At 37.6% G+C, this 144,179-nt stretch overlaps 1 protein-coding gene, 2 non-coding genes and 1 pseudogene across 3 annotated transcripts; 2 read left to right on the top strand and 2 right to left on the bottom strand.

Moving 5' to 3' along the window:
• The first annotated feature begins 64,460 nt into the window (after positions 1-64,460).
• On the top strand, positions 64,461-65,947 carry LOC149206831 (uncharacterized). The gene is made up of 2 exons (XM_089395589.1): positions 64,461-65,522; positions 65,683-65,947. The coding sequence occupies exons 1-2, from the start codon at positions 64,599-64,601 to the stop codon at positions 65,767-65,769; spliced, it is 1,011 nt and encodes a 336-aa protein (XP_089251715.1). The 5' UTR covers positions 64,461-64,598; the 3' UTR covers positions 65,770-65,947.
• On the top strand, positions 65,826-131,061 carry LOC149206828 (putative pentatricopeptide repeat-containing protein At3g13770, mitochondrial pseudogene; annotated as a pseudogene).
• LOC149206830 (5S ribosomal RNA) lies at positions 122,033-122,151 on the bottom strand. The gene has a single exon (XR_016253209.1). It is a non-coding gene; the product is annotated as a 5S ribosomal RNA (ribosomal RNA).
• LOC149206829 (5S ribosomal RNA) lies at positions 122,867-122,985 on the bottom strand. The gene has a single exon (XR_016253208.1). It is a non-coding gene; the product is annotated as a 5S ribosomal RNA (ribosomal RNA).
• Positions 131,062-144,179: the final 13,118 nt, after the last annotated feature.

The following is a 144,179-nucleotide window of genomic DNA, read 5'->3' as shown; positions in this document are numbered from 1 at the left end:
AGCTACAACCCTCTCTCGTTCTCCAGCTTCTCCTGGAAGGGAGCTACAACCCCCTTAGCTCTTGTACTAGCCAAGATACTAGTACGTAGGTGCTGGCCTACTGAAGGCTACAACCTTCTCTTTCTTCCAGGGACCACGTTTCATACATTTTCAGACTGGATACACCTGAAGCACAACACATAATCTGAAAGGCCACGTTTCATCCAATTTTCATACTGGACCCATAAATATCATTGAAGCACATAATCAATCAATCTTCTGAATCACCCAATCACCAGATCAATACATATACAAGGATAATATGAGTGTTAGCAACCCGATCTAGTCCATTAGATCCATTACTAGATCTCATCCATCAACACAATCAATCAAACTGAATATGTAGAATACTGACACCATTAAACAGTCATCAGAACACATCAACAACCTGAACCACCTGTAACTTTAAACATCATAGCTCAAATGGTATATGCTACTACAATGAACCAAACCTGCGTGCTTTCACCAAAGCCAACCCGCGTACAGATCTATAAATATTCAATCATGACTTGCAACGATTTCAAACTTAAGTTATACCCAGTTCAGATCATTACAAGCGTCAGTATACAGATCTAGAATAAGCATAATCAACTATATAGAGATAGTTCATTTCAAACCATTTGATCCCGATCTATCCTTAGATCTTGTTCTCCATCAACCGGTGAGATCCCTGTTTAGCTCAGATCCAGATCTGCACCATAACCCAATCACAGTATTCCAGATCTAGATATTCAATAATTCAGATGATACATTGCCAAATGATCTTCTTCCTCTTATATAGTCTTAGGCCTTCCACAATACCACGGTCCAAAACCATAGGATCAAAAAACTGTTGGACTAATACCATGAACCAACCATGAAAGTGCGTGAGATCAACACTTTTGGATGCAATACCACGAGCCAAAACCATAGGATCAAAAACTATCGGACTAATACCATGAACCAACCATGAAAGTGCGTGAGATCAACACTTCTGACGAGGTACCATGGTCCAAAACCATAGGTTCAAATACCAAGGACTAACTACCATGGACCAAAGGTAAGTTCTCCAACATATACACGCTTTTCCTTGCATGAAAATGCGTGAACTTTTTCTCTACATGAAATAAACTTTTCTCTGCATAAAAGTGCGTGAACTTTTCTCTACATGAAATAAACTTTTCTCTGCATAAAAATGCGTGAACTTTTCTCTACATGGAATAAACTTTTCTCTGCATAAAAGTGCGTGAACTTTTCTCTACATGGAATAAACTTTTCTCTGCATAAAAGTGCATGAACTTTTCTCTACATGGAATAAACTTTTCTCTACATGGAATAAACTTTTCTCTGCATAAAAGGCATGAACTTTTCTCTGCATAAAAGTGCGTGAACTTTTCTCTACATGAAGGAAACTTTGTTGCACTATAATTTATCAAATAAATTTGCTGCACTATAATTTATCATTTGTGTGATTTGCCATCAAGGACAACACTTGTCTCATAATGCCAACAATCTCCCCCTTTGGACTTGATGGCAAAGCTAACCTAAGAACTATCATCTGATTCCTTTGAGTTGTCCGACATCCCATGCATTCTGTCACATCTGATATCTCTTCCGTAGATTCATCTAGATATATATAAGTGAGTTGATCTTGAGTTGATCTTCTACGAGTTGGTTGCCATCAAGTACAACACATGCATCATAATGTCAACAACCCCTGCAAACCCCTCACCTGGATATTGACCACCTCCCATTGGTCGACAAATATTTTCAAATTAAAGACATTGTTTCCCCTAGCCATCTACTGAAACTCCACTGCTGGAGTAAAGATAAGTTCTTGAACCAGAATGATGACATTCACCTATGGGAATCAAATTTTCCCAAGTACTTGTTCCCACAGGTATACCTATTCCCAGAAATCATCCACTTCTACCAAGCTTGCTATGTCCCAAGTCAAAGAGCCATAGTCTCTCCTGACCAACAAATTTTATTCACCATTACTGTAGAGTCAATAAATCAAATGCTGCAGATCCAGCCAAGCCCAAATGAGACCCCACTTTCCATTAAAGCCTTACTTGAACTCTACACAAAGCTGGACCTTCCCAAGAAAGCTCAAATCTTTCAAACTTTCATCATAGAAGAGTCTCATACTCCTACAAATAGTCCTCCATATGCTGCCACCATTTTCTCTGAGAGAGTAAGACAAATTATAACCATGCTCTCTTGTATTCTAGGATACACCACTAATGAGCATGTAGATGAGGATATGCTTGCTTTCCTGTCTATTTTTTTCCCAGGCAAGCCTCCAACTACAGTTTTTAACTTTTCTCAGTTCTTGGCAGACATAATCCATGAGCAGTTTATCAGATTTCCAAATGAAAGAGTATTCAAATACTCTTCAATATTGTTTCACATGTTTCTATGTTTTCAGTCAGACAGGTTTCTAGTCAGCATCCAAAAGTTAGACACTAAGGGCCATCCAAGATCTATCATCTTTTGGACACCATTAATCCAAATACATTCCATTGTTTTTAGTTATAAAGAATTCATTGATTCCTTTGTTCATCCAGTTGTAAACATGCTAACCAGTAGAAATCAACCTCGGATCAATGATGAGATTAAGAGAGTTTTACAATTGTCTAAAAACAATATAGTGGGATACTGGTATCTATACAAGGACCACACAGAAATCAGGATATATGGATGCCAGCTCACTCCCTTCAAGCTGCCCAAATACCTCCCCGTGAGGATATTTGCATTAGAGTATTTCAGGCAGATCATAAACTCAGATGAGGTCAATTTTTCTGTTATCTAGGAAGAAAACTCAGTTCAAGATCAAAAACCAATTGAGCCCTTTTATTTGTAATAATAGGGAAACTGGACAAGAAGCAGAGAAAATTTTACAGCAAATGAACTTCAATAGAAGTTTTATGTGGCAGTATGACCCTAATGGAGTCATAAACAAACTAAGGCTCAAATTCAAATTAAGTCCTTTCATACATGAGCCCAAGCCAAACATTGAAAGATATGCCAACCAGTCAAAGTGGTTGGAAAATACTTTAATAGATGTGGAAAAGCAGATATATACCAGTTCCTTTCTGCATGTTCCAACCTTACAGGAACAAATGGGTATTATTCCCATTCTATAGACTCCATCCATGTAGGACAGAAATGTAAAAAGAATCAGGGAAGAAGGTTCTAGCTCTGGAATAGATACTACAGATGACAGGTTTGAAATCAGTTACAGGAAGAGGCCCAAGCTTAATCCTGTAACTGAGCAAGAAGACACCATTGAGGCAGTTGAAATCACTGATATTGACACAATGATTGGAAAGAGTAAAGGTCCAACAGTTTCAGAGGAAACTCATCAACCTTCCACCTCAAATACTCAAATTATTGAAAAGCATCTTAGTATTGAAGTCTCTTCATCCAACAAGCCAATGGATAAAGAGAAAGATATAAAAGAGAAGTACAAATAAATTAGGTTGAGGAAGGAGGCATTAAAGGTTGAAACATATGCCCAGTACTTTAAACAAACACCTGCGAATCAGAATAGATTAATGTCAGCCTTTGACATTAAAACTGGTAAAATGCAAATGACCTTTATGCAGCCTATAGTCCAACAGCATAGATCATCAGCAGACTACAGGAAGACAGAGTTTGAAGTTTTGGCCAGGGATGTTCATCCTATTGATCAAATTGAATTCCATAAGTAGGCAGGTGAAATGATTTACTCCACAATGACTAACAAAGCAATAACTATGCAGAAACTTCAAAGCTCTCTGGACAACATCACAACACAGTTTAAGTTAGAAAAGGCATCCTCACAGGCCAAGGATAATAGAATCAAGTCACTGGAAGACTTGGTAATTGAAATTGGATATAATCCAAATGATATCAAGGTTGCAGAAAAAATAATAAAGAAGAAAAATGAGGATATTGTTGCTTTAAAGAAATAACTGAAGTTGCCTCATTCTGAACATCCATAGTCCAAGGAGGTCCTAGACAAGTAAACCCAGCAGGAAGAAATGATGGATCTCATTCTTCAATTAAATGGTCAATTAAAAGAAATGGAGAAGGAATTGGATGAGTTAATACAACTGAAACAAGTCAGTCTTGAGACATCCACTACCACTACTATTCCTACAGTTACTACAACAATTACTTCAACTTTGGCAGCTTCATTGGCCCCAACAGCTCCACTAGCTACAACACTTCCAGCTGCAACAGCAACTACATCTGCAATAGGTTCAACAACAACAACATCTCATCCAAGTGATGAAGCAAGTAAACTAGTCAAAGCCATGTAGGACATGTCCATTCGGACTACTGAAATAAATAAATTTAAGAACAGATAACAAGTCTAGAGGATGAGAAGAAATTGGCTCAAATTATGCATAAAAATGAAGTACAAAAGTCAAACAGGTTGACTGAGATGATAAAGAACTTGTAAAAAGAATTAACATTAAAGGAGTCACTTGCCCAAGCAAAAGAGCATCTATGGGCCAATATCATTGACTCTGTCAATGATATTTGGCCATCTATACAGGTTATCTTTGACCAAAAAGATTTAGTCAAAGAGGTTGGTGAAGCAATTCAAAGAGTTAAGGCCGAACTTGGAAATATGCCAGAGAAAGCCTCAAGAATAATCCAACTCCTTAACTCAAAGAATAAATATGAACTGTAGGAGCTTGACATAGCTGACAGGACTGGCACTATACTAGAGGTGAAGAAAGTAATCACCAAGAGGAACCTGATGATGTAGCTTGAGGACAAATGCCAAACCATGGAGCTAGCTATAGGCAGGTTCATGGTCAAATTTGATGCTCTGAGGCAGAAAGGTCTACCAAATCCATTGGTAATAAATGACAGGTTAATGCCACATGAAGACTATAACAAGAAAATAAGAGAAGTGGCAAGGGAGCAAGCCAATAGTTCCTCTATGAAAGGGATGCCTACAAGAAAGGTTCTTTACTAGACTTTTGAGAACCTCTTTTACCTCCAGCATGAGGTAAAGAATCTTTTTGTAAATAAGCCCACCTTTGCAAAATACACAGAAGCTAATGAAGTCTATAGGAGAATGGTAAATATTAAATTACTAGATATAGAGAATTGGGAAAAATTAAATGATTTACTGTGAAAATGCAAGGTTAACAGTAGATACAGAGCAGTGAAACAAAAGCAATAGATCAACTAAGTCAAAGAGTATCAGATGAAAGAGTATTAGTCAAAAGGAAAAGTAAAAGAACAGTCAGCATGGAAGACAAACAACAAAGGAGAAAAAACAACAAAAGATCTGACAACAGAGCCAAATAAACAGGGACAGCTTGCAGCAGTTACATATCTGTCTCTATCTTCTTGCATGAAGATTTTTCTTTTTCCTTGAATAATTCCCAAAACAGTTTGGGATATTTTGTAATAAGTTTTTGTATAAATACTTCATAATTCGAAGTATAGAGTGTGGATTTCTAAACATTTCTATAGTTGTATTGATCTGAAACCTAAGGGTTCATTGTACCATTTTTTCAAGTTAGCAGACTGGATTGAGTAATAAAGGCATTGTATTACAGGATTCATGTGTTGGGCCAATTCAGTGAAGTATTTTTTGTTTGTCAAATTGTTATCTTCTTAAGTGTTTCACATATTTGCATGTTATATAAATTGAATGAAATAACTGGAATATTATTACAGAATTTGTTTAAGTACACTCTGTCTTGAACAATTATTCATTTTAATGTTTTCTTCTGATATCCAAAGTATGGAATCCTTCATTGCTCCCTAGTTTCGATTGACCTCTGTCATTTCCATCATTATCCAATTTGAGGAATCCTTAATTGCTCCTTGACCTCGATTGAAAACCACTTCACCATCCAGCCTAAAAAATTTGAATTTACTTAGCTACCTTGCCTTATGAACACTATCTTTAAAACTTGATTCAGTCCTTTTTTCTTGACACTTGACCCCATAGCCCAATGGTAAAAGGCATCCCTCTATCCACCTAAGTCAGTGATTCCACCACCAAATCAAAGTCAAAACCCACTCAAGCTTAAATAACTAGCCTAAAATCAATTAACTCAACAAAGTTAAATCATAAAGAGAGAGCCCTCTCTGAGCATTAGGAAGGCTATATCCTGATCTCAAAAGTAGGTTTGTGGTTACCTCTAATATTTCTTTTGACACAAGATAACAACCCTAGGGAAATTTTAGAGTGATAGCAGTATTCATGCTCGAACAAACCCAAATATGTAAAAAAGTTGTCAAACATACATGTTTCATTGTATGTGGCATGTTCTAGAATTTCAAAAATGGGTTTCACCTTTTTTTTGGTCATCTGTGAACTCAGTTAGTTCAATTATAGTCATGTTCCCTTATTGGAGGAATGGGAAAATTAAACCTACAATGAACAATTCTTTTTCCTACAAGAATTTGTGTGATGATGATGTTGAATTGTTTTAATATCATTTACAAGAATTCATGAATAACAGGACAAATATCTATCTACAAAGTGCTATATCTCAACATTCATATTTCTTCCATAGACTGTTGCATTCTTTGTCCATAGCAATGCATGGTTTCCTTTATTTTGGAATTCTGTTACAAAAATATAGTATTGTAATTCACCAAGATACTTATCATGGGAAACTATTTGTCGTAGGGCATCTATCCTATTATTGTAGTGATATAAACATGTTACTCGATCATTTCTTAATAAGGGTTCAATCATGTCTTCTGATATCTTAGAAGGGTTGTTTTTGCCTTTGATAACTCGTATTGCATTGAGTAGTGGTTTCCAGCAATGGTCACCACAACTGAAGGAAACAAAAAAATCAGTGGATCTAATTGTCATATCATTGCATAAACATTCCTACGTAAACTAAGAAAATAATTTGGGGATGCACGGATTGTTCTTAGATCCATATAACCAACTTCTGATTCAAGAATATGTTCTAGATTTGGCTTTGACTTAACATCTGTTGCTAATAGTTTTCTTCCCTTTAGTTTTCGTTTTCTTATTCTTACCCAAACACAGTTGAGAACTTGTCTAAGCATAATGCATATTGCCTTCTAAAACAAATTTGTGATATGGTATGCAAATCCATGATCCTCGTGCAATTTTTTGATATGTAAATTTTCTTATAATGTCATCTACACATTTTTCTCCATATAAAAGTGTAGGGAAGCTCATTTCCTCATAATATTTGTCTTGAAAAATTCCCAATGGTCTATATCCCTCAAGCACAATGTTTAACTGATTATTTTGAAGATCATAAATGTTATGTGATTCAATGAATCCATCCAACGATGTTTTTCTCACTGGCTCTTTGTTGTTGTCATTGATATCAAACTCTATTTCAATATCTATCTCAATTGCTAGTGTACTTGTGACCTCTAGAATATTTTCCTTCCAATTTTCATTTATAACAACCATCTCCATTCAATAAAGCATGGTTTTGCATAAGCGATACAACGCTTTCATGACCATATGAGGCCAAATGTGACCATAAGCATAAGCACTTTTGTAGCAGAGTCTTCTCTTTATTGCCACAATAATTGTATCAGTTTCTTTTATGTCACGTGGAAGCACATGTTGAATCCATGACATGTTAGTGGGAACATTGATTATGCCTCCAGTTAGGCCCATTTGTTGACCTCTATATTTGTGGCCTAGTTCTAGAATTTGCACGAATGGTAAGCACATTGATACTAGTTGTTCTTCTAACTCGGTTACTTTGCATACGATGTGAATAATTTTATTACATATAATTTATTGAGGGCATGAAAATATAGGAATTTCACCACGATCCAAGGATTTCTAACAACGCTTGCAAGTGTATTCATGTTCCAGTTCCATGTTCATAGTTTCAACATGTTTTGTTTGAAAATAAATTTGTTTATTTCTTATAACATCTTTTCCAAAGAAAGTTTGACAACAACATGAGAATCATAGATAGGCATGTCAACAATTGTTTTTTCAAATGTTTGTTCAATGAGTGAGACAATGTTCTTTGATTTATACTTTCTCTTCCTATCATGAACTACAACTACTTTTTATTTTCTATTCATGTTTTTATGTTTGCCTCACTCTTGTTTATAAGAAACAGTTTTTAATTGTTTGAAGGGAATTGTTTTTGAGTTCCATATGATTGCTTCTTTTTGAAAGCATTGATGTGCTATTCCTAAATATATTTCCTGTATGTTCCAATGGTACAAAATAGCATTGCGCTAGATTTGTTTGATACTAAATAACATTAAACGTCACTGATTTGGACTTGTCCAAGTCAAATTGAGTAAAATATCTCCTTTATATATAGACCACACACAAATGTCTAATTGCAAAACAAAACCCTTCCAGGAAAAACAAAAAAATACCATCTTATATGTCTCCTTTTTCATATGGGAGTGCCAAAAACAAAATATAACGTTCATAATCCAAAATTCCTGTTTCATCTTTTAGTATGTCAACTTTGACATAGTGGTTTATGTAATTTAATGCAAAAGGTTCACCTTGCAAAATATCATTTGAGATAGTTTGGGCCATAATGTGAGCAAGCAACCCACATCATATTCATGTTGCATAAGATGACAAATGCATTGAAATGAGCTTTCACCCTAAGCACCCTTGAAATTTTGCATTTGTTTAAGTCCTTGTGATAACATATTTGCTTCTATTTGTGTCCATTGTTGTTCGATTAATGCATGCCACATTGCCTTCAGAACCATGGATATCTATATTTTCTTTTTTGCATAAGAGTGGTTCAAAATGTCCAACGAGGGGATTGTCATCATGAAATAATATGTCATATGTGTGCATGCCTACAAATGAATTGAAATGTGTATGACCTCTTTTTCGTCTTTGACCAAATTCTTATTGGTATGTTGAGCCAGTTTGACAACTAATGTATGAAAAATGCCTCCCCAGAGTCCCCTCTCATTTCTTGGGCACTCAAGTGAAGCAGAAAGTGACATATGTTGAAGATAAACCTCAAGATCATCGACATTATGCATTTTCGTCAATGAATATGTATTTAACTCATTTTTATAAGACAATATTGCTTCATTGCAATAATTTTGCAAACAATCTGAAATGTTGTATTGACTCTTGTCTCAATTTTGTAAAAGTATATCTATTATACAAAAGAATTTGCAGAGAATAAAACAAGCAATCTCCAACAATAAAATTAAAGTTGTTTATATGAGTCAAATGGTGTTTTTCCAAAACAAGATTAATATCAAGTTCTTCATGCACAACAATTTTTTTTAGTTCAGTCATATGCTTGTCTCCATCTTCTTGTTTGTTTTGTGCCTCAAGCACATCCATTTGTTGTGTTTTTCTTTTTGCTATCTATGCATTATAGTTTTATGAAAACATACATAAAAGAAGAAGAACAAGAATGGTATTTTTTTTCTCTCTTTCTAGATATCGACAAAACAATCTCTATTAATACCATTTACATGTTGCTAAAATGTGCATACCTTGTATCAAATGGAAATTGTATAGATTTGCAATGACTCCAAGAAAGTTGGACAAGTTCCACCTTAGATTGAGATGATTTTTTCCCTTTCAAATCAACAAAGAATTAAATCAAAACAAGAAAATATATTATTATTTCAACATTCTAACAATCTAAATATTATCATCCTTTACAAAATGCAAAAATCATTACTACAAACAATATAAAAATAAAGATGATTCAATGTCAACATACAAACCAATAATGACACTATAAAATTGCATATTGTTAGAAGGACATTCACCTTTAAACTTAGATCTAGTGGTTCATTTTAGAAAGATGATCAATCAAATAAATCATATGTGTGTTGGGTAATTTAATTGATCTTAAATTACTTCATTAACTGTCGGCCAAGGTTCATGTACTTATGAAGTGCATGTGTGCAATATATGTTAGGAATTCTATTTTTGGATGAAACTGATATAAATATGGATAAATGTTAGAATAGATCAAAGAGTTATCACACACATGTTCTTTTCATTAAATCTACTTCAAAACCAAATGCTGGATTGAATTGAAAATTGATCTATGAATTGAAATCACAACTTGTTCTAATTGCAGAATTAAAAGTCTATTTATAATTTGCACAAAAGAAATCCTAATTATATTTGCAGGAAATAAGTCTTAACACTATTTGCAGAAAGGAAATATTAATACTAATTGCAGAAAAGAGATGCTAATGCTATTTTGTAGAAAGTGTTGTCACTCACTGCAAAATGTGTTTTCAGTCACCCAAAGTGCAAAAGAGTAGTAAAGTTTACAGTCATCTTCCAAGCCACACAAGCTCTCAAAGCTAAATCAGACCCTCTTCATTGAATAGGGGTCGGAATAAGATTTCTAACGGTATATGGAACTCCTCAAATGGACCCCAGAATCAGAAGATATGGCATGTTAGAGATGGGGGTTTTGTCACCTTTGAAAGGAGGAGAGAATCGCAAATCGGAGGTTTGGGAGCATAACAAAAATCGCAATCAGAGTTTTCTGAAAGCAGCAACAGGGAAGGACAAAGAAAACCAGTGATCAACGATCATCGATATCGGAGATCGGAGGTTCCAGTGATCCCACATATCGGTGATCGCAAATGACAGAGGACCAGCAGCGGAGAGATCACTGGTATCGCAACTCTCATATCGGAAGGATCAAGCGACATCGCACATCGACGATCGGGGGTCCATGGCACATGGTATATCAGTGCATCGCATGTCAGATGTCCAATATGCCAGAGGTCCTATATCGGTGGGGTGAATCGGCGATCAAAGATCGCAACAACACAAATAATCACGCATTAAGGGCTCACACATCGGAGGTCTAGAGCAACATCGGCATATCGGTGGGGTGAAAACTCTAAAATGTTTTGATATTGCGATATGTTGGTGTTAAAATGCAGGGAAAGGATGAAAAGCATTTAACAAATAAATTCAACGCAAAACCAAGTTTAGCAAGACTTTTCTCTCTCCTCCATGGGGCCACATGGGAGCACATGATTGGATCCGATAAAGACACAGGGAAGTTGACGTCATCATGACGTGTCAGTATGGAGGACACATGGCATGCAGATCTGGCATTTTCAAGGGTTTGAAGAGGGCATATCCGAGTGACATGTGTCACCACTCAGGAAGAGCCACGTGGCAGTGATGACGTCACATCGTCAATCGCAAATCCGAGGTTGAGGCTTATTGGCACTTTGTAACGCAATGCACACATAGGAAAGTGCAATAAAGGGGCTCTGATGTGGGGGTTGGTCTGCAGTCACAAAGGCTCAAAAACTAATGGCGGAGGTGGAGGTTGAGCACTAAAGGACTATCACAATCGGAGATTGAAAGCATGTCGCGACTCCAATATAAAAACCCTAACTCGAAAACTTTGATGCAAAGGAGCTCCGATATTTCGCTAAGTGCGCAGTTTCTAGAGGAACTAAAAGGAAAGGGGATAAACAAAAGGGGGCCTAAGGAGATTGGGGTTCGTTGTCCTGTAATGCCTTTTAGAGTAAAAGTCCTGATGCAATAATGTTCCGATAGCGTGGTACAAAGCTTTGAAGGTAGATGGGTCGGTAGATGAGGCATTGAATGAAGGCATGGAACAGTGACAAATCGATATGGGCTAATCCTATAGAGGCCCTTGCAACAAGAAATTAAGGACTACATTAGCCGCATAAATGAATTCGACTGCTTCACTGCATGCCTATTGTGAGTAAATGAATATATGGGAGCTCAGGAGGACTTGATGATTCAGCATGGAGGTCCATGCAGAGGGAAGATGAAGTACTTCCCATATGACCTCTATTACTGTACCATGACATGAAACTAATAGTCGAACCACTCCCATCTCTAGAGAGCGAGCGATTCAGGCAGTTAAGGCAAAAGCAACAGAAACGGGCCGAGTAGCAGGAGAAGCACACCAAGGTAAAGACATGGCCTGACCAAAGGCCATAACAGGAATGGGTGGGAGATGTTGTCCTCACCATCAATCATTTTTTTCCTTATTTTCGTTTATTTTGTATTTATTACATTTTAAAGGGAATCATATCTTGATTGTAATCATTGTGGGCAACAGAGCTATCGTAGACCAAGACAACTAGTCTAGCAAACAGTCGGATGCTTAGGCTGAGATATTTTTGTAATTAATTTCCAAGATCTCCCTCTCCTTATAGATAGGGGGGAGAAACACTTAATGGAGGTGCCAGAATTCTTCTCCCGCAATGGTCCAAATTCTGTGGTTCCACTTTGGTTCTATGAAGCTTGTTCATGAGGGACTTGAGCTATAGTTTGTTGAACGTAAATGGATTGGTGAATGGGACTCATTTCAAATATTAATGAAACTCTTTGGTGATTTCAATCATGGCAATGCGTAGTATGTTTTCCCCTCTTTAAATCTCATTTCATATATGTTTTTCTTTCTCTGAAATAGTGTGATGAAGTTGTTGGTTTCTCTCTGATTCATGGATTTATCTAGGCTGCTGAATAGAGAACAACACATGTGTATAAGACAAATTTACTTTTGTTATTCTATAACCTAAAGTACTTGTGTACAACAAAAATTTACTTGTGTTATTCGATTAACTTGTAGTACCTGTATGAGCCGAGATTTACTCATGTTGTTTGGTGATAAAGGTACCCATGAGGTATATGGCATGAAACCTTAATTCACGCTCCACTCTTTCCTCTCTTTCATCTCCTCCCTCTTCCATATTTATGTCGGAACAATTGTTGCTTAGGATTTTGTATTGCAATCAACCCTACACACCAAATCCCCTCCTCCCTTTCCTCCTCTTCACTTTACTACAACGTCAATATTAAGCTGCCTGTTGTTGTGTGTCGGCCACCAGAACTAGACATTTCTCTTTGAGGTTGGCCCGATTTACCCCCTGAACATTCGTATCCATGTATTGGCTTAAGTTTACCTTAATGAAGGCCTATTGAACCAAGCCCCCTTTATTATCTTTTTAACTACGTGACAATTGGAGTGCTGCAAAAACCCCTTACTAATATTCTTCCATGCACTCCTCTATCTAAGATGTCCTAGGCATTGGTCTACAATAAACCCAGAGGTTGTCTCTAGGAACATTTCTATGTCTCTTGAAGCACTTGTGCTACATGTGCTAAAAAAAGTGACAACATATTTTTGGTGTCGTTGCCGGGGAACGGATTAGAATATTTTTCCCTAGGTACGAAAAATCTTTACATTCCCTCTATTAGGTGAGCAAGGGAAGTGTGGGTTAAAGATCTCTCACCTTGGCGACTCCATTGTTTCAATCTTATGGTAAACATCCTGGCGACTCCACAGTCCATATCTCTATTTTATTGCCCTGGCTTTCAAGTAGCCTCATACTCACTCTGATGCTAAAGAAGTTGAAAGCTTTCCCTACCATTAAAATTGAGATCACTCACCTAGGGGGTTTTCAAAATGGCCATTCTTAATTCCCAACCAACAAATTTTCCCCACTAGATTTTTCTTCTATTTCGGGTTATCCCAATCATGTCCCTTCAATTCATGAATGGAATACCTATTTTCCTAGATTCGGTGGAGACACGGATAGAAGGCCTGACCAACACCTCAAATATTTTCTTGAATGCATGGAACAACAGGGTATTTTTCTTGAAGATGTACAAATGAAATTGTTCATGTATTCTTTACATGAGGATGCTAGAGTTTGGTATAGGACAACACCTCATGGTATCATATCCTCCTTAAAGAGATTTCACATAGCATTCAAACATTATTGCAAAAGATTATATCCACCGAATGCTCTGTTTGATGATTGTTGCGTGAATTTTAATGTTGAAAATATTCCTGAGGTTAATGATCCCGCTGAAGATGTTTGTGGAGCTCTGCTCCAACAAAACATATACTCACATCAAGAAGCATCACCCAATGATCAAGAAAGAGAAGAAGGAAACATCATCGAGTTGCAAATAAACCCTCAGAGATATTATTCGACCGAATTTGATGTTTCTCCTTCTTATGATGTATATGACTCTGATGGAGAGTCAAGTGATGCAGAGCCACAACGCTCCTAGTCATGGGAAGCTGCACAAGAAGAGGAGGCCCACCAGGAGGTTAATAAAGAGGCTCCAGTTTACAATGCACATCCTTCACTTGGAGAACAAAATCAAGAACCTCCTCCGATTTATGATTCATATTATTCAGAGGAGGATGAGATGGATGCGAATGTTTAAAGGGGATGGTTTACCAGCGAGTGGAGAGCAGGCTTCCAGCAACAAGTTTTTCTCAAAAAATCTAAAGCTGAGGAGATGAACAATATTTGCGGTTGCCCTGACCAAGAAGATATTGGTCAGCAGACTTGTCATGGAAATAAGGTAGCTGCAAATTCTTCTTGTCGGTTCTATCACCCTGTAGCTGACTACATGACGACATTCTTAAGTCAGCAGCAAAGGTTGTTTCTAGTGCATGTATCAGTTTTTTTGTTTGAAGACTTTTCATGGTGCATGCTTGTTTTGATTTTTAAATTTCAGCAGCATGGAGGCTTTAGGTCTAGCACCCAAATGTTGTTCTAGCTCCATTTGAGGGTTGAAATCACTTAGGTGAATTGAGCCTTGTACATAAGTATGAGTTGTATATAAATAAGCTCACTAGCTGAGCATTTAATTTCTAGTTGTTAGAATTTGTATTTCTTCATTTCAGTTTTATGAGGAAAGAACTCCTAACAAATAAAGTCCCATGGAGATTTTCTGGTTATATAACTTCATTATATTTTTAACTCCATGCTCAAGGGTGAAGACTACTGGTCTACAGGTTCTCAACACCTTGTCAGCAAGGCACTGTCCCCAGTTGGAGCCAATGTTGTCACTCACTGCAAAATTTGTTTTCAGTCGCCTAAAGTGCAAAAGAGAAATAAATTTTGCATCCATATTCCAAGCCACAAAAGCTCTCAAATCTAAATAAGACCCTCTTCATTGGATAGGTCTCAGAATAAGCTTTCTAACGGTATATGGAACTCCTCAAATGGACCCCGGAACCAGAAGATATGGCCTGTTAAAGATGGGGGTTTTGTCACCTTTGAAAGGAGGAAAGAATCGTAGATCGGAGGTTCGGGAGCATGTCACAAATAACAATCGGATTTTTCAGAAAGTAGCAGCAGGGAAGGGCAAAGAAAACCAGCGATCACTAATCACCGATCACTGATATCAGAGATCGAAGGTTCCAGTGATCCCGCATATCAGTGATCGCAAATGACAAAGGACCAGTAGTGGAGCAATTGCCAGTATCGCAACTCTCATATCAAAAAGATCAAGTGGCATCACACATCAATGATTGGGGGTCCATGGCACATGGCATATTGGCACATCGCATGTCAGATTTCCAATATACGGAAGGTCCTGTATCGGTGGGGTCAATCGGCGATCGCAACAACACAAATACATCATGCATTAAGGGCTCACACATTGGAGGTCTAGAGCGAAATCGACATATCGGCGGGTTGGCGGGGTGACAACTCTAAAATGTTGCGATATCACAAGTTGCGATATGTTGGTGTTAAAATGTAGGGAAAGGCTGAAAATCATTTAACAAAGAAATTCAACGAAAAACCAAGTTCAAGCAAGCCTTTTCTCTCTCCTCTATGGGACCGCATGGTAGCACAAGATTGGATCCGATAAAGACACAAGGTAGCTGACGTCATCATGACGTGTCAGTACATAGGACACGTGGCATGCAGATTTGGAATTTTCAAGGGTCCAAAGAGGGCATATCCGGGTGACATGTGTCACCACTCGGGAAGTGTCACGTGGTAGTGATGATGTCACATCGGCAATCGCAAATCGAAGGTTGAGGCTTATCGGCGCTTTATAACGCAGTGCACACATGGGAAAGTATGATAAAGGGGCTCCAATGTGGGGTTAGTCCGTGTTACACAATATTTTTCCACACCTCCTGTACTTCCATGTGACATACCCTGAAGTTCCCGAAAGATGACCATCATGTAGTGTACTTATTCAAATATGCAACTCATATCCTCCCTATAACATTGATTGGAAAATGCCTTGACCTTTCCCCTGAAGAAATAGCTCTAAAACCCTGATTTTAAGACTCATTGCTCTTATAAGGTTAAAAACCATAATGGTCTCTTGTTTCATCACACTTGACCTGCAATGGCATTGATTTGTTCCCTTGTATACCCATGATGATCCCAAAAAAGGCAATTTTCCCAAAGAGGATGAGAAGCTTCTGATCCAGAAGCTTCCAGAGCGGTGAGCTGGAGGTTGTTTGACATAGATGAGGTCGAATTCTCCAAACTTGGCCTCTTGTTCTTATCCCTATGACCCACCTCCTTGAGATGAGGACCTACTCCTATCTTTAGAGAGATTGTAACTCCCTTTCCCAACCTATATATTCATCTTTTCCCATTCACAAATGGTTGTCTATGTCTATTTGCACCCTTATGCTGAGATTGTGCCTAAGGCTATTCATTTGACTTGTGGAAGGAGTGCTTGGAGAGTTCTTGGCTTGGACTTGGATTACCACTCAAGGAGAGCCTTTCAACATCAAGGCTTTGGTTGTAAGCTTCCCTTTATTTCCTAATAATATACAACTACTGGTTCATCTTCCCAAAATATATATGTTCATGTATTATTTAGCTTGACATTCCTTGATCAGTTAAGTAGGTTGTTATTGGATTTGATATTGGTTTTGGCATGCTTTGTTGTCTCTTGATCACTTGTGCAGGTACATAAACATTGAGAGAAGCAGGAACAAGTTTGTGACACAAGCGGTTCGAGGCCCTCAACAAAGGAAATCGGAATAGCATCGAAATGAGATAGGTCATCTCTTTCGTTCTTCTTTTCAATTATAACCTAGGAATATCTCTAGTTGATTGTCACTTCAGTTGCTAGAACCACTCATTGGGCTAGAGGGATCATCTCTATCCATAGAGAGTATTAACCTTGTCAACAAAATGGCGACTTTGTTGGGGAGCCTATAATCCTTTCCTTTCAATCATTCACCCTGATCTTTTGTCTAGTTTGACCAACCGTCAATTTTGCGACTTGTTTGCATTAGTATGGGTTTATACCATCACTGATTATTGCCTTAGAGTGATAAGTCTAGATTGTTTCTTGGAATATTTTTAGTTTTTTCCCATATTCCTCACCCATCGCGGGTTTGGCCTTAACAGTCACGATGAATTTTTTTCTTTCTTCATTATTTGGTCACGCTGAAATCATCACTACTTTTGCTATACAAAGTAGTGATGCCATCGTGGGTTTTCCTATGCAAATTATTGATGATCACGGGTTTTGGGTGTATAAAGTAGCGATGATCCTCGAATGTGATAATTTTTGAGGTTTCTTCCTAAGAATCCAGTGTGTCTTTGCCCTTAAGGTCTTTTCCCATCTTGTATGCTTGGATTTGTCAGCTTTTTTATTGATTTCCTTGATTAATTTGAAAACTTTGTCTCCTTGGATTCAAAGTGAAATATGATTGAATTCTGGGGTATCTCGTCAATTGATCATCATTTGTTGCTTTTTGGTGTCACTGAGATGCTTGTTTTGTTGATTGGTTGAGTCTTATTTTCTGTGGAAATCATTGAAAACATCGTTTTGCATTTGTTTTAGCTTGTACTTCGAAATTTACTTCTCGTGGAAATGCATTAGATTAGTTGCATTGAAAAGTTATTTTTTGAGATTCATCATTGAGAATAGATTACATTTTTTCAGTGATTGAAAGCTAAAAACTGTATTAGGTGCATCAAATCATTCAAATTGAAAAGAAAAGCATAATTCATATAAATGCATCTTAGTAAAGTAAAAATCGTTTTTCTTTCGAAAAGTTGCATTTAGAAAAGTGAAAATATTTTTTACTTTTGGCATTGTGTTTGGAAGACGAAAGTGAAATTTAATGCAAGGCATTTTGCATGATGCATTATTGATTGAAATTTCTTCCCTTGATTAGTCTATCTTTCTTTGAAACGAAAGTTTTCCTTTTCTCATATAGTTGCATCATAGGTGTTTAGGTGACATCATTTTGAGACCAAAACTGAAACATAATTGAAGATAAACTTTAAAATCTATAAATTAATCTAAGGATCATTTGAAACATTAACGTTCACACTTAGTGGTCTAGGCTAGAGACGTGTTCCGATGTCTATAAAACTTAGCATTTGTCGTTCGCTTTTGCATTAGATAGCGCTAGCATGGACTTGTGCTCCCTGTACCGTCGAGTATATAAAGGGAGACCCTTATAGGTTGCAAACCTTTATCCATAGGAAGCTGAGTCTGCCGCCCTATAAACATGATACACCAAACACAACATTCGGGGAGATTGCCTGCACGTACGTCAAGTCCTTGGTAAATTTATTTGCTAAGGTGTATATTGTAGTTCACAGTTACTTGGTAATCCTTTTTTCCTAGAGTATCCTGAGTAGTCATTTCGATCTTTTCTGACTCCTTAAATTTGAAAATATCATCAACCACTTGTCCTTTCGAGCTCGCTAAAACAACAAAAGCGACTAGAGTCACATTTTCGTCATTTTCTCGACTCTTAAAACATGAAAAGGCCAAGTTTTTGTTTCAAATTCTAAAATAAATTAATTGACCATGGAACAACATCCTTCCTGTGGAAATACTCCTTAGTAGATCTTAGGTTGATACCAATGGAAACATTTCCTGAGTCTACCAGTCAAGGAAACCCTTCTGATGGGAATCCTATTCCTTTTCCTTCTTTAGGAAATACTAGTGCTCCCTATATGGCAATGTTGTCCCTTCCTGGATTGACCATTGGTCTGCCAGTTTGGTTATTTTCAACCTCAGTGGTTTCCAGTGTTCAAATTGCTTTTCAACCGAGTTCTTCTCCACCTAAACAACATCAACATCATGATGATCTTAAAGTTGACCCCTTGCCTTCTTCACTTGTTTCTTCACCCCGTTCTTCCTCTTCGCTTGGTGAAAGTCTGGATTCTAGTAACTAGGAAGCTAAGAAGAAGAAGAAGAGGACGAAGAAGAAGAAGAAAAATAAGCAAGGGGGAAACCAAGCAACTATTGTTACCGATGCAACTAATGAAGAAAAATCTTCCAACGAGCCCTGGAAAGTAAAATTCCCTTTCATGTTATGTAAGGGTGACCACCTTCTTCGGAATTGTCTTAGTATTCCCAAGGTCTTAGAAGTGTGGTCCACAGGTTCACATCGACCTTTTTCATCAGCCTCTGGCGATCATGCTGGTGATAAACCTTCAACTAGTAAATCTCATGGGAAAAATGGAAAAGTCAAATTTCCTTGTAAGTTGTGTGAAGGTAATCATCCCATTCACCTTTGTCCTCTTATGGATGAAGCTTCCAAAGATTTGGAAAAACCTTACAGCTTCTCAACCTCGTCTTCCAACTGGGCATCAAAATTTTTCCCCTGATCCTCCGCTAGTTGATCTAGTGTTTGATCGAAAGTCATCTTTGGTCAATCCCACTCTCTCTAAAAGTGAGTCTCGTGAGTTCATTCTCGACCAAAAATTGATTGAGAAACTGGTAGACTTGACCCCACCTTTAGTTAACCGTGCTTTTTCGGTAGAGAGTGAACCTCATACTGCTCAAGTTCTTCCCTTCAGTTTCGAATGAACTAGAAATAAATTCTCTCATTCTCGAGGTGCATTAGAGCATTTCTCCTATTCCCATCGAGCAAGAGGGTAACTCTCACGTTCCTATGACACCCCCTCCGAGTAGTTTAGTCACTTCTTTTGATTGGAGTCGACTGGCAGGATATTGCCTTCCATCTTATGTGCCTTTCCAGATTATAGTACAAGTTTACCATATGGCCGTACCTAACACAGTCATAGACGAGGGTGCATCTGTTAGTATTTTGTCCTCAATTGCTTGGCACACTTTAGGTTCTCCTCAACTTGTCCCCGTCACCCAAAATATGTTATCTTTTAACAGAGGAACTAATCAACCGTTAGGGATCCTTCCTAAGTTTCCTATTACTTTGGGAGGAAAGACTATCTATATAGACGTGATGGTTGTCCAAGGCCCATTGGATTTTAATCTACTCCTTGGCCGTGACTATGTTTATGTCATGGGAGCTCTTGTTTCTTCCCTCTTTCGAGTGATGTGTTTCCTGCATGAAGGAAGCATTGTGATCATTGATCAACTTACATTCATTGGTCCTGAATCAACTCCCAATCGACCATCATCCCTAAGTGTTTATTATATGCAATCAGTATCACCCCCGCCACAGGTTAATTACGTGGCCACCTGTTCCATGCCCACACCTACTAATGATCTCATAGGTGATGTAGTACATCATGTACTGGGGGCATTGGAGCCCGATTTTTCATTTGGATCCCTGGACATGTCTCCCTTCCAGAGCATTGTTCTCCCATCTGATGCGAACCTCTTGGAAGCCATGGCCTCTTTTGGTCTGTGAAATAAGGGTTGGAGCAAAGTTTCTTGTCTTGTGTCAAGCTCATTAAAAAATGAAACAAGGATCGTGGAGCAAAGTTCCTTGTCTTGTGTCAATCTCGTTAAAAAATGAAACAAGGACCATGGAGAATAGTTCCTTGTCTTGTGTCAAGCTTCTTAAAAAATGAAACAAAGGAGTGGAGTAGAGTTCCTTGTCTTGCGTCAAGCTCTTTAAAAAATGAAACAAAGGAGTGGAGACAAGTTCCTTGTCTTGTGTCAAGCTCGTTAAAAAATGAAACAAGGACCGTGGAGCAGAGTTCCTTGTCTTGCATCAAGCTCGTTGAAAAATGAAACAAAGGTTGTGAGGATAGTTATTTTACTGTGACCACCTCGTTAAAAAATGAAATAGGTCTCCATGAGCATGTTTCTTTTCCTATGTCCACCTCGTTAAAAAATGAAACAATTCCCCTTCCAATTTGAGTCTTCAATTAGATCTCGTAAAATCCCAGTCGAGTCTTTCACTTGATCTCGTAAGTGAACCTTCTTTCCATCCACTTAGGTGAATGAAATGAAGCTTGGGGGGCATGTACCTCGAATTGAGTCATTATGCTGGGGGCATGCAAACTTATCTCAAGCATAGTTTATCTTTGTTTCAAGCTTGTGTAAAAATGAAACACAACCCAAGCATAGTTTGTTTCCGTTTCAAGCTTGTGTAAAAATGAAACCAAATCCAAGCATAGTTTTTCTCTGTTTCAAGCTTGTGTAAAAATGAAACCATTCCCACTTTACATCTCATGATTGTTATTTTTATCAGCCGATTTTTGTTAGATGAGCCTTGGTTCTTTCATTCCATCGTCACCATCTCTTTGGCTGATCATACGTTTTCACTTGGTTGTTTTACCCTTGCCCGAGGAACATCTACGATGAGTGGTTTTATTAGCCAGCCTCTTGACCATTCCATGTTTTGAGCAGTTCCATCATTACTGGAACCAGTTTCTATCCTTTTTTACCACTCGTTCCTCCGGGAGTAGTAATCTTTCAGTTCTTTTTAGACTCCAAAAATAAGAAAATATTGTCGAGTACTTGTCGTTTTGAACTCGTTAAAGTAAATGAATCGACGTTGTCTCAATATATGTTTACCCCTTTTTCGGGTTGATTATTTACGAAAAAGGTACACCTTAGTCGAACATGGCTAAGAGGTTCTCTCGATGTATTCTTACCTTGAAGGCGTAATGTGGTATTGGTGATTGGGTATTGGTAACTGAAAGCATACCGACCGTCGTAATGGGATTGGGTCCTGAAAGCATAATGGAGAAATGCGTATTGTTCCTCTCCTTATCAGTCGAGCCCCCTTGTTCCTCTCCTTATCAGTCGAGCCCCCTTGTTCCTCTCCTTATCAGTCGAGCCCCCTTGTTCCTCTCCTTATCAGTCGAGCCCCCTTGTTCCTCTCCTTATCAGTCGAGCCCCCTTGTTCCTCTCCTTATCAGTTCGAGAGATAAATTACGAAAAGGGACTTGATGGAGTTTTATTTTTCGTCTCTTTTTCAAACTCTCTAAATATGAAAAAGACACTGAGTTACTCTTCCGTCGGACTCGTAAAAATTAAACGATGAAAGAATTGTCACCATGATGAGGTCGAGCTTCTCCTTCCTAGGGCTCATAAAAGTTACTAGGATGGATTCATCCGAAGGGTGAACTTATATGACAATCATATGGTATCCTCTTCAAGCTTGTGTAAAAATAAAGAGGTACTCGCTAAAAATAGCGGGGGAAAAGTGAAGATGAAACATCCTTTGTATTGGTATCATGTCACTCTTGAACATGACACTCATTTGTTTCTTGTGTCGGGTTTGGGATATCCTCACTTAGTCACTTGTCCTTCCGGGTTTGGGTGATCCATTTTGCCTCTCATTTGATTATTCCACCTCGTCATTATGACCCTTGGTCCTATGTTGAGTCTAATGTTGCCACACTCCAAAGTCGTGTCGCCAATATGTTCATGAGAAGTCCAATCTATAGTTATTTACCTGTACATAGTTTGAGTCATTGGTACAGCCTTGAAAATTATTCCACTTTATTCCTTGTTTCGTGTCAATGATGAGGGAATCATTATGACCCTCCTTCGACTGGTCACTTCTTGTTGACTTCAGCTCATTATCTAGGAAGATGACTTAGAAACTCCCTTTCAGTACCTTAGAGCTTGCATGCCTTAATGGTAATTTCTTCGCATCCGACGACAGGTTTTCGTCATTGGCCTTCAATCGGATGATTCCATGAGTGTTCGATTTTAGCTTTTTTATCACATTCACGGATTGTACTGTCGTACCTTGAGAGCCATTGTCATTATGGGTGGTTCCTCTCATGCCTGTTAATGGTCTACATCAATGGCCGGTAATCAGGTGGTTTTCTAGCATGTTCGACTGTGACACGTTCATTCGCATGTTATAATTCATACTTTGATCAGGTCGGGATGGAGCGCAAGACCTTGGGTCTTCTCTGATATGACTCAGGTTGCATGGAGTTATATGTTGTTCATGATTGTACACATGTTTCTACTATACGAATGGTTGTGACCATACCGTGGGACTTTATATTTATGATGATCCTTGTTATCTGGATGGTTGCGCCCATACCATGGATCTTTTCATATAGTATTCATCATCCAGATGGTTGCGTCCATGTCGTGGATTCATGTCTTGATCTCAGATATGTATATGTATATGCATCCTTGATTTGCAGGTCTCCTGACAGTGTGTGTCCTCATCCTTGCAAAAGCTCGTAAAGCATCTTAGCCATCAATCCCCATTCTGCCTTCATGCTATAGGGGGCATCTGTTACACAGTATTTTTTCACACCTCTTGCATTTCCCCATGACATACCCTAAAGTGCCCAAAACATGACCATCATGCAATGTACTTATTCAGTTATGTAGCTCATATCCTCCCTAGAATATTGATTGGAAAATGCCATGAGCTTTCCCTTGAACAAATAGCTCTAAAACCCTGATTTTGAGACTCATTGTTCTTATGAGGTTAAAAACCACGATGGTCACTTGTTGCATCACGCTTGGCCCATGATGGCATTGCTCTATTCCCTTGTATACCCACGATTATCCACAAAAAGGCAATTTTCCCAAAGAGGATGAGAAGCTTCGTGATCTAGAAGCTTCCAGAGCGGCGAGCTGGAGGTTGTTTGGCATGAATGAGGTCGAATTCTCCCAACTTGGCCTCTTGGTCTTATCCCTATGACTACCCCCTTGAGATGAGGACCTACTCCTATCTTTATAGAGATCCTAACTCCCTTTCCAAGCCTATATATTCATCTTTTCCCATTCACAAATGATTGGTCTATGTCTATTTGCACCCTTATGCTGAGATTGTGCCTAAGGCTATTCATTTGAATTGGAGAAGGAGTGCTTGGAGAGTTATTGGCTTGAACTTGGACTACCACTAAAGGGGAGCCTTTCAACATCAAGGCTTTGGTTGTAGGCTTCCCTTTATTTCCTAATAATATACAACTACTGGTTCATCTTCCCAAAATATATGTGTTCATGTATTATTTAGCTTGAGATTCCTTGATCAATTAAGTAGGTTGTTATTGGATTTTCTATTGGCTTTGGCATGCTTTTTTGTCTCTTGAAGATGTCTAGTTTATTTTCACTTCAGTTGTTAGACCCACTCATTGGGCTAGAGGGATCATCTCTGTCCGCAGAGAGGATTAACCTTGTGAACAGTCTATGGTCACAAAGGCATAGAAAACCAAAGGCAGAGATGGAGGCTGAGCGCTAAAGGACTATCATAATAGGAGATTGAAATCACGTCGCAACTCCAATATAAAAGAACCTTGACTGGAAACCCTTGATATAGGGGTTGGCACATAGTCACATAAAGAGCTAAAATAACCAGGGGCTAAGCATGGAGGGTGATCGGTGATTGACGATTGTGGTGTGCATCAAAAATGAATATTCGATTGCGAACCTCCGATTGGGGGGCTTTGATAAGGGGGTTGGCCCTCAATCACATAAAGTGTTGAGGAACCAAGGGGTAAGCACTGAAGGGCTATCACTATCAGAGATCACAAACATGTTGCATTTCCAATATAAAAACCCTATTTGGAAACCTCTAATGCAGAGGAGCTCCGATATTTGGCTAAGCGCGCAGTCACTAAAGGAACTAAAAGGAAAGGGGATAAACCAAGGGGGGCCTAGGGAGATAAAGATTCACTATCATGTAACCCCTTTTAGAGTAAAAGTCTCGATGCAATAATGTTCTGATAGTGTGATTCAGAGTTTTTAAGGTGGATGGGTTGGGAGCTGAGGCATCGAATGAAGGCATGGAGTAGTGACAAATCGATATGGGCTAATCCTGTAGAGGCCCCTGCAACAAGAAATCAAGGACTACACGGGCCGCAGAAATGAATTTGACTGCTTCATTGCATACCTGTTGTGAGTAAATGAATGTATGGGAGCTCAGGAGGACTTGATGATTCAACATGGAGGTCCATGCAGAGGGAAGACGAAGTACTGCCCATATGACCTTTGTTACTGTATTGTGACATGAAACTCACAGTGGAACCACTCCCATCTCTGGAGAACGAGCGATTTAGGAAGTTAAGGTGAAAGTGACAGAAACCAACCGGGTAATAGGAGAAGCACACCAAGGCGAAGACGTGGCCTGACTAGAGGACATAACAAGAATGATTAGGAGATGTTTTCCTCACCATTAGTCAATTTTTCCTTATTTTCGTTTATTCTGTATTTCTTACATTTTAAAAGGAATCATATCCTGATTGTGATCATTATGGGCAGCAGAACTATCACGGGCTGAGACAGCTATTCTAACAGAAAGTTGGATGCTTAGGCTGAGATATTTTTGTAATTAATTTCCAAGATCTCCCTCTCCTTATAAATAGGGGGAGAAACACTTAATAGAGGTTCCAGAATTCTGCACCTGCAGTGGTCTAAATTCTGTGGTTCCACTTTGGTTCTATGAGGCTTGTTCATGAGGGACTTGAGCTATAGATTGTTGAATGTAAATGCACTGGTGAATGGGACTCATTTCAAAGATTAATGAAACTCTTTGGTGTTTCCAATCATGGCAATGTGCAGTATGTTTTTCCCTCTCTAAATATCATTTCATATATGTTTTTCTTTCTCTGAAATAGTGTGATGAAGCTGTTGGTTTCTCTCTGATTCGTGGATATATCTAGGCTGGTAAATAGCAAACAGTACCTGTGCATAAGACAAATTTACTTATGTTAGTCTATAACCTATAGTACATGTGTACAAGACATATTTACTTGTGTTATTCGATTAACCTGTAGTACTTGTATGAGCCCAGATTTACTCATGATGTTTGGTGATAAAGGTACCCATGAGGTATATGGCATGAAACCTTAATTCACGCTCCACTCTTTCTGCTCTTTCATCTCCTCCCTCTTCCATATTTATGTTGGATCAATCGTTGCTTAATATTATGTATTGCAATCAGCCCTATGCACTGAATCCCCTCCTCCCTTTCCTCCTCTTCACTTTACTGCAACATCAATATTAAGTTGCTTGTTGTTGTGTGTCGGCCACCAGAGCTAGACATTTCTCTTTGAGGTTGGCCCGATTTACCCCCTAAACATTCAGATCCTTGTATTGTCTTAAGTTTACCTTAATGAAGGCCTATTGAACCAAGCCCCCTTTATTATCTTTTTAACTACGTGACAATTAGAGTGCTACCGAAACCCCCCACTAATATTCTTTCATGCACTCCGCTATCTAATATGTCTTAGGCACTATTCTACAATCAACCCAGAGGCTATCTCTAGGAAGCTTTCTATGTCTCCTGAAGCACTTGTGCTACAGGTGCTAGAAAAAGCGACTACATATTTCTAGCGCCGTTGACAGGGAACAAATTAGAATATTTTTCCCTGGGTACGACAAATCTTTACATTCCCTCTGTTAGGTGAGCAAGGGAAGCGTGGGTTGAAGATCTCTCGCCTTGGCGACTCTACTGTTTCAATCTTATGGTAAACATCCCGGCTACTCCAGTGTCCATATCTCTATTTGATCGTCCTGGCTTTCAAGTAGCCTCATACTCACTCTGATTCTAAAGCAACCGAAATATTTCCCTACCTTTAAAGCTGAGATCACTCACCTAGGGGGTTTTCAAAATGGCCATTCCTGAATTCCTAGCCAACAAATTTGCCCCATTGGATTTTTCTTCTATTGTTGGTTATCCCAATCATGTCCCTTCAGTTCATGAATGGAATACCTATTTGCCTAGATTCAGTGGAGACACAGATAGAAGGCTTGACCAACACCTCAAATATTTTCATGAATGCATGGAACAACAGGGTATTTTTCTTGAAGATGTACAAATGAAATTGTTCATGTATTCTTTAGACGAGGATGCTAGAGTTTGGTATAGGACAATACCTCATGGTAGCATATCTTCCTTAAAGAGCTTTCACATAGCATTCAATCATTATTGCAAAAGATTATATCCACCAAATGCTTTGTTTGAAGATTGTTGTGCGCATTTTAATGTTGAAAATATTCCTGAGGTTAATGATCCTGCTGAAGATGTTTGTGGAGCTCCGCTCCAAGAAAACATCTACTCACATCAAGAAGCATCACCCAATGATCAAGAAAGAGAAGAAGGAAACATCATCGAGCTGCAAATAAACCCTCAGAGATCTTATTTGGCCGAATTTGATGTTTCTCCTTCTTATGATGTATATGACTCTGATGGAGAGTCAAGTGATGCAGAGCCACAATGCTCCCAGTCATGGGAAGCTACACAAGAAGAGGAGGCCCACCAGGAGGTTAATAAATAGGCTCCAGTTTATAGTGCACATCCTTCACCTGGAGAACAAGAACAAGAACCTCCTTCAATTTATGATTCATATTATTCAGAGGAGGATGAGATGGCCACGATGTTCAAAGGGGGTGGCTTACCAGTAAGTGGGGTGCAAGCTTCCAGCAACAAGTTTTTCTCGAAAAATCTAAAGCTGAGGAGCTGAACAATATTTGCGGCTGCCTTGACCAAGAAGATATTGGTGAGTAATTTTTTCATGGAAATAAGGCAACTACAAATTCTTCTTGTTGGTTCTATGACCGTGTAGCTAACTACATGACGACATTCTTAAGTCAGCAGCAGAGGTTGTTTCTAGAGCATGTATCAGTTTTTTTGTTTGAAGACTTTTCATGGTGTATGCTTGTTTTGATTTTTAAATTTGAGCAACATGGAGGCATTAGGAGCAATGCCCAAATGTTGGCCTGGCTCCATTGGAGGGTGAACTCACTTAGGTGAATTGAGCCCTGTACATAAGTAGGAGTTGTATATAAATAAGCTCACTAGTCGAGTATTTAATTTCCAATTGTTAGAATTTGTATTTCTGCATTTCAGCTTTATGAGGAAAGAACTACCAACAAATAAAGTCCCATGGAGATTTTCTGGTTATATAACTTCATTATATTTTTAACTCCATGCCCAAGGGTGAAGGCTACTAGTTTGCAAGTTCTCAGCACCTTGCCATCAAGGCATTATTCCCAGTTGGAGCCAATGTTGTCACTCACTGAAAAATGTGTTTTTAGACACCGAAAGTGCAAAAGAGAAGTAAATTTTGCATCCATCTTACAAGACACAGAAGCCATCAAAGCTAAATCATACCCTCTTCATTGGATAGGTCTTGTAATAAGCTTTCTAATGGTATATGGAGCTCCTCAAATGGACCCTGGAATCATACAATATGGCTCGTTAAATATGGGGGTTTTGTCACCTTTGAAAGGAGGAAAGAATAATAGATCGGAGGTCTAGGAGCATATCACAAATCAGAATCAGAGCTTTCTAAAAGCAGCAGCATGGGAGGGCAGAGAAAACCAGCAATCATTGATCACCGATATCAGAGATTGGAGGTTCCACTGATCTTGCAAATCGGTGATCGCAAATGACAGAGGACCAGCAGTGGAGCCATCACCGATATCGAAACTCTCATATCAGAAGGATTAAGTGGCATCTCACATCGGCGATCGGGGGTCCATGGCTCATGGCATACCGGTGCATCGCATGTTAGATGTCTGATATACTGGAGGTCCTGTATCGGTGGGGTGAATCGGTGATTGGCGATCGCAACATCACAAATACATCGTGCATTAAGGGCTCACACATCTGAGGTCTAGAGCGACAACGACATATCGGCGGGGCAACGAGGTGACAACTCTAAAATGTTGAGATATTGCAAGTTGCGATTTGTTGATTTTAAAATGCAGGGAAAGGCTAAAAAGCATTTAACAAATAAATTCAACACAAAACCAAGTTCAAGCAAGCCTTTTCTCTCTCCTCCAAGGGGCCATACCTTGTGACGTCATCATGATGTGTCAACACAAAGGACATGTGGCATGAAAATCTAGCACTTTCAAGGGTCCAAAGAGGGCATATCTAGGTGACATGTGTCACCACCCAAGAAATGCCACATGGAAGTGATGACGTCACATCGGTAATCGTAAATCGGAGGTTGAGGCTTATCGGCACTTTGTAACGCATTGCACACATGGGAAAGTGCGATAAAGGGGCTCCGATGTGGGGGTTCGTCCACAATCACAAGGCACAAAAAACCAAAGGCAGAGCTAGAGGCCGAGCGCTAAAGGACTATCATAATCGGAGATTGCAAGCATGTCGTGGCTCCAATATAAAAGAACCCCGACTGGAAACTTTTGATACAGGGGCTGGCCCACAGTCACATAAAGAGCTAAAAGAACCAGGGGCTAAGCACGAATGGTAATCGGTGATCAACGATCGATGTTTGTGGTGTGGATCAAAAAGGAATTGTCAATTGTGAACCTCCGATTGGGGGGTTCTGATAAGGGGGTTGGGCATAGTCACATAAAGAGCCGAAGAACCAAGGGGTAAGCACTAAAGGGCTATCGCAATCGAAGATCGCAAACATGTTGCAGCTCCAATATAAAAGCCTTGAATGGGAACCTCTGATGTAGAGGAGATCCGATATTTGGCTAAGTGCACAGCCACTAGAGGAACTAAAAGGAAAGGGGCTAAACCAAAGGGGGCCTAAGGAGATCGGGGCTTGCTGTCCTGTAACGCCTTTTATAGTAAAAGTCTCGATGAAATAATGTTCCGATAGCGTGGTACAAAGCTTTGAAGGTGGATGGGTCAGCAATTGAGGCATTGAATGAAGGCATGGAGCAATGACAAATCGATATGGGCTAATCCTGAAGAGGCCCCTGTAATAAGAAATCAAGGACTACACAGACCGCATAAATGAATTCGACTGCTTCACTGCACGTCTTCTGTGAGTAAATGAATGTCTGGGAGCTCATGAGGACTTGATGATTTAGCATGGAGGTCCATGCAGAGGGAAGACAAATTACTGCCTAGATGACCTCTGTTACTGTACCGTGACATTAAACTCACAGTTGAACCACTCCCAGCTCTGGAGAATGAGTGATTCAAGCAGTTAAGGCGAAAGCGATAGAAACTGGTCGAGCAGTAGGAGAAGAACACCAAGGAAAAGACGTGGCTTGAACAAAGGCCATAACAGGGATGGCTTGGAGATGTTTTCCTCACCATTAGTCAATTTTTTCTTATTTTTTGTTTATTCTATATTTCTTACATTTTAAAAGGAATCAGATCTTGATTGTAATCATTGTGGGTAGCAGAGCTATCGTAGGCCAAGATAGCTAGTCTAGCAGACAGCTGGATGCTCAGGCTAAGATATTTTGTAATTAATTTCCAAGATCTCCCTCTCCTTCTAAATAGGGGGGAGAAACACCTAATAGAGGTGCTGGAATTCTGCACCTGCAGTGGTCCAAATTCTGTGGTTCCACTTCAGTTCTATGAAGCTTGTTCATGAGGGACTTGAGTTATAGATTGCTGAATGTAAATGGACTGGTGAATGGGACTCATTTCAAAGATTTCTGAAACTCTTTGGTGATTCCAATCATGGCAATGCGCAATATGTTTCCCCTCTCTAAATCTCATTTCATACATGTTTTTCTTTCTCTGAAATAGTGTGATGAAGTTGTTGGTTTCTCTCTGATTCATGGATTTATCTAGGCTGCTAAATACGAACAATACCTATGTATAAGACAAATTTACTTATGTTAGTCTATAACCTACAATACATGTGTACAAGACAAATTTACTTGTGTTATTAGATTAACCTATAGTACCTGTATGAGCCCAGATTTAGTCATGTTGTTTGGTGATAAAGGTACCCATGAGGTATATGGCATGAAACCTTAATTCACGCTCCACTCTTTCCACTCTTTCATCGCCTCCCTCTTCCCTATTTCTGCTGGATCAATCATTTCTTAGGATTATGTATTGCAATCAGCCCTACACACTAAATCCCCTCCTCCCTTTCCTCCTCTTTACTTTACTGCAATGCCAATATTAAGCTGCTTGTTGTTATGTGTCGACCACCAGAACTAGACATTTCTCTTTGAAGTTGATCCGATTTACGCCTTGAACATTTGGATCCCTGTATTGGCTTGGGTTTACCTTAATGAAGGCCTATTGAACCAAGCCCCCTTTATTATCTTTTTAACTACGTGACAATTGGAGTGTTGCCAAAACCCCTCACTAATATTCTTCCATGCACTCCTCTATCTAAGATGTCCTAGGCACTGGTCTACAATCAACCCAGAGGTTGTCTCTAGGAAGTTTTCTATGTCTCCTGAAGCACTTGTGCTACAGGTGCTAGAAAAAGTGACAACAGAAAGGAAATGACTTGCATAGAGGAAAATCAAATTGTAGCTTCAAATGGTTACTAATGTGCACTAATAAACTCTAAAAACCATATATTCATTATCGACGAAATTTAACTGAGTTATGAAATTGAATTGCTGAATGAAATGCATTCTGAAAATATTTCTTTTGGTATTTTTTATGAGCACTCCATTGAGATAAGAAACAAGGAATTAGACTACTAAACAAGTGAATGTATTGAGAGAAAGGAAAACTATACGACATTCAAGTATAAATGAAACTATCTACTCTTACAACTCTCCACAGGGGCCTCCCATTGAGTGTAAGTTCATCATTGATTCAATCAACTTGCTTAACCACACATTGATTAAAAATGGAGTATTATATTAATCATTGGAGTCTTCAACAAAGTTTGCATATAATTCTTAATAACGACTACTTCCCTTTCTGGTTTCTCCTCAAGGATTTTTATACATTTCTTTATCAAAATTGATCTAAGAGTCCTATGCCGAGAGGTAATTTAGCTCATCTAACAACTAAGAAATAATATTAAATTGAAAGTCTATCTCCTCATGATTTTCTACTGAAAGAACAAATCATGAGGGATTATGATCAAACACATCAACTCCTGAATCCTTTCCACGCTCGCTTGATCTCTCCACGATCTTCTGTCGAACTCTGTTTGACCGTTGGAACGTCATAGCCAAAGTTGAATTTTGGTTTGACTTCTAAATCTTTCGATCTCTGTGTTTTTCCAGATCATAAAGATAGGTGGACATTCATGTGTAGAACAGTTTCCATCTAATGGTTCCTTTCATTTGTTCGCTGGTGCATTGAAACTTGTCTAACCATGGAGATATCTGCAGAATTCTAAATTAGTTGCAGAATGAGAAAGATTATGTAGTTGTAGAGATTTTTTAATTATAGTTCAAAAAGAAACAATAGATTCTAAAATATGGATGACCAATACTTTTTGGATGCTTGAGTATGTCTATGATGACCTTGTTTAGGTTGAAACTGCAACAAAATGGTCATAAAAAGGTAAAGGAGAGGAAAACGGGTTGTCAAAAAGAGAAAATTTTCAGATTTCAACATTCCCCCACACTAAAGGTTTTTCATGTCCTCATGCATCACAAATTCAAAATTGGTTCCTTCTTTCCTTCATTGTATAATCTCAGAAGCCTATGCAACCACATCTAGACTAGTGCTCTTCTTTCTCTTTTTGATGCCAAGGATTGTCCTTGGTTTCTTCATTAGGAATTTTCTATGTAACCCCCTAATTCTATTTTTGAGGAATCTATTATTTACTTTGAGTTTCTTGTTATTCTTATCCCAATGGCATAGATGCAAAAATATCTTGTTATTCTGAGTCCTTAATATTTCATTTTGTATCTTTGATGCTTCTTGTTCCGGTTTGAGATGTTTATTGAGAACTTATAACTCACATATATCTTGATTCAGAACATCCTCAATTCTATATTATTTTTTAGGAATATGATTTGATAGAGGGGTTTCTTCATTGAATGTATCTTCTTGATTCTGAGAAGAGAAATTTACCTATTGTTGCGCTTTTTTCTCTAACAACTCCACATAATCATAGATTTCTTGTTGTACTGGATCAATTTCTGGTGTCTTCCTTGTCGTACTCTGTGTCTAAGGTGGTGTCATGTAACTTTCTTCTTCAAGATCAACATTTTTTGGAGATTTCACGTTTGAGAGTTTAGAAATTCTTCTATTTCTTCTTAATTTTATCCCTAATTCTTTAATGTTTTGGATGCTTTTCCTCTTGTTGGTTTGTTCCTGTTTCTTCTTTTCTGTCTCCTCATTTTCTTTAGGTAGTTTGGTACTTGAGTTGGCTTTATTTCTTCTAACATTTTCTTTTTCATTTTTCTTTTTACATTTTTCCAAATACTGAGAAAGAGGAGTATCATCTTCAAGTGGGTCTTCTAATGCCTCTATTTCATTCTGACCTGAACCCTCCTTTTCATTTTCTTCTTTAGGGTTAGGGTTTAAGAGTGACCTGTGTCAACTTCTTTTAACCTTTTTACTAGTTTCTTCTTCTTGAGCTTCTACAAAATGATTTCAGACTAGAAAATCCTGCCAATTATCTCCTTTGGCTTCTAGATGTGCTTTTATGAGGATTTTTATGAGTTCATGATGATAGAGAGAACTATCGAGGGTATTTTATTCTTGCCGCACACTAGATGACATCTTTCTAAGCCTACATAGCAAGAAATATGGCAAATTTATTTCATTCCCATCAATAAAATTCATCAGAAGTTGGGCATGATAAAAGAACATGGTCCTAAACCTTCCTTCACAGATTAAAAATTTCTAAATAACTAATAGTAAATTCCTCCATTTTCCTTTCAATGTTGTGACTGGAATTCCCTTTTTAAAGATAGAAATGTCCATACCTGGATCCCTGAGGAAGTTTACCCAGTCTTTCTCTTTGATTTTCCTGTTGTTAAACCAATTCTCTATGTTTCTGGTAATTTTGTAGCTTTTACCATGATGGACTCTGTTAGTATAAGTTTGATGTTTCCAATTTCTGCATTTACCCCATCAAAAGCCCGAGCAAAAGCTATGGTCACCTATGTCTCATGCCCATCAATTTTTTCAAAGAACTTGAGCCAGCCACTTTACTACAACTATTCTCTAACTCGTGGATATGCCTAAAGAAACTTGATTCCATTAGGTTCTGATCGGACAATGATACCCATGGTGGAGAGAAGTCTCAGTCCTGAACTGTTTCTTTCTTGACAAAGGTGATGGAGGGTTGACAAGAGGAAAGGTAGGTAGACTAGATGGCGAGGGGTATGAAATGGAGTGAAATGATAATGGAATGAGTTGCTCGCGGGGTGTTTAACTTATAATGGGACTAAACCATTTCTCATGATTCCCATTATTTTTAGATCCGATTTCATAGGATTGATAAGATTCATGTGATTTCGAATGGATTTGATGTGACATGTTAAGCCATAATAATGAAATAGGGATATAAAAGTTAGGATAGTGAGATATAATGTCAAGTAGTTCATAAGGTCCTTTAATTGCCCAAGACTTATGATAAAATCATCCAATGAATTAAAATCTAATGCCCTTATATGAAAATAATGTAACATCATACATACCTCGTTATGATATTCTCTTGTTGTAGATATTCTGAATGTAGATTGTTGGATTGTTTTGGTTGTAGAATTTGGAATTGGCTACGGGATTGAAGATTAGCTGCAGAATGACACTGATTTTGTTGTTGTTTATTCTTTGATATTTGTTGCTCGATCATAGGAGATTTCCTTATTGTTGTTGCTTCTTTGGTGATCATTGAAGAAGGTTGGTCTTCAGAAGTGTTGCTTGACCACGTGTAGACTTATTAGAAGAAGAGGGATAAAAAGAAATGGGGAAAATATAAGGGAATTATGAAAATCTAAACCGCCAAGAACTCTTAGTTTTTAGTTAAGATTTTTGTATAAGCATGCCAACATTGTTGGTTTTCATGTTTATATATATATAGATATATATATATATATATATATATATATATATATATATATATATATATATATATATGTATATATATATATATATATATATGTATATATATATATATATATATATATGTATATATATATATATATATATATATATATATATATATATATATGATAAGAAAAATTACAATGGAGTTGGAGAATGGGGAGAAAAATCTCCCTTCTTAACCAACTTGAATTCAAAATTTTCTTGCAAATATTTGAAAAACTCTTCCTTTGTTAGTGGTTTATGATAGAATCTTAATCTATGACCATTAACAAGGAAAGTAACTTGTTCATCATCAATAGTTTTGATCTTGACTGCTCCATTACCAAAAATAGTATCTATCTCGTAAGGACTAAGCCAATGAGTTTGAAACTTCCTTTGAAAATATTTGAATTTGGAATAAAAATAAAGAGCCCAGTCACCTAGCTTGAACTTTTTAGCTTTGATAAATTTATCATGCCATTTTAATCTTTGTTGTTGAACTATGCTGGTTCTTTGGATAACATTTTGTCGAATCTCATCTAGCTCATTCAATTGTGCTAGTATTTATTTTTGAGCTTTAGATAGATCAAGGCTCAATTTAGTTGTTTTCCTAAAGGTTTCCACTTCGAACTCAATTGAAAGCAAAAATTTATTTCCATAGAAAAGCTCATAGGGAGTATACCCAATTGTATTTCTCCACATGGTTCAATATGCCCATAGTCCCTCTGGAAGCTTTTCTTTCCAATCTCTCCTATGCAGATGCACAATTTTGGTTAGAATTGCTTCAAGTACCTTATTGGTGGACTCCACTTGTCCATTGGCTTATGGATGATATGGAGTAGACTTTCAATGCTTGATATTATATTGCTCCATGATATATTCAACCAACTTGGATGTGAATTGAGTACCTTGATCTGTTACAATTTCTCTTGGAACACCAAAACAAGTGAAGTTATCCTCAAAAATAAATGTAACTACCACATTTTTAGTTGCAAAAAAAAAGAGGTTTAGCTTCTACCCATTTTATAACATAATCTTTACAAATGAGTATATACCTTTTCTGTTTATATGGAGGATTTATTGATCCAACAAAATCTAGAGCCCATTTTTCAAAAGGCTCTACAAGTACTTGTGGTTGTAGAGGCATTTCATCTGATGGAATAGGCTTCCCCATTCTTTGACAACTATCACATCTTTTGACATATTCCTTGGCATCCTTAAAAAGATATGGTCAATAATATCCCAAAAGAAGGATCTTGTAAGCATTTCTTTTGTCAGTAAAGTGTCCTCCACATGGCTCATCGTGACAAGCTTTTAAAATTTCTGGTACTTCATATTCTCGAACACACATTCGAATGATCAAACCATGTCTGGTTTTGTATGATTCTCCATCTATCCAAGAAGAAGGTGCACTGGTTTTGATAAATTTTTGTTTTTCCCTGGCTGATAGTTGTGGAGGTAATTTTCATGTAGCTCAATAATTAGAAATATAAACCAAGGTGTTTTAGTAGATACTGTAAAAATATATTCATTAGGAAAATTATATTTTACAAGAACATCATCATTATTATTCTGCATTCTAGAAAGACAAACATCTACTGTGTTTTCTTTTCCTGGTCCATCAAGAATAGTAATGTTGAATTCTTGCAATAATAACAACCATCTTGTAATTCTACCATTAGTAATTGATTTGTTCATTAGATATCTAATAGCAGAATGGTCTGTATGAATGAAAGTTGGAGTCAAATTTTTGCTTGTGTAATGCATAACATAAGGATTTAGATCTTTTTGTCCCAACACAACTCCTAAATTTGTATCTGAAGCATTGACAGAAATGTGAAAAGGAAGAGACCAATTAGGTCCTCTTAAAATTTGTGATTCAATGACTCATGCTTTTTGGCAGTCAAAATTCCAAACAAATTCACAATCTTTTGTAAGAAGTTTGAAAAGTGGAGAGGCAATTTTTGTGAAATTTTCTATGAATCTTCTAAATAACCAGTGAACCCAAGAAAAATTCTAACATCTCTTTAACAAACAGGAATTGAAATTTTAGAAATCACTTCTACTTTAGATGTATCCACTTTAATCCCATTACTTGAAATATGGTGGCCTAGAACAATCCCTTCATTGAACATCATAAACCACTTCTCATGGCTTAATGAAAGGTTTTCTTATTTAGATCTAATAAGATTTTTTTCTAATTATCAAGAGCTTCTTCGAAAGTGTTTCCATATACAGTAAAGTCATCCATATAAACTTCCACACAATCATGAATTAGATCAGAAAAGATACCTAAAACTGCTCTTTGAAATGTTGTAGGTGCATTACATAATCCGAAGGGAAGTACCCTACAGACATATGTTCCCCATGGACATGTGAAAGTAGTTTTATATTGATTTGTTGGTGCTAGTTGGATTTGGTTATATCCACTAAAACCATCAAGAAATGAAAAATATTTCTTCCCTGCCAAGGTATCTAATACTTGATCTATAAAAGGTAGTGGAAAATGATATTTCAAAGTAGCCTTTTTCAATTCCTTGTAATCAATACACACTCTCCATTTCCCATTTTTCTCTGGAACAATTACCAAAGGTGACACCCGTTGACAATCTGATATTGGATAAATGAAATTCATTAAGTAACTTTTATAATTCCTCCTTAACAATTTCTCTCAAATTCGGATCCATCCTTCTCTGAGGTTGTCTAACTGGTTTGACATTTTCCTGGATATAAATATGATGCATACAAGTTTTAGGATCAATCCATTTCATATCAGTATATTCTCATGCATAAGCAGAGGAATGTTTTTGCAACATATTTATCAATTTCCTCTTTTGAAATTCTTCCAAGTTATTATTAATATTTAATATTTTTCCTGGAAAGATTTCTACTTGAGAATTGCCAAACTTTTCCATAGAATGTAAAGCCATTTGGTGAGATGATAAATATTCAATATTGCATTGTTCATGAAAATTTTGATCTTGTTCATAGCATGAAGAAGAATAATTATTATTCATTAAGTTTATCGATTAGTTTTCTATTTGTGAAAGAGTAAACACTGGTTGAATATCTTCAAAGTCTTCATTATCATCATCTATCCAAATTTCACTTTCTACTTTAGTTATTGTTTTTGCAAGTGGATATAATGTGAATTTATTAGTGGAGTTTCCATCAGAAATATACATATCACCAAATATACAACTTATAAATGCATCAACTGTAGCTAGCCAAGGTCTACCAAGGATCAATGGATGGACTCTTAAATTATTCTTGGGAGTTGAAATCATAAAATCAATAGGATATTCCCAAGAATCTAAAGAAATAGACACATCTTCCAATATACCATCTGGTTTGATGATAGATCTATCTGCTAATTGCAACAATGTAGGGGTATATTGAAGATTAAAAAGGTTTAATTTATCCATAGTTTGTTTACTCATGATATTGATGGTTGCTCCTAAATTAATCGAAGTGTTTGGATTCTCGATACCATTGATGTGGATTTTTACAATAGCGATACTTGGATCTAGATATTTTTGAAAAATTAGTTTCCCCCTCATAATATCAACAATTTTTCCTACCAATTGGATTTTCTTGACATCTTTTCTTTTTCTTCGTGGTTTCCTAATGCATATCTCCTTAATAGTTTTTGAAAATATTGGTATTTCCTATATAGCTTGAAGCAAAGGAATTTGGATGCAAATATTCTTAAGTTCATCTAGCATATCATCATTTGGTAGAATGATTTTCCTTTCTATTCCTTTATCAATTTTGATCCTCTTAGGAAAAGGTGGATCTTGTAGGGAAATAGAAGGTTGCTCTACTAGAGGAACTGTAGGAGATTGTTTTATTTTCTCATCTTTCAATTGTATAGGAACATCTTCCTTTGGAGGAGTATTTTCTTAATCAAGATTTGCATCTTTTTCACGAACTTTCATCCTCTTTAGATTTTTGGATGGAAATTGTTGGTGACTGGTTTTGCAAAACCCTACTAGATCTAAGTTGAACATCATTTAGACCTAATGGAGTTATCATACAAGATTGAAAATTTTGACCTTCGATATTATAGACAACTTGTTGGTTTTTATTATTTGGAATTGGAAGTGGTTGAGCAGGTAGTTGATTGGATTCTTTAAAAAATGATGTGGATGGTAATGAAAGTTGTTGATTTGGATTTTGAACTTGAAATTGAGGGGGTTGGTTTGGTTGAGGAAGGAAATATTGTGGTGGAAAATAATAGGATTGTTGGAATTGAGGATTTCTACCATAAGGATTTTGCCAACCTTGTGCCCAAGATGAATTTTGAGGTTATAGGAACCAAGGTTTCCAAGGCATGGGTGCAGGCCAATTATTTTGTGGTTGTGCATATGACTAATATTAAGTATTGAAACCTTGAGTCATATTTGGTGGCTTATTTTTCCATGGCCTCTTAGCAACAAAATAGAGTGATTAAGCTTGGCTTGTTCCAGCCTCATCTTGAAAAACAACCTTAAGACAAGATATTAAGGGGCACTCCTTTGTATCATGATTTTCAGCACATATGACAAAAATTTCAATACTATCAAGGGGGACATTCTCTCAAGGCATGTTTTTTCTACATCTGGGACAAAAAATAGATAATGCAACATTCTCAACATTTTGCTTGTTTTTTATCTTGAGAGTATCTAGTTTCTCACCAAGATTCCCAAGGATATATGTTTTGAAGTTATCAAGCAAATTACCTATTTCATCTCTACTTATTATTCTAGTTACAGAGTTACTAATTCTTGACATGACAGGATATCTTTGATTCTTACTAGTTATAACCTTGCCTCTTGAAAAATGTTTACACAAATTAGAGATTTCACAAAATGAAAGTTGGGAAACATCTCATTTTCCCATTAAATTGAGAAGATCAATCCACTCATTTCTTATAGATTTCAACAAAAGAGATTTTAATGTTTCATAATCTAGTTCATGCATCCTAGCCCTTTTAACATTATAGGAAAATCTTTTGACTAGGTCTTCAAGGCTTTCATCCTCTTTTTGCATCATCTTAAAGACTTCAACCTTAAGGTTATGAGGCATACAATAATCCTTATATTTTTCTAAGAACACACTTTTCATTTCTTCCCATGTTCTAATAGTATGTGTTCCTAGTCCCATAAAACATTTAAGTGGTCCATCCTTAAAGAGTGGCTGGAAATAATTTCAATTTATGAGTATCAAGTAAGTATTCATAAGACCTACATAAGACTTCAAACTCAAAAATAAATGCTTTTGGATCCTTAGTTCTTAAACCATGGAATTTAGGGAGAACAGAAGGTGATATATTCTTCATTGTGGTCGTGGTATCTTCATCAAAGATAGGAAATTCATAAGGATATGGTTCTCCCCTACCTCCTCCACCACCACCTTCCCCTTCCCTTGCCATTGTAGGTTCTTTAGAGCTGATATAAGGTTCAATGATAGGATTGTCTAACTCTTCTTTTGGTTCCTCTACTAATGGTATATCAGAATAAACCTCCTCTTCTTCACTAGGTACCTCTAGTTATTGTCCTAAGAGTTGTTCTCTTGTCAAAGAGAGAAATATTACTCCTTTTGTTGGGGATGTTAGTTCTTAAAATATAGTTTCAGTAGAAGAAATTGGTGATCCTCTAGGTTGGATTTCATACCTATTCACCTTAGGGAGTCTATGTCTACTTGCTATGGATGGAATGCGAGTGTCAATAGATGTTGTGGCACGACGAGGTCTAGCGAGAGTGAGTGGTGATGTTGGAATTGAACTTCTACCCCTACTTACAAATCTACCCCTAGAATCCCTTTCTCTATGCATAAATGGTTTTTATCATGCTTTAATTATGCTTCTTCAAGATTGACTGCATCTAAAAATAATATTCAAACCGAGAATGGAATCCTATATACACTTCCCTGGCAACAACAACAAAATGTTGAGTAATTTAATTGATCTTAAATTACTTCATTAATTGTCAACCAAGGTTCATGTACTTATGAAGTGCATGTGCACAATATATTCTACGGATTCTAATTTTGGATGAAACTGATCTAAATATGGATAAATATTAGACTAGATCAACGAGTTATCACACACATGTTATTTTCATTAAATCTACTTCAAAACCAAATGTTGAATTGAATTGAAAATTGATCTATGAATTGAAATCACATGATCCAGATTTAAATAGGAACAAAACAAATTAAAAATATAACCATAAATACAGATATGCAACAAAAATAACACTTCATTTCATTAATATCAAATACTGAAATATGCTTACAAACGTAATGGAAATAAGACTAGCTCGGGTGATGGTAGCTTATCTATGAGAAGATATGTGATGGCTACATGCCTCTTAACAGTGTTACAATAAGGCTCGAGGGCCTATTTATTATTGATAAGCAATGGAAAACCCCAAACATCCAAAAACCTAACCCTTGGAGATGAAACACCAAACTATGGGCCCCGTTGGGGTAAATTGGTATGTCAACTTCCCGGGGTTGTAACTTTGGCATACGATCTTCATTTGACGCATATGATACCTCGTTAGAAAGATCTATCCAAGGAATACAACTGATGACAGGGAATATTGAGTTCAAAACTTGTTGTCACTAATGGTGATTTTTCCAAAAGATGTTGTTTAGGGCCTCAAAACAGCTCGAGAAGTTCAGGACCCGAAAAAACTTCCAAAAATAGTAAACTATGCTACAATTAAGGAAACTGAAAAACTGAAATAAATAATGTTGGGGGTTCAAGTGGAATAGTCGGGTGGCCGCCAATATCCACCTGGATCATTTCTCCCCCCTTAGGAAGCAATGGTCCCCATTGCGTTGAGTTCCCCCATGAGATGAGGAAACTTCTGCTAAACTTGGTCCCTTGTGAGCCAGTTGGCCTGGTGAAGGAGTTGGTCTGCTTTGACAACTCAATATAGTTGGATTCTTTGTTGTCGAGTGTTCTTGATCTATGTGTCCATGATCCGATCAGTTGTGGCTTTTTCCATACAGTCTGGATTTAACTTTGTAGGTGTGAGTTGTTCTGCAATGTCTGATGTGTCCAACAATGGTGGGAAGTATGGTCAAAGGCGATCCACATTGAACACTGGGTTCAGGCCAAGGAATGGAGGAAGGCTGAGCTCAAATGCATTGTCTGCCACAACCTTGGTAATGGTGTAAGGACCATATCAGAGTGGTCTAAGTTTTTGATAGGATCTGGTAAGGCGTTCCTTCTGCAAATGCAACCAGACTTTGTCGCCCACTTGAAACTTGTGTGGCACCCAATGTTGATCATGTCACTGCTTGTACTTAGCATTTGATTTCTCCAGAATGTCATGGACCTGTTGGCAGATGTGCTGAATGAAGTTGTTTTCCTTGTTGGCTTTAGACTAGACATGAGATGAATCTGCCTGAGTAGCTGCAAATGGTATGGCCACATCAATGGGACATAATGGCTGGAATCCCTAGCCCACCTGAAAAGGGTTGTGTCCACTCGAGTTGTGGAGAGCCCGGCTATAACTGTGTTGGACATAGGGGAGGATCTCATCCCATGTGCATGGATGCTTTGAATTGTACATGCGCAGAATGTGTACCATCATCCTGTTGATGACCTCTGCCTGGCCATCGGTTTGGGGATGGAAAGTTGTGGACTTAGTGCGCTTAGTGTCCAACATCGACCAAAGACTGGACTAAAATGTACTGAGGAACCTGCTGTCCCTATCTAAGATAGGCTTTGGGATACCAAAGTGTACCCACACTCGTTCAAAGAAGAGTTTAGAAATGGCTTCTGTTGTGATATTCTTCTTGCAAGTCGCCATAATGGCCATCTTCGAGAATCTGTCGACGACCACAAAAACACAATCGTTGCCATGCTTAGTAGAAGGAAGGCCTGACATCTAATCCATGGAGATGGATTCCCAAGGTCGACTAGGGGTAGGAAACATACTATAGAGGTCTTGCTTCTTGATGGTCAGTTTGGAAATGGCATAGGCAGTGCATGATTTAATGTACTTCCCGACATCCTGTCGAAAATTCGGCCAGTAGAAATACTTCTGCACTACTGCCACTATTTTCTCGACCCTAAAATGTCTAGCGACCCAACTATAGTGCTTCCCAAATAATCTTGGCACGCTCGCTTGAAGGAACACAAAGGTGTCCCAGGTGGCATAACAGTGCATCCTGGAGGTGAAAATATGGAACTTTCTAACCCTCCAAGAGAATTTGGTATGTGTGGTTGAATTCTGGGTTGCTTTTGTAGAGAAGTTTCCAATCAGAAGTCTCGTGCCCATAAGAGTTGAGCACAGTGGTTAACGCCATGATCGGGGGTCGGCTGATTCAGTCTGCAACATTATTGGTGCTACCCTTCTTGTACTTGATATTCAAATGGAACTGTTGCAGGTATGTGGACCACTTCTAATGGAGATCATTCTGCAACTTCCCTTGCATCTGTATGAACTGTAGGGGTTGGTTGTCTGTGTGGATGACTGTTTCCTTCCCCAAAATGTAATGCTTCCACTGTTGGCAGGCCTACACAATGGAATACATCTCTTTGTCATAAGTGGGAAACTTCCGGAATGTGTTTGAAAGTGTCTCGCTATGATATGCCACTGGATGCTGCTATTGAGTAAGGACTGCCCCAATAGCATAGTCAGAGGCATCTGTCTCGATCTCAAATGGTTGTTGCAAGTCTGGTAATGTGAGCACTGGTGCAGAGCAGAGGCGATGTTTCAACTCTGCAGACGCCTTCTATTGACATTTAGACCAAAATAATTTTTCTTTCACTCCTCCCTTGGTGACTTAACTCAAGGGCCAAGTGATATGAGAGAACCCAAATACGAACCTGCGGTAAAAATTGGCAAGACCCAGAAAGTTACGGAGCTCTATCAGAGTGGTTGGGGCTGGCCAATCCTGAATGACTTAGATCTTGGCTGGATACACATGCACCCCCCGTTCATCAATAATGTATCCCAGATACTGAACCTGGGTCATGCCAAAAGTGCATTTCTCCAAATTGGCACACAACTTGTGTTGCTGCAGTGTTTGGAGAACTTGTCAGATGTGGTGGAGGTGCTCTTCCCAACTCTGGTTGAAGATCAAGATGTCATCCAAGTATACCACTACAAATGAGTTGGTGAATGGATGCAAGATGTCATCCATCAGCCTCATGAAGGTTGCAGGAGAATTCGTCAACCCGAAAGGCATAACCAACCACTTAAAAAGGCCCTCCTTGGTTTTGAAGGCAGTCTTCCACACATCAGAGGGTTCGATTGGTACCTAGTGATATCCAGACTTTAAAATCGATCTTGCTTAAATATTTTGCCCCCTTGAGTTGGTCTAGAAGGTCATCGATCCATGGGATCAGGCACCTATTCCAGACAATGATCTTGTTCAACGCTTGATAGTTAATATAGAGTTGCCAAGTCCCATCCTTCTTCTGTACCAACACGATCGAGCTCCCACAGGGCATGATCGGGCTCCCACAGGGCGATGAACTCGGTCGGATGTGACCTTTCTGCAACAGCTCCTGAATCTACCTCTTGATTTGATCGTTCTCTATAACATAGTGATGATATATGGGTTCATTGGGCAATGACACACCTGGGGTTAGATCGATGGGAGTGCTTAACCTGACAATGCAGAGGCACCCATGTGGGGGAGGTGAAGATGTCCTCGTACTCCTCCATGACCTTGTCCATCTATTGTTGTCGTGTGGAGGGGCGTTGTCTGGAGGTCATGGCCACCGTCTTTGTCTTTTCCTTAGGGCGTATCATCAGGAAAACAAATTTCCTGGTTTGGGAAATGAGCTTACTGCATTGTTTTGCCATAACCAAAGAGATGGCGGTAGGTGGTGCTAACTCCAGTATCATGTACAAATTATTTCCCAAGGTAAAAATAACAGCGTGAGGCCTTGACTCATACAAAACATGTCGCTTCCACAAGTATGGTTGGCCTAATAATACATCACAAACATCAAGAGGAGCAACATCACATAATACCTCATCCGCGAAGGGCTTGATGTTGTATGGAAGGCGACACTGCTGGCTGACGCAAAGATCCCATCCTTGGTGAAGCCACCGGATGGTGTATGGTTGTGGGTGTGTTATGGTCGGAAAGGCCAACTGCTTCACGACCTCTACTGAAATGAGGTTCTTTTGGCTCCCGCTGTCGATAATGAACTATAGTGGGCAACCCTTTACCCACATTTGGGAGTGGAAAAGGCACTCATCCTCTTCTGGATCTTTAGGTTCCTCCTTCTTGATCTTCGTGGTGGCAATAGTGGCGTTGGGCTTCACATCGATAATATGCTTCCCTTTGTCATTCCCCTTGTCGGGTTTTGACTCAGAGTCGGAACATGCATCTGATTTAGAAGCCTTTAGCTCGAACAATAGTGACTGCTTGGCCTGACACTCACTTGTGTTGTAAGTGGAGCTCTTATGGAACTCACACCACTTTCCCGTGTCCTTCTTCGGCTTCGCGGTGTTGTGCTTTACTTGCGGCTTTGGCGGGTTGTCCTAGGTCGCTCCGCCTTAGCTTTGTCCTTTGTTCTGTAGTTTGGGGGCACCTTTCCCTTGCTTCGGATTCACAGATCCAAAGTCTTGCTTTTTCTGTTTAAGCTTATGCTTGATCTTGACAGTGTATCGGTGCGCCGTGCCGAGACAGGAGATGTTAAGGAACTCCATCTCATCCTGGATGTACCTTTGTAGACAGCCGCGGTACTTGAGTACCCAATGTTTCTCAGAATCCTTGATACCCAACTTCGTGCGAAGGGTATGAAAAACATTGGTAAACTCGACACGTCTTGGTCCCTTCCTTGCCGCAACATGGTCCACTTTATGTATTTATCCTCATAGCTCCCAATAGGGTAGTATTGCTCCTTGATGGTGTCCCAGAATGAATTCCAAATGGGTGTGGCTTAAAACAGTGAGGGTGCGCTTCCATCCTTTTGCTCAGAGTAGGTTTCCCACTAGTCCTTGACGTGGGGGGCGGCTTTGAGAAGAGAAAAAGTAATCTTTTCCTGACTAGAAAAATCATGAACAAAAAAAATCCTTCTAACAGATTTAACCATTTATCTATGACGTCTGCATCTATTTGGCACTCAAATATGGGAATATCAAAGTTTACTTTTACCTTAAAAGGAGTGGCACCTCCAGAGTGGTTGATGGATGTGCATGCACCGCCGGTGGGCAATCGTTGAAGGATCTAAGCAAAGTTATCCATCATCGCATTCCTTTGTTTCTCGAGGGCCTCCTCAAGCAATATTTTGATAGGATCTCCTGCTCCATCGTCTTTCTTTTCTTCCCCCATGGGCAACCATCGAGGTTTGCGAGGCTGATCTTGCAAAGGTTCAACCAAATCGAGCCCTAACTCCTTATACCTCGACCTCGTTGGGGACATGCAAAGAAAAACAGAGAAAGAGAAAACTGCTCTGATACCACTGATCCGGATTTAAATAGGAACACAACAAATTATAGATATAACCATAAACACAAAGATGCAGTATAAATAACACTTCATTTCATTAATATCAAATACTGAAATATGCTTACAAACAAAATGAAAATAAGACTAGCTCGGGCGATGGTAGCTTCTCTCTGAGAAGAGATGTGGCGGCTACATGCCTCTAAACTATGTTACAATGAGGCTTGAGGGCCTATTTATTAAACCCCAAACATCCAAAGACCTAACCCTAGGAGATGAAACACCAAACTATGGGCCCCATTGGGGTAAATTAGTACATCAACTTCCCGGGGTCGTAACTTTGGCATACGATCTCCGTTGATGCATATGATACCTCGTTAGAAAGATCTATTCGAGGACTACAAATGCTGACAAAAAATACTTAGTTGAAAACATATATTCGATGATGGTGATTTTCCAAAAAAAAAAAAAAAAACGTTGTTTAGGGCCTCAAAACGGCTCCAAAAGTTCAAGGCCCGAAAAAAATGCCAAAAATAGTAAATTGTGCTACAATAAAGGAAATTGAAAAAATGAAATAAATAATGGTGGGGGTCCAAGTGGAATAGGCGGTGGCCACCAATATCCACCCGGATCTCACAACTTTTTATAATTTCAGAATTAAAAGTCTATTTCTAATTTGCATAAAAGAAATCCTACTGCTATTTGCAGGAAAGAAGTCTTAACACTATTTGCAGAAAAGAAATCTTAACACTAATTGCAGAAAAGAGATGCTAATGCTAATTTGTAGAAAGGAAATGAATTTCAAAGAGGAAATAAATCACATTAGATTGCAACTTCAAATGGTTACTAATGTGTGCTAATAAACTCTGAAAACCATATATTCATTATCCACGAAATTTAATTGAGTTTTGAAATTGAATTGCTGAACGAAATGCATTCTGATTTTTTTTTGGGTGGTTTTTATGAGCGCTCCATTTATACAAGCAAAAATGAATTAGACTGCTAAAAAGTGAACATATTGACAGAAAGGAAAACTATAAGAAATTGCAGTATAAATGAAACTATATACTCTTACAACTCTCCAGGGGGCCCTCCTGTTGAGTGTAAGTTCATCACTGATTCAATCGACTTGCTTAACCACACATTGATTAAAAATGGAGTATTATATTAATAATTGGAGTCTTCAAGAAAGATTCCATATAATTCTTAATAACCACTACTATCCTTTTTGGTTTCACCTTAAGGCTTTTTATACATTCCTTTATTAAAACTGATCTAAGAGTCCTATGCCGAGAGGCAATTTAGCTAATCTGATAACTAAGTAGTAATATTAAATTGAAAGTATATCTCCTCATGATTGTCTACTAAAATGGAAAGTCATGAGGGATTCTGATTGAACACATCAGCTCCTGAATCCTTTCCACGCTCGCTTGATCTCTCCACGATCTTCTGCCAAAATCTGCTTGACTGTTGGAATGTCATAGCCAGATTTGACGTTTGGTTTGACTTCTAAATATTTTGATATTTGTGTTTTTCTAGATCATATAGACACGTGGACATTCATGTGTAGAACAATTTCCATCTACTGGTTCCTTTCATTCGTCCTCTAGTGCATTGAAACTTGCCTAACCACGAAGATAGTTGCATAATTCTACATTAGCTGCTGAATGAGCAAGATTCTGTAGTTGTAGAGATGTTTTAATTATATTTCACAAAGAAACAATAGATTCTAAAAAATGACTGAGCAATACCTTTTGGATGCTTGAGTGTGTCTATGATGACCTTGTTTTGACCGAAACTGTAACAAAATGGTTATAAAAAGGTAAAGGAGAGGAAAAACGGTTGTAAAAAAGAGAACAATTTCAGACTTCAACAACATGCATTTCTAATATTACATTAACAAAACTTAAATTTTTTCAATTTTAACCCTTAAGCATGTTTTCCATATAGAAAAATGAAATTCAGATTGAATACATATTTCAAAATGACTTAAATTGGACCCTTTAAAAGAAAATAAAAATTATTTTCCCTCAAATTTTCTAATGAAACAATGTATACATTCTCACTGGGCTTCCATAACTGAGGAAGAAATTTGTGTTGCTTGCTCTGAACAACAATTCTCTTGCACATGAGCTGTGAGTTAGGGAATTCTATGTCATTTAACAAAAAGTTTCATGTCCCGGTGTGGGACTTCTTGTAACTGCTTACGCCTTAACAATAAGACAACGGGGTGTGGTTAACAGGAAGTGAGAGACATAAAAATATTATGATAAATGAAAAAATTTGACATCGTGTAGTGGGACTTTATAGTTCATTCCTTGGACCCACGCCCTAAGTCCCTCGCTTTGAAAAACATTATCACCACAATTACCTAAGAACACACAAATTTTTAACATACAACATTACACTCGTCACTCCAGCTAAGGTTGTTGGAAACCTTTGAGCACTACTGAGAGAGGGGGTTGAATCAGTAGTATGATTTATTTTTAATTTTTACCAATAAAAAATTCTTTACTGAATCTCACATATATTAACCAACAACTAATAACAAATCATAATATGTGCACCATATGAGTAGAAACTAAAAACCATAAGCAATAACATAAATAATGCAAACAATCACATCATCACACATGAGACACAAGATATCTGGTGGAAACCCTTATGGGAGAAAAACCGCCCTTGCTACAGTTGCGTTGCTCTGAATATTATCTTAAGTAAATAATGTCTTTTACATAGATGACTAACTCCCATCAATCAAGAGACTTGACCTCATATACAACAGGCCAACACCAATCAACTAGGAGACTCGATTCTATTGATCAACTCGGAAGACTATGTTCTCACACGGATCTATGGACTACCATCCACTGAAGGCCACCACGATCAACAATCCTCAACCAACTCCAACTGGACTATCCAACTCTGATTGGATGGAGAAACTGTTCCTTTTGATGAGGCTTTGAAATCAATGCTCCACTCTCATGAAGACATCACTCCTCTACACTATGCGGACCTCGATTTCATTCATTTTCAAACTGTATCCCAAGACTTTTTGCTCAACTTGATTTAGCTATGCATATGATCTCCAACAACAAGACATCATCAAAAATAGATTAAAAGCACCATAAATAACATACTCTCAACTCCAGCAAATAGTGGTGCAAATGCAATGATCAATAATATAATCATCCAGCAGCATAAACTCTACTCCATGTCCTCCAAATAAACTTTGATAAAACAACCACGAATCTTATTGAACACTGATGCTCTGCTCCATATTTCTGCTACAACACTTCCATTTACACTCATACACAAAAGTATCTATGCTCACAACTAGATTTGAAGCATATTTCCTCTATGGAGCCTTCTCTAACTCACTCTCACACTGAACCAACCATCACCCAACTCCAAAATGAATAATATAAAACATTATGGGTGAATTCCACTTTTGGCCTGTGATCAAGGGTGCACAAAGTTGAAGAAATCCAACCATAATCATCACTACTTGTGCACTAAAGGTGTTCACACCCATTAGAGGACTTAATCAACCATTTCTGACCTTTAACAATTAATTTATAATCTTCCCCGAATATACAAGTTGAAATACTCTAGATGTGTGTGAGGAATGCAGAGGAATTATCATGTTAAGCCATTACCACACCCACAAGACTAGAAATTCTCAGTTATAACCACACACACAAAAATATCTCCCAATGGTTGGAGCCTTTCAACCGCATGCATAAGCCTATCTGCATGTGTTTGGAGAAAAGCATAAGATCCTCTGCTCTGAACCTCTGCCACCTAATGGATCACCTTCTCCAACATTTGTACATGCCTCCAAATCACTTCCAAGCCTTGTGACACTTATGTAAATGGATCAAACATGTCTCCCAAGTGCCACTACCAAGTTGACCTAGAAGCCAACAAACAAGGATTGAATTGTCTACCAAAAAGTCCTCTACTCTCCTCAAACACCTACACAAGCTGCAACACATCTAAACAAACCTATAATCACCGATGCAACACACTGTAGCACCTCAACAACATCCTCATCAAGCCAACACACTACTACAACAAAGTCATCTCTAGTCCCTGCACTAGGTCATGAACATCAAGCACAAGATCAACCATCAAGCCATCATACAACATCACTACCATCATCTGACCATCAAGGCTGACATCAATGCCAACACAACCAACTCCATGCCAACTCAACTAGTCGCAACCATGCTACAAGGAAGGCATCCAAACATCAACTAGAATACATAGGGTTGATATCAATGTGAACATGAGCGCTAATCATGAACCAATGCCAACATCAACTAGCTAGAACCATGCACACCATAATGCCAACAAAATTTTGTACGGAGTTGAATTCTGCATGGAATGAAGACTTGTGCGGAATTAAAATTTGTGTAGAGCAAAGACATGTGCGGAACTAAAGTATGTGCAAAATTGTGGAAATAAAAGAGTAAGTTCCATTATTCCACACAAGGTGAGCCGAAAGGCAAACATTGAATCAATCGTATTGGAAAAGCGACACATATATCTAAACTTGGGTGTAATGATTTATCTATTCATATAATTCCTTTTTGTGTTCCCTATAGACAAACAAAGATGGCCTTGAACTGGTAAATTGGAGAGTTAAAACACTTGTAAAATTTGTAAATAAAAGTGATAAATTTGAGAATTAGAGAGTGGCCTATCAATTATCAATTACTAGCCTTGTTACCTACTAATTTCAATATTGAAAGGCGCATTGAATATTTTAACACTTCAAAAAAATATTACCAAGTGTAAGGAGCATCAGACATATAGATGCATTTCAAATTTATTCCCGTCTTGAAATAAATAAGAAGCAAAGTGGTATTGATACAAAAATGTATAGCTCACGCTTCAAAAAAATGTAAATTTAATTTTCCCTACTTCACTTTTTAGACATTTTTTCTTAGTTTTAATACAACTTAAATTTATCTCACCTTCAAATTTTATAAATATAAAAAATATTAAAACAAATAAAAAATATGATAATTATTACTTGAAATTACCTTAAATTGGACAACTAGACAAAGAAATGTGAGGGTTAGTCAACGTGCAGTCTTGCATGAGGCCCACATGCCCTTCCCTCAGTCTCGAATGCAGGACTTGGATAAAAACCCTTCCCAATAACCAATTTGGTTATTCTTTCATTCCTTTCATTTGAGTTTCGTGGTTCACTCTACACAGAGGAAATGAAACACAAGATTGGTTGTGGCTTAAAATACTCTTTGTTTTGCAAGGCTTCATAAAAACAATGCTTGCGTAATGGGATCTTGACTCCTTCAATACTTGCTTTAAAAAAGCTAGCTAACAAAGCACACATATCCTATATTCAACCTCCTAAAACTGAATGATACATCACTGAGCCTTTTATGAATCTTTGTATTTCATTTTGATTTGATTGAGGGTCACTTCTAGCTAGCAAGCATTTACAACGAGCAAGCCCATTTCTCTTAGCATATGCCATACATCCTCACATGCCTTCTAGTAGTTTTAGACCTAGCAAGATTGTCAAATCAGGAAGACTTGTGACTCTAGCTAAAGTCTATACAAAACAAAGGCATGTGTGGGAGTACACATATAAGAGTAAGTTTCAATGCTCCACACAAAGTGGGCCCAAAAGAAAATATTTAATTTATAATTGTGTTGGGAAAGCAACTCAGATATTTAGACTTGAGTATAATGATTTCTCTAGTCATAAAATATCTTCTTGCATTACATGGAGAGAAATGAAGCTACTTGGATGCATGGAAGACAAATATAGACCCCAAAGTAGCTACACTTGGCTGTAAATTATAAATAATAAAGTTGTCGTAAATAAATTAACAATTCATAAATGATTATTTATATTTTTTGTAAGTAATAAAATAGTGCAAAATGGTAAAAAACGATAATAGGTTCATAAGACAGTTCAAATTATTGTCATTCTGCGTTTGAATAACTCACTTTAAAATTTTATAAATATAAAAAAGATTAAAACAAATAAAAAATATGATAATTATAATTTGAAATCACCTTAAACAAGATGATTAGACAATGAAATATGAGGGTTAGTCAACGTGTAGTCTTGCACGAGGCCCACGTGCCCTTCCCTCCTTAGTCTCGAATACAAAACTTGGATAAAACCCCTTACTAGTAACTAATTCAGTTAATTTCTCATTCTTTCATTTGAGTTTCATGGTTCACTATGCATAGAGGAAATGAAACACAAGGTTGGTTTCAGCTTTAGATACTTTTTGTTTTGTAAGTCTTTGTCAACAAAATTCCTGGATAATGGGTTCTTGACTCCTACAATACTCACTTTTAAAAAATCAGCTAAAAAAGCATACACATCTTGTATTCAAATCGAATGATACATTACCAAGCCTTTTGTTAGTCTGTATATTTGGTTATGATTAGATTGAAGGTCCACTATGGTAGTTGTGACTAGTGATAATAAATAAACCACTTGGCTTGACCACTTGACTCAAACTGTGAATCTAGTTTAGGGATAATTAGTTGGAGCAAAGCCTCAATGTACCTAGCATAAAAATGGTCTTTCTAAGCATATATATATATATATATAACTATAGCTGTTTGTGCATATTTCGATTATGACCTATGACATGCTTTGTTGTGTCTTTGATTGATGCATTGCCATGTATATTTATGAACCACTAACATTAGTGACTGCAGAACTATCCAAGAGTAGTCAGCTAGAAAGTGTTTACAATGAGCAAGCCCATTTCTCTTAGCATATGATATACATCCTCACATGCCTTCCAATAGTTTTAGACATAGCAATATTGCCAAATCGGGAAGACTTATGACTCTAGATAAAGTCTATGCAGAACAAAGGAATGTGCAGGAGTACACATTCAAGGGTAAGTTTCATTACTCCATAGAAAGTGTGGCCAAAAGGAAATATTTAATTATAATCATGTTGGGAAAGTAGCCAAATATTTAGATTTGAAGATAATGATTTGTCTAGTTGTAGAATATCTTCTTGCATTACGTGGAGAAAAATGAAACTACTTGGATGCACATAAGACAAATATAGACCCCAAAGTAGCTACACTCAGCTGTAAATTATAAATAATAAAGTTGTATTAAATAAATTAATAACAAATCATATTATCTTTTTTGTAAGTAATAAAATAATGCAATAATGGCAAAAAAACGTAATAGTTTTAGACAATAGTTTCAAGTTACTGCCATTTTGCATTTGAATAATTTTGTCTAGTCATTTGAGGAGCCAAACTAAATGCCATCAAATCTCTAATTCTTCTATATGATTCAGACATATTCAAACAATCATGGACAGACATTTGATGTCCCAATATTATTATTTTTTTGCATAGTTTGCAGTTGATGGAGAATCAAATAGTCAAGAACTATTCTACTTTTTTCCAGATTCTCTTCGATTACTAACAACAATTTCATGTAAGTAACTTTATGCATTTCAAATTTATTTGTTTTCTTCACTTGTCTGCATTATATTAGGTCTCTGCAATAAGTCACTAAATTGTTGCTTCATACCTCATGCAAGTAGATTGTTAAGCCAACCAAATACGTGTAACTTGAAACACAAAAAACAAAAAAATGCATATTATTAAGCCAACCAAATGCATGTAGCTTAAAACACACAAACTAAGAGATGTGTGTACATAGAGTAATAACAAAGCCCCAAAAAACCAGGAAAATATGATTGAACTTGAAACACATTGAAAATAAATGCTTTGCAAACAAAAATCAAAGCACATAAAGCATAAAAATAGGATGTACTTATCAGTTTGACAACTGTGTATTTTTTTGTTGTGCTAATGATTTCATAGACTTTAATCTCTGCAATCTTTTTTGTTTTTAGAATTTCTACAACTCTACTTCATAACAAGTTCCACAACTCTTCATATGATGTTAAATGACTAATGAGTTTTATAAATCTTTGCAGCATGTAACTAAAAACACAAGAACTAACAAATCCATCTAAACAGAGAAAATACGCACAAAAAAAAACCAACAAAATATGATAAAAATTGAAACATATAATAAAATAATGGGGGTTTTTCCTGCTGCCAGACTATTTCGGGTTTTCTTTCTTTGCAAAGAAGAATGTGACTACATTGAAGGAAAGAATGTGACTACCAAGTCTAATGCAATTAGCTAAGATTGCATGAATCTCTAACATACAAGATTATAGTCACTCTACCCAAACTTTATGCACAGTTAAAGTCTCTACAAAACAAAGATGTGCCGAGATGAAATATGTGTAGAACAAAGACATTTGTGAAACTAAAGTATATGTGGAAGTGAAGACATAAAAGGGTAAGTTGCACTGCTCCACACAATATGAGCCCAAAAGCAAATATTGGAAATCACAGTCCAGATATCTAGACACGTGTAAATATTTCTCTAGTCAGAAACTTCCTTTTCGCCTTACATGGAGAGAAATGAAGATGACCTTCACCTAGGAAATTGGAGAGTTAAGAACAAATATGTGTGGAACTAAATCTATGTGAAACAAACACGTGCAAAACTAAAATTTGTGCGCAACTGCAAAGATAAAATGGTAAGCTACACTAATCCGCATAAGGCAAGACCAAAAGGAAATATTGAATACATAATTGTATTGCAAAAATGACCCAGATATCTAGACTTAGGTCTAGATATCTTACCAATTTTAACACAATTACCTAAGAATGCATGAACCTCTAGCATACAAGATTATACTTTCACTCTAGCTAAATTGTACACAGTTAAAGTCTATATGGAACAAAGCCTTGCAAAATTGGAATATGTGCGAAAAAAGACATGTGCAGAACTAAAGTATGTGCGGAAGTACATGCATAAAATGGTAAGTTCCACTGCTCCGCACAAGGTGAGCCCAAAAGAAAATATTGAATCTATAATTGTATTGGAAATTATCACTCTAGCTAAATTGTGCACAATTAAAGTCTGTACGGAACAAAGACGTGCATAACTAAAATGTGTGGAACAAAATTAAGCACATAACTAAAGTATGTGTGGAAGTGTGGACATAAAAACATAAGTTTTACTGCTCTGCACAAGGTGAATTAACAAAAAACATTGAATCTATTAAAAAAGGTGGCCTCAATATCTAGACTTGGGTGCAATGATTTCTCTAATCATAGAATTCCTTTTTGCATTATGTGCAGACAAATGAAGAAGACCTTCACTTGGTAAATTGGAGAGTTAAAACCCTTGTAAAAGTGATAAATAAAAGTGAGAATTGAAAGTTAGAGCATGGCCTATCAGTTATGAATTAGTAGCCTTGGTACCTGGTAATTTCAATACTGAAAGGGGGACCAAGGATTGAAATGCTTCAAAAAATCTTACCAACTCTAACATAATTACCTAAGAAAACATGAATGTTTAACATATAATTGTAAGATAAATAAATAAGGACAAAGCATAAGATAGTAATAATGCAATTATCAAAAGAAAGTGTAGAAATTTTGAATAATAAACACATATTCAATGGAGATTATCTTGATCATGTACTATTGCGGAATACATACACAACACATAAGCTCCTCTACGTTGATCATCAATATAGCAGCATCAATAACAATAAAACATTAAGAGCATTCACACATTAACACAGTATGTAACTCGGGGAAAGCCTCTCGCTAAAAACCCCAACTATCTGTATTTTAATGATTGAGAACATGTAACATTACAAAGTACAATGCTTATCACAAGCAATCCAGTACCAGCTCCACCTATTACACACAATACAGCTAAGATCTGATCTCCAAATCTATTCCACTGCTTGCCTGCCTCCACAGCTCAATACCTGCTCAAGAATGAATGAGAATGGTTTACCAAACTCGTATTTAACCTCCAAAGAATCACTCACACTGGGAAAGACGTGAGCAGAGGCTATAATACTTGGTATTGGCCAATTCATTGGCATACTCAATCCCTTTGATTGTGCAAATCCTCATGCACAACTATAGTCACAACTGATAGCAATCTGATCCTCTAACACCTGTCCCTGTTGAACTGAACATGCACTGACATGCAACTGAGTTAACTGATGTATTCTATAGTTGCATTATGAGTTAATAATTAGTTTAACAACTCATCATTAGTCTATTTGCAGTTAGACTAACTACAACTAGTTTAACCAAGTCAAACTGAACACAACTCCATTAACTCCACAATCAACTCCACCAAACTCAACTGATTGAGTTCTAACTGAAGTCATGCATGCAACAACTCAACTGACCCACAAAGAAAGCATACTTCCTTCTGGTAGCTGCATGTGCCACATCTGTAGCTCAAACTGAAGTGCTCCAAGAGAATAAGATCAAGTTTATAGTCTAAATATTATTATGAGACAATAATATTTGACTTTTCTATTTTTGACAGCCAGTCTAAAAATAGACTTTGATCACTCCTGCTGTGATCACTCCTGCTGTGGTCACTCCTGCTGTGGTCACTCCTGCTGTGATCATCCCTGCTGTGGTCAGTCCTGCTGTGATCATCCTTGCTGGGATCCAAAAATAGAACTTGCGCCATAATTTGCCTGCGGGCCCACTTAGTGAAGGTGACTCTTTTCTCTAAGCTCCATCATCTTGTTGCATTCTCAACAAGCATTTCTTGTTGCACACTTTTCAACACTCCCTCTCAACAAGAAAGGCTTCCTCTCAAACCCGATCCTGTAACTCTGGAATGTTCTCCATGCAACACATTTGGCCGGTCCACTTGCTCTGTCATCAAAGTCTTTGACTGCTATTGCCTCTGTCGACTGAAAACTCTGCATCTCTGTGCTCTTCAGTATTTGACTGCTCTAGCCTCTGCCACTTTGATCTCTGACTACATCTGTGCTACTGCTAGTTCTATCTCCCAGCATTGCATCCGCACTACACCTCCCAACTGACCTCCCTGTTGGGCTAGAAACACCCTCTGATGCTGAAGCTCTACTTGCTGCTGACAAGTGCTCCCTCTCTGACATCTGTGCTACTGCAACATCTCCATGCATCTCGCACCATTGCACACCTCTCTGTGCCACCTAGCACTGTGCAAAACACTTGTGCCTCTCGCATTGCTGCAGCCTGCTAGCTATGCGCTGTCTTGGGATTCCCTGCACTGTCGCTCTCTCTTCCGCTCCATCCGCATCTGTCTCTACCCAATCAATCAGTTCCTACTACTCCACATCGGGGCTCTCGTAGCAAGGTCTCATCCAAGAGGTTGGGTACCTCAAGGATCCTGCCCCTCCTCCTTGGGATGATCAATCCACATCACCCCACCTCCTACCTGGAGGTATGGCTGCATGTGATCCCTCAGCTCACCTGGCTCGAAGTTTCCCCCTACTAGAGGTCTCTGGATGAGTAGATGTCTCTACTCGATCTCCTCTCAGCTTCCCTTGTTGTGGCTGCTCCACAACCTCCTGAAGCTGCTGCACCAATCGTGGCTCCTCCACAATCGTCTGAGACTTCTTCTGGCTTTGCATGTCGAGAGGTAATATACGCTCCCTCTCAACCACCAAGTCTCCATCAGTTGCCTTGCTGCTCAAGGCTTTGCATGCATCTTGAACCTCAAGAGCATACAGGTTCTTGACCCGTGAACTAATCTGCTTCACCTGTCTAGTGATGATGTGTCTAAGGAAAATCTTTCCCTTACTGAAGACTACATCATAGCCTCTGTCTTCCAGCATCGCGATTGACACCAAGTTTGTCTTCAGTCCTGGTACATACTTGACATCGGTCAAGGTAAGGCGAACTCCATGCTCCCTCTGAAAAATAACCATGCCTACACCTGAGACACTATACTTCTCATCATTACCCATCCCTATGAGTATCTGGAGATCTTTCTCCTCCAAAGTACTGAACAAACTTTTGTCACCGGTCATGTGGAAAGAAGCTCCACTGTCAAGAAACCAACCACTTCCCATCATGGATGAAACCATGCATGTGAATAGTGTGAAATCCAACTCAAACTGTGAAGCAAGTGCCTCACCTTCAGATCCTTCCCCGGATCCCTTCTTGGACTTCTTCTTTGGACAATTAGTAGCATAATGACCCAACTCATGACAACGAAAGCATCTCACCTTCGCCTTGTCAACCTTCTTCACATCATTGGAAGAACTGGATTCAGAAAGAGAAACCTTCCCCTTCCCCTTCTTCGCCTTACTCGCTAAGGCACAGTTCTCCTCATCCTGCATGGATGAAGAACCGTCTCTGGTGCTCCGTCTGATCTCCTCTTGCACAAGATCTGACCAAAGTCTCTCCCATCCTGGCAATTTCTCCCAACCATTGACAAAGTCCTGATAGGAATGCCAACTCTTCGGAAGACCAAGGAGAGCCAAGCTCACCAAGTCCTCATCATCGACAGTAACCCCCACACTTCCCAGCTCATCTCGACACTGAGTGAACTTCGTGAGATACTTGGGCATACTGTCACCATTCTCGCATTTGATGTTTCTGAGTTTATCTTTGAGCGCCAACTTCCTCTGATCGCTCTTGCTTTGGAATAGATCTGTTAAAGCCTTCCACATCAAATATGGAGAAGTCTTTCCATGCAGGCTGGACACAATGTGATCCTTCACGCCCTCCAACAGAATCCTTCGACATTTTGCGGTCTTCTTTTGCTAAGCATCAGCTTGAGTAGCATCAGTAGGCTTTGGGACATCCGTCTCTATGAACTCCTTTAGCCCGTTATCATCCAATACTGCCTCCATCCTGTCCTTCCATGCAATATAGTTTGAGCTGCCCTCAAGGGCATACTCCAATCGCAATCTTGTGAAAGACATCTGAGTTTTGACACCAAGAAAACACTGCTGCAAATTCGAATTCCACCAGCAACCAACTCAACTGCCTCGGATCTAAGATTCATGAGAACACAATATTTCTTGTACAGAGATCAACTGTATGGGCTTTCACCGGATATCTCACCTTCCAAAAGAAGGATGAATCCAGAGGCTACCTGGCCCGATTACAGACTCTGCCTGAAGAAATAGAATGTAAACACTTCCTGAATAGTAGATCAGATGATCAACAGCTCTGATACCATGTAGAAATTTTGAATAATAAACACATATTCAATGGAGATTATCCTGATCATGTACTATTGCGGAATACATGCACAATACATAAGCTCCTCTACGTTGATCAACAATATATCAGCATCAATAACAATAAAACATCAAGAGCATTCACACATTAACACAGTATGTAACCCGGGGAAAGCATCTCGCTAAAAACCCCAACTATCTGTATATTAATGATTGAGAACATGTAACATTACAAAGTACAATGCTTATCACAAGCAATCCAGTACCAGCTCCACCTGTTACACACAATACAGCTAAGATCTGATCTCCAAATCTATTCCACTGCTTGCCTGCCTCCACAGCTCAATACCTGCTCAAGAATGAATGAGAATGGTTTACCAAACTCGTATTTAACCTCCAAAGAATCACTCACACTGGGAAAGACGTGAGCAGAGGCTATAATACTTGGTATTGGCCAATTCATTGGCATACTCAATCCCTTTGATTGTGCAAATCCTCATGCACAACTATAGTCACAACTGATAGCAATCTGATCCTCTAACACCTGTCCCTGTTGAACTGAACATGCACTGACATGCAACTGAGTTAACTGATGTATTCTATAGTTGCATTATGAGTTAATAATTAGTTTAACAACTCATCATTAGTCTATTTGCAGTTAGACTAACTACAACTAGTTTAACCAAGTCAAACTGAACACAACTCCATTAACTCCACAATCAACTCCACCAAACTCAACTGATTGAGTTCTAACTGAAGTCATGCATGCAACAACTCAACTGACCCACAAAGAAAGCATACTTCCTTCTGATAGCTGCATGTGCCACATCTGTAGCTCAAACTGAAGTGCTCCAAGAGAATAAGATCAAGTTTATAGTCTAAATATTATTATGAGACAATAATATTTGACTTTTCTATTTTTGACAGCCAGTCTAAAAATAGACTTTGATCACTCCTGCTGTGATCACTCATGTTGTGATCACTCCCGCTGTGATCACTCCTGCTGTGGTCACTCCTGCTGTGATCATCCCTGCTGTGGTCACTCCTGCTGTGATCATCCCTGCTGGGATCCAAAAATAGAACTTGCACCATAATTTGCCTGCGGGCCCACTTAATGAAGGTGACTCTTTTCACTAAGCTCCATCATCTTGTTGCATTCTCAACAAGCATTTCTTGTTGCACACCTTTCAACAGAAAGTTAACAATTTTAGGTATCAGTTTCGAGTTTTTCTCATTCATGCATTTCAAAATTTATTTCTTTTTTCACTTGTGTGAAATAATTTAATGTTTGGTATCATCCTATTAGTTCAACACCATATAATTGTTATATTTATATATGTACACACAACACACAACACGAGGAGCGATCACAGTCCATTCCGCTAGCCTCGACAGGGTTAGTTAAAGGCAACTAGGTTGTTGTCACCTACTCGGTGACCATGTCCATAGTCACAAATAGAAACAAAATCATAAAATTGAAAGAGAAGGAAGGATTTTAGTTTTTGAATCCACACATCTCTTCCAGCCGAGCCTGATGTGATTATTCGAAAGTGAAATACGAGAAAGTATTACAATACATAATGGAAGATTTCACCTTGCGTCGTGGTAGTTTTATAACGTGTGTCTTGCTTCGAAAACTATTACCAACCCTAACATATTTACCCAAGAAGACATGAATTTATAACATACAACAATCACAAGACACACATCAGAACAAAGAGTAACACCTACTACTAAGGTCACTTAGATTATGATTATATTGTATTACTGTTAACTGAGTTGTTGCTTCATAATTATGTTATTGTATTGCTTTTAACTAAATTCCTACTTCATAGTCCACAAAAGCATACTTTTAAGCCCACCAAATCCATGTAGCTTGAAACACACAAACAAATGCACATTGTAAAGCCAAGTTCAAACACAAACTAAGTCTAACACAATTACCTAATAATGCATGAATATCTAGCATACAAGATTATTCTTTCACTCTAGCTAAAATGTACACAGTTAAAGTATGTATGGAACAAAGACCTGTAGAACTCGAATCTATGTGAAACAAAGACGTGCAAGACTTAACTATGTGCAGAAGTGCAGACATAAAAGGGTAAGTTCCATTGCTTCGCACAAGGTGAGTCCAACAACAAATATTGAATTTATAATCATATTGGAAATTATCACTCTAGCTAAACCATGCGTGCCTACACGGAACAACAACATGTAAAATTGAAATGTGTGCAACAAAATCAAGTGTGAAACTAAAGTATGTACAAAACCGCAGACATAAAAGGTTAAGTTCCACTACTTCGCACAAGGTGAGCCCAAAAGCAAATATTGAATCTATAATCGTATTGAAAAAGATGGCTCAGATATCTAGACTTAGGTCTAATTATTTCTCTAGTTATATAATTCCTTTTTCCATTACGTGGATACAAATGAAGATGAGCTTCACCTGTTAAATTGGAGAGTTAAAACCCTTGTAAAAATGTAAATGCGTAACAATTGAAAGTTAGAGCATGGCCTATCAGTTATGAATTAGTAGCCTTGGTACTTGGTAATTTCAATACTGAAAGGGGGACTAAGGATTGAAATGCTTCAAAAAATATTACCAATTCTAACACAATTACCTAATAAAGCATGAATTTTTAACATACAATTGTAAGATACATAAATCAGGAGAAAACATAAGGCATATAGTTAAAATGCAATTATCAAATGAAAGTTAATAATTTCATATATCAGTTTCAAGTTACTGTCATTCATGCATTTCAAATTTATTTCTTTTTCACTTGTTTGAAATAATTTAATGATTGGTATCATCCTATTAGTTCAACATCATATAATTTCTACACACAACACCAAACGTCGTCTCAATCCATTATGCTAGCCTCAATAGGATTACTTGAAGGCGACTGGGTCACTGTCACCTACTCGGTGGTCATGTCCGCAACCACAAACAAAAATATAAAACATTTAGTTCTTGAAGCCACACATCTCCTCCACTCAAGCCTGGTGTAGTTAACTGAAAGCGAAATATTGGAAAGTCTTACAATACATAGCTGAAGATTTCAAGTCATGCCACAAGAGTTTTATAAATTGTGGCCCGCTTTGAAAACTCTTACCAACCCTAACACAATTACCTAAGAAGACATGAATTTCTAACATACAACATCACAAGACACACATATCAGAACAAAGAATAAGACCTACTAAGGTCACTTAAACTATGACTATATTGTATTAATGTTAACTGAATTGTTGCTTCATAATTTATGTTATTGTATTACTGTTAACTAAATTGTTGCTTCACACTCCACGAAAGTAGACTGTTAAGCCCACCAAATCCATGTAACTTGAAACACACAAACAAATGCACATTGTGAAACCAACTTGAAACACACAAACTAATAAATGCATGTAAGACCTACTAGTAAGATCACTTAGACTACGACTATATTATATAAATGTCAACTGAATTCTTGCTTCAGATTTTACGACATTGACTTGTTGCTTCGTACTTCATGGAAGCAGATTGTTAAGCCCATCAAATGCATATAACTTGAAACACAAACAAACAAATGCATATTGTTAAGCCAACCAAATACATGTAACTTGAAACATACAAACTAACAAACACATGTAAACAAAGGAAAAACAAAACACAAAAAAAAAACCCAACAAAATATGATTCAACTCGAAACACATTGAAAATAAATGGTTTGTAAATGAAAAAATATGTACTCACTGGTTTCACTGCTCTATATTTTTCTTGTTTTGCCTACTACTTCACACACTTTAATCTTTGTATTCTTCTTCATGCTTTTCTATAACTCTACCTCATAACAAGTTTCACAACTCTTTGCAAAATACTACATCACCAATGGACTCTACAAATGCACCTCCACTTCTCAATGCCAAGTTTATAGGATGAATCCCAAAATGTCCCCTCTACAATCAAGGTGATATATTGAATGTTCAAGGTGTGTTAATATTGCTGCAAATTAGCAGTGGGATTTGATCATCAATGTTCTTAAATGTGTAGAATACAAATTTCTTTAATTAAATTCCATTGTTCACTCCCAAACATCAAGTGAAATGACGCATAGTTTTCCTTTAATTAAATTTTGGTTTCAATGAACTCTGACCGAAAGATTTTATCATCAATGCTTTTCTTGAAACAATAATTTTTATTAACAAAAACATGTATAGTCTCGAATAAACATGTCATTGTGCCACGATTTCATTTCTAACTTCACAAAACCCAAGACTCATGTTTTGCTTATTATTATTATTTTCAAATACATTTTGTCACAAAAACTCATAAAAAACTCATACACTTGTCATAGGCCACTTGGCTTTTTAATTTTATTTTTGAAATAAAAAATAAATTTTCTATTTTTCATTTTTTTTCACTATTACATATAACCACGAGTAATTAGTTTTTTCAAATATTTTAACGAATAAAAAAATTGTAATTTCATTTATGAAAAATAAAAAAAATCTTTATTTACAATAATCTCATAAATATTGCATTTTATAGAAAATTATAGCATTCCAAAGTCAATTACCTAAGGATTAACTAAAATTATTTTTACATAATTTAATTTTAAAATAATAAGCAAATTAAATGTATGATTTTATAAAGTCAATTACCTTTATTGCAAGGATTAACTAAAAAATGATTTTTACATAATTTAATTTTAAAATAATAAGCAAATTAAATGTATGATTTTTTGTTTGTTTGAGAGATTAGGCATTGTAATTATATAATTAGGTGTGCAGTTTTGTTTGTATTTTTTATAAGAAAAAAAAACAATTTGAATATTAAAACATGCCCCATATATATTTTGATAAGACAAAAAAATAGCAATTGAATATTTAAACATGTCATATATTATTATAATCTATTACGCTTTAGTATGCTTTATAATTGTTTTTGTTTGGTTAAGAGCTTGTATTTTTCGGATCTAAGGAAACAAGTTAACAACCCAAAACCCAAAGGCATGCGACAGGAAACAAGTTAACAACTCAAAACCCAGAGGCATCCGATAGGCTGTAGTATGCCCTATCACTATTTTTGCTTGGCTACGAACTCTTATTGAACAACCCAAAACCCAGAGGCATCTAGCAGGAAACAAGTTAACAACCCAAAACCCAGAGAGATCCGGCACGAGTGAAAGCAGCCTGCCCCTTACGGACCACCATCAAGTTATACCAGATGATGTGGTTTTTTGATGAGTCAGGTTGCATTAGTAAATATCGCTGGTTTAACAACTAAGTTATGATAAATTTTCCTACTTATGAAAAAAAATATCACACTCTACCCTTTAAAATAAAAATAACATGACAATTTGAAATAAAAATAATAACCTATTAACGAATATGTAAACAATATTTGCACTAAACAAATCTGAGCAATGAGATCAACCCGCAAGAGTATAAGGATGTTTTAATCCTTGGTACTCATTGAAGGACGAAGAAGTACTGTAAGCCTTTGGAATGTCAACTAAATGGCATTAACATAAACGATGATCATCTTCCTCCTTCCTTGCCCTCGTCTTGGTATATTCGGTATCTTCAGGTTTTCCAAAGGCTCTGTACTCAACAAGAGAAAGCTGTCTTATGCTCGACATTTAAGCGCCCTTCAGTGCAAACAAAAGCAAAGAAAAGCACTAATCTATAAAAGCGAAAACAATAGAAATTCTCGGGTTAAGCTTGGAAATGTGGTCTCCTGCAATTCCACGATCACGGGATATTGTCAAGAAGGAAGATTGGAAGATGCACGCCATGTGTTTGACAGAATGCCTCAGCGCGACGTTGTTTCGTGGACAGCAATGCTTACAGGATATGCCCAGAGCGGCAGGATGGACGAAGCTCGAACAATGTTCAACAACATGCCTGAGCGCAATGTTGTCTCATGGAATGCTATGATTAAGGGTTGCATACAGAATGGACGAATTGAGGAGGCTTTCGAACTGTTTAACAAAATGCCACAGCGGAATATGGTCTCTTGGACTACGATGATAGTTGGGTTTGGGTTCAAGGGAAAAACAGAGGATGCACGACATTTGTTTGACAGAATGCCTGAACGAGATTTGGTTTCATGGAATGCTCTGATCACCGCTTATGTGGAAAATGGCAGAATGGAGGATGCGCAAGATATGTTTGACAAAATGCCTGAGCGAAATGTAATTACGTGGACTGCAATGGTTTCAGGGTATTTTCAAATTGGTAGAATGAAGGATGCACGTTATATGTTTGACAAAATGCCTGAGCGAAATGTGATCTCCTGGACTGCGATGATTGCAGGATATGCCCAGAATGGCCACGGGGATAAAGCCTTGAGGCTCTTTTTGGAAATGCAGCAAACGTCAGTGAAACCAAATCTGTGTACTTTAACCAGTGGGGTAAACGCCTGTGCCAGTTTGGCGATACTAGAGCATGGATATCAGGTGCATGCCCTCACTATCATAATGGGATTGGATTTCGATGTCATTTTGCAAAATTCTCTTATTACGATGTATGCTAAATGTGGTAGTATTGATGATGCACAACGAGTTTTTGAACAAATGACTGAACGAGATATGGTATCCTGGAATGCTATGCTTGCAGGACATACTCAAAGTGGGAGGATGGAAGATGCTCACCATATGTTCGACAGAATGCCTGATCGAGATGTATTTTCATGGACTACCATGATTTCAGGATATTTTCAGAGTTACAGGATAGATGAAGCATGCTGCCTGTTTGAGAGGATGCCTAGCCAGGATGTTGTCTCGTGGACTGCAATGATTTCAGGATATGAGCAGACCAAGCAGGGCGAGGAAGCTCTTAGACTCTTTGTCCAAATGCAACGCACAGGCATGAAGCCAATTCAGCCAACCTTTACTAGTGCTATGAGTGCACTGGCTAGCCTAGCACTTTTAGGTACCGGCCAGCAGGTGCATGCTCATATTGTAAAATCAGAATTTGAGCTGGATGTCTGTGTTAATAATTCCGTTATTGCGATGTATGGTAAATGCGGAAGCATGGGGGATGCTGGCCAGGTTTTTGACAAAATGCCTGAGAGAGATGTAGTGTCATGGAATTCACTAATTGTAGGATTTGCCCAGCATGGGCATGGGAAGGTGGTGCTCGAACTCATAGAGCAATTTGAACAAACAGGCTTGGAACCCAATGGCATTACCTTTCTGGGTGTATTGTCCGCGTGTTCTCATGCTGGGCTAGTGAACGAAGGCTGGCAGTACTTTAATTCCATGATTCGAGAATATTGCATTACACCAAGAGCTGATCACTATGCTTGTATGGTGGATCTTCTTGCCCGTGCAGGACTTCTAAATGAGGCCTTGGATTTCATCCACAAGATGCCATTCAAACCCCATGCTGCTGTGTGGGGTGCCCTGCTTGGTTCCTGCAAAATCCATTCAAATGTGGATCTTGGTAAGTATGCAGCAGAACAACTTTTTGAGTTGGAACCACAAAATGCTACATCATATGTGGTGCTGTCAAATATGTATGCATTAGCTGGTAGGTGGGACGACGAAGCAAAGATAAGAACAATGAAGAAAGAGAAAATGGTCAGTAAAGTCCCCGGTTACAGCTGGATTGAGATACACAACAGGGTTCACACATTTATAGCCGGTGATATATTGCACCCTTAGATAGAGGAGATCTATGCAATGTAGAGATATTGACTCTGGAAAAAAACAAGGCAGGCTATATACTCAACTGAAACTGTATCCTGCAAGATGTTTACCAGAACGTACATGATGACAAAGCCGCACACTGAACAACCTTTATTACAGCCTAATAGAGGCGCTTATAGGTCAAGTAGGCGATGCAAAAAGAAGGGAAACTGAATGAAAGAAACAACTAATAGCAAGAAATTGGTTTTTGCTTTTTGGCTGATGGGCACACCACTTTGGACACATACTTGGATATCTGCGAATCTTTATGTTTCTTGTCATTGCCACACAACCACCGAAGATAGTTACCATGTATGCTAGATTTTTCAGAGGTATATATAAATACCTAAGCGAGTTGATAAGCATCCCTTCAAGTCCCAGTTGGTTCAATTTATTAGCGAGTTGATAAGCATCCCTTCAAGTCCCACTTGGTTCAATTTATTGCTCCAAAAAGAACCATCAAAACGTTTCTTTAAAAACTAGGAAAATTCTAGACTAGTTTTTCTTCATTTTTTGGGGTGCTATTGATTTCTAAAACCAGTTATAGCATATGATTATTGCTCTAGTTTTGTTATGCATTTCTCCTTGATCAATTACAGGACGATGTCATTCCAAGATTTGTTGCAAGTGCAGACATGCTAGAGAAATGACTATTTATGTCTTGTGATTTTGATGCAGAAGCAATGAAGATGTTTTAATCTATCTTCCCTCAATGACATTCAATCAATATCTCTGTCCCAAAGATGAGCATGTTTTACTGTTTTCTTTTTCATATTCAAATGTGGTTGGCGTGTTTTTTTCATTTTTTAACTCTTGCATCCTCTTCCTCTCTTAGCAACTATATTGGGAAAACCAAGTATATTAGATGAGAAATTGCTGTTTACGATTTTGGATATGTCTATCATAATTTTGAGAATATGCTATATTTCTGTTGAGGCTTTTTTTTGTTGAAATTCCAATGCAAGGGGGGATTTCTTAACATGATAATTACTTGTGAAGTTATAAAATGTTCTCTTGTTTTTCCTGTATTATTCATCAAGCAATTACCATTCAAGACAAGAAAATAAAGATCATAGTGCAAAAAGGCAAGAGAGACCAGAAATTAGGCTCCAAGCCAGGGCAAAACCCCACAAAGGGGAAAAACCCAACAACATTCCTTCTTTAATAGAATCAGATCAAAATGAGATATCCAAAACCAAAACCCAAAACTCCAAGTTCAGCCCTCCTCCAAGTCACCGCCAAAGTCAAAAGTCAACATAGGTCAAATTGGTCTTTTTGAAATTTCGCTCCTGAATTTTTGGGCCATCCTGAAATGTTGGGTCTGCAACTAGATCAGAACTTGTGTCTTTTTCTCACAGAAATTCTTCCTCTTGTGCAAGTTCTTCCTTCCCTTCTTCTTCGTCCCTTTTCTTCATTAGTTAGGTACAGAAGATATGTATGGTGATGATAATTGAGTGTCCTCCAAAGTGATCAAACTGTCCTCTTTATATATGTGTCCATGAGGTCGAATGGGTGGCTCTTGGAGGCGCAGGCCGACTTTCTCCCAAGGAGGGTTGACTTCACAAATTTGGTGGACTTTGACTCAATATAAATTTCTTCTTTTTTTCTTTACAAAAATCCAAATGGGACTTGACTCAAATACATTTCTTTTGACTCTATAAGCATGAAGAACATGCTTTGACCAAAATAAAATAATAATAATGAATATAATAAATATGATAAAAATTATATTTTATTACATTATGAAGACCGACACTAGTTACATTTTTCAACACTCCCTTTTAACTAGGGAGGTATTCATAATGACACAACAGGATACTCTCAAGTTGAAATATTCATATAAGAAAGGATCTGGATTGATAAGCATCAATGATGATTTACATCATCATAGCTAACATTGTCAAAATAGCAAGGCCTTGACTAACAAGTTCTATCTCACCAAGCAAAATGATTGGAGGCATAAATTTGGACACCACCGCCTCTCAGGCGCATACCCCACCCGAGTGTTCACTAGGTATGTCCTCATAGGACTATTTCCTAATCCATTGTCACAATATTTGACACTAGGAAATATCGGTCCTCAAGACTATTCTTATCTTGGATTAATGTACTTGACTTACAACAGTTAGTCCTGGTCAAAGTACAAATCCTCAAAGAATATCAGTCCTAGATGCTTATCCAATCCACCATTCTCCTTACCAGTGCCTTTACTAGGCTTACGACTGTTAGCCCTAGCCATAGTACATGACACATGGAGAATACTGTTAAAATTGGCAACTAGGGCCAAACTCCATGTGGGTCATCTTATTTATGGAAGCTGATATTTTTTTTGGATCCCTCTCATCGAGAGGTGTAGGATTGATCTAAAGATCATCCGATTCCGATAACTATTCATGGAGTTATGAATTTATTTGTGTTATAAGACAATTCGTCAAGGTCGGCCAACAACCAAATAAACCCCTCATATGCTCAACGTTTTAGTATAAAAGGAGATGACTTGAGAGTCATTTTACACACAACTTTTCTCTTGATTTCTCTCTACTTGTCTTGGGTTTTAGTGTGAGAGAAATCTAGGAGGAAATAGCCCTAACGCAATCCTAAGGAGGATGCCCTAACACAGTCCTAAGGAGGATGATCTAGCTCTCAACGTAGTTATGGAGGAGAGATCTAAACGCTGCCCTATGGATAAGAGCTAACACTGCCCTATGGATAAGAGCTAACACTGCCCTTTGGAGAAGCCCTAACATAACCTATGAAGAGGTATACACAGTCAAGAAGGGAAGCAATGTAAGCCCTCAACACAGATTAGAAAAGGGTCTCTACCCTAGATGGATGCCCTAGAACCTTAACGCAGTCTATGGAAGAATGAAAGCCCTAACCGCAGCAAAGGATAGGCTTGCTGTAACAAACCACAATCCCTTATACACCTACAGGTCTACGTTAAGGTTAATAAGGAGGGCGTAAGGGCTAGTTGTGACTGTTGGGGTATAACAAGCCAATGTGTAGTTTAAGAACGCTGGGGAAGGGTGATCATAGCCTTGGGACAAAAGTTGTGAAGGCTGTCCAAACAACTATTAGAATACCCTTACTAGTCCAGCAATGTGGCAATCAGAGAATCCCCTAACAGTGAACTGATGTAAGTGCAGCAACATGATATAATAAGGTGTGACAACATTGTAATAAAGGTGCAGCATGTAAGGGACAACAAGCATGCAAGGTACAACAAACAAACAATTGGGATAGCAGCAAGACATGGTGCTGCAATAGCAATTGCGACAGCAGTATGGTAAGCAAGGTGCAACAAGCACATGGTCGCAAAACAAGGTGCAACAATGGCACATGATGCAATATAGTGATGGGTACTGTCATGATTGATGAAGCGTGATAAGATGCAGCACTGTGATGATGGGTGCAGCATGGTGCACCACGGTGAGGTGTAGCATGATGACAAAATGCAACACGATGATAGGTGAAGGAGTCACCTTGGAGAATCAGTTGAAGCAGCATGTCTTCAACTGATCTCATGTATAATCTTCTTAGAGATGATCTATGCTGTTATCTAGATAAGTCAAAGTGTTGACTTTTGTTGTGAATGTGCTATCTCTCTCTCTCTCTTTGTTGAACTATTGAAGAACATATAAGAAGAATTGATCAAGGGTTTCCCCACATTGGGGTTTGTCCATGGCTAGCGCCACATCTTGTATCCTCTTGTCTTGGCTAGTCTTCTGCGATTTATGTTTATGTTCTATCCGCAGTTTACTTTAATGCTGATGTGATTGCTAATCTGGAAAAGATATTGAGCTAACTGTGAAAATTAAAATAAATTTCTCTAAGCATAGAACATACCTAAAATTAACATGGTATCAGAGGTGAGGTGAAGACAAAGCCCAAGCAAGAGTGAAAGAGCAATCACTGAAGACAATTGGGAAAGAACAAAAGGATCAGTGGATTCCTCATCCCTCTGCAAATTCACCAAGGGTGAAATCGAAGCAGAGAACATTATCAGAATGGCGTAGCAGAAGCTTCTAATAGTCTACCTAAATTTCACTTCAATGGGAAGTTCGGATCTAAGGGTTAAAGGAAAGGCAGAAGCCTTGGTTGCAATAAGTTCGGCGATTATGCGAAGGAGTGTCCGAATGGTAAGGACACATCACTTGATGATGATAACAATCATTCTAGGGACATCTTCAATGATTAGAGGAATGACAGGTAATGTAGGTAACGGCCGAATCTTCAAAGAAGCAAGAAACCCCAGGTATGAAGAATCAAATGTTGTTTCTGATAAGATAAAGAAGCGTTATCTTGTATTGGCCCTCTCCTTTAGTTTCTTTGGGAATCTGGCTTATTGATTGTAGTGCTCCAAAGCACTTCAACGGATAGAAGGGTGCTCTCTCTAATTTGGTAGAGATAGAAACAATCGTGGGATTATACTTGGAGCCGATGCCACCTATCCTGGAAAGGGTGTAGGAAATGTTACCCTTCAATTGAATGAGGGTAACCCAATTCATTTACAGAATCTCTTTTATGTACCTGATTGCAAGAAGAACCTGGTGTCCATTTCGACAATGGAAATCAAAGGCTAGGGTGGCATTCATCGATGGAAAGGTATGTGTTTGAAAATGAGATTTTCAAAGATGCTTTTTCTCATGGGTTCAGGGTTGGCAATTTGTATCAAGTTGCAGGATGGTCCATTGGGGATCATGTCAATTGATATATCTCATCTATAGCACCGGAGGTCTACTTATTATGGGACCCTACCCGATGTGAGTCAGATGGTGACAGGGATGCCCGAATTCAAGAAGAGAATGAACGTACATGTCCGAGATGTACCGAATGAAAATCTTACAAGAGGACCATTCCCCTTGTGTAGCAGGTCCATAGGTTTGGAGCAACCTGAGGAGTTTGAGATTCATGATCGAGAATCTCATGTATACAGGTGGAAGAAAGCCCTCTATGGCTTGAAGCAAAACACCCCGGGCATAGTATGAGAGGATTGATAGATGTCTAATGAAGCTGAGATTCACTAGGAGTGAAACCGATTCAAACCATTGCTCGAAGGTTGTGGATGATAGACCTCTCATACTGACACCTTCTAAGGACGACCTATTTTTGACAGGTGCAGACCCTCTCATTTGCAGAAGTAAGAGGGAGTTGGATTTCGGATGTGGAACGGTAAACTGCAAGCCCGTGACTACCTCGAGGATCTTAACTTTCAAGAAGTTATATGGTAGTGATGCCGGACCAGATTTGGGAAATGCCTTTGAGTTTCATAAACTCATTCACATTGATGTTCTTGGTGAACTTCCGTCCGGACATATGTTTTGCAGTTAGCATGATGAGCTCATATATGGTTGAGCCTCATTGGATTGGTGCCAAGAATCTTCTTAGATATCTTTGGGGCACAATCTCTCATGAATTGAGATACACTATTGGAAATGTGAAGCTGCATGACTATTCGAATGCTGACTAGGCAAGCAGTGTGGATGATCGCAAGAGCACTTCTGAGTGCTGGTTCTCTTTGGATTCTGCTTCGATATCATGGATGAGCAAGAAGCAGAAGTCGGTTGCCTTAAGCACCGCCAAGACCGAATACATAGCTACGAGTATGATCTCGTATGAAGCTGCCTGGTTGTGGAAGCTCTTCAGTGAGCTGTTTGTACACATGATGGATACCACCGTGATCTTCTATGTCAACCAGGGGGGATTCGATTATTGAGGAATCTCGTATTCTATGATTGCTCTAGCAGATAGACATCAAATACTACCTTATCAGGGATATGGTATGTCGATGAGCGAGGAGGCTCCATCGCATTGAGACTGATGTACAGGTCGCAAACATTCTGTCAAAGCCCCGGGGAAAGGTCAAATTTGTGACTTTCCCTAACGACTTGGAGTCGTTGAGAGACCCTCTTATGAGGGTCCTGCATGTTGCATGCATTGAAGCTCTGGGAGCTCCGGGAGGCTTGGGGTACTTACTGGAGCAACACGTGACCCTTAGGGCGACTCACCCTCCCCTAATGGTGTGTTGTATACAGGGTGAATGGCTCAACCTTCCCCTGTGATACCCTGAGGCGACTTAGGGATAGGATGATTGGTTCTCCTGTCGAGGCATCCTACCCATGCAGTCTAGGACTCATGGGAAGTACCTCTCATCTGATCAATGAGCAGGGAAATGGGGTTAGGGACCATAGTAGTATTATCGATGGACGCATCGTTGTATCTACCGTACTCCCTATGCTAGGATGACCTTCATTGATTTGGGATCAGTATGAGTGGTTTGAGACACTTTCTTGTGATATTGATCTGGAACTAATAAAACTAACTTCGGGTCCGTAGAGAATGGTATGAGACATTCTTGAGCAATTCTTCTTCTTCATGGTTCAGGAGAGCAGAGCAGAGCAGTGCAGTGCAGGGCACTAACATATGGATCAGCGGATGGAGTTCTCCCTAGTTGAGAGGGAGCGTTAAAATTGGCAATTAGGGCCAAATTCCATATGGGTCATCTTATTTATGGTAGTCGATATTTTTCTTGGATCCCTCTCATCGAGAGGTGTAGGATTGATCTAAAGATCATTCGATTCCGATAAGTATTCATGGAGTTATGAATTTATTTGTGTTATAAGGCAATTCGTCAAGGTCGGCCAACAACCAAATAAACCCCTCATATGCTCAATGTTTTAGTATAAAAGGAGATGACTTGAGAGTCATTTTACACACAACTTCTCTCTTGATTTCTCTCCACTTGTCTTGGGTTTTAGTGTGAGAGAAATCTAGGAGGAAGTAGCCCTAACGCAGTCCTAAGGAGGATGCCCTAACACAGTCCTAAGGAGGATGATCTAGCTCTCAACGCAGTTATGGAGGAGAGATCTAAACACTGCCCTATGGAGAAGCCCTAACGCTGCCCTATGGAGAAGAGCTAACGCTGCCCTATGGAGAAGCCCTAACATAACCTATGAAGAGGTATACACAGTCAAGAAGGGCAGCAATGTAAGCCCTCAATGCAGATTAGAAAAGGGTCTCTACCCTAGATGGATGCCCTAGAACCTTAACGCAGTCTATGGAAGAATGAAAGCTCTAACCGCAGCAAGGGATAGGCTTGCTGTAACAAGCCGCAGTCCCTTGTACACCTGCATGTCTACGTTAAGGCTAATAAGGAAGGCGTAAGGGCTAGTTGTGACTGCTGGGGTATAACAAGCCAACGTGTGGTTTAGGAATGCTGGGGAAGGGTGATCATAGCCTTGGGACAGAAGTTGTGAAGGCTGTCCAAACAGCTGTTAGAATACCCTTACCAGTCCAACAATGTGGCAATTAGAGAATCCCCTAACAGTGAACTGATGTAAGTGGAGCAGCATGATATAATAAGGTGTGACAACATTGTAATAAAGGTGTAGCATGTAAGGGACAACAAGCATGCAAGGTACAACAAGCAAACAATTGGGACAACAGCAAGATGTGGTGTTGCAATAACAATTGGGACAGCAACAAGACATGGTGCTGCAATAGCAATTGGGACAACAGCAAGACATAGTGCTGCAATAGCAATTGGGACAACAACAAGACATGGTGCTGCAATAGCAATTGGGACAGCAGCAAGACATAGTGCTGCAATAGCAATTAGGACAGCAGCAAGACATGGTGCTGCAATAACAATTGGGAGTCGGGACAGCAGTATGGTAAGCAAGGTGCAGCAAGCACATGGTGGCAAAACAAGGTGCAACAATGGCACATGATGGTACATGATGCAGTACAGCGATGGTTACTGTCATGATTGTTGAAGCATGATAAGATGCTACATTGTGATGATGGGTGCAGCACGGTGAGGTGCAGCATGATGACGAGATGCAACACGATGATAGGTGAAGGAGTCACCTTGGAGAATCAGTTGAAGCAACATGTCTTCAACTGATCTCATGTATAATCTTCTTAGAGATGATCTATGCTCTTATCTAGATAAGTCAAAGTGTTGACTTCTGTTGTAAATGTACTATCTCTCTCTCTCTCTGCTGAACTATTGAACAACATATAAGAAGAATTGATCAAGGGTTTCCCCACATTGGGATTTGTCCCTGGCTAGCGCCACATCTTGTGTCCTCTTGTCTTGGTTTGTCTTCTGCGATTTATGTTTATGTTCTATCTGCAGTTTACTTTAATGCTGATGTGATTGCTAATCCGGAAAAGATATTGAGCTAACTGTGAAAATTAAAATAAATTGCTCTTAGCATAGAACATACCTAAAATTAACAAATACAGTGTCCACCATCACTCCTCAACCAAGGAGGAGATATCCACAAGCCTAAGCTTGTCTAAACTAATACTTATCCTTTTTCCAAGAAAAGGAACTTCATCAATACATCGACTACTTGTTCTTTCGTGGAGATTTGTTGTAGCTTCTTGGCTCCTATCTACATCACATCATAATGAGCTTCGACCTTCCTAGTTCTCCAACATGTCATCAAGTAGTTCGTCAAACACCTTATGGAGCCAAACTTCTTCACAACTGATTGCACAAGCCTTCACATCTTTCTTTGTATTGCAACAAAATTCTGCTTATGCTCTTCCAAGAAATCATATCAGCTTCTAAACATCAGTAATATCTTTATCAGCATTAGTACTGTCAACTCAATCAATGTGTTCCAAAATTGAACCAATCAAAGCGCCCTCTTTCCGACTGAAGTGGGTGAACTTCTTTTTATTAAGCCTTGTTTTTCATGTTGCCATATAATTGACTTCTTTGATGCATACTTCAAACTGCTTTCTTCTTGTCTTTGTGCTTTGCTACGTTCTTTCAATTCTTCCATCTATTAGTCAAGCTTAGATAGATCTTGTCTTGACCTACAACCTTTATTAGAAGACTATGAAAGAACAAAAGGCAAAGTGCATAGACAAAATAGCAACAATAATAATTAAAGAAAGGAGGTGTAGAATACTTATCTTTTTGAGGGTCAACTCTCTCTTAATCTTGGACCTTTTCATCAACCTTGTCCTCACATGATGTCATTCCTGTCATACTCAAGAGTGAGGTTTTATTTTTACAGTGGAAACAATTAGTTAGGGTTTTTGTTCCTAGGGTTTTCTCACTCAAACCTTTGGGGTTTACAAACCCTAGAATCTCCTTTTGTCGTTTAAGAATAGCAAATTCTAAAAGCGTACTAATGCAAACCCTAGGAATGTCATTAGCAAGCTCTCTATACGTGAGATGGAATTCATTTCATTCCTTGATTTCATAAACCTCATCTTTGTATATAAGGACAGACTTCAAATGCTAACATGCCAACGATCCAATGTTTCTACACGGACCTCTTTTATAATACAATACTATTTATCAAGAGAGCATTCAATCGTTAGCTTAGTATTATAAGTACTATAGTTGACACGCGCAAAAAATTATACGTACCTCATTTTAAACTTTACCAGTCCAACCTTGCAAAGGTCCAGTCCTTTGACATTTCTTCAGTTGACATGTATCTTTTTGCTCCAACATAGATATTTTAGATATGGCAAGAGTTCAGTGAATCAGATAGGTCAGCTTTAATGGCGTAATAGGTCCTTCTTTTATGTATTGGAAGTGAGTCTCGGTAACATAGGTGCTTCACATACTTGTGCTTCATAGAGATAAGTTTCATAAACCTTCAGATATCTAGTCATAGTTCTTCCACAAAAACTGATACAGTTCGGATGTTATATGTTCGGACTTAATATTTTCTTCATAACTCGGATTTGTGTACTGACTTTAGAGCTCTTAATCCTCGGAATTGTCACACAACTTTTGCAGATTCTCAATGTAAACGCTCTTCATCAAGTATTTGGTTTTCCATTACAAGGGAATTCAGATCATTACAACTTCAACCCAGAATTTGGATCATACTTCAATAGCTTCTTAGATCACATGACTCAGTACCACAGGTTCGGTTATTATGTGCCATAGAAATGAGCTTCCTTATGCACAGTTCTTTCGTAGTAAGTCGTTCCTTTTCCATAGAGTTTACGTATCCCAGACTTTCAGTCCTGTAGTATAGAGTTGATCATAGAATTTTCGTTTCGTCTTGCACAAAGGTATACTGCAGAGGAGCTCAGTCCTTCAGAGAGATATGTCAGAGATAAGTTTTGTTTCCTTGGCTTGCTTTATATGCCTTTGAAATCATCACTCGTACTGTTATATGCATCAGAGGTCTCAGGTTCCATAGAGGCCTTTACTTCAGATTTTTATGTTTGATTAACTTCCAAAGTCCGTTGAGCAAGTAACCTAGTCTTTAGTCCTCAAAAGTAGTCTTATTTTCTTGAATCTGTAGTAGAGATTATGAGTGTTAGTTATTTCAGACCTTCACATATAAATTCCGTTCTTTGCATAGAGTAATGTCCCTCAGAGCTCGCATATAATCATAGAATACAGTGCATATAATCATAACACTCAAATTTTCACAGGAAAAACTTTTCATTTGATTATTCAGAAATTTTTTGGACACCTTATATAGTTTTAGTCCTTGAATTGTTGTTTCTAGGTGTCATTTTGGATGTCTTGAATCTCAGAAATATGTTACCACAGTGAGCTCCACAGTAAGCTTTGGATGTCTCAGAGAAATGTTGCCACAGTAGTTCGGATGCCACAGAGGATATGCTGCCTTTCTGTAGCTTGCGTCATAGAGATAATATGTGTCTTGTATCCACAGGAACTCGTACCATGGAGAGATATGTCAACATAGAAACTTTTGTCAGAGAGAAATATGTCATGTCACAGAAAACTTGCGTCACAGAGAATTGACATTGCCACAGAGACTTGCATTACATGTCCACAGGAGCTCGGATTATCATAACAGAACTTGCATTGTATCTCTACAGGAATTCACATCATCTTTATATAACAGAAACTTCACATTATATACAACACTTGCATTATATATATAGGAGCTGAACTTGTATCATGTACAGGAACAAAAATCGCATCATATTAAGCATGAGTCTTCGTGTATTATAGATAATGTATGCCTCAAAATTTTGTTGATATACCTCAGATACTTTCTCATGTGCCTCAGAAGCTTTAAGCCACACTTAGTCTTGATTAGAGCTTCTTCAATGGTGCTCCTGCCTTCACCATAGCTCTGTTTCCATGTTGAAATTCCAATGCAAGGGGGAATTTTTTAACATGATAATTACTTGTGAAGTTATTTAATGTTCTTCTTTTGATTTTCCTTTATTTTCATCAAGCAATTACCATTCAAGACAAGAAAATAGAGATCATAGTGCATAAACGAAAAGAGGCACCAGAAATTAGGATCCAAGCCAGGGCAAAACCCCACAAGGGAGGAAACCCAACAACAATCCTTCTGTTATAGAATAAGATCAAAATGAGATATCCAAGACCAAGACCAAGACCAAGACCCAAAACTGCCACCAAAACACCAAGTTCGGCCCTCCTCCAAGTCACCTCCAAAGTCAAAAGTCAACATAGGTGAAATTGGGTTTCCTGAAATTTCGTTCCTGAATTTTCGGGCCTTCCTGAAATCTCGATCTTGAAATTTTGGGTCTGCAACTAGATCAGGACTTTGGCCTTTTTCTCACAGAAATTCTTCCTCTTGTGCGAGTTCTTCCTTCCCTTCTTCGTCCCTTTTCTTCATTAGTTAGGTGCAGAAGATATGTATGATGATGATAATCGAGTGTCCTCCAAAGTGATCGAACCGTCCTCTATATATATCTGTCCAGGAGGTGGACTGGGTGGCTCTTGGAGGCCCAGGCCGACTTGACAATTTTGGTGGATTTTGACTCTATAAAATTATTTTTCTTTTCTTTACAAACTAAGTCACCGGATTCGTCCTAAAGCCCCTGCGAATCCCGAATCCGGCGAATCTGACACGATTCGGTCCGGATTCGTGTCCGAATCACAGGACACGTTGTGTCCGTTTCAGACACGTCGTGTCCGAGGGCGTGTCGTGATTTTAGGACACGTGTCCGGTTTCCAAGACTCGCTAAGCTCAGCGCAGGAATGAAAAGGGCGTGTTTGCTCATTAAAATTGTCATTTGGCAAGTGATTTGTGCTGTTGGCAAGTTATTTGTGTTGTTGGAGCAAGGAGTAAAGCATTTTGGCAGCTTCATGATCAAGTCTAAGCCCTAGTATTGATATGCTATTCATGGTAATGTTAAATTCTTAAAGTAAAAGTGACATTCTCCTTAATCTTCATTTTCATCCTTTTACTTAAATTTTTAACATTACCATGAAATGACTCAGGATGTTTGAGAGCGGTTCCGACCTCATTGGATTTCATATGGAGAAAGTAGAATTTTAGATTTCATTCAAAATCCAGCAGACTTATCAGTTTTTCAGGATTTTAGGATTGGGGGATTGCAATGTTTCCATTGAATTTTGTCATGTATTAGGGTATGGAACTCGTATTTAATCAAGAGCACCAAACCAAGAGCTTCTGAATATGTCGCTCCCGCTCCCGTTTTCGCTCCCGCTCCCCGCTTTCGCTCCCGCTCCCAAGTAACACTGTTCCTGATGATATGGGTCTGGACACCACTGTTGAGTTGGCATTGGCCAACATGCATCTCAATGATCCAGTGCTAGAGCCTGTTAGGTTTGATGACTTAGAGGGGTCAACCTCCATACCAGCAGACGCAGAGGCGACTATGGATACAACGGAGTAGGAGGATGTAGAGGAGAGCAGTGGGGACCATGATGATGGGGACAATGATGCTAATTCTGATGCTAATTGATGCCTTGAGGCTTGTATACCTGTAGTTGTTTTATATTTTCTATTTCTATTTGTCATTGGCATTGCACCAACACTACCTATGTAACACATTTTGATTTGATGACTTAATGAGAAAACTACAGTTGTCAGTGTGTTTATCTTACTATCTTGTAGTTGTAAGTTGTCTTTCAGTTATGAATTATGAATCATAATTTAAATTTTTAATAGATTTATCATTTATGTGACCAGTACCACTGACATTTATTTGAATTTTGTATGTACTATGCATGCTAATAGCTATAGATGAAGATCTATGTTTGAAATCAATAAATTTGTATCATTAATTAAAATTTGTGTAAGAAATATGATAATATCTAATTTTTAATATATATGTATATTTTTTAAATATATATATATATATATTTTAATAAAATAATATATAACGTGTCCTGTTCCGGGGGGTCAGCGTGTCCGAATCCGACACCACGAATCTCGAATCCTACGTGTCCCGAATCCCCGTGTCAGGTGACTTAGTTTACAAAAGTCCAAATGGGACTTGGCTCATATTCATTTCTTTGACTCAAAATATTTTTTTTTTCGACTCTATAAGCATGAAGAACATGCTTTGACCAAAATAAAATAATAATAATGAATATAATAAACATGATAAAAATTACACTTTTCAACATCTTGCTGATGGAAGTTAATAGCAAAACATGCAATTTAATATTTGGTCCTTCATTTCAAGAGAAAACTAGATTTTCTAACTTTATTTTTCTTAGATAGATGGCATAACAATATACATTGTGATTGTCTTTTGGATTAATCACATCATTGAGATTTGGTCAATGAATTTGAAAGACAATCTCATTATCAATATGGATCACAAAAGTCTAAGATCTAGCAATATACATTGTGCTTATTAAAATTTGTAATGTGGGTACTCTGAACTCCATTAATATTTTTTATTCTATGTCAGGCTAGTCATTTAGGTGCAAATATGGTGGGATGGCCGCATACTTCATCATTGTCTCTCAAATATCTCTCAGAGTTTCCACAATCTCATGCTTCATCTTCCTCATTTTAGATTTAAAAGCTAATATCTCTTCTGTCTTCAGAAATACTCCTCGAGGCCAGCCAACGCTTCATGAATCTCTTGTTTAAAAGTTGACATAATCAGAATGAAATTGCATCGTCCATGGGAGTCCTTGTGGTTTTGCTACATGGGCAACCTCCTGGACTCTCTTATAGACTGCTCAATGCTGGTTCAATCTTATTGTCTTTTCGGACTAGACGTGTCCCCTCTTTGGAAACAGAGGAGGGGTATACCATCAAAACCAATCAACTTCAGGTCAACAATTGTGGGACAGGCACCCTTTCTGGTTCACCGTTCTGCAACAGAGTGCTTTACAATTTGGCCCTTACCCTTCTTAGAGTTTTTGTCCGCTGTAAGCTTCCTGAACTAGAATTAAAAGCTCAAACCAGCTTAAAAAATTACAAGAAACAAACCATCTCAGGGCTTTTTTTGGAGACACTGTCTATCTCCTGTTTCGATCCCCACTTGTTGCCAATTCGGGGCAGTAATTGCAGGAGAGTGGAGGATCATCATGTGACTTAGACTTACAGGGGACTCCCAAGCCTTTCAGATTAATTATAACCTTTTTTTTGGGTGAAAAAGAGGGTGGCAAACTATTGCTTTTATTGCCATGTTCAAAAAGGGGGTAAAATAGTCCTCCCAGAAATTGAAGTATAATAAATCAAAATTACCTGGGGTATGAAAAGACCAAAATCATCACTCAGTTCATCATTCAACAAAACATAAAGGCACATTGCCTTGAGACAAGGGCAACATCATATCATCTATCAACAAAACTTAAAGGAACATTGCCTTGAGACAAGGGCCCCAAACAAAACCATATCATCATGATCCTGTATGGCATAGCAACGATATAACTCTTCAAGTACATGTGGCAACGGTATTTGGCTTTGTAGCCTCATTCTGTGGCTTGAGTCAATCAAATGTAGATGGTGGATCCTCCCCAACTAGCAGGCCCTGACCGTTTCCATCTTTAAAGGGCCTCTTGTGGTTGTAGTGTGTTAATATTTTATACATCCTCAGTGTTTGGTTTATGGTCATACGAGTGTTAGGGGGGCCTACTAGTCCATGTGACAGCCCTGGTCCAGAAAAATATATGTGGGATAGTCATCAAAGGACTATTTAACAATTTCTTTTAAAAATAAGCTGCAGCTGAGCTGGGCAGCATAGTAATACAAAAATTATGTTGTTTCTTAAAACAACTATCATAACCATCAAGTATTAATGTGTATTACATGGAAATCTAAATCATTTACCATAGAGGGTTTCAAAAAGTTTCTACCGATATAAACTCAAAAAAGAATCAAACCATTTCTACATAACATAAGAAGACTTGATACTAATAAAACACATGCTTGTCAAGTGCCTTATCTTAACCAATATTAGTAGAATGTGATTCCCGAATGCCCAAGTCTGTGTCTTCAAACATTTGATGGATTGTTCCATCTTCCTTAGGTTTATTAGGGATAGAATTCACTGACATTCTAAAATTAGAAGCAACAGATTGAGAGCCCCTATGAAGAGTACATACTATATTCCTCGACATTGAACACTGTGTGTTTAAGACTTGAATTTGGGGCTCTTGCAAGAGGGTGTCCATAATTACTGCATTTTGAGCATTATATTGGTGTTCATTTTCATGGACCTTAGTTGTTATTGAGAATGTGGATACCATGTTGCTAGTGATGATATATTCATGTCTGCTCAAAGCTTTGTTCATTTCCTGAATTTCCATGTAATCCATATTCCAAGGCTCCCACAACTGCCCAAATAGAGTATACACAACAACACCCAAACGGGAAACTTGGAGCTATCAAACATGAGGTGATGAACCAATCCTTTCTAGGCTTGAGGAAGAGGTGAGCAAAGAGTGGTCTTTAACGACAAGTCTAAGGTCCATTTCTTGGAGAGCTAGTATTGCCCAAAATACTATTCAAAACTTGGAATTGACATTAGGCCACCAAAGAAGGCTATTTGAAATTAGAAGGTTGAGATACCCAACCCCCCTACTATTAATGTTGTGAAACAATAACGAAACCACAAAGCTATTAGACACAAAGGTCTAGACTAGAGCCAATGCAACTGAGTTTGGAATCACAAGGTCCTATGGCAAAATAATTTGACCAACAATATAATACACCAATAGAGCTTTGATGAAAAAGCGTACTTGAGAATCCCACAAAATTGAAGGTGACATCCTCCAAAATTTCTTATCGATTATCGGTTTAGTGCTTGCCTCATAAGCCATAATCCCACCTTCCTCCTACATTAAGACTCCAAGTGCTTTAAAACGCTGCAAATGCATTAAGGGTGGTATGTGTGGAGATGTTGTAAGGGTGATGCACATTACATCTTGCCTTCAACTAAATAGTATAAACCCCTGCTTTGGTGAAATTATGTGCTTTAAAAACTTCGAATGTGGAAAATTGCAATTTATAACATAACTCATGATTCCAGGGGATAGCTTGGAAGAAAATTTTCCTTCTTTCTCTTAGAATTACTTTGTTCAATCTCAAGGCCTTGTTGGCAAGGGTGTATGCTTACCGATTTAGGTCCCCGAAAACATGAAAAAACTTAATATCCTCAAACTCTAGAAGCACTTTTTTATTCTAGCTATGAGATGTGCCAACTTGCTATTTTACGGGGTTTTCATATTGTTCATTAGACAATTATGGATGAGTCCCTAATAGCTATCAGAGTCTTAATACTAGATACATTCATGGATGTTAATCCTTGAAGGAAAGCATAACCCTCTACCTAGTTGTTTGTGGTTGTCCCTATATCCCATTCATAACTCAATTCTTGTTTCCCCTTAGGATCAAGGACGATTCACCCCCGTGCCTACCACCCCTAGGATTCAAGTTTTGACACTCCATCAAAGAAAAGAACAAAAATCTGTTTTTGCTTTTTTTTTTGCCACTCTTTGACGTCTTACTCCATTCTTATCTACCAATTAGAATGACATGAGGGTTTAAGGAGTGTTGACTTTGAAATGAAGCTCATCCCATAATGTTAAAATTGGCAACTAGGGCCAAACTCCACATGGGTCATCTTATTTATGACAATTGATATTTTTCTTGGATTCCTCTCTCCGAGAGATGTAGGATTGATCTAAAGATCATCCGATTTTGACATGTACAAATGAAGTTATGAATTTATTTTGATTATGGACAAATTGTCAAGGTCAGCTAGCAAACTCATGTAGGCTCAGAAGCCCAATAGTCATGTCTATTCATTCTTAATGTGAGCTTATAAATACATGATGCCTCCTCCTCATTTGGACACACTTCATCTTCACACATCTCTCTCTTCTTCTGGTTGGGTACAGATTTCTAGGCAGAGTCTCTCTCCACATGTGCAAAGGAAAGGACAATGATTTTCTGTTTTATCGTTGACCAGGTTTGACCAAATTTCCAAAAGACTGTTTTGGACTACGTTGACCAAGCGTTGACCTATTTTAGTGTGATTTTGGGTGGAGGACTTTTGTCCTAGCAGGTCGCAGATTTGGGCACAAGAACCGAGGCAATCTGGCCTCTATTTTGATCAGTGTTGATTGTACTGGGGCTAGTCACAGGGTTGATCTTTGTTGACCAGACTTTGACTTGGCAAAATTCAACTGTTTTGAGGGTTGTTTCATCTCGCTGTTTGGAGGCCGAAGTTGACTAAAGTTGACCGAATCTTTGAGGGTCAAATATGCCCTATTGACCAACGTTGACTTTTCTAGTTAGGGCTCTTTTGTTGCTGTTATAAATTATCAAAATTTGTAACTTGTACTATCTCTCTCTGCTGAACTATTGAAGACTACAAAAGATTTGGCCAAGGGTTGTCCCACATTGGGGTTTGTCCCTAGCTGGTGCCACATCTTGTGTCCTCTTGTCTTGGCTTGTCTTCTACTGTTTATGTTTATGTTCTATCAACATTTTACTTACATGTTTATGTGATTTCTAAACTGAAATTGATATTGGGCTCATAAAGAAATTGAAGTAAAATTGCTCTAAAGCATAGAACATACCATTGTTGCCTAAAATTAACACATAAGGATGTGTGTTAGGCACTCTTTCTCCTCACAATCATGCAACTACACCATAAGGCATTTCATTCCACAAATTTTGATGGCTTATGACATTAGACCTCCCACTTTTGCAGTTGTTATCCTAAGATTAACCAATTCCTATTGAAATATAGCTTTGTTACAGACCAACCAACTTTCAACAGATAAAGTTTGACATTGCTTGCCAAGCTGTCCTAAAAATATGTTTATGTATGAATGAACCTCTATAATATTTGAGCCATAAATTGAACATATCGCTCCAAGAGTTCGAAACTTATCCTATGAATGATCTTTTCCTAAGCACACTGCTAAGCCTGTGTAGTAAAAATGAAATCAAAGTACAAGTGACATTGGTTTTTGACCTCCAAATGTCATAAAGCATATGGTGAGGGCCATTGAATTCCCATTTTTGAAGATTCTTTCTAATTAGAAGCTTGCCATGAACCATTACCCAATAGAAAGTGTTGATCTTAGAGTAAAAAATTGCTATGCCAAACTTGCTTTCATATACTATAGAGTTTGGGGAGAGGTAGAGATATGATCTAGGCATGGTATCTACCTCTAACAATGTAATCTGATTGATCCTAGCCTCTACTATTTGATGCTAAATGATTGGACGAAGCACACCTTTAGGATAGTTAAGAACAATTGGGGCTAAAGGAGCCAGATTAGATGGAGATGAAATGGAGGACCAACCAATCCAAAAATTCACATCTTTTGACTAGAATAATATGCTAAACAAAGTTTTATGGCCTTGGTTTCCCATCCAAACATTTAAGAGGAAGAAGTTCATAATTTTGGTTAAATTGAGGAATTCCCATTATGATATCCCTCCAGATATTGATCATTTTACCATTAGTTGGGACCCAGGTAAGCTTGGATTCAATTTAAGGCATCACAACTCCGATTAATTCTTAGATATGTGCTCCCTTCTTGCTATCTAGCAGAGTGTCCAAACAATGCTCTTGATTTCCTTAAAAATGTTTTTTGAGGAAGGATTTCTTCCATCATTCTAACTTACCAAAGATTAATCTCTGAAGGATCTTTACTTTCATAGTCATATTCATAATTGAAGAATCTTTGATGCTAAGACCACCTTAATCTTTGGGGGATCTAATGATGTCCAAACTCACCAAATGAAACTTTTTATGATTTATTTTTTCCCCAACTATAAATATTTTTTGATTTTTTTCATGAAACTCTACTTAATTTTGATGGGAGCTAACTTAATTGAGTAATGAGAAATGGGAAGCATTGTTAGCACATGCTTTATGTTTCTAATGTACATGCATGATCATACACTTCAAATTGAATTTAATGATCTATCCCAACATCCTTGTAAAAGGTGAAGCGATGATTTATTTTTTCCCCAACTATAAATATTTTTTGATTTTTTTCATGAAACTCTACTTAATTTTGATGGGAGCTAACTTAATTGAGTAATGAGAAATGGGAAGCATTGTTAGCAGATGCTTTATGTTTCTAATGGACATGCATGAGTATACACTTCAAATTGAATTTAATGATCTATCCCAACATCCTTGTAAAAGGTGAAGGGATAAATTGTTTGGCTCTAGAGCTTTCTCATGGGAAAGTCCCAAAATGGCCTTACTATTTTGTCCTTAATTTCTTTGTCTAGACCTCATTTTCAGTTTCAAAAATCAAATGAGGGATGCTTTCAAGTATAATACTAGTGAAGACATGATTGGTCTCTTCCTATTTTGTGTACAAGACTTCAAAATACTTTTTAGTGCCTCCTCAATTGTTAGGAAGTCTCTTAGGCTTCAACCATCCTCTAATGATATTTCTTGATGTTAATTTTCAAAATTCTAGTTTTGGCTTGCCAATGGAAGGAGGAGGTATTCTTATCTCTGGATTGTAACCACATAATAGAATTTTAGATGCGACATATCTTCCTCTAATTTGGATTACTTTATGAAGCTCACTACAAAGGGCTCTCTCCTTTGTTGAGAAATCTAGGGCAATACTAATAGGGCTTCTTATTAATTTGATTTCTCTATTACTTGACAATTTCTTGTGATTAGGTATTTCTTCTTCTTCTTTGTTATTACATTATTATCATCAAGACAATTGCCAAAGCACAAAAACACAAGAGAACACAAGATATAGGCGCTCAGCCAGGGCAAAACCCCTAGGTAGGGGAAAACCCAATCAAGAACTCTTCCTTTAGTGGATTCAAATCACAGTGAGACAACCAAGACTCTAAAACCTCTCTCTATCAATCAAGTCAACCCAGTTGAAGTAATATTCTTCCAAAATTGATCTTCAAGAATAAGAGTTTCGATCCTTCTTTAAACAACTTTGGCTTCTGCAATTATAGGAAGAAACTTTGGTCCTGCAATTTAACTTTGGCCCTGCAATGATAGAAAATTTCGACCTCTGTAATTGTGGAGAATTTCAGTCCTGAGTTTATGTCATGCTTTAGTACTTCGTTATCTTGTATGAGATCCAAAAACCAAAGTTTTCTGCACTTCTAAATTTGTTGTCTGTAGTCCATATGAACTTGTTGACTTCTACTTCATTGGGTCGACTTCACTGGGGTATATATAGTGGTTTCTGTCTATACATTGAGCCGACATGTCTAGTAGGAGAAGTCGACTTGAGATTGAAGCCAAATTTGCTTGAGGCCGACTTGATGGTGGAGGAGATAACATGACTCAAACAATTTTCTTTCTTTAATACAATGATCCCAAGAAGGGTTTACATAGTTAAATTTGACTTTGACTCAACAAAATCCTAGAGCACATAATGAGTGCTTTGACCTATTGACCATTGACCCAAGCATGAAACCCATGCTTTAATAAGTCAATATAATAATAATAAAATTTATTTTGACAAATATATTACATCATGACTCAAGTACAATTATGAAGACCGATACTAGTTACATTCTTCAACATCCTCTACATGATGATTCTATGTGATGTATTCCTTTTACATTCTCAATTGGATATCTTCAAGATGAGACCAAATTAACAATTTTTCTTTCTCCAATGATACATACAAGATCTTCACCTATTCCTTGAGGCCTTGAATGACTGCTTTTAATTTACGTTCCCAGATAAAGGTGGGTGATCATGTAACCTATTTGCCCCATTCCTTCAAAATAATATCCATGAATCTAGAGTTCCTAAAGCTAAGTGAGACAAATATGAATGGAAGATGGACAAGATTCCGGGAGTGGTGGTATTGAAGAGAAACCAACTTATGATTAGAGAAAACTGATGAAATGATCCTAGAAGATATGATGTAGTTGGTTAACATAAATTTGCTTTGAATGAAGAAACAATCCAATCTAGCAGCAATATGACCCAATCCAATTCTGTTATTTGATCAAATGTATTTTCCTTTCATAGATTTGATATCTATTAAATCCCAATTCATTGTAATATTCTCCATATTTTCTTTGAAAGGCTCCTTTGATTACATTACCATCTCCTTTTTCTTTACTATTCAGAACCACATTGAAGTCTCCAACCACAATGTTGTTTGTAGTGACTTCAGAGTCTTTAAAGCTTGCAGAGAACACCATCCTTTTTTTTTTAATCAAAAAATAGGGACATATATATTAAAAATATTATATATGATACTTGAGTCATAATACATAAGACATGTTAGGGTAGCCCAATGTTTTAATTGATGGGAAAATTCTAGTTGAAATGTAGAGTTATCCCAAAGACCACAAATACCTCTTGATGCTCCACTTGAACTAAGCATAATATCTTCACATTTTTTCCACTGTGTTTCACTGATATTATGCATTTCCATTGCCCCTAGCACAGTCTTTTGGAAAAATAGGCGAGTTGTCTTCTCATGGCTTCTTCTTTAAACCAAATACCCATGCCTTTGCAATTCTAGGAGACAATTTTCATTATTCAACATTGGGGGGTTTATGGCCTCCACTCTATGAAGGAGCAATGAAACCTAGATTCTCAGAACTTCAAGCTTCAACCCCAACAACTTTTCCATGTTTCTTCTTGTTTGTTTCTTCTTTCCTTTTTAGTTTCATTAACTTTCTACTTGTTTTTCACTTACCTCTCTGCTTCCACCTCCTCCACTTCATTGTCCTCCTCTAATTGTCATCGAGAATTCTTCTTTGTTAAGATGTCGAAGGAAAGTTGAGGTTCATCTAAGATAGGATCATTTCCTCCTATCAATTTGAAATGAGCTTTTCACTAGCCAATAGAGAAGGATTAGTTTGAGAATATAGAAATATGGGTGTTCTAGGTGAAAAGAGAGATGAGGTCACCTTAACTAAGAGAAAAACCACTTCCACAAATGTTTTTTCTTAAGAAAGGATGTCAAACTTGTTTGTTGATGTTATTATTTTGTCTTTTTGAGGGTTGCATCCCACAAAAAGAAAATTACGAACTTAATGAGAACTATACCAAGTTCTCTTCCTTTAAAAATGACATTTAATGGCTATTTTAATCCTCATTTTGAAAATGACGCTACTAGTGGCACCCCATTTTTTTGGGGCAAATTTTCGATATTTTTAATCTTTTAATTTACAAAAGTACCGATATTTATAATTTTTTCTTTTTTCATAAAAACTTTACTTTCACAACTTCTATCAATTTTGTGTAGAAAACATATTGTTACTTTTTTTTTCAACTTTGATTTTAGCAATGTTTTCGACTTTTTCTCAATTTTGTTTCAATGTTAAAAGATTAAAATAAAAATGTCATTTTAATAAAATAAAAAATAAAAATTGTTATATTTTTATTTATTTTTTGAAGTTAATAATTTTCATATGATTATGTGTCATTAATTAATATAGAGAGTCATAATTTTTTAAATATATTGTAAAAATATTATTTCGAACATTCTTTAATCCTCATTTCAATATGTAGTGAAGTATATTTAAAAGCCATATAGCATTTTAAAAATACACATTTTGGAAGTCTTTTTCTTAAAATGTTACGTTAAACAAATAATTTTTATAGTTAAAATTGACTAAAAAATGAGAAATTTTTTTTAACCATTTTCTATAAAATGTATGTATTTTATATATAAAAAGGACAATCTTTAATGTTATTTTCCAAAAAGTAATGATTTATATGAACATACATTTCAAAAGATCAACTATATCAAATGGTTAAAAATATAATAAAAATTTTCACCATAAAACAACAATACATGGATATTTATTATATTAGTAACATCTCAAACTCAAAATATTACAACTATAGCTTATTATTAAGTTACAAAATTGAGCATGTTTTTTAAGGACAAATTAAAACTAATCAACAATATCATATATGCCAAATTCATTGTTTTTCGCAGACTAGTCATCATTTTCTTCAACATTGTTTTGTGCTTCCATTGAGTCATTTTTCTCTTCCATCGGATCTTTGATGTTTGCAAGTCCGCCAAAGAGATCCTTTCCAACTAATCCATATAATGTTGGTTGAGTTTCCTATGACATTTTTGCAAAAATGATTCACTAAAGTCTTCTTTCTTGGAACCAATTTCATGCATTTCATCTAAAAGAGCTTTAATAGCATTAACTCTTTGTTGAAAAAATTACATTGTAATGAGTCATTTTCAATGGCTATATAATTCCTTCATTTTTGTAAGCAAGATGCTAGTGTTGTATTTAATCATCAAACAAAAAAAAATAACTAATGTAACACACATAAAAATAATAAATATTGAAGTTTGATTTTATAAATGTTATATCATAATTCTAACTTGAACCAAAGAACAAATCCAAAACCTAATCTCCTTGATTTGAAAAATGTACCTATAGGATAATTAATCAGTACTTGCAAATTTTGATAAACGTTAACAATCTCTCCCTTCAATTCGTTTTCCTTATATTCTCTCTCTCTCTCTCTTTCTCTCTCTTTTACACATAAATGAGTAGTATTGTATTAAAATCTGTGCCTGGACACAGTAGCTACTCAGGAAGTGGAGTACATGATTGCTCTTACAAATTGATCCTCTAGAGAGGAGATTTCTACTGATTCCAAAATCCTAACTTGGAGACATACAACAACTAAGTGTCGATATGAAAACAATTTACAAAATTGCCTAAGAAGGAAAGCACATTTTTATTTTGAACTTATCAGATCAGAAGAGAGTTGGGATCCTCAACTAAAGGTTTGTTGAGGTATGGAAGAAAATTTCCTTCGCGTCTGCTAGAAGCACTAGACTCAACGCTAGTGCTTGTCCTGATCCAATTTTGGGCTTGAAGAGCTTTAATCTACTGGCATGATGCGTCAACTTCATCTTCCCTGTGAGCCATGTTGATTTTGAGATCTTGTATTTCTTCCATCAAGTAGATGATGAGGCTCATATGTTCCTGCAATTTCATTTTAGTTTCCATGATATCCAAATTTAGGGTTTCTTCCTGGTGGGAGCACAATGAGCATTGTGGGTGACCCCCCAAAACCCAAATAAGACTCTCTGTGTGTCTTCATTGCCACTTGAAGAAGAGGAAAAACCAAGAAAATTCTGACATCCCACAGTCAGGGAGACTTTAATTTGAGGTCGATTGTAACATAGGGAGAAGGTTGAGCACCTATAATACCAATTATTATGGAGAAAGAGAGGAGCACAATCATAATATGAAGGGGTAGAGCACTAGAGGAGGCTTGTAGGTTGCCAAAGGAATATAGGAACGAGAGCCTAGGTGTCACACCAACAGTCAAATGACAAAGAGGAGTAAGCGATTCAAGGTTGAAAAAGAGCCAGAACCAGAACACAATATAACCATGTTATTTTCTAGAGAAGAGGAAGGGAACCAAGAGAAGAAAAATGACATGCATATGAATAAAATAAAGGTTGATGGCTTGACGAATTTCCTACTAAAATTAGAGACCAATTATGGAGTCTTGGTGAAGAGACATGTATGCCTGATTGAGACTAAAAAAGACTGGAGATTCTAGAGAGAAATAAGAAAATCTCCTAGAATCATGAGGTTAGGAGGATTTAAGTCTTTAGCTAGAATTACTCCTAGAAAAATCCCATGTAATTTCACCTGGTTGTTGGTCATATAACCCAGACCCCATGAGTAACTCATTACCAGATTTCCATCGAGATTAAAGATAATCCCTCCCCCTTCTACCACCCCTTCATATGTTGCCTCTCTTACCACATCATTATAAAATAATATGTGACTATATTTCCTCATTTTTCATTGAGTAGAATTAAATCATAAGTATTATCTTTTGACCAACATTCAACATGGATGTTCTCAATATCACTTGCAAATGGATCATGCTTGGATTTACAAATATTAGGCTTATGCAAGTAAAAAATGACTTAATTTCCACATTAATAAATGTTTTTAATTATAATCACTAAACATACAGTTTAAATCTCTCATGAAATGAGTTGCCTCGATCTCTCCTTGCCCTTGAAGCTTGATATAGTACCATTCTTGATTTTATGTTTGATTTAAAAGTCACAAATCTCCAATAGTACAATGTTGTGACTTCTAAAAATCCATTAACCACTTTATTGGAGCTTGGTAAGTATAAGGCTCAAGTGTTATCATATCCAATGTTCTAGATATTGTATCCATGTGGGATATCTGCAATAACTAGGGAGTAATCCTTTGAAGGAACATTAGAGAAATTTTGAGGTCTAAAATGGGCCTCCTAAGGAATATTATAAAATAATAGTGTCCAAATAATATAATAAGATTGTATTACATCATCAAATTTTAGAAGGAAAATAGGAAAAATAAAATTTCAACTTGTATTTTCAACTTATCCCCCTATGGTTTTACTTAAATTTTGAGTGGGAGCACTCATTGGATGCATAATTTAATTCTTCATCCAAGAAGTACCAATGTTGCATATTTTCGATGGACCTTGCTACACGAAAAATGAGAAATACATGAAAAATGTGATTGTAATAATGTTTTTTCATGTATTTCTCATTTTTCGTGTAGCAGGGTCCATAGAAAGTATGCAATATAGGTACTCCTTGTAGGAATGTACAAGGTAAGTTCCTCAGGAAAAACACCAAAGGACACCGCTCACAAATAGATCACAGATCAATACACTAGTATTCTTGACATGGTTAAAACCCTCAAAGAGGGAAACAATGCACGACCTAAGCCAATGCAGCCACTTCAGGCAATTTATTAATAAAAGAATGAAAATTTACATAAGCTTATCTCATGTAAGGTTACCCTACAAATGACCTTCCATGCTCTTTAAATAGAGATCATGGACCAATCAGGTGTTAAGCCACGGATCAAGTGTCGGTAATACCAAGGAGAGAATGAACTGTCAGGATCACTTCATGTCTAGAACATATCATAACCGTCAGATTGTAAGTTACAAAAGTACATAGTAAAGAAATAGACTTTACCTAACTCTACACTAGAACAAGTTATACTTAACTATTTCCTATGTGTCAGAATATCCTAACATCCCCCCTTAAGAACAACTTGGGATAGGATTGAAGGATGTACAAATATGACACAATAGAAGGAAGGAAGCATTAGAGCTTATCCCCCCTTAGTGACAACTTCCTGAACTCCAACCATAAATCTAAGTTTAGTAAACTTCACCTCTGTGAGAGTCTTTGTAAAGATGTCTGCAACTTGATCATCTGTTGAACAATATTGCACTTCAAGAACATGGTCATGAATGAATTTTCTGATGAAGTGCATGTGCAGTTCAATGTGTTTGTTGTGCTGACGTTGGACTAGATCTTTGCATAGTTAAATGGCACTTTTATTATCACACCAAAGTGTAGTCGGATGCTGCTGCTGAAAGCCAAACTCTGACAGGATCTGACAAAGCCACAAGGCTTCCTTACTAGCTTCTATGGCACCACGATACTCTGCTTTTGTTGAAGAAAGAGAAATGGCACTTTGTTTCTTGCAAGCCCATGTAATAGGTCTTGAACCAAGAGTGAATACATAACTTGCAGTAGACTTCTGATCATTAGGGTCATCAGCCCAATCTCATTAGGGTCACCAGCCCAATCAGAATCACTGAAACCAAACACTAGAGGAGATGCTTCTACACTGTAATGAATCCCAAACTGAACTGTACCTCGAACATAACAAAGTATTCTTTTAGCTGCTTTCCAATGACTTTCATGTGGGTTTTGCATAAAACGAGCAATAAGGCCAACAATAAAGGAAAGGTCAGGACGAGTATGGGTCAGATACAAAAGTTTCCTACAAGTTGACGGTATAAGGTAGCATCAACTTTAGGGGAAGTACAAGTGATTGAAAGTTTGGCTCCAGAATGAAAGGGAGAAGGGGTTGGCTTACAGTCTTCCATGTGAAAATGGCGTAGAAGATCACAAGCATACTTGGACTGGGAAAGGGAAATACCTTCCTTGGATTGCAAGACTTGAAGACCAAGAAAATAATGCAAGTGTCCTAAGTCTGTCATTTCAAACTTCTTTTTAAGGCTGAACTTCACATGGTTTATAAGGTTGGAATCACTACCAGTAAGGATAAGATCATCAACATAAAGAACAAGAATGATAAGAGACTTGCCCACTTTCTTGGTGTAGACAGTATTGTCAAAATGACACCTAGAAAAGTCAGTTTCTAAAAGAAAGCTATCCATTTTGGCATACCAAGCTCGAGGGGCTTGCTTGAGACCATAAAAGGATTTCTTAAGCTGACATACAAGGTTGGAGTTTGTTTGTATAAAGCCAGTAGGTTGTTCCATATAGATTTCTTCATGTAAGTACCCATGCAAGAAGGCAAATTTAACATCCATCTGATGGACTTCCCATTTTAAAGAGGTAGCAAGGGAAAGAACAAGGCGGTTAGAGTTCATTTTGGCAACAGGGGAGAAGGTTTCAGTATAGTCAATGCCTCCAACTTGTGAAAAACCCTTAGCAACAAGACGAGCTTTATGTTTATCAACTTTTCCATCTAGTCCATACTTGGTTCTATAAACCCATTTGCAACAAGTTTTCGTCCCTTTGGAAGAGGAACAAGATCCCATGTATCATTTGCCAATAATGAACGATATTATTCATTCATAGCTGCATCCCAATCTGGATGGCCTGAAGCTTCTGCAAAGATGTCAGGATCATAAGTCGCTGAAGCTTGAGCTAGTAAAGAAGAGGCTCTATCGAACTGAGAACGTGTATATCGCTGATCTATAGGATCACCGGCAAGAGCGCCTGCTGCATCCCAAGTAGCACAGACCCATTTTGGAAGTTGAGGAGCTAAAGGAGGATCCTGAGAAGGTGGTGGAGGATTGTCATCCTCGCTGTCATCATCTTAAGAAGAAATATTTTCAGAAGTAGAAGGGATAGAGAGAGGTGGCACATCCGCTGAACTAGGCTCGCAGGCTGATATATTTTCAACAAAATTTACATCTCTTCTAATGATAACATTTTTGGACTTAAGTGGAATAAGTCCATATCCTTTGACATCTTCAGAATATCCAACAAAAATACATTTTTCACTCTTAGGTTCTAAAGCTTTATGTTTCTCATCTAGAATATGGGCCCATGCTTCACTTCCAAAAACACGAAAATGACTTACATCTGGTTTAAGTGAGCTCCATGCTTCTTCTGGAGTGATATTCTTTAAACCTTAGTAGGAGTGTGATTTACTATGTAATTTGCATAGTTAATTGCTTCTGCCCAAAAATTAAGACTAAGTCCTTTAGATTGAAGCATACAATTAGCCATTTCCTTTAAGGTGTGATTCTTTCTTTCAGTTACACCATTTTGTTGTGGAGTATATGAAACAATATGTTGCATTTAAATTCCATTCTCAGTGCAAAAGTTGACAAATTTGTTGTTAACATATTCTCCGCCATTATCAGATCTTATCTTAAGAATTTGATGTCCAGATTGTTTTTCAACAAAGGCCTTAAAGGCCAAGAACATGTTAAATACTCCACTCTTGAATTTGAAGAAGTATACCCAAGTGTGTCTGGAGAAATCATCAATGAAAGTTAAGAAATACTTGTAGCCAGAGAATGAAACAACTGGAAGTGGACCACATAGATCACTATGCACAAGCTGTAAAGGAGCTGAGGCATGCCAAGAGGCACGTTTTTCAAAACTATCCGATGATGTTTTCCGAGTAAACATCCAAAACAAACGCCATCTTTGCAAGATACCATTGGAAGACCTGTCACCATATTTTCTTTACATAGATTCTGAAGGGAGCGATAGTTTAAGTGACCAAATCACTCATGCCGAAGTTTGTTCATTTCATCATTATAAGCAACAAATACCGAGGGAAGATATGATGACCCGAATTTGTTAAACTTATACAACCTTGTAGAATCATCAACAATGCCAGTAGCTAAAATCTGTCTAGGATCTCTTAGGTCCTTAATTACAACATCGTGAGGTGAAAATTCAATGATTTTACCTTCACCTGAATGAGTTATTTGATATACAGATAGAAGGTTGCAGGATAAGGTTGGAACACATAATACATCATTAAATTGACCATTGTCTAGATGAACAGTTCCAGTCCCTACAACACTAAGAGATCTATCATCACCAACATATATATTTTTGGTGTCACAATCATTTAAATAAGAAAACATGGCTTTGTTTTTGCCATGTGATAAGAAGATCCAGAATCAATGAGCTACTCATGAGAATGAGAAGAAGAAGATACATTTAGTGCATAACCAGACCAAGATGCTTGACAACCACATGCAGAAAGTGCTATTCCTGAAGATGAAGTCAAAGTTGAAGAGTGCTCCAAATGGATGTTATGTTTCTTCATTGCTGCTTCCAGGGCTTCCATCTTCTTAAAGTATTTGGATTCTAAATGTCCATTTCGATTACAAAAGTGGCAATGTCTATCAGTCTTCTTCCCTTTGTTTTTATTTGACTTATCATTTTGCTGAAATGATTTTTCTTTTTGAGACTGAAATTGCTTAGGACCCTTCTTTGGTTTAGGACCATTCTTTTTAGGATATTGCTTCTTAGGATTCTTTGAATTTGGTTTCTTTTGGACGACTAAGGCTTTCTTAGAAGAGTTTCCAAGATTAAGAAGACCAAGATATAAGATCTTTTCTTGTTCTCTTATTAAAAAATCACAAAAGGCATCAAAAGAGAGGGACTTGTAGTCTTGTCCTTGAGAAATAAAGGTTTTTCTAGTAGAATGGAAGGTGGAAACAAACACAGAGTAAGTTGGTCCCAAATTAGCAAGAATGGAATAGATAAGGCTACCATCTTCTTTCTTAACCTTAACACCTTCCAAGAGAAGTCTAAGGGTCTTGAACTTGGACAAAAAATCTTCAATGGAAGAAAAATTATTGGGGTCCAATGTAAGCAACTCATTTTTGAGTTGATGGGCTCTAATTTCATTTTTAATTCCAAAACTTTAGTGAGTTATTTCATTGCTTCATTAGGAGTATCAAGTTCTGCGATATGGAATCTAAGGTTTGGAGAAATAGACATCCCTATCAACCCACGTGCTTGATCTTGCCTATTTTCCCATTTGGCTGCCTTATCTTCATCTTGAGGTTTGGTTTCTTGGCCTGAGGCTATTTTGTAAAGACCTTTACTTCTAAGTAAATCCACAATGTAGGACCACCATTGGAAGTAGTTGGTGCTATCAAGAATAACTTGGTATGGACTTTCCATTTTAACATAAACTGAAGCTATAGACGCTGAAACTAAATGTTTCAATGGAAAGATCTCGAAAAATTAGGCTGACTAAAAAAAACGGCTCTAAAAACAGCTTTCAAATAAATAAGTTATGACTTTTTGAAGAAAAGTGGTTGAAGAAGCCGATGAAGTGCGTGAATGTGCGGAAATGAATGATAACGTTATATTTAAAAAAATCCCCGCCCACCGCTCCCCCCACCTCTCCCTGCCTCTTTTTAAACTTAATCTAATTAACTCACTTAAAAAAATAATAATAATTATGTGACTCACTTTTATAAATAAGTGAAAGTCACTTTTACAATGGTACTTTATGAGCCACACACTAAATTGTAACTTAAATAAAAGATAAAAAAGACATTAGAATTATAAGTGACTCACCTTTTATAATGAGTGAGAACACTTTTACATAAAGTAATTTTAAAATATAAGTTACATGTGCTTTTTGAAAAAGCAACTCAAAGAAAATGAAGACTTGAACTCAAGACCTCTATTCTCATAAAGTAACTTTGGACCAAGTGAGCTAGTTTAAAAGATTAATATTTTTTGGAAAAGAGGAAGGATGTGTGCTTACTTGAAAAAACTCTTTTTTGCCTACAAAACAAAAACCACAAAACCCAACATGGACATACCAAAAAAAAAAGCCAAACCTTATGGCTTGAAGTTAGTTTTAGCTGGAAACTAAATATTTTCTTCAACGTTTTCGATTTTCCGAGATCACACTAAAGCGTGGCGGAAAAGAGCATACGCATGAGAAAAATCCTTCCTTCTTTTTTTTTTTTGTTGCCCAGATCGCATAGAGTCGCATGGCAAAGATCATACACATAAATGAAAGGTATAGTTCCGGTAATAAAAAACAAAGAGATAAATAAACTGAAATAAACAGAGAGAAAATAAATAAAAATTGCAAATAAACACTGTATACCTCCAGATCTTAAAAATGACGTAGTTAGGGCTATCAGGAACCTTTTCACGTGAAATGAAAGGGGTTCCTCACTGGAACAAATTCTCCTAACACAATAGAGCAGTCCTCTTGGCGCAAAAGCAGTTAGAAACAGTAGATCTAACAAACGACAATCGGATGCAGTTGTACTGGCTTCGGATTTGGATCACCAACAGATGCGGCCCTCAAATAACTTTGATACCATGTAGGAATGTACAGGGTAAGTTCCTCAGACAAAACACCAAAGGACACCGCTCACAAACAGATCACAGATCAATACACCAGTATTCTTGACGTGGTTAAAACCCTCAAAGAGAGAAACAGTCCACGGCCTGAGCCAACGCAACCACTTCAGGCAATTTATTAATAAAAGAATGAAAATTTACATAAGCTTCTCTCATGAACAGTTACCCTACAAATGACCCTCCATGCTCTTTAAATAGATATCATGGACCAATTGGGTGTTAAGCGACGGATCAAGTGTTGGTAATACCGAGGAGATAATGAACCGTCGGATCACTTCATGTCTAGAACATATCGTGACCGTCAGATTGTAAGTTACAAAAGTACATAGGAAAGAAACACACTTTACCTAACTCTACACTAGACCAAGTTATACTTAACTATTTCTTATGTGTCGGAATATCCTAACACTCCTTGGATGAGGAATTAAATTCCGCATCCAACGAATGCTCTCGCTCGAAATTGAGTAAAACCGTAGAGAGATCATTTGAAAGTACGAGTTGAAATAGTAGTTTTTTTTTTTTTTTACTCCAAAAATGGTGAATCATCGCCCATGGTTGACATCATCATCTTTAATCCTAGTGGTTCTTATAAAGATGATTTTGGTTGTACATTTTTGTTTGAGGCCCATTTTAGACCTCAAAATTTCTCTAATGTGGGATCTGCATTTTTTTCACAATTAAAACTTATTACTTTACATTGGACAATGTTGAGCCCATTTCAAATGTAGTGATCAAGGGTGTCATCAAGTTCGGCATTTTCAAGATGTTTCTTCTTTGTCTTTCAAACTTTGTTTTTTGGATATAACTTTTGAAGATCATTAGCACTCAGTTTGTACTCATCAACATTTTTAATGAAACATACAAATATATATTATATATCTTGAACTTAAAACAAAAAACAAAACAAAACAAAACCTCAAAATGAATAAAATGAATATAAAATCCACATACATATCTTAATGCAACAAAAATATGTTTTAATGTTACTATAGAGCTTGAATCTAGATAGTTATGTTTAACAACATCCCAATTCTTTTCATTCAATATTTTAACCATTTATTCTTGTATCATCATATAAACCTTATGATTAAATGAACATAATAAATAATGTGATAATGGTATTCCTAATAAAGTGCTTAAAAAATAATATGTTAAAATGAAAAATGAATTTCTAATCCTAACATAAATAAAAATAACTCAACAAACTTAATTTTTAAATTCACAGGATATTTTTTCCAACTAGAGTTGTCCCAACCTTCCACATGATAATATTTTTATGAAAAGTGTTTCATCCTTCACTCCTTGCATCAATCTCCATGGTGTTATAGTCATACTCATCTGATAGATTCTTAATTTAAAAACCTACTTTATTGGTGCTACATGTTCTCTGTTTGGACCTTATAACCTTCTGATTTTTTATACCAATGTTCTCCCACATGTTGAAGATCTCATCTAAAAAATTCCATGTCCACGAGTTTTAAATCCCAACTAAAAATAATTATCTACAACTTTGAATTAATCACTTACTTTGCAAAGTTTTGCTATTGCATTTTCCTCAACAACTGGGAAGCTTGTTTGAACATTGTTTTCAAAGTTTTGCATCAACCTTTGATTTGTCCCCATCACATAGTTCTTGAATTACATTATGTACAAACCTCACCCTTTGAATGAAAGACATAGACATCCTATACTCATTAATTTGTGTTATGATCCCATGCCAATAACTTTTGTTTTGCATCTATTAAACTGGCATAAATGATACATTTGATTGTTTCAAAAATGGGGTTATTAGGATACCCTTCCATTAATTGTTATTTAGCCTCTACAAAACGGTTTCCTCTATTCACATAATATTTAGAATCAAATCATTTTGATATGTCAAATACATCCTTACTAGAAACCTCCACTGGGTTAACAAGAACCACATAGTTAACCACATGTGCATATGGATCATACCTAATCAACAATTTCAAGTTGTGAATATGAAATTAGTGTGTCCTTCTAGTTTGGTATTTTTCCCACCCTTCTATGGGTCTATCAAATTGCATCACACTCAACTGAAATGTATGGCCCCCATCAACCAATTTTGTATTCCTCAATCGATTTCGAACGAAATTTTATATTCTATTGATAACACCATCCTCTAGATCAATACTTGGTGTTATGATTTCCCCACTACCTTTATAACTTTCACTATGAATTTCGGAACTAATCATGGTTTCTTCATCACCATCATTAGATTTCCTCCTTTTATGAATTAAGGGAGTTTTATCTAAGTCAACAATTTCTTCTTGATTAATAGGAATGACATCATCCTTGGGCATAGTCCTTTTGCATTTCTCTTGTTTCTTTTTCTATTGAGCAATAATGGTAACCTCATTGGAAACAATGTTGACATCATCTTCATCTAGAGTCTCCACATGTATGTTACCTTCTTGGCCTTATTAAGACCGATGATTTTTCTTTCTTTTTTCTTGTTTGTGTCTCTACTCTTGCAACTTCAACATCTACTTCTTTTTGTTTATAATTCCTTGTATCTTGTGCCCTATAAATATGAAAGTTGTTTATGACTTCTGTGATCTCTTTCTTTGTAAAATATATCCCAACTATCATTTTTGAAAGTTGAATTACAAAATCATGTTAAAATAAAATATAACATTTTGGTATTAGATAAGTCTTAAAAAATATCTTGGTATTGTAATAATACATGATACATTAATAAAAATAAACAAACTTACTTTTCCTTCCTAAATGTCTTGCATGATATATGCACATAATTCTATAAGACCTTCATACATATTATATTTGTTTTTTTTTATCCAACACCACACATATATCTTGTAACAACCCACAAAACTCATAAGTAGCTTCCACATATTCAAGCTCAAACACATTATACAAATATTTGTTAGACATTGTTGATTAGTTTGTCTTTCACAAACCAATAATGCCCCATTTTGTTTTCAGTCGGTGCATATTTCCACTCTTTAACCTTTTTGAATTCTTTTGAGACTTCAATCACTTAATCGTTTTCAAGTGTGTTAGACTTTTGTTGGCTAGCATTTCTGGAAGTACCAGTTGCAGTTTGGAATTTCATGGACATAGGTCTTGGTCCATGTATTCTCAAAGATATATTCCTTGATGTGGTTTTCCCAGACAAAATATTAAATTTATAAGTTGCTATTTTAAAACAAAAATGAAAAATAATTTTATCATATTTAAAAAAGTCACTTTAATTACAAAAATAACAAAACAAATTAAAATTAGTATGTGTGTGTGTTTTAAATAATATTGAAAAAATATAATGAGAAAATAAAATTTATAATATTTTATTCTTGATACATCACTCGAAATTGGAAAAAAAAAAATTGGAAAGAAAAATATTTTAAAAACATCAAAATAAGGAAACATTTTTTTAAAACAAAAGTGAGTAGAGGTTGTATTAAAATCTACACCCGAATGCAACAAATACATGGGAGATTCAATAAATTGCACCTTCTTTGATAGGATTCTCCAAGGAGGCACTGTCTAGTGTACCAAAAAGACTATGTTGGAAACATACTACTACAACAAATTGACATGCATAGACCTTAAAAAATTGTTCGAGCAGAAGGACACATTTACAATAGGAAACCATTAATAAAGGAGAAAGAAAGCCTTGTCTAGAGGCTTGTTAAGATCTAATTGCAAATTTCCTTTGGGAGGGCTCGAAGCATTGTTGGTGATGTTTTGGTTCTTTGTTGCTTGAGGTGGTTGCTTTAGGTCCTAAATCTACCGCTGAAGTGCATCAATTTCATCTTCCTGACGGGATAGCTTGTCCTTCAGGGACTGAATTTCCTCCATGAGAAAGATGAGAGAATTCATCTGTTGATGAAGTTTCTAATTGATGTCCATATTCTCCAGTTGAAGAGCTTCTATTTGTTGACTACATTCTTTACAAGCATTGATGCCTCCAACAATAGTTGAGTTTCCTTTCCCAGTCAGCATGATTGATGATGTGGAAGGGGGGTCCAAGTGACAGCAAAAGCTAAGATCAAGGAATTTATAGGGAGGATGATACAGTTTTCAAAGGGAGTGCAAGAGACGCTGGTGGGTGCTAAGCGAATATAATTAAACCGAAAGGAGGGAAGATGTCATGAGAGGCCAACCAAGCTTCAGGGCTTCCATGAGGATTCACAGGGTTGAGGACTAACCAAATGAATCAAGCCAGGGGCAGGGGGAGATTCCAAAGAGAGATAACAATCAACTGAGAGCATAAAATTACTAGGGAAAATGAAGATTTCGCCTCAGGGAACAAAGGAAACAAAATAATAATAGAGCTTAGTTAAATAAAATAGACTTGCTAGATGAATCACCCACGGTCTTTGACTTCCAGGTTATTGAAGCGGCCATTAACTCAATAACTACCACTTCCCTGCATAGACTGAGAGACCTCGCAAGCCCCTGAGAGGAATCACTCCATTGTACATTTTTGCAAGAATGGGAGAGCCAATTACATAGCCCACTGTCGCACATAGAACTTACTATCATAAAGAACCAACTACATGTTAGAAACCAATACAATACTGATTGGGGGGGTGAATCAATATTGCCAAAATTTTAAAAACTTTCTTTCACTTGTAACAATATTAGGACACCATAAAAAGCTTCAATGTTTTCATATGGGCATGACATGAACCAACATGAACAAAAAAAATAACACACAAATATTCTTCAAACTTTACTTCAATTCCTTCACAAGGCAAGCTACAACTTGCTTTTACAAATTTCTCTGGCTACAACCAATAGGAAGTTATAACTCCCATATTTATTAGTTACAAGCAAATGGATCTACAATCCCAAAATATTTACCAACACCTACTGGAAGGAGCGACAACCCTTGATCTACAAGATACAACTTGCTTGACATCAATTATTCATCTTTCATCCATTTTCAAACTAGAACCATGAATGCCACAAAATAAAACAATTTTTCTCTTCAAACACTCACCAAAACACCTTTAGTAATCTCTAATTACTAATAAATCCACCATCCACACCAACATTAGTCCAACTCACACACACCACAATGCATCCACCCTCTTCCTTTGAATTCCTTGATCAATTCTGCTTATAAAGAAATTTAACTAATATTTTTAGCTTCTTTGCTTTTTAGTTTATGTACACTTCAATCCTTGCATGAATCACTTATTTTCAGCTTTGTCAAGTTTCACTAAGTCTTTTGGATGTTCTATTCAAGTTATCATGCTTTGATATGTTGTTTTGGAACTCAATCTATGAGTTTTTCTGTTAATTTTAGCCCAAACAGTCAATTTTGGAACTTTACCAGGGTTTAGCTGAGACTTTCTATTGTTAGCAGGCTCTAACTTTGACTTTACTGCCAAAACTGCATCTTAATTTGTCCATGCCACTGAATATCTCCTTTAAGCCCCTGGCGCAAGTCCACTAATCCTTTTTCTGCCCATAAGACTACGCATTGTGACCTTGGCCTTAGTCCCTAAGCGCTTAACCACGGGCCCTTTACATTTAAGCCCTAAGGGCTTATATTTCTCAGATTTCCTAGTCTTCTTATTTCTCGGGACCAAGTGCTAGTGCTTGGCTCTTGGCGTCTTTATCTTGATGCTTCCCTTTTTGCGCCCTTAATTTCTTCCAGGTCCTTTGTGCGGGATGAGATATCAGTGGGTCTGCCTGCTGCCTTCTCATTGGTAGTTGTTGCCACTATGTATTGTCGTTGTGTCCCGACCCTATCAGCCCACCATTTTTTTTATGCGCACTCTGATTCCTTGCTGGGTCAATCTGTAGGGATGACATGTCTTGTGGGGCCACATTTTTCTCTTCTCTGATTCGTTTCCGCTACTCAGTTGTCCATGCTGACATGTCCCATGCCTCGTCAGCCTGCTAGTTCCTTGTGCACCTTTAAAAAAAACTTATAGGGTTTTCCTTCATGGATGAGTTGTCTTGGTGGGTCCCCTGTTGCACCTGCAAGAAAATTAGCCTCCAACCCAGGTTGAGTTGGCTCTAGCACCTAATGTTCCAGTCCAATGCCTAGTCATTTGGTTGGTTCTTCCTTTGTGCACTTCAAAGCCCTCTAGGATTAAACCATTGGGATGATGTCATGCTATCATCATCAGTGCCACGTGGTGCTTTGTGAGTGGTCCACGTGTCACCCGAAAATGGCCCACGGGTACCCAAAAACACAAAAAATGCATGACACATGTCCTCTAATCTATATTGCCACATCACCTATGCTGACGTCATCTTTCACCAACCAGATGTTGCCATGTGTCCAATTAGATAAGGGAGAGAAAGAGTCCTAGAGCCTTGGTTTTGTGCCAGTTTTCTTTTATAAAAATTAAGGGTCCTGACCTTCTATTTAACATTGCGCTGCTTCTTCCCCTTGCGCCACATTACCCGACCTTGCTCCGAAAACCATTTGTGGTTTGCACTGGCCAAACTACCCATTCCAAAAACCCTTAACATGTTTTGTGGTTTAAGGGGGGAGGGTTTCAGATACGACCTCCGTCATTGATCTGACAATTGGTGGTATGGGTCAAACTGCCCATTCTGACACCCCCTTGTGCGTTAGATCCTTTGCTAGTTGACCCATTGAAACTCCTCTTGATGCACAAATGGGATAGATGAGGCACGATCCACCACTGGATATGTCCACCATTTTAATCTAGCCACCCATATGGATTGCGTCATCTTGGTCCATCTTATGTGTGCTCTTTGAAAATCTGTCGGGATTGATCTAATCAGTATGAGTTGTATAGGGGTCTCCACCAATGACTAATAGAACACTTCCCGTTGTGATTTGGTGTCTGCTCCACGTCTACCCAAAGATTTGTTTGGCTTATCCACTATGTGCTCTGTTGTGTTTGGAAAAATTCCAAACTAACACACTCCAAAGGTCCTCCAACCAACATTAGCTCTGTTCATTTGAATTAGAGTCCTCAACTTTCAATAGATCTAACTTGTGATCCAATAGGCAATTTTTAGTCTTCCACATACCATTCGAAATCTCTTTCAGAGATCTATCCATCTACTTAGGTTCCATATGCTCCTTAGGTGATTTACTACACTATAAATGACTTCATAGTCTCTGCACCATTTCACCATACTCTACTCATCTTGCAGTCATCTTATGTCATCCTTTTTCCAACTTTTGCCATGATTTTCGATCAATGACAATACATTTCTAACATTCTCTCCCTTTGGAATGGATGGAAACACCTAGATCAAACAAATCATCATCATGAGGACAAACCAAATATGCTTGTGCTCAAGTCTTTCCTTTGGATGCTGCTCCCCTTGTGATACACTTCTCTTGTGCTGGGTTGCTACTGTGAAGTTCTTATGCACCATGACTCCTCCAAGAATTCTTTCTTTTGTTTGATCACCAAGAAACCTCCCCCTTTGACATCAAAGGCAAAGACACTATGGACTGCCCCTGCAACTTGGACCTGGAAGCTTCATCTTGATATGTTGAAGGTATACCAACTATCTTTCTTCTTCTTGAAGGAAGATCTAATGAATGGAGGCAAGAGGAACAACTCCCAATATTTTCCTTAAATACTCAAACTAATCTCTTGGGAGTGGTTTGCTGAAAATATCAGCAAACTGCTCTTTTTTAGGTACATACTCCAACTTCACAATCTGATTTGCAACTCTCTCTCTCTCTCAAAAAATGGTACTTGATTGGAATATGTTTGTATTTGAGTGAAAAACATGATTCTTTGACATGTTGATGACACTTGTGTTGTCACAAATAATAGGAATAGGTTGATCATAAAACACTTGTACATATTGCAAGGTCCACTTCATCCACAATATTTGAGTGCAATAAGAAGTTATTGCAATATATTCTACTTCAGCTATAGATAAAGAGATGGAAGCTTGCTTCTTTCTCAACCATGAAACTAGACATTCTCTAAGAAAGAATGCACCACCACTAGTTTTATTTCAATCATCTACATCACCTACCCAATCAACATCAGTATAAATAGTTAGTGAAAAATCTTTACCTCTTGGGTACCATAGTCCATAATCCATTGTGACTATGAGATATCTGAGAATGCTCTTGGCTTCTAGAAGATGGATTTATCTAGAGGATGCTTGAAATATTCCAACAATACGAATTTCCTTCATAATGTCTGGTCTTGAAGCTGTCAAATCTAATAAGTTGCCAATGATAGATTTGTATAGTCTGGTCCACTTCTAGTGATTCATCAGTCTTGTTAATCTTGCAACATGTAACCATTGGTGTGCTCACTAAAAAGCATTCCTCCATGCCAAAATTCTTCACTACTTCATTGAGATATTTACCTTGTGAGATAAAAATCCATTTGAGAGTTTGGGAAATCTGCAATCCAAGGAAATAAGAAATTTCTCCAAGAATATACATCTCAAACTCTACCTTCATATCTACTACAAATTGACATGTTAATAAAATCTCTGAATCACTGGAAAAAATAATATCATCAACATACACAACCACCAATATGAGTTTCTCGTCATTAGATTTGACATATAAATTCTTGTTGAAACCTCTTTTGAAACCACACTTGAGTAAGTAGTTGTCCAACTTGGAATACCAAGCCTGAGGGGCTTGCTTGAGACTGTACAAGGCATTCTTAAGTTTGCAAACATAATCAGGTTGATCTATCAGTTGAAAAACATCTGGTTGTTCTATGTAAACTTCTTCCTATAATTCTCCATTTAGAAAGGAAAATTTGACATCCATTTGATATATTTTGAACTTCTTGAAATAGGAAAATGCTAGAAACATTCAAATTGCCTCTAATCTAGCAATTGGAGAAAACATTTCATCAAAATACAGCCCTTCAATTTGAGCATAACCTTTGCATACCAATCTTTCTTTATTTCTCACCACTTCACCACGGTCATTTAACTTATTTATGAAGACCCACTTAGTGCCAATAACATTCTTGTTTGTTGGTCTTGGTACAAGCTCCCATGTCTGATTTTTCTCAATTTGGTTCAATTCTTCATGCATAGATTTTAACCAATTTTCATTTTGACTAGCTTGTGAAACATCATTTGGTTCCTCCATGGACAACAAGGCTACATGTTCTTATGCAGGGGGATTGAGAAACTTCCTTCTTGTATGAACACCTATTTTTAAATCACCAATAATTTGGTCAGTTGGGTGATATTTTTGCACATACCTTGAAGGATATTTGGCTTGAGGACTAGAAGGGTCTTCATTTTGTTTTGCTAAAAGTGGCTCATGGTCCTCCTCATTATTTTTTACTAGTTCATTATAGTTGATATTTTTTGGTTGTTTGTCTTCAAATTCAACATATTCATCCACTTTGACATCAATACAATCAACAATCTTCTTGGTATTATTATTATAACATCTATATCCTTTGTTTCTTTGAGAATATCCAAGAAAAATACCTTCATCATCCCTTGCATCGAACTTACCAAGCTTGTCATCATTCCTCTTAATGTAACACTTGCTACCAAAAACTCAAAAATGCTTGAAAGTTGTAGGTCTGCCATACCAAATCTCATAGGGAGTTTTGTCACTATTTGGTCTAAAATGAGCTTTGTTGAGTATCACCACTACTGTGTGAATGGCTTTAGCCAAAAACATTTGTTTAACTTTCCTTTCATCCATCATAGCTCTAGCTAATTTTTGTATATATATATTTTTCTCTCTACTATGCCATTCTATTGTGGATTTTATGCTATAGTGAACTACCTTTTGAGGCCATGTTTTTTTCAAAAGTCATCAAACTCTTTTGAAGTACTTTCACCTCCATCATCAGATCTTATGCTTTTGAATTTATAATTAGTTTCGTTTTCAGCCATAGCTTTCAAATCTTTGAACATCTCAAAAGCTTTATATTTTTCTCTAAGAAAAGAAACCCATGTCGTCCTGCTAAAATCATCAATTATAAGCATGAAATACAATTTACCTGTGGGTGATTGGGTTCTTGAGGTTCCACACAAGTCCATATGTACTAGATGCAATGGATTTGATGATGATCTCTCATTAGAATTGAATGTCACTCTAGTTTTCTTACCCAATTAACGATATTTGCAAATCGTATTCTCTAGTTTTGACAGCCTGGGTAGATCCTTGACAACATTCTTCTTTCTTTGTTTGACTATCTGATCAAAGTTCATATCTCCAAGTCTCCTATGCCACAACCAAATATAATCAATCTTTGATAAGAACCACCTCTCTTATTTCTCTTTTAGAACATAAACATTATTGTCTGTTCTCACAACTTCAACTACTATTTCACCTATGCCTGTAGACTTGATTTGACAACTTCAACTACTATTTCATGTGTGTCTGTTATTTTCCTGAGCTCCAGAAATTCTTTCTTGCAACTAAATTATCCTGTCATTATCTGCCTTACAAATTCTGATCTCTTCCTTTAAACTTCTCAAGGTATCTGTTATGTCAAGAGAGTACTCTTCTCCTTGTTTTCAGTTGATCTATAAGGAGAGTCACACGAATTGTAATCCACCATTATGCTCATCATCTCTTATCTTCTTCTTCCTACAAACATACCATGTTAGATAAACCAAAAATAAAAATAATCAAATATACCTTAGTGTGTTTCAGGGGAGGCTATCTTGTCTACACAAATGAGTCCATATTAGCATGATATATATATATATATATATTCAACATCAACATGATGATACAAATGACAACAATGACCATCATGAGAAATAACCAACATGCATGCATGATGAACACATAGATAATCATGCATGCATACATAACAATCACATCTAGCCCATCCAGTCTAAGTGTTTGAAACTAGAAGCTTTGAAACCACCCTATAAAATGCCTCCTCCCACATTTACCCACATTCACAAGCTCACCAGGGTAAACATGAGACGAGTGTCACTATGACATGACCCAACCTCTAAGTTCTAGTTAAGGAAGTGGGGCTTACAAACTAAACACATACTTACATCCTACAAGGACTACAAATCACTTAGGATCTGGACAACCACCCTAGGTGATCAATCCCTGAGCTGGAAACTCTTTTTGACTAGCACCCCAACCATGTGCATAACAAGGCAAGGGTGTGGTTATCGGCCTCCAACCGCATGCATAGGCTTGCTTCCATGCGGTAATGGCATAAAATCTTCAGTTATGAGCATGCAATTCTAGGATCTGTGCCACCTTTTCAGGCTAGCCTCCAGACCACTGCCCATAATTGTCTGAAACTTTATAGAATGCAATCAAATCTAATAACAAAGCTACCCAATCAAAAATCAAGCAATAAATTGACCCAAAAATGCCTAATCCATAACAGACATTTCGTCAAACATATGGAAAACATGTAAGTTACAGGCCATGGATGCATATATGATCATGTTGTAGCAGCTACAACCACCCTCCAAAATTTTGCCTTAGCTTCATTTTGGAGCCTCCCTACCAACCTTTCACAACAGCATGTCTTGTCTTGTCAAGTACACAAGCTTCAGTGATTTTCTTGTATAATGACAACCTGTCCATCAAAGCTTATTGCATCCCCCTCACAAGATGTTTCATCAGACTTGTTCCAGCTGCACGCTGAGAAACTCCCTCAAGAAGTTGTACAATTATGGAGGGAAACAAACCTTCCCTCTAGAAATTGTGCAATTTTGTCTGGCAGCCCACTGGGCTCTAGAATTGCGCAATTATGCCTGTCACTGTTCACCGAGAAAATTGTGCAATTCCTCCAAGCAAGGCTGCTCAGCCCAAAAATTTCGCAATTCTAGGTAGCAGTTAGATGCTTTGCCCAGAAATTGCGCAATTTTGGGAAGCAGTCAGCTGCTTTGCCCAGGAATTGTGCAATCCCTCTAGGAAGCCAACCCAGCTCCCTCCCAGAAATATGCATTTTCTCCTCCTAGCTGAGCAGACTATTGCATGTGCAGTTGAGTTGACCATTTCCCTCCGGGACTGAGCAAAACTGATTTGCATGCATGGGATGATCCTCCCAAGGCAGCATGCAAAGGAATCCCTTGATTCAGGGATCTATTTTTAGCAGTTGGAGGTTACATGCAAGGATAATCTCAGAAACCTCTCGCTCAGTGTCGCTTTTCGTAGATTTGTGGCATGCGCCTCACAACCTCGATCTTATCAAAACTCATCAATTGGACGCTGCAAAGCTCATTCCTCACATCGAACTTGTAGATTTGGCATCCCACATTGCATCTAGGAGTCATCGACACATCCAGCTCATATGTCTTGGGGTAAGCCGGCTGCTCATGACTTGCGCTGCACTTCTGGCGCTTTTTGTGTTTCACTTAATATGAATGTTGTTTGCTTGATTTCAATGAGCACTTGTTGTCATTTGCATGCATACTAGCTTATACTAGCACTGTTCAGTTTTTGTTTGCATCTCACTATTGTCGCATGCATGGAACTGTTTTGCATGGAGGGTCACTGTTGCGGCGATTCGCTTCACACACATGCATGATTTCCTGTTTTCTGAATCCTGCACTTGTTTTTTTCATGAATGATCATTCACTCTCATTTGCACTCATCTCACCATGCATTCAAACTTCTCATGTTTTCAGTCACCCGTCGACCGGATTGGGCTGCCTTGGCCAGGACCGTGCCTTGCCCAGCTAGCACTGCGCATTTCCGAAAGTGAAGACTCTGCCTTCCCTCCAAAAATTGCACAAGTCTAGCCAGGCACTGACCTCCAGGCTTGCATTGCGCAATTCTTAGAGGTAGTGTCCTGTTGGCCCCAGAAACTGCAAAATGCAGTTTGTTGGTTGCATGTCACTGCTGATTGAAATTGCGCATTGTGCAGTTTCAGTCCTTAGCAGGCCAAGTTGGACTGTGCATTGCATAGTTCTAGCAGTCAGTCAGCCTCCTGATAGCTTGGACTATGCCTTACGTAGTTTTGGCAGTCAATCTCTCGACCTCCCGGTGGAAATTGCGTGACCTTCATGATCAGTCACATTGGTATGTTTCAAGTAAGTTCTTAAGTTCGTTTTGGTTTTCGACTGACAGATTGATTGCCATGAGTGTTTCCATGTCTTCAGGTATTGCGAGTGTTTATCTGCCTCTCAGCAGTACAGTTACAATGGTTTCTAGGAGATCAGAGTCGAAGACACTGTTCAGAGCACACTTAGGGATGCAGTCGGTCAAGTGTCTATGAACTTGACTACCCACGAAGACATCAAGTTTTTCGTAGACAAGGGCATCAAGATATGACGTCAGCAACATCACAACAATCAACACCATGAACAACAGCTGAAGGCAACATATCGGATGCAACGAATGCAAGACAAAGGTTGTTGACAACACAGAGGCAGAATAAAGTTGCAAGCTCAAGCAAATCCACTTGTGATGAAAGCAACTTTGGAGAGTGATGCTATGAGGTGACAACGCAACCTGAATATCGCGCAAAGGAAGAGAACGGAACAGAGAAGGAATTGCATGTACTGAAGCAAAAACTCAAGGAAGAACATGAGTTGCATAAATGAGAGAATGAGTTGCAACAGGAATAGGTACAACAGGGGGCACAACATGCACTCATGGATGAAACTACGCCTGTACAAGTTATAGATCCATCCCAGCAGCTAGCACGAAGCAGACATGATGAGCAGTGTTGTTGATCATGAAAGGGAATTCAGCAGCATGCATGTTATTGTGTGCACTCATGCAATCCCACCCATTAAGAACACTCACCGAGGCAAAGACAAGAAGCAAGTCTGACTGGAGATGAACATGCAATTGACAGTTGATGCGCATGACCACCAACACACACTGGAAGATCAATGCAGACACTATGAATTAGTGTGGTGTTGGTTCGATCGCACCCAAGAAGACCATGCGCATGCTAGCAGACGAGTTGGATGGAGGAGCCATACCAATGCACCTGGATGCAATGGAGGCAAGGGTTCACTTCAACAAGATGTCACCATGGAGCTCATGCACACCATCACGAATGACCAAGCTTGGCATCAACTCACCACCTTCACCATCACAAGCATGTCAAAGAGTTGGTCTCACCACAATGGACTGAGTGTCATTGATGTCTTGCATGGATTGCTCAAGCCATTTTGTCTCACATGGGCACATATGCATTGTAATGTAATGTCTTGTCAAGTGGAAGTTCAAGTGTCGATAGTTGGATGTAACAATCATAGAGTAGATGAAGAGTCATGAGGGTAAATGAACTGTCACAAAGGGGAATGTCAAGGGTCACCCCACCCTTTGCTATAAATAGAACTTCATAACTCATTCTAAAGGCTTTTGGTCAGCCAAGCTTCCGATAAGACTATCTTGGAGAGAGCTTGGAAAATATTGTAACAAGCCTTGGCTCCTCCACTACGCAAAGATAATATATCTCTTTGGAGGAGTAGGCGGTTGTGGTTGTAACATTCTGCTGTTAGAACTAGTGGTTAGACATGGATGTATTGTATGGCTAGAACTTACACTTTTTAATATAACATAGCAAACACGTTTCATTCATATGTTGTATTGTATTATATGCTATCTGGTTTACTCTAAATGATATATGTATTTGTTGGTTCACGCATGCACATATGGACTATTCTGTATAAGTATGTATAAATCTTTTTGAAATGTGTTGTTGGTTTAACCATCACTTTGGGTTGCTCGCTAACTTTATTTCCAGCTTGTGATGCATCTTTTCTCATTTGTTCCCTTCCAAGACGTGTACTATTACAGGTTTCCAAGGGGTGCAATCACCTCACCCTTAGTGTGTTAGAACCTCTCATGCACCTTCCTTGACTTACTACAGTTGTCACACCCTTGCTACCAACCGGGACATCTTACTTGCCTCTGTGTGAAATCACGGTCAAGGCACTACCGTACGACCCACTGTTGTGACTCCTACACCAAACGGTCTGAGGTCTAATTGGGACTTCTTATCGGGGAGATCCCCTTACATGTTGGCGGGTCCAACACCGTCAACAAATCATAAACTGATAGTCTTCATATGAAAATCACCAAGAAGGCTCCAAACCCTCTCTAGGTCACTGCAACAACACTTCTTATTCCATACATTCATTAACCATTAGATAACTTAGAAAATCATGACAAGATCCATATATACCATACATCATATAACCAACATATAACTAGCAAATAACTAGCATAGAAACCATGGCAAATCAACCATAATGTCAACATGATAACTAGTACAAGTGCTCATAAATCACAATGGTAAAATAACTCTTATTAACATATGAAAATGCCAACCAAGTCAGGGATTTCACATACCACCCAACCATAGATTGGGCTAAAGAAACTCTCTCTTTCAACCAATCACCCCTGTGCCATATTCCAAGCATGAATGTGGGATCTCATGGAATAAACCAAAACAAAATGAACCAACGCTTCGAGAGGACAAACCACATCAACCCTCAACCATAGTGATTCCACCTCTAAAGTCTGGAAATCATGAACACCAACCAGATTAGTGTTTACCCAAGTTTTCCAGAGCTCCAGAAACTAGTAACTCGACACACAACCTTTCAAGGCTCTAGAGAGTTTGTTCTGACTGTGACTCTAGGAACTAGTAAATTAACCCACCAAGGGTCCCAAAGAGTTTGTCCCAACCTACGTCTCGAGGAACTGGTAACTCAACCCAAACTGTTCCAGAGGTTCCAGAGCGTTTTTTCCACCCCACAGCGATCGGGAACCTGAGCACCAATAACAAAAACAAGGGGAAAAATGCACACCACCATGGATATATAGGAAATGGAAAGGGAAGGCTAAAACCATTGTCAATCCAGGAAAATATCCATGCCAATGACAACACATAACCATGGAATCACTTGCATATACCATGCATCTACAAATCAACAAGGAAATCACACATGCAACCTATTACCTGCAAAGCAATCCAACTGTTTCCTTGTGCTCCCTGCTTTCCTTTGTCTTCTTTCTCTAAATCCAAGTGAATACTAGAGTGCTCCAAGCATGCTCTAAGTGTGCAAGAGTATGAGAGAGTGAGAAAATGAAATGATAGCTCCAAAACGGAATTGACAAAAGCTCAATTAAAGAAAAAAATTGTGAATTGATCCTCAGAAGCCTTTTTTATCATTGAAGACTATATTTTCTTCATTTGCGTTCATATTTCCTCTAATTTCATTTGCATGCAAATCTGTGTCTCTTCACCTTCATTTTCTCCTATTTTCCTTTATTTTCATAATTAAATGTCATTTATTACCTCTTTGTCTTTGTCAATACCTTTTCCAATTTACATAACCATTAATTAATCACAATTGATGCCCACTAAAGTATTTTTCCCAACATTCAACTTGGAATATGTGTCCCATGACCTTGATCTTGTTTGATTTACATAGAAAATCAACCAGGAGTTGTTACATTCAATTTGCAGAAGCAATTGTTCAACAAATTTATCCTTTTCGTTGATAAGTGACTCATTCTGAGATTTATTTTTCTTTATTAGCCTGTCTATTTCTTCAAGTGCCCTTACCACATCTCCTTCTATACCTAGTTCAACATCTTCTTCATCAGAATTAATGGCTTAAACTTGCATATTGTCTATAGCCATAAGCATGAATTCTTTTTGACTTTCATCATCTCTATCCTCATATAAGGATTGGCTAACTCCACTTTCAGAGGAGCTAGCTTCTTGAATGTAGAGACTCCTCTTCTTAGCATTCTTTCTCTCTTTTTTCACTTTCCTGAATTTTTCTCTTGGGTCATAGTCCTTCTTCTTTTCAAGACACTTTGAAGCATAGTGACCAACTTTGCCACAATTAAAACACTTAAAAAGTAAATTACCTTTATATTTTCATGAGCCTCTCTTGATCTTCCTCACAAACCTGGCTTCTTCTTCATATGATTCATAACATGAATCATCGTGCTCTTCATTGGGCTTCGTATCTGCTTTAAAGGTTGATTCTTTTGCTACAGGATTGCCATTTGAAATTCTCATCTCATAAGCAGAAAGTGTGCCAAGTAGTTGATCTAGAGTGAGAGTATTCATATTGGTCATCTTTTCAATGGATGAAACCTTGGTATTAAATGTCCTAGGAAGAGATATCAACACCTTTTAAACTACCACAAATTCTTCCAATTTCTCATCAAGGCCTCTTATGGTGTTCACAAAGTCATCAACTCTTAAAAAGTGCTTTGCAATATCTTCATCATCATGCATCTTCAACGAATCGAATTTCCTTCTAAATCCTTGAAGTTAGATTGCTTTATCTTGTTGTCACCTTCATAGTAGCTATTCATCTTGTTCTAGATAGCTTTGGCAGTTATGCAATCCATTACTTTTCTGATTCAGTAAGGCCAACAAGTAGGGCATTTTTGGCTTTAATATTACATGTGAACTCCATCTTTTGATCTTTAGTAATCACTACTCCACGCTCTTAGTTGGAGCCACGACACCCATAATAAAATATCGTTTTGTATGATTATTAGATCTTATGTTTTCCATTATAATGCAATCATGATTGAGATGCATTGATTTTGACGTACGATTTATATGTGTCATCCTTATGCCTAAGGTATAATTCTCCAGCCTGTTGAGCCATTTATTTCAGTCTGACCCTCATTAAGGAGGCATGCTTGATTAGCTTGACAGTATGCTTCTATATTTTTTCCTCTAAGAATATGAAAGAAAGACTTCAAGAGAAAGTGTTCCAGAGCACATTCAATTCTTTGAAGAAGGAGCTTGAGGTGGTTCTCTTTTAGAGATGAGTTGATGTTCTAATGTTTTATAGTAAGCAGAGAGTCTCCCAATATTACAATATCAGGGATTCCCAAATATTGAGACAATATTATGCTTAATAATAGACCATACATTTTCGGTTGATTATTGGTCTTCTTATCAAAACTCAATAAATACTTAATGACTAATTTTCCTTTGAGATTAATTATAATCTCTACCCCTCTTACCACTCTTAAAATAAAGAAACAAAAATATTATAAACAACAAATTCTATTTAAAAAAGAAAAAAAGGAAAACCAAACCAACAAACATTTTTTTAATCATTTAAATTAAAAAAAAACACTAAACAAACTTAAAAATTTAAATAATACAAAAATTAAAAACACACGAATTTGTATTTTGTTTTCTTAATAAATAATATTAAAAATTAAAAATTAAAAAAAAATTACCAACAAATTTTAAATAAAAATAAATATAGCATTTTATTGTAATTAAAAAAAAATAAATAAAAAACCAAATAATTAAAAATAAAATATTAAAAAATAAAAATATTAAAATAAAAAAACTAAAAAGCAAACATTTGAAAAAAAAATAAATTAAAAAAATTCACAATTAAAAATTAGAACATCAAATAAAAATAAGAAGTTTTAAAAAAAATTATAAACATAACATATATATATTCCATGTGATAGAGCACCGAACAATTCCCAACTCTCATTGGTGCTCCAATTGGTGATAATGGGCCACCAACAACCCACAAGGCTCAGGCCCTAAGGCTAAGGCGGTCATTGCCTAACCCTTTTGGGCAGCCCTTTAGCTTTCATGGGGAGTAGTGATTTTGGGAATTGTCATGCACTATGGCTCAAAAAAGTTATTGTTCTTATTTGATTGTTTATTTAATAAGTTTTTAATATAATTTTTATTTCCATTGTTATTTTAAATTTATTTTGCTATTTTATTTTTAAAGTTTTATATATGATTGGGGGCAATTTAATTGGCATCACTATCACTATGATACAAAGTATTATGTTATTGATTTTTTTTGTCTCTTCTAAAATATTATAAATATATAGCGATATAATTTTTCTAATTTACTTCCTGAAAGATTATAAATATTTGTTGATTTTTTTTTTCAAAATGAAATTATATATATATTTTTCACATAACATATAAAATTCACATATAATTTATAAAATTCACGTATAATTGAGAGTTGGGTTTTTTAATTAAATTTTTTGCTGAACCATAATAATTAAAAAAAAATCACATATAATTTATAAACTTCACGTATAATTGAGAGTTGAGTTTTTAAATTAAATTTTTTGCTGAACCATAATAATTAAAAAAAAAATACTAAATTTTTAATGTGATTTTTCAATGTCTTTTTGATGATTTCAAGTTCTTTAACCAATGGTTCTCACTAATCTTAGAACGACTTTGTTAATTTCCTCAAAATCTCTAACCAATTCTCCCAAAGATTGGATGTGATGTGAAGAGTACAAAGGCGTATATATTATAAAAATTATATGAATGATTGTTAAGTTTAGTAAATGTGGGGGTAGATGTGCATATATAGTAGAAATTATATGAATTGTTGTTAAGTTTGGTAAATATGATATAAGAAAATAAGAAATGAGAGATAATTGAATTATTTAATAATTAGTAGTTTAAAAATATTGGAGGGAACATATTGAATTAAAATTTTAAAAGGAAAATCTCATTCTTTAAGCTATACAATTGCTTTGGGAGACTGAGCATTATCATTCTATGTTTCCAATGAAAGGATATTGATTCATTTAACAATGAAGTTTCTATTTTTGAAGCATTAACATGTTGTTTCTATTGGTATTGGTGAATATAATAGGAAAGTCTCTAATGTGAGTGAAAAGATTATTCATCCAATGAGGAACCTGATCATAGTGCAAGCAATAATATTGAGCATGTTGATAAAGAAATTCCTAATTTTGAGTAATTTGAAGTCACCACTAATTAGGGGGGGGAGGGGGAGATTTTCCTCCAGTGGTAGAATTAAAAAGCTCCAATGAGGATGATAAAGAATTTCCTCCAAGTGAGGATGTCCAAGGCATTAATGAGGATGGTGAAAGCTTTCCTCTCTGAGGGGATGTCTAGGGCGTTGATGAGGATGATGAAGAATATCCTCTAAGCGAGGATTTATGGGGCACTGATGAGGATGGTGAAGAATTTACTCCAAGCAAGGATTTATGGGGCATTGATGAGGATGACGAAGAATTTCCTCCAAGCAAGGATTTTTGGGGCACTGATGAGGATGGCGAAGAATTTCATCCAAGCGAGGATTTTCAGGGAAATCACAAGGATGGAAAATAATTTCCTCTAAGCGAGGATTTATGGGGCATCGATGAGGATGTCGAATAATTTCCTCCAACCAAGTATTTCTGGGGTAGTTATGAGGATAAATAATATTTTCCTCCAAGCAAGGATTTACAAGGCATTAATGAGGATGGTGAATAATTTCCTCCAAGTGAGGATTTTTGGGGCACTGATGAGGATGATGAATATTTTCCTCCAAGTGAGGATTTCTAGGTCACAGACGAGGATGGAAAATAATTTCCTCCAAGCAAGGCTTCCTAGGACATTGATGAGGATGGTGAAGATTTTCCTCTAAACAAGGATTTCCAAGGCATTGATGAAGATGGTGAAGGGTTTCCTCCAAGCAAGGATTATGTGATAAGGATAGTGAATATTTTCCTCCAAGTGAGAATTTCCAAGGCACTTATGAGGATGACAAATAATTTCCTCTATGTGAGGACTTCCAAGGCACTGATGAGGAGGTTTTGATCGATAAAAATGACCCTTCAACATTTTAAGGGAGACCACCCAGTTAGGAACTTAAAGCAGCTCCTTTTCTGTTGAAATGGTGGTTTTGACTGGTTAAACTAGGTCTAGTTACCCTTTCTCTATCTCTATTAGCTTAAAGTAAATATTTTAGTTGCCAACAAAGAAAGAGCAATCAAATTAGCCTTCCTGCTGAGCTCGGGCAAGGAAGAAAATCCTTAAGCTGATCTATGGCTCAGCCAAACCAGAAATATGCTTGGCCTCTTTAAGAAGAGGACTTCTAGAAATGCAAAGTTAAACTAAATTCAGATTAAACATCTATATGCAAGACTAATCTAAAACAGAAAAACCTATCTCGAATTGGAATGGGATAACCCTTTCCCAATCCAAGAGCAAGCTAATTAAAACATGGGAAGAACTGATATAATTCATCATGTGATTTTATATTAATTAAAGGAAGTAGTTCACATTAACTAATACAAGTGAAAGCAAAATAAGCCTGCAAATGAATAATAAATAGTTATCAGTCACCATAAGAATACTTCAATGAATTAAGATTGATTTCGATCTCATTCTACCCTGCAAAGATAGCTTTAACAAAGCTTCAACAACAAAATGTCAATGACACAACAATAGTGCATAATATCAAAGAAACATAATACTATTTAGAATAAAGATCAAAACCAATAATGAAACTTTAACAGTGAGACAATAATCCTACATTCCGGTAATAGTACACAAGAATAAGAATTAATTAAAACCATGTCAAAATTTTATTACCACATTTCCAAGAGTATCTCTAACCCTTAATGAATTGCTTGCGATAGGGCAAAGTCCCTTTATAATAGAGACATAACTTCTCTACAATATCTACAATAAAACTCTTTGCACTCTACAATAGTGTGAAAGCACAAATCGAATTATTACAGAGCCCCCTGTGTGTGATCATGACCTCCCTTTGATCTTATTGAAGAGACAGGTATTTATACAAAGTTTCAAAGTTAACAGATCCCTTTGGTTTCTCAACAAACGAGAAATAAAAAGTAAATGAATCTGGAGGTTTTGTATTTTGTTGAATCACAATCTAAACTTAGAAGATCTCAGAAGCTTCATTTGGATCAGATTCAAACAATCTTCAAATGAGTGGAAGGGTAGTTTCCAACAAATTTTCCAAATAGCCTTTTTCAACAACCTCTGTCTTTCTTTAGCACTGTAGTGGTTCAGCTGTTCCATTAAAATCGGAAGAGAAAGTTATTCCAGAATTGGCCCTGTAATCCAAATACAACAAAGCAATCAACATTTTACAAATAATTTGAATCTAAACTAATCCTAATGAAAACCCAATGATAAATAGTCTGAGACCATTAACAATGACTTATTCAAAACTTAATAGTAACGACCAAACCAAAGTGTGACAAGAGGCGAACGCAGATGGATATCGAAGGTTTTGAGTATCAGAGTTTTAACATGGCACACTTTGCAAACCTTGCAATATATGGAAAGTTCTAATGAGAAGCAGATGCGATATTTTATTAAATCACTGCGATAAATCCCATTGGATCCGCAACCATATCGAAGATCGAAAGATTAGGTATAACTGAATATTTTAGATGTGTGTCATTCCAAAAGTTCTGATATATGAGCAGACACAATTTCACAATTAAACAAAATCTTAAATCATATGGGACATATCAAAAGTCGGAGGGGGAGTGCATTGGGATATCGACGATTGGAGATATATGAATTGAAGATTGGAGGGATATGATTATCAGAGACCAGAGATCAGAGGGATTGACATATCGACAAAGGAGAGAATATCATAGGTCGAAGAGGGAGGTTATATCGCTTATCGCAGATCAGAGCTTATATGATATCGGAACATTGGATATCTGTCATATCAGAACTTTTAAGAGGTGACACATAACAAGAACTCTGATAACGGATTCTCCAATATAAGGGAGCAGAGGAATTGATGTGGCAGGTGGGTCCAACAGATATTGGAAATTTGGTTTATGGAAAGTTTCATAATGTGACTCATAACAAAAACTTCAATATGGGTATTTCTCTGATAATGTTTTTCTATAAGTGTTATGTGTTATTTGCATTAATTTCCACTTTATTTTCATCGAATTTTGGTTATAAAGGTTTTCAAAAGAATACTCTGATAACCTAAAGTTCCACTATTTGTTTATTAAACATTCATTGCCACATGTTGTAACATGAGTTTGATCTTGGGGGCTATTTATTAATTAATCCTAATTAATTAAAATTTAAAACAAAGTTTTATTAATCAAAGAAACTTAAATAAAACAAAATGATGATAAAAGAAATAAAATGGTCCCCATAGTTATTAGGATAATAATAAAGTCAAAATAGGGGTGTTGTGTTTTTTACCACAACAATGGCGACACATGGGAAGAACAAGTAATCTCTGAAAATAATGATGAAATCCCAAAGAAAAATGAGCTTGCCCTCGAGCAGCGCATGGAGCTCGACTTAGCGCAGGGGCTCGCCCTCTTCCCCGACTTGGCGGCGCCTCCCGCCCCGCGGGGAGCCAGCGAACCAGGGGAAGAACGGAGGGGGAAGAGGAAAGGAAGAAAAAAATGAGAGAGACAGAGAAAGAGAAGAGAAAAAAGGCATAAGTTCCACGATCATCGACGATGTTGCGTGGAGCTCGCGCTGCCTTTCCGTGAACGACCCACGGGTTCCTCCAAAATTCGAATTCCTACAAAAGTACATATGATTTAAACCTCTTACCTACTCTCCTCGTGTCATATTTGCTACAGTGATGTGAATGGTCCTAGATTCATCACCCACTACCACAATACGTCGCCTCCGCTGCGCTGTAATCCCACTTGTGACTTCCGACTAGGATGATAAATTGGTGCGTTGTTCTCGAATTTCCCTCGGAGCAGTCTTAGAGCGAGTCATTGTTTCCCTCAGTTAGGCTCCCCCTTCCCCCTTAATGCTCCAGCGATCTCTTCATTCGCGGGATTCCATTATAAATCAATATATAAGTAGCCCCATGTCACAAAACAAGATAAACACGCAACATAATCCAATTTGTCGTTGAGCACGCGTAATCGCAAAGTTGTGCATTAACGTCGACGCGATCGCACCCGCGAGGATCACTTCCACTGGCTCCGCCGAGCCGCACAAAAAAAGGGGGGAGGGTGCAACACTAGGACTTCCCGGGAGGTCACCCATCCCAGTACTACTCTAGCCCAAGCGCGCTTAACTGCGGAGTTCTGATGGGATCCGGTGCATTAACGCTGGTATGATCGCACCCGCAAAGATCTCGCCCCCTCCCCCTCTTCAAGGGACACCGCCGAGCCACGGGCCCCATCCACGGCCCTCGATCCGAAACGGTTCGGCGCAGGGGCTCGCCCTCTTCCCCGACTTGGCGGCGCCTCCCGCCCCCGCGGGGAGCCAACGAACTAGGGGAAGAACGAAGGGGGAAGAGGAAAGGAAGAAAAAATGAGAGAGAGAAAGAAAGAAGAGAAAAAATGGCATAAGTTCCGCGACCACCGACGACGCTGCGTGGAGCTCGCGCGGCCTTTCCGTGAACGATCCACGGGTTCCTCCGGAATTCGAATTCCTACAAAAGTACATATATGATCTACACCTCTTACCCACTCTCCTCGTGTCATCTTCGCAGCGGTGATGCGAACGGTCCTAGATTCATCGCCCACTGCCGCAATACGTCGCCTCCGTTGCACTGTGATCCCGCCCGTGACTTCCGACCAGGATGATAAACCCCTTCTCGAATTTCCCTCGGAGCAGTCTTAGAGCGAGTCGCCGTTTCCCTCAGCTACGCTCCCCCTGCCCCCTTAATGCTCCAGCGATCTCTTCGTTCGCGGGATTCCATTATAAATCGATATATAAGTAGCCCCACGTCGCAAAACAAGATAAACACGCAATCCAATTTACCGTCGAGCACGCGCAGCCGCGGAGTTCCGCATTAACGTCGATCGCTTCCGCCGAGTCGCACAAAAAAAGGGGGGAGGGTGCAACACTAGGACTTCCCGGGAGGTCACCCATCCCAGTACTACTCTAGCCCAAGCGCGCTTAACTGCGGAGTTCTGATGGGATCCGGTGCATTAACGCTGGTATGATCGCACCCGCAAAGATCTCGCCCCCTCCCCCTCTTCAAGGGACACCGCCGAGCCACGGGCAACGCTCGCTGCCAGTGGAGCAACATTTGTGATTTCTTGTAGTGACTCCACCGGGGTACTGTCAAGGCTGCTAGCAGTGGAGCAACACCAGAAACTTACTTTTAGAATTTTGAATACAATAAGCCCTTTGATACGTTCTTCACATCATCATCAACTACAGGCAGGTGTGAACTTTAATTGGGTGTTTACTGACTGGAGAGACCTAGTTGAGACACGAAGGGAAGGCATATCTCCAAAGGTTGAGGCAATGCATGGAGTGCCCATAGAAACCATTCAATATTCCTTGCATCATACCTAGACTTGGATTATTACAGGGATATTGACAAAGATACTGGAGTCTACCAGTGGTTCACCAATTGTTGTAGCTGCTACAGCACCACCCAAAATTTTGGACATATATAAAATTTCCGGTCCCCCCACTACTCGCCTCAAGCCATCCAGGGACCCTCCAGTTTTCCATTGGCTAATTCACCACATGTCTTATTCTTGTTAGACCCGGTTGATGCATTCACTCGTGTAATCATGCGATATATATTGCATTCTTTTGTCATGCCCCATCTTGCGCAACGACCCAACCCTTCCATTGGGGTTTTGGAAGTGTGATGTCTTTCCCAAGACTTCAAATATTTCCCTTATGCCTTTCAATCAATGGTGACATCGTGTGTGGGCAGACAAGTCCCCAATCTGGCTTTCATTATGATTGGCCATACTAGGGTTTGGAGAGAAACCCTAAATTGGCACAAGAATGTTTCCCCATATGATTTAACCTAATTCATATTCCTCCAGAGCTGCATTATCTATTTTGTATTATGGTAAGAATCATTGAATGTCATGTCTCACCTACTTTCATAATTGGTTCCCCATCCCACCATGTGCATTATGGTTTTTAAGTTTATCACCTTTACGTGTGTCTTTGAAGCCCTGTTTTTCATTAATCTTCACCCCCCAAATGCATGGTCATGAGCATTTCAAGGAACGCGCCCTATGAGTGCATCATCACCTTGGGCATCATGAAATATCAGAGACAAACGCAATTAATAGATTCAGAGGGTTTTGAGTCAGTCTCCAAACTTGACCAACCCATATAATTCGTAGCACTTTGGTTAGGATAATTCATTGCCTAGGCGCCTGAAGCGAATTAGTTTATTTATTTATTGGTTTCCATGTTCTCACATGAAAATATCACTATCGGGGGCTAACTTGTTTTCATCCCACCTCCTTTTCAGGAAATTGATTGAAGATGCCACGGGTATACACTCAACTATGCAACGGTTATGTTAAGAAATTCCTTGACCCGACATTGCTAAGACGCTCTCAAGATGAACCTCACCTACTCTCCTAAGGAATCGAATGGAAAAGTGAACTGGACACAAGATACACTCTTTAATACGTGGCGATTATTTAATAGATGACATGTTGGAATTTTTTTAAACGATAAAGGGTTAATGCTTAATTTAAACCATTGTAACCCACTTGAAAGTAGTATGGGAGGTTTGTTTTTTGAGAAGGGACTATAGCCATGTGGTTAGAAACCTTGAAGACCAACACATGCGAGAGATGATGCATAGTGGGCATAGGTGACCAAGGAGATGGAGGTCATAGGCTGTTTAAGGCTGCCATCAGAGGCGCAGGTCAAAGAGGATATTTTGAGCCTAACTTGGGTGTTTAGATGCCAGGTGGAAGAAACACCTTGAGCATGACTAAAGAGTCATATATTCCATACATGCAGTGGCTGTATCTTTTGCAAAAACAAGCTTTGAAAGGGGATCCTCAAAATAATCAATGTTAATCATGAGAATGCATTGAAGGTCGTTTCGCAACATTAGCTAGAAGCCCAAGTTATTTATTTAATGACCTTTTGAAAATTCGACATTGCATGTCTTGTTATTCGGTGAAGTCGCATGTAAATAGGATCCTCCAGGTTTATGGTTCTACGTCAGGAAAGTTATGCTAGAAAAATGCATATGCGAATGTGCACAGGGAGTTATGTTGCTTGGTACACACATATCACTAGAGGAGCTGTTGCAGAAGTTGAATGTTGATCTGGACTCATTCTGCGAGTCGTAGTTCCTTTGGCAAGCCCATAAGTCGCAACATCACACTCCTTGAGTAGCTAGGGAACACGACCTCCTATGTAACGCGACTGTGCAACCCTTGAGAAGTTGCGCTTCCACCAAAGCTCGCAACACCGCACTCCACAAGTAGCCAAAGGGAGCGACCTTCATTGCGGTGTGAACATGTAACTTCTCCAGCACTCACTAAGCTGCAGGATCAAAAACCTTCGATCAATTAATAGAGGCCGCTGACTCTAGCATTCGATCTCTCCTTTTTCCCTCGCCATAAGAAGCTAAACTCCTCACTGATATATATATATATATATATATATATATATATCTATATATATATATATATATATATATATATATATATATATATATATAGATATATATCTATATATATATATATATATATATATATATATATATATATATATATAGATACGATCCATGTCAGACGGAGCGAGAGATTTGTAGGTGGAAAAACATGAGTCAAGCAACTAACATTCACTTTGGGGAGACGATGGACAAGTCTACGCTACAAACTCTCATTTAGTACCCAGGCATATGTTCTACTAAAGGCAACAAACTCACTAAAAGTATCCCACTGAGTGTAAAGACACCAACACCAAGTTCCAAAATCAGTCACATTAATTTAGAGAGCTTGTTAGTCTCCAGGTCACATCTTATATCTCAGCTGGAAGTGTGACCAACTTTGTTGCGACTGTGCGACCACCACTGAGTTGCATTCCAACTCACAGTTGTTGGATCGCATTTTACTCCTCAGGCAAGCCTCGAAAGTGTGTGACCTGCCGAGAATTGCAATTGTGCGACCTCCCAAAAGTCGCACTCCCACTCATAATATCCCATCACATTGTAAAGTACCAATGTTCTAGCCATAAGTGCAACTTCCATTATAAGACCACCACAAGAGCTCATAAGTGGCAGTCCTTGGGTGCAACTGGTCGCAGGACGTTTTGGGGCTTGTGAGCAGAAAGCAAATCATGCAGGTTCAGTCAACAAGAAATGAGAGTAGGAGGAATGCACTACACCAATGCACATTCCTGAAATGTCAAATTTGACATTGACTAACATATAAGGATAGCCACACAGTATGATACTCATGCAACAGAATGGTTCCTCAAAGCTGGCAGTTGAAATGTTTCTAAGGGATCGAAGAAGACTCGACAAACGAATCTCTACATAAATGTTTCAGGGATATGAGTGCTTTTCATTTCTGTCTTAAATGTTGTTACGAGAATCTATTATTTTCAATAACAATTGTTTCTTATGTTTATTGATTAAATCTTATACCCTATTAAGTGACCTTGTGTTTGCAATATGTATGTGGATAATATGATGTGTTTTCTTGCAGATCACGGAAGAAAGCAGGAATGTGACCTGGAAGAAGGGAACTAGGGTTGCTGCAGAAGCCACATGACCAAGGGTTTCAATATAGAACACAACAACAAGAGGTGATTGGATTTAAGCAAGGCACAACGACAGGAAATCTCACAATCCATATTTTCATGGTTTCACAAGAATGTCAGCAATGAGATCTAGCACTAGGAGTTCCTTTTAGCAAGCAAGCTGCTCTTTTCCAGGTTCCAAGAAACTTTCAATAAACTCAAAGGCGCACCACCAAAAGATTGATGAATGTGAGTGAAGCATCGCGGCAAGAGAATAAGTTGGTTCCAGGAATAAGCATTTTCATCATTGCAACATATGGGCAACAAGCATTCTAGGGTTTCCAATAGCCCTCCACATCTTTCTCTCCATATCTTTCATCGTGATGTAAATATCACCCACCATTATATCAGCTACCATGTTAAGTCTGATCCGGGCATTGTAACAATCATTTTGGCCTGAGAAAGAAGTGGGTAATCTAAAGAGTCATGAGGGTAGCTGAAAGGTCATGAGGGAAGGCCAAGGGTCACGGTAGGTGAACAGTCACCTCATCTCTATAAATGTTCCCTCATACCTCATTCAGAGGGATTTTATCACTTGAGTTGAGGCAAAGATAGATAGTTGATTTATTCTTGAGAGCTAGAGCCACTTAGCTCTTGGTAGATGGTAGAAGGGATTTGTAGTGGGGCTAGGGTTTTGGCACCGGGCAATGATATGAACAGCCCATGTTCCACTATTGGGTATTTACCAATTACATGTTATGTATTTGAAGTTGCAACAATAGTGATAAGATGTTTTCTCTTATCTTTGGCACTGATTCCCATGCTTATTCATGGTGGTTGTATTAGTTGTTTGGTACCTCACCATATTCATATGTGTTTTTTCATATATGCAAGATGTTATGTACTGATACATAGTGGTTGCATGTATGTTTCACCTTTGAATTTGTGTTTACTTGTTCCTTGCCATGTCGGTGACTTATTGTGAACTACTTTACAATTGACTTTTGGCATGTTCCTGTTTATAATGTCTGATGGGGTTTTAGCTCACTAATCCCTCTCATCGTTTGTCTCTTCTTATTATTGTTGAGACTTGTTTGCACCTCTTTCTGCAATTTTTCAATCTTCGGTTGATTTTGTTTCACTGCCCGAGCATTGCATTCTTGCCCCACTCTAGCACCTTCTCATTTTATAAACAAGAGCAGAAATATTCATGTTGGTAGTCGGGCCCACATACCGGATGGTGCTCCTATCCCAAATAGTGTGAGGTCTAATTGGGACTTCACACGGGGGAGACCCCTTAGTCGTTGGTGGTACATTTTGGCCCGTCAACAGGATGCAAAACCTAATTGGTGTTATGAGAGTTATTGTGAGAAGGCATTGTTCCTTCTTGTTAACCTTAGATAACTTTTCAGATCATTATGTGCATATTTTCATTCATGACTTGTAGGTTGCATGTTCACCATGTGTTTGACGAAATGTTAGTCCTAATTGGGAGAGGTCAGGTCAATCCTGGTTCAAGATTTGGTTCATAAGCTTTTATTCTATGTCATTTATCATCTCTGGAAGTTTCACTAAGTTCTGGGCAGAGGCCTAAGTCCTAGCCTTGAAAAAGTGGCTTAAAATTCGGGGTCACTAACATAGAACTGACTAGGAAATTCCACAATCGCGTGGAGGTAGGATTATGAGTGTGACTGGAGGGCTAGAATCACTTGCATGCCTTGGTAAGGGAGTGACTAGGGCCCTAGGTAAGTGAAAACGAGAGTCGTCCCAAAGGTTGGACACCTGGAGGGGTTAGGTTGCTCCTGGAGGTCCTGTAGCACATAAGGGAAGTTAGTAAGGTCTTAAGTTTTCGAATCTGTTTCATTAAGGTCATTTAGGAGGTTGAGTCTTGTCATAGTAACCCTCAGCTCATGTTTACCCTGGGCAAACTGGTGAAAGTGGGTAAATGTGGGAGGTGGCAGGTTACAGGGTGGTATCATAGCCAGGTTCAAATACTTGGACTGGATGAGCTAGATGCTTGTTGTTATACATGCATTTTTATGGTTAAGGTTGTTGGATGTAATATATGTCATTATGATGTTATTGGTATTTTATGAGGCTGAAATTTTTGCCAAGATAGTGTAGGAGATGAATATCACCAGAGAATGGTTGCAACACTAGATCTCAGGATAAGAGCAGATCATCATACAAGTTTTTATGTTGGGCATGCAGGCATGTTGATTAATGATTTTTATATACATTATGGTTATATACATGTCTGCCATTCTATTGTTGTTGTGGTTACTTGCATGATAGATGTTAGTTGATCAGTGCGGTCATATGCACATGCCTTAGAGAGTCATGAAAGGTAGCAATTTGTTGTTATATGCATTACAATTATGTGCATGGCAGTCATGTTAATTTTATTATGGTCATAGGCATGAGGATTCTTTCCATCATGGTTCTTGTATGGCAGTTAGTTCTTGATATTATCATGTATCGTGCTTATCTGGATTGACTTGTGAAGATGTAATAGCCTCTCCTAAGATGCATTGAGGTATGAGTTTATTTATGTTGTCTATTTGGTGTTTGAATGTTTTATTATTTTGTATATTTGTTGTTTGAGTGTTCAATGTCTATTATGTCTTTTATATGTTGTTTGAATGTTTAATTAATTGCATGATATGAGCATGTGTCTATAATATTGTAGGAAGGAATGATCTTGCTTTAAGATGGTTGTACTAACACATTAGGTGCTGAGATAGTTGATATGTATTTGAGGGTAAGTGGGTGCTAGTTGTAGTATTATGACTAATGGCTATGATTTTATTATGACATGGTTGTTAGTGATGAGTCATGTTGTCACACAAAGTATATAGGCACCGCAACAACGCTCAGAGTAAGAGTTGTCACTCTTGATCCTTACTCCGTTTAGACTCTCTCCTAAGCAAGTCAAGGGGAGTAGTCTCTAAGATAAATGGATGAGAAAGCCATTGGATCACGGGCTCTAGGAGATTTTAATGATGGACAACCTGATGAATCTAAATGAATCTCGATTAATTCAGATGAATAGATTAAACGCAAATGTAACCAAAACACAACCACAAGATAGAAGCAATTATTGACCAATGCCTTTAATTTGAATTAACCATAGATTAAGTAAGAAAACAAGTCATCTAGAATAACTTTTCCAATATGTGACGAATAATGACAGTCATGAATAATCAATACAAAAACCCAAAACTGTAACATGCTATATTCTAAATTTAAAATGATTTTCATCAACTGCCCAGATTTAGGATTAATTAACCTTTTCCAACAGTCAATATGATTTATCACACCTTGACCATAGAAGAATCATAAAATTTAAGATTTATCATTTAACATCAGAAACACCAAGGGACTTTAATTTAGGCAATAAACATTAATGAAGTAAAACAAATCAATAGGTTAGAAAATAAAAAATAAAAAATTTAATGGGTCATAGGCCACATTAAAAAATTTAATGTTTAAGCGAAAACCCCTTAATTTATTTCATTTTAAATCCTTAGTCACAAATTTAAAATTTTTAGAATTTTTAGAATTTTTTAAAGATTTTTAAATGTTTAGGATTTTAAAACTTTTTAGAATTTTATATTTTGAAAATTTTAATTTTTTTAAAGAATTTTAAATGTTTTTTAAATATATTAGATTTTTTTTAAGTTTTAGAATTTTAAATCAAAATATAAAAAAAAGGGTAAAAAATCAAATGTCAAAATTTTTTAAAGATTTTTAAATGCTTTTTATTTTATTTTTAGGATTTTATATTTTTTAAATTGTTTTTTAGATTTTTAAATGTGAAAAAAAAGAAAAACAAAACAAAAAACAAAAACAAAAAAAAACAAATAAAACTAAAAAGAAATTTTTTTATACATACGCCTATCTCTAAGCTTTAACACAAATGAAATAAAAAAGAAAAATGGAACTAACTTGATCGCACTCATAAAAAATAAAAAATAAAAAAAAAATCGAAGTGTGTTTTATTGTTGCTCTCCAGGTGAGACGGAGGGAGAAAGCTCGACGGTGGAGAGGGAAAACATGAGGAGGCCGAGGGAGTTGGAACTTACAGACTTGGACAACGGCGATAGGATAGCTAAAGGGACTGTGGGAGACAAGTAGCGAAGAGAAAGCGTTGTAAATTGTAGCGTTTACTTTGCAGGTTGACAAGCGAAAGAGGAAAAGCTGCGTGGAGAGGAGGGATAGGCAGTCAAATGGAGATGCAGCAGAAAGGAGGGACAGTAAAAGAAAAGCGGATTTATGCAGGTTGACTGAGCGGTGCAGCAAAGGAGGATGTGGCTTCGAATGGGGAGATTTGCAATCGATGGACTGGTTGGAGTTGCGGAATGGAGAAGGAAGTACAAAATGTGAGGAGGGTTTTGCTTGCAGCAGAAGGGCGAGGAGAAAGGAACGCAGACAGGGAACGAATGGTGAGCAAAGGGCAGTGGATAAGGGATCACGCTTTTGCAGGTCGCTGATGGAGATGACAGCAAGAGTTTTAAGCCGATTTGCCCAGGAAAAATTTGAATTTTTCCTGCAATAAAAATAAAATCCCAGGCAGCAGCCAGGTAGCCAAAAACTGAAGAAAAATTTACAGATTGGAATGTTATATTTATGCTTAAAATTTATCAATGAAACCCTTATAGAAAATTCTCCAGATTTAATTAAAATATTTAATCCACCTGCCTCAGATTTGTTAATGAAACCCTCATGAAGTTTCCAGATCCGACAATAAAAAATAAATAAATTTAAACCCTTGGACTATGAAATCTGGATATGATCCCTGCCAAAATGATGTTGATGGACCCTCAGAGATCCAAATCTTACCCTCCAAGGCCTAGATCTGGACTCTACACAATCTTCTTTTTCAGATCTGTAGCTGCAAGACAACAATAAAACACCCAAACGATATAGACAATGACCCAAAAAACTGAAACCCAGAAATCCCAAGTCAGAAAACTTAAGAAAATTACAGATCTATGTACATAAATGACAGATCTATCAGATCTAGGGAGTGTGAGTCCGACTCCACTCCTAGATCTGATGATCTAAGGCTCTCAACAGCCAGATCTAACGATTTAGCACAAAAAAAAAATAAATTTTTTGAATTTTTAAAGGAGGTACTGAGCTCAAAACCCTTCATGCATCACCCATAAAAAATATCTTATGATAAGCTCGGGATCAAATTTAAGCTGGGCTCTTCAGAAAACACGGATCGGGAGTTGGCTGGTTCAACCGAGAACTTCCCCGAATGCCTGATGATCTAAAAATCAAGACTTTCCTGCAAAACTCAATTTAACCATCAACATAGAGCAAGAAAACGATAATAAAATTCAAATTCAATAGAGATACCTGCTATTATATTCAAAACTTAAATTATCATTCAAATCCCAGCAACTGAGCAAGATACCTGTACTCAAATCACTCTTCAGAAAGCCATATCAATAGCTAAAAAGAAATCCGTACATGAAAATGACACATCTTACAGCATTTCCATGAAGAGTAACACCAACAGAAATTAACCCCAAAGTCTTTCTTTATTGCTCAGAACAAAATTACAAGAGAGCTTTTCGCTTAGTATACATCAAGAGATCGGATCATCTCAACTGACAAATGACCTCCTATTTAAAGATATATCCTCCAATGGCTAGTTCGAGTGATCCTCGTTAAAGCAATCTCGACCCTTGATGAGGATTAAAATTTCTTTTAATCTCATCCGTCAAAATTTGAATTATTGAAGAAATTCGAATTTTTTAATTAAATGAATTTTAATTAATTCAAAAATTAATTTTTTTAATTAATTTCCTCAAAATTTTGACTTTGACTTAACCCCAGGGACCAAAGGCTTAAAATTTAGCAAAATAATTAATTTACCTTAGTCCCTGGACCTTTTAAAATTTAACTTTTTAAGGACCAACGAATTTAGCCTTTGGAGAATTTAAATTTACCTAGGACCTAGAATTAATCAAATTTTTGGCTTAGGATTTTAATTAAATTTTTGGCCAAAAAATTTAATTAATTAACCTATGAGGGGAGAAATTATTTTTCCAACCCTCAAGACACTTTACATCATGATTTCACATCTTTTACATCTCAAGGGGGAAAACCCATTTGCAAAAGACCCTCACAGACTACCGAGTTTTGCGACACAAATATAATCTAACAGATCAAACAATTTGTAAAAAAATAACCTAACCAAATAATTAGGATTATTCCCAAATCACTTTTACATAGACTCGATCTAGAACACTAGGACTCCCCTAAGATCCTAGTGACAAAATCCACTCCGGATTTGGGGTAAGGCCGAAGGAAAACTCTGCCGACCATCTGAGAATGGATCGGTGAGACAAAACCTCCCAGAATGTAGATTGTTACCAGAAAATTAGGTTTACCTAGGCAATTACATACAAGACACGGATCTGCTGAAATTATTTACAATTTACACATGCAGAAAGGGTTTACAATATAACATGATGATCAGCTGGTGATGATAGTTAAACGGCACGAACACGCCGATCAGGCGCTATCCCTTTTGCGAAAAAATGGGGTGTACTACTATGGGTCGTTGACACAGAGCAGTCAACAAGTCCCATCAATATGTATATTTTGAAGATCATCATGTCATCCTCCAACCTTCAAACTATACTTCTCTCACATTAATTCACATTGTTTGTTATGTTATGCTTAGTAAGAGGAGTAAAATGTGTTTGTCATAGTATGTGGCCTAATGTGGTTTAATTGCAAGAAAAAGAAGCATTTTTTAGGCAATTACTATGCAGGGGCTTGATGGAGACAACCAATAGAGAATCTAGGGGGTTTGTCCACCTCCTTAACTCCCTAAGTCAGCATGGGATCACAACATTCTCTCTTACCAGTTTGTATGCATTGGTAGCCGAGTGACTCCTAGTCCAAGAGATGCTCAAGAGGGATAATATCCACCCTTTTCGAGATCGAAGAGAGAATCACTCCTATTTTCAAGGGAGCTGCTATCAACTACCCTTTTATATATAAAAAAAAAAAAATAAGAAGAAAAGCTCATTGGGATTCGAAGTTTTGATTCAGCTAGGTGTAGCTATTGAGCTTGAAGCTTGACATTGTCATTTCTAAACTTTTATGTGATGTATGAGACCTTTACTTTCTAATAATGAAAAGTTGGATATTAATTTGCATATAAGTTATTTTCAGAGGGGTGAGACCCTTGGGTTGGGGCCCAACCCAGAGGCTTTGGTCCCTCTTTTGTACCTTTTTTTGTTCTTGATTCCAAGCAGTTCATAGTTTCTTTCATTTCAGTAGAGATTAAGCTATAAAAACATGTGGTTGCAAGCTTCTACATCACCTCTCTTGTGGGAGAATGAGTGGAAGGATTCACAACCTCAGTCCAAAAATATTGTGTTTATGATTTCTTGGAAATAGATGAATGCTAGTTGTTATAATTTAAATTTGCTTTATGTAGCTTAGAAGTCAGTTTAGTGATTAGATTAGTGTTATGGCATAAAATAGATGTTATTTAAATTCAACTCATCTTTTCCATCATATGTTATATCATTTTGTTAATGATCAATGGATGTATGCATGTGATTGATTGCAGGGTTGTGTTGATCTGCAAGGAAGGGCACCTTTTCCACTTCCATCTTGGATTCCTCGACCTTCTCTGTCCACCCTCAATTTTGTCCCAAACTCTGTTTCCATAAGTCATTTTTCCTAGTAGACTTAGGACATCGTGAGCATCTACCCTAGTGCAAGACATACCTCTGAGAGGTCATGGGCTTGGCTAGGGAGCTCAACCCAACCTCCCTTCATTATATTTAATCTCCATCCACCTGTCCATACCCTCAAGACATCATTTTCATCCTCAAAAGCCTCTCAGAACCCCTCTTGTAGCATTACATGCCCTCATGTACAAGCAACCTATAGCAAGCATGTAGCAACACTTTTCTTCACTAATTTTGATCCCCACTTCAACTTTAGCTCAGTCAAGATGAATAATGACCCCCATCTGTGATTTCATGATCAGGGGAAGCTCCTAGGCCACTCAAACCATTCCTTTTACTCACTGCAAAACAAAGTAAAATTATTTGTTTTTCATCACAAGTATGATGCAATTAGGCCTCTGATTTCAAGCAAGTGTGAACTAGGTAGATGATATATGCAATTATGCTGGTAGTTTGATGAATTATGCAAGATAAAGTAGCTTCCTTTTTGCAAATAGAATTGGTACTTTGATGAATTTTGCAAGATAAAATAACTTTCTTTCTACAAGTAGATTATCCCTTATTCTTTCATGAATTGATTAATTAGCATCTACAAGTTGAGCAAATGGCATTTCCACTTTCATAGCTAGAATTACTTTTCAATTGCACTTTCATCTGCAAGCTTTCATTGTATTTTAGTAGGAGGAATGGTCTCAGAGCACTTTGATCAAGTGTCGTGACTGAGGGTGGCATGAGTGGGATCCAATCTGATGTGCATATAACATTGTCACCTCTAAGTTTGTACGAACCCCGGGTTGATAATTTGAGTTGAGGATCCCTTAGGAGTTGCAACATTCTTGGTGCAATACTAGGGCTCACCAATTAGTATTGGTAAAAGTTGATTTCAATTAATAGACATGATGTATTGATATTTGGAACATGTGACTAACATGTTTGAGCAGTTGCAAGTAACATTCTTGGTATTAACGTGACAAGGTAAGAGTTGATTTGTTTATGTAATTAATAGTTGGGTGATGTGACAGTACATAGTAAGACTCAATTGCAGCAAGGTAGAAGGAAAAGAGAGGAATTGGGTGAGAATTCCTTTGGCTATGTTTGGAAACCACAATTCCAAATGAATGAGTGCTTGCATGAATACAGGAAGTCTTCTTAACCCTAATCTTGTCTGACATTATGAGGATATGTGTTATATTCATAAATATGTATTTGACAGGTATAATAGTTGGTTCTAGTTATGGTTGGATTCTTCAAGGATTTGGAGTCCCTTGAGAGATGATATGGATGTGTTCAGTTACAAGGCAACATGCTTGGCACAGTAAGGTAAGGTATCGCGTAGATCTTTCCCTTGGAAGCATTGGGAACCATGGGGTTGATTCATGGTGTTTGTTTCTATTTTGTGCTTTTGGTGCTTTGTGATTTGTTTGTGCTTGATTGGTAGTTTTGTCTATGTCTAGTGCATGGCCATGCCACTTTGTTTGTGGTGTCGAATTGTTATTGGTTTCTCATGGTTTTCTTCTTGATTGCTTCTTGTTCTTTCCTTTTCTGTTTTGAGGTTCTTTGGAATTGGTTGGGAAAGAGGAGAGTTAATGGAGCTTGGGGAGAGTTGTGTGGAACCTAACAGGTAATGTAAGACCCAGATGAAGCTCAGTGCATGTATAAGGGCAGTTGAAGGTAAGAATATACAGCCAGTTCAATTGGTTGGGTCCATTGGGGTAAATGGATGGTGGCAAGACAATCATGAGAAAGGTAATGGAAAGGTAAAGTAAATGGATTTGAGATGTCAGATGCCTTGGCTAAGTTGGGAATTGTTGTTCTCAATATTGTGCATGTTGTGCATGAATAAAGGGGGTTCTCTTAACCTTGACCTTATGATATCTGGTAATTATGTTGTGATCATTATTATGTTGATGTCTATATATGTATACATGTATGTATATATGCCATTATCTAATAGGGTCATCAAGGATCATGATTGTTTTAAGCTAATGTTTATAAGTATATATGTATGTACGTATGTTGTTGTCTTACAGGGTCAACATGGATCATGCTTGTGGAGGAATGATTACTTATGCAAGTGAATGGCATGAAGAGGTTCCTAGTCTTATGAGGAATCAAGTGGGAAGAGTAGCCCTGACAAATCTATGAGGTCAGTATCATGTGGATATGAATCGATATTATTTTATTATACTATGTTTATGCTATGGTAGGTAATGCTAAGGGATACACCAGCCAAATGAAAGTAGTGTGATCTACGGCATGCTGGGGTGGTCATGGATGGGGGAGAGACACTAGAAGCAAGGTTGTCTAGTAGAGATAGTGTGGTCTTCGAATGTGCAATACTACTATTGTGTATATGTTGTACATATTATACATGTTGTTTATGCAGTGTTGTATACATATGGTGCTTTGTGTATGTTGCATATGCGGTGTTATGTACATGTGGTGTTTTGTGCATGATTATACATATGGTGATGTGTGCATGTGGTGTTTTGTGGAAGTTATACATGGGGTGTTGTGTGCAGGTGGTGTTGTGTACATGTCGTGCATGTGGTGTTGTGTACACGTCATGCATGTGGTGTCGTGTACATTGGGTGTTGTGTACACATGGCATTGTGTACACGTTGTACATGTTGTGTTGTGTATATTTGGTATGGTGTTACGGGTATTGTGTAGTCATTGTACTACGACATGTGTATTCGTGTGTACATATATGTGTTGTGTTATACACCAGGTGTAGGTGTATGTGTGGCGTTGTACACCAGGTGTAGGTGTATGTGTGGCATTGTACATCTGGTGTAGCCGTATGTGTTGTGTTGTACACCAAGTGTAGTGTATGTGTCGTGTTGTACACCAGGTGTTGGTGTATGTGTTGTGTTGTACATTGTGTATGTGTATGTGTTGTACAATGTGATGGGATAGACAAGTATGGGGCTATCTCGTCCCTTGTTGTTGTTATTGAGGGTTGAGGCGGTTTAGTCTCTTGATTCCCTTGTTGTTATTGAGGGTTGAGGTGGTTTAGTCTCAGGATACCCTTATTGTTGATATTGAGGGTTGAGGCGGTTTAGTCTCGGGATACCCTTCTTGTTGTTGAGGATTGAGGCAGTTTAGTCTCGGGATACCCTTGTTGTTATTGAGGGTTGAGGCGGTTTAGTCTTGGGATACCCTTGTTGTTTCTATTGAGGGTTGAGGCGGTTTAGTCTCAGGATACCCTTGTTATTGCTTTTAAGGGAGGAGGCGGTTCAATCTCTAGATTCCCTTGTTGCTTAAAGAGAAGACATTGGGTGATTTCTAGGTTTGGAAACTGATTTAATGTGTGTATAGAAAGGACAAAGTCCAAAGGAAAAAGCAAAGAATCATTTGAACGATAAGTATCAGTATTTTATTTCAGTTTTTAATTATGCATGTGATCTATGATTCTGATTTATGATGGTTGTTGGTTGAGATAACTAGATTTGATATGTTTATACATGATGATTTGATCAAAGAGCTAGTTTGACTTGTTGTGACAGGAATAAACAGAATTTCAAGTTTACCTTATTGACGAACCACCAATGAGGAATGATTTGAATTTATTTCAATTCCTTTTTAGTCTGATGGAAATTATGTGCTTGGTACAAGAAAGCATGGAAACGCCCAGGTTGGGTGGTTGAAATTAACTGCAAGGATTAGCAACAGTAGCAAAAGGAATTGGAACAGGCAGCAGTATATTGGTAAATAATTCAGGAGTGTGGCCATTATGAAACACTAGGACCCAATAGTGTCCATTGATGGCCATGAGCATGTTATGACTGGTATGATGGTTTTGAGGGATGGATATGCCTTGGTTTTTGGACCTTCCAATGCGAGTAAAACTTGCCAAGGGATGGATTGCCTGGGATAGGGAATTTTGAAAAACCTGGAAGGTGAGTGACTGCATGGAAGGGGGTGACTAAATTTCCCGAGGGACTGGGTAGCAGAGAAGGGAAGGTCAAGGATGTATTTTTTTTTTTCATTAACATTGCTAGATGGAATCAAACGCACATTGGGAGTGTACCCTAGAACAATGAGTCAGTCAATGTTCACTGAGGGAACAGGTAGCATTGGAATTTTGATATAGGTTGACTTTGGTAGTGGATTATGGATTTCCTAGGAAGGAAGTGAATCTTGGTACTACTTTGAGGGAGGAGGTGTGAGCCTCTGGATTCCCTTTTTGTAGATGCAGACATTTTATCCTTTTATTTGTTGGTTGCGAAGATGTGCATATGTGTATATGTGTATCTTATTATAAATATTATATCAAGCTAGATTTATAAAGCTTCATGAACAGTATGGTTATTTGTTGGTTGAAGCAAATTTGCATAAGCATATGTGGTTGTTATTGTAAATACTGCAATGAATTGTGTTATAAAGCTCTAGTAAACAATATGTTTTCATGTTTTCAGTAGTGGTCAATGTAAATACTGCAACGAGCTATGTCATAAAGCTCCATGGGCAGTATATCATGATTTTCAACGATCTTGCGTGTTATAGGTGTCATTGAACACCGAGGACGATGTTCCCCTAAGGGGGAGGTGTCTGTAACAGCCCCGGGTTAAAAGTTCATGTAAAATTTAATAAATGAAAAATAAGACCAAGGTCATGGGACAAGTATTCCAATGAATTTTGGGAAAAACATCCTAGTGGATGTTCATTCGGTTTATTTATGGCGAAGGAAATTGGCAAAGGCTTGAAAAGGCAAAAAGGCATTATTGGAATTTTCTTTATGAAAATAAAGGAAATTATGAAAAAAGGAAGGTGAAAGGTCATAGGTTACATGTGAGGAGGAAAATGAAGAAATATAAGCATCAATGATAAAAAGGATTTTGAGGATCAGTTCATAGCTTTTTGTTAGTTTAGTTTTGGAGTTAGTCTTAGAGAGGAGAAGAGCACCAAGAGGATAAGGAAAGCGAGCCAGCAAAGGAAGGAAAATGAAGGACAAGGAAAGCAAGTACCAATCAAGGAAAGGTTGGATCAAGAATCTTCAATAAGAATACTTATAGGTAACAGATTGCATGTATGGTTTCCTAGCTAGTTTTGGCATGCATGGCATATGCATGTGTGAATTTTGGTTTCTTCATTGTTGGTGGCATGCATTTTGGGTTTTGACAATGGTTTTAGCCTTTCCTTGCCATTTCTAGATAGCCATGGTGTGATGGGATTCTTTATTGGTTTAGATATGGATTTCCGGAAGGTTTTGGGTCTGGGTGAGGTGATCTCAGGAAAATCCCAAGGGTTGGGGGTGGAGATGGTTTTCTCTAGGAAGCACTCAACAGGTGGGTGGAGACAGGAAAATTCCTCAAGGGATGGCGAAGGAGTTCTGAGGCATCCAAGCTCAGTTTTGTTTTGTGATCTCAAGACCGGTTTAGGGGAGATCACAGGTATGGTGAGGGTGGAGGTGGTTTAAAATTTGGATTCCCTTGGTTGTTTATGGATGGTTTTATCCCATGAGATCCCGCATTCATTCTTGGAATATGGCATGTGGGTGACTGGTTGAAATAAATATTTGGTTCAGCCCAATCTATGGTAAAGTAGTATGTGGAAGTCCCTAACTTGGTTGGCTTTTGCATATGGTTAATAAGAGTTAAGTTCCTCTTGCTTTTGATGAGTAAATGTAATTGTTATTATGTGGCTTTAATGGTTGTTCTCTCATTATTATTTATCTAGTTATATGTTGGTTATAAGCATGGTTAATTGACATATCTAAGTATGTCTCTTAACACATTTCTATTAATGAATGTTTGGATAATGAATGCAAGACCTAATTGGTGTTATGAAAGCTATTGTGAGAAGGCATTGTTCCTTCTTGTTTATCCTCAGATAAGTTTTCAGATCATTATGTTCATATTTGCATTCATGACCTGTAGGTTGCATGTTCACCATGTGTTTGACAGAATGTCAATCCTGGTTGGGAGAGGTCAGGTCAAGTCCTGGTTCAAGTTTTGGTTCATAATATTTGTTTCTATGTCATTTATCATCTCTGGAAGTTTCACTAAGTTCTAGGTAGAGGCCTGAGTCCTGGCCCTAAAAAAGTGGCTCAGAATTTGGGGTTGTTGGCATAGAACTGATTGGAAAAGTCCATAGTCACATGGAGGTAGTCTTATCAGTGCGACTGGAGGTCTGCAGTCGCTTGCATGCCTTGGAAAGGGAGTGTATGGGGCTCTAGGTCAATGAAAAAGAGAGTCATCTCAGGGGTTGGACACCTGAAGGGGTTGGGTTTCTCTTGGAGGTCATGTAGCACCTGAGGGAAGTCAATAAGGTCTTAAGTTGTCAACTCCATTTCCTTAAGGCTATTTAGGAGGTTGAGTCTTATCATAGTGACACTCAACTCATGTTTACCCCGAGAAAACTAGTGAAAGTGGGTAAATGTGGGAGTTGGCGGGCTAGATATCTTCACTAAGGTATGTTTGATTACGTTTATATTTGGTTTATATGACATAGTATGTTTGCAGGAAGGAGATCAAGATGACTAGAAAAACGGTGAGCTACAGTTCACGTGACTCTCCATACAGATCAGATGAGAAACATGGTGATGAGTACTCCTCTCAGATAGTAGATACATTGAGAAGTTTGAAGGCAAAATAATAAATTGCAAAGTGGACAGTGACAAGATCATTCAGTCACATGAAATGCTTGCTAGGGAATAGGAGAAACAAGCAGAGGTTAATGTTGTGATTCTTTAGAGTTTATTATATTTGCAGAGACATGGACCACTTAGGATCAGTCATGGATAGGAGGAAATTACAAATGGTGCATATGGCAGCAAGTCTCGATCAAGACACAAGTTGGATAGAGAGGATACAGTTAGAGATTACAGATTTCTAGATACAACTGACCAGAGGGGAAGTGATCATGGGTTCTATCCTAGTTCTGGTTCAAAGAGACAAAATGGTCATCACCATCACCATCCATATAGGAAGAGTGAGAAGCAGTATTTTTCTGAAGAGTTTAAGAAAAAAAAACCACCTACATTTGATGGAGAAATGAATAAGTAACAAGATGTAGAAGCTTGGTTTCTTAGGATGAATAAATTCTTCAGATTGCACGATTACTCAGATAACATGGAATCCATGATAGATACCTTCAGCCTTAAAGGTAAAGTAGACATTTGGTGGGAATACGTGAAGAATTTTAGAGGCATTTGGGAAGAGGAGTTGACTTGGAGGGAGTTTGAAAGACTTTTCAGGAAAAAGTATATATATGAGAGATACTATGATGATAGGGTGAAGGAGTTATATGAGTTGAAGATGGGATCTATGACTGATGAGGAGTATACTAGAAGATTCTTGGAGTTGTTGAGATATGTGCCTTAATTGAAGGAGGAGAAAGCAAAGATTTAGAGATTCATTAGTGGGTTTCCGATAGCATTCAAAGACAGGATTTAATTTGATGAGCCTAAATCGGTCGAGGAAGCCATCAGAAAGTTGAAGCATTGTTATGAAGAATAAAAATGCATGTATGAATCTAAACAAGATTATAAAGGTAATGATAAGACTAAAGGAAACTGGGGTAAGAAGCAAGGAATACTATAAGACACAAGTAACAAAGAGAATGCAGCATCGCACAAGAAGTTCAATGCATCTGATAAAGGACAGGGATTTCAGTCTGAGGAGAAGAACAAGGGTGATGGCAAGAAGCCTTTACAGTGTTGGACTTGTGGCAAGGATCATCACAGGAGAGATTGTCCACAGCATCAGGGTGGTAGACCGCATATCTATAGTGCTCAGAAGGAACAAACGGTTTGGGACATTAGACAGAGTATTCCTCATATTTATGCAGCATTCGATAATAGGCAGGTGAATCACCAGGCATCTATTATCTAGATGGATAGTAAGCTTTGTGATCAATTTGTTTCTATTTTGATTTACCCTAGATCTAATTATAGTTATGATAACTCTGACCTCGTGGATAAGCATGGTTTGAATAAAGAAGTGCATGCAGAGTCTTGGTTAGTGCAGTTGGCTATAGGTACTAAGAAAAGAGTTCATCATTGGGTAGGAGCTTGTGCATTTGATTTTAATGGTATGCCTACATCAGCACATCTGAATGTGTTTCCTTTGGGATCAAATTGTGTGTTATTGAGTATGGATTGGTTGTATCTTCATAGGACTAAGGTGGATTGATATGAAAAGGTTACTGAATGCTTGGATGAAAATGGAGAACAGAGAATCTTGTTGGATAAAAGGAAGGCAACATCAGTTAGAATGGTTATAGCTATGCAGGAAAATCATAGTTGCAGAAAAGGGTGTGTATTTTTTGTAGTGCATATTTCCAATGACAAAGGTAAGGATGCTGAGGAGCGGAGGTCTTCAAAAGGTACCTAGATTTATAGCAGTTTCAGGATGTGTTCCCATAAGATATTTCAGAATTGTCGCTTCACAAGGAAGTGGACTTTTCTATTGAGTTGGTACTAGGAGCAGCACATGCATCAAAGCCACCTTACAAGATGAGCACCACAGAGTTAGTGGAACGAAAGTTGCAATTGAAGGAAATGTTAGACAAGGGATACATAAGGCCAAGTGTGTCACCTTGGGGTGCACTAGTGTTGTTTGTGAAGAAGAAGGATGGTACTCTCAAGTTGTGTATTGATTACATACAATTGAACAAGGTGACAATTAAGAACAGGTATCTGTTGTCGAGGATTGATGACTTGTTTAATCAGTTGAAGGGAGTAGCTGTGTTCTCGAAGATTGATTTGAGATCAGGATACCATCAAGTACACATCAAAGAATAAGACATCTACAAGACTTCTTTCTGAACCAGGTATGGGCATTATGAGTTTGTTGTAGTTCCTTTTGGTCTAACTAATGCTCTAGCTACTTTCATGTGTTTGATAAATAATGTGTTGTGTCCTTATTTGGACAAGTTTGTGATTGTATTCATTGATGATATATTGATATATTCTAAGAATGAGGAAGAGAATGTTGAACACTTAGCAACATTTTTAAGACTACTAATAGAGCATTAGTTATATGCCACGCTTAATAAATGCAGTTTCTTTCAGACAGAGCTATATTACTTGGGGCATGTTGTCTCCAAGGAAGGCATAATAGTGGATCCGGAAAATATAAGAGTTATCATGGAATGGGCATCTCCTAGGAATCTGGATGAGGTTAGATCATTCATGATCCAGGTGGATATTGGTGGCCACCCGCCTATTCCACTTGGACCCTCACCATTGTTTCTTTCAGTTTTTTAGTTTCCTTAATTATAGCACAATTTACTATTTTTGGCAATTTTTCAGGTCCTAAACTTCCAGAGCTGTTTTGAGGCCCTAAACAATGTTTTTTTGGCAAAATTCCTTCAATGATTACAATAGTAATCATGTCAGCGGTTGTAGTCCTCGGAGATATCTTTCCAACAAGGTATCATACACGTCAAATGGAGATAATATGACCAAGTTATGACCCCGGGAAGTTGGCTGCCCAACTAACCCCAACGGGGCCCATAAACTCTTGGTGTTACATCTCCTCGGGTTAGGGTTTTGGTTGTTTAGGGTTTTCTCTTATTGTTCAATAATAAAAAGGCCCTTGAGCCTCATTGTAACACATTTCAGAGGCTTGCAGCCACCACGTCTCTTCTCAAAGATAAGCTACCATCGCCTGAGCTATCTTATTTCCATTATGTTTGTAAGCATAGTTCAATATTTTTCTATTAATGAAATGAAGTGTTTTTATACTGCATCTCTGTGTTTATGACTATATCTGCAAGTTGTTGCGTTCTTGTTTAAGTTCGAATCAATTCATGGGATTAGTTAGTTATTACAAGAGGTTCATCATGAACTTCTCACTGATTGTCGATCATATTAAATCATTGCAAAGGAATGTGCAACAAGTTTTGAACAGTTGAAGCAGTTGTTGAACAATGCTCCAGTTCTAAAGATTGCAGATTTGGATAAAGAGTTCGTGGTGTGCACAAATGCTTGCAAGAGAGG

The sequence above is a fragment of the Pinus tabuliformis genome, chromosome 1_2 (assembly GCF_031772625.1).
Source record: "Pinus tabuliformis cultivar Carrire ecotype Pingquan chromosome 1_2, CPIR1, whole genome shotgun sequence".
NCBI lineage: Eukaryota > Viridiplantae > Streptophyta > Pinopsida > Pinales > Pinaceae > Pinus > Pinus tabuliformis.
This window is presented reverse-complemented; position numbering and strand designations above follow the sequence as displayed.

Coding starts and splice junctions, on each gene's coding strand:
- LOC149206831 (XM_089395589.1), top strand. CDS start 64,599: ATGATCATCTTCCTCCTTCCTTGCCCTCGTCTTGGTATATTCGGTATC. Junction 65,523..65,682: donor TACTAGAGCATGGATATCAG/GTGCATGCCCTC, acceptor CTATGCTTGCAG/GACATACTCAAAGTGGGAGG.